At 40.2% G+C, this 144,179-nt stretch overlaps 3 protein-coding genes across 4 annotated transcripts; 2 read left to right on the top strand and 1 right to left on the bottom strand.

The window, feature by feature from the left end:
* Positions 1–8,790: 8,790 nt before the first annotated feature.
* On the bottom strand, positions 8,791–46,154 carry ELOVL4 (ELOVL fatty acid elongase 4). 2 transcript variants are annotated; one of them, XM_058020081.1, is made up of 6 exons: positions 45,854–46,154; positions 26,256–26,443; positions 23,069–23,149; positions 16,402–16,573; positions 14,073–14,200; positions 8,791–13,572 (listed from the first exon to the last, which is right to left on the bottom strand). In XM_058020081.1, the coding sequence occupies exons 1-6, from the start codon at positions 45,951–45,953 to the stop codon at positions 13,297–13,299; spliced, it is 945 nt and encodes a 314-aa protein (XP_057876064.1). In that variant the 5' UTR covers positions 45,954–46,154; the 3' UTR covers positions 8,791–13,296. The 2 variants fall into 2 exon arrangements, with proteins under 2 accessions (XP_057876064.1, XP_057876065.1); XM_058020082.1 differs by lacking the exon at positions 45,854–46,154 and adding an exon at positions 45,456–45,629.
* A 34,847-nt stretch (positions 46,155–81,001) lies between these two features.
* On the top strand, positions 81,002–110,970 carry TTK (TTK protein kinase). Its single transcript, XM_058020638.1, has 23 exons — positions 81,002–81,072; positions 82,363–82,532; positions 84,749–84,893; positions 85,168–85,393; positions 89,574–89,680; positions 93,631–93,774; positions 96,880–96,988; positions 97,105–97,180; positions 97,262–97,359; positions 97,863–97,962; positions 98,681–98,798; positions 100,119–100,300; positions 100,418–100,554; positions 101,968–102,094; positions 103,183–103,275; positions 104,990–105,147; positions 105,233–105,384; positions 106,577–106,701; positions 107,011–107,091; positions 108,329–108,505; positions 108,811–108,901; positions 109,135–109,232; positions 110,335–110,970. Exons 3-23 carry the CDS (start codon positions 84,749–84,751, stop codon positions 110,422–110,424), a joined length of 2,634 nt encoding a protein of 877 aa, XP_057876621.1. The 5' UTR covers positions 81,002–81,072; positions 82,363–82,532; the 3' UTR covers positions 110,425–110,970.
* A 27,021-nt stretch (positions 110,971–137,991) lies between these two features.
* Positions 137,992–143,232, top strand: LOC131082154 (nuclear receptor subfamily 0 group B member 2-like). The gene is made up of 2 exons (XM_058021856.1): positions 137,992–138,562; positions 142,979–143,232. Exons 1-2 carry the CDS (start codon positions 137,992–137,994, stop codon positions 143,230–143,232), a joined length of 825 nt encoding a protein of 274 aa, XP_057877839.1.
* The last annotated feature ends 947 nt before the right edge of the window (positions 143,233–144,179 follow it).

Raw genomic sequence — 144,179 nt, 5'->3', positions numbered from 1 at the left:
CAGCAAAGGAGGAGAGTGACAGAGTGGCTTTGGTGGGCACTGTACATCCAGCCAGGGTGAACCCACCACCAGGGATGTGCCAGCTCAAGCACACAGGCTATTTTACAGAGCAAACAGAAGTGGGGTTTTCCCTGTGTGATTTCAAGCATGAGCAACAAACATGTATGGCAAAAAATAAATTGGCTTAGCCAGCACTGCAAAGGGTGTGAGCTGCCACCCATGGTAATTTCAGAGTGACTCCTGCCGACTTCCCCTTTGCAAAAGGTCTTTTCAGTGAGTCATGCTCTCATCTACTGATGTTCCTGGCTTCTTAAACTGCGCCACTAACCCTTTGCCTTGGACCCAAAATTTTCAAATTGCTTTTAAAGGGTGCTTGTGCGTGTGTGTGTGTGTGTATTTGAAAGACAGGTAATCCCAGCCTGTGCCCCAAGAGACAGATCTGGCAGTGGAAAGTCACCGTCCTCCCTGGCCTTACTCACCTCCCTCATGTTTGCTTTTCCCCTTGAAGGGATGGAGCGTGTCCTCCCTACCCACAGGCACCAGATGAGACACAGAGCTGCCAGGAACTCTCCATCTCTTCCTGGGAAGAGATGCCTTGCCCTTTCCTGATCAGACTTATGATACTGACTCAAACAGAAAGCCAGGATGAGCAGGCACTTCCTCCTCCTGCTCTACTGCTGGCCAGAGGAGGGAGGCACCATGTTTCCAAACTCTCCTTCTTCTGTATCCCCCCATACTATCTCAGATGCTCCCCATTCAAAAATTTTCAAAATCTTTTCTAAAATGCATCACCATTTTTGGTTTTCATTAGCACCGATGGCAATGAGTACTTTTGAAGAGGCACAAGGAGCTCCCCATCTCTCCAGGCCTGCAAGTGAAGCTGCAGGCACTGGCATGGTGGGTGGCAGTGCTTCCCATGGCAGCAGCCTGTGAAGCCAAGCTTTCCCAATACCTCCAGTGACTGATCCACTTAGGAAAGCAGCTCTTCTGGTTACATTAACTCTTTAATCCTTTTCTCTCCCTTTCCAGAAGTGACAGCTTTTCTGTTTGCACCTCCATTGCATCACCACTCCCCTCTACAGCTGCCCTGCATTTTTTTTGCCTAACAGCATGTAATTAATCAGCTCAGGTTTGTAATAAAATATGACGCCCATTTAATAGACTGAGTCACTGGTAGAGCCAAGCAGAAAGAGCTGATGGGAAGGATGGCAGGGGAGATAACACAGGGCTGTCAGCAGGCGAGGGGCAGGCCTGCCTTGCACTGCCAGTGCTCTTCAGAGGCAGCCGGGGCGACACCAAGACCAAGCCTGCTCATGTTTCCCTGTTGCTTGGTGAGGCTCTGGCATGTTTTCCTGCCTGAGCCAGTGCAGCAGGAGCCAGACTGGTCGGTCCTTTCCCTAAGAGGGGGGCATGAGCTGAGGGTTAGGCTGGGAATGAGGAAGCACAGAGAATGGGTGAAGTGGAGAGGTGATTGTCAGCCCTGTGGGGACACATCCTCTGGACAAGGTGAAGGGATTGGACCCTATGTGCTGATAAGCCACCAATCTTATCCCTGAGCTGTTGCTGGCTTTTCAAAACACTTCCATATGTAGTTTTTTTGTTGCTGGCTGTGGTAATATCACATCATTAATCTTCATTAGAGGGTGATAAAATACTTACATAAAATACCTCATAAAACCAGCTGATCACTGGCATTGCGCTATTCCAAGTGCTCTGGAGTTTCAGGACAGAGGAGTTCTGTGACACTATAAAAATCTCCCTCCTGTGGCTCAGAGACAGTCAAAGCTAAGAAAGAGCTGTTGTGCAGTTGAGAAAGGCTTTTGGGCCCGAACATAGGCAGCTAGACTGGTGTATCTGGAAATGCTCGTGAATAACACCAGAAAGATGCTGGACATTTTACAATTTACTTTGCAAGAACCGTAGAAAAAGTAAAAAGTAAAAAGTACAGCACGATGATTGGGAAGGTGGGTGTCTGTGTGTGTACATCTAGACATACATAGCAAAAATAAACTCTTTCTGGTTTTCTGGCTAACACAACTGCTGCTATGCTAGAAGCTTTTCAAGCAAAATGGTTTTAACTCCATTTCCAGGAATTATGAATATTTCCATGTGACTGCTTTTCAGCTGTTTGCTAGAAAATGCTTACCTAGACTTTTTAAATGATGTAAGCTAATTACATCCCAAATTAAAAAAGACCTTATTAATGAATAAGATACAGGGATTTGGCATTTGATTTCAGCATTCAGCACAATTCCTGTTTAATGCTGTGCAAACTGATTCAGTCTCTTATCCCAGACCAGAAGCTGCAAAGCCGTGACGGTACAAATCACGCGTTGCAGCACGTTCGCCGCACTAGAAGATTCAGGGTGCTCTGGGCATGGGCAGGAGAGCAAAAGCTCTGCCAGTTCTTGGTGTTTCTCCACACCACCGTGTCCCAGGAGGCAGCAGTGGCTGCAGGACCTCATTTCCAGCCCCGCAGTGTGACAAGTCCTGCACTGAGCCTGCAGATGCAGCACTAGCCCTGTATCAGCCTGCCACACTGCAGAAAGAACAGGATCAAAGGAGAGAGTCATCCTTACCCAAGTCCTTGCAAGTCTTGTTTCTGGTGGTTTACCAGGTATTCCAACCACTTTGTAAATGTCTCTTTTTTTTTTTTTTCCCCTTGGTAAAAAAAAATTAACAAAGAACTAGGGCTAACACAAATTACCTACTGTGCTTTTTACAGTTGAATTAATAATCTCCTTACTTTATAGCCCTGCCAGGAGGGATAACACTATTGTTAAGGCATGACACCACATTGCAGAAAGGGTGTCTGCTCAAAACTTGTTTAGTCCTCTCATCCTTGCCTGTAATTCACTGGAAAACATACAAAACCTCTCACAGCTTGCACAGTGGCCATTCAAAGTAAACTGTAAGTCTTCTTATGGTCTCCTTTCCCTGTTAAGGTAAGGCATACCCCAGAGCTAAACAACTGAGAGTGGTCTTTTACCAATGTTGAGGAGCTCTGGAAAGATCAGCTTTTGCTTTTGTGGTAGGTACCTGCCAGAAAAGCCATTTTAAGATTGCCCATCAGTTAAAGCTCTAAAGCCGTGGAGGTGGAGCTGCAGAAACGCCCTTCCTATTGATGCCAGAACATTATTTAGCTCTTCCTTAGAAAACATCAGCAGTTAGGAAGGGCTCCAAGTTTTCCCAAGGAAACACTGTAATGAAATGCATCATCCAGCTGTCTGTGCCTTCACCACCACTCACCTGTGTTCATCCCTTCATCCTGCAATCTGGTGACAGCTCACAGGTTGTGCAAACCTGCTGAATTCAAGTGCCACCCAAAAAATGTTTTGCAAGTGGATGCAGTTTCCAGCTATGGAAATCTTCCCTTTCCCCACTAAATCACCTGGAACAGATATTCAACATCTGCTATTTTTATTTATTTACATATTTAAATTGCTCCTCAGTCAATCCCATAAATCCTCAAAGGTACACCAGACCCAAGAAATAGGACTGACCACTCATGAGAATCTTGAAATTTTAAAAGTGGTTCAGGGCTGAGTATTGTTATGATTTATGATTTCTTATTCTTTCAACTTTCATAGGACAGCAGGGCCATACCACTGGGAGTGGATTAATTCTTCCTTGCAAATATAAAATGCTCCTTTTGCTATGGAATTTCCAGTTTCAAGACCTGAAATTCTTGCATAAACATTCAGATTGCATTATAACAGCTGAAAAAATAAATTAAGAAATATAGTTAATTAGCCCACCCTCACCTCTGATTGAGTGTATCATCAATCTCTCCTCTAAAGCATTCTTCACAACTGTAATGGCTACTTTGTCTAAGCATCCAAGAGAAACAAGCTCCAGCAGGGAATTTAAAACCTGATACTTATTTTCTTAATATAAATAGCATTAATAAGCAAAAATGAGGACATTTCTTAATTCAGTTGCTTTAGCTACTGAAAAAGAAGAGGGCACAAAAAGAACAGTAAGTAATATCCTCAATGAGCAGAGCTCAGGGATTTGTCTTTTTTTTAACTTATTCCTAAATGCTGAAGAAAGACATGACAAAGTTGTATTGAATTAACTGACTTTTAAAACTTACTTAAATCAGGAAATAGAACACAAACAATCTGTTGATTTTTTTCATTTATATTTCTGAATTCTTAGTTCCTAAGCATAGCTTTGGCAGCTAATAATTTCTATGTGCTGGCCTAGTCACTGTGCTGAAAAAAAGCTGTTAACTTTATTGACTTTGTGGCAGATTATGGAATCCTTTTAAATTTCTAATTTAGATCCAGAATGGACTGCTCACCAGGTCACAATGATGTTGAGAACTAATCTTGGTGTCTGGCATTATGCTTATAATGGGAAATTTGCTCAGTGAAGGAGGCACTGCACAGAATTCTGCTGCTGTTTTAACAAACAAAGAATTACATTGCCTCAAGATGTCATGCTGCCAAAATTGCTACGCCAAAAATTAAATTGAGAACAGAATCTCAAATCCTTTGTCAGGCTGAAGCATCATATTGTTTTCAGCATCTTTGCAATGCAAAAGCAAGCAGACCACTAATGCTTTGTGCATCTCTTTGTTCCTAGAGCACGTTTCTACTCCCCATGAAAACACGCATCAAGAGGCAACGTGAAGAAAGTATCAAGAATATTTTTGTCAGATGAAAATACCCACTTATTCCCCAGTCAGTTAAAATTCCTAACAAAACACATTACAAAGTAAATGGATTCCTTCTACTTAGTGCATCTCCTACTGAGCTCAGCAGCCATCTTCTAATACTTGCCCAGAATTGCAGAGAGTCCAGTGCTGCTCCCTGGTAGCCAGTGGCTGGACCAGAGTCACACTCAAGGTGCTGAAAGAATGAAAAATTGTTTCACTGCCAAAAGCGTGCTGAAATGTATTTTGAAAGGCACCCTGTGGGTCTGAGTATTAAAAAAAAATACATTTTTAAAAATTACAAAATTACAAATTACAAATTCTTAATTTGAAATTGAAATTGTTCAGCTCAAGGATTTTAGTAAATCAATCCCTCTGTAGCTTTCAATGGGCTTCAGACAACACCTTCTGGATCCAAGAGATTTTATAGACTTGTGAGACAGACAATTTATGCCAAGTGCTTATTAAGATGGTACTACAGGGGATTCCACAGTGCTGGTGCAACTAGAGACATTAAGGAGAGTTTGAGTTACAAGCATTGCACGTACAAGTCTCATATCTCACCCCTTATCAAAACCAGACTTCATAAAGTGCCATAAAGTCAGAAAAAAAGTCACCCATGCACTGGTCTGCAGCACAAAGGGGAGCTTTCTCAGGCAACACTGTGTAAGTTCAAAATATGTTGCCACTTCTAGTATTTTACTAAAGTAATTATACCTTCATTGTAAAGTCTTCAAAAAAAACCCCAAACAAACAAACAAACAAACCCCAAAACCAATGAAACCAAAACAACAACTACCAAAAAAAAAGTGGAAAAAAGGTGGAAAAAAATTAAAGGTTTTGGTCCTTATTTTTTTATTATACTCCAACTTTCCTAGTGTGCAATGTGAAGTCTAGATGGTAATTAAATTAATAAATTCTGTTAGCATCATGGACTGTCCTTGGTGAAATTCTCACTGAAATAAGTGAAACTTCACCTAGAGAATACCAAAAAGCATCTAAACTCACAATGAGGGATTTTACCTGTACAAGAAAACTTACCTGACTTTAAAGCATAAATACCCAAAAGTCAGATTTATATAAAAATCTGATATTTATTAAATTGCCATCACAGAAGAGCTCAGTATAAAATCTCTAACAAGGTGATTTTGTAGCACAGCAAACTCTCTGTTTCTCACAGCCAAAGCTCTGGTTATGAATGCACAGTGTGCCTCCATATCATAGAATACAAAACTGGAGTTCGTCCTTGTAGCCCCATATTTGCTAAGCAGGAAGACATAATTTAATAAAAACTGTTCCTTCTATTAGTTTCTTGTATCCAGAACACCCAGTTTTGGGATCATTAAACGAAAGATATTGTTGCTACTCAACCTGCTCAGAATGTGCAGCTGCTGTTTGGCATTTCAGACTGCATGAAAAGACAGTTCACATGCCCCAGTGACAAATCACAGCAGTAAACTATTCTCTGAACACATCACAGTCTTCACCCAAGGAGCCACTCTAGCACAGCAAAAAGACATGCACAGAGGAAGTGATTGAAGTAGGCAAAGAGGAAAAAAGGGGAATTTTTCAGTAAAGAGCTACCTATTACCTAAAAATCTCATTTTCTGAGTAAATCCCAACAATGTGGTGGTTTTTCCTATTTAATTGAAGCATTTCCAACATGTTTGGTTTATGTCAAGCAACTAAGAGCTGAAAAGTATTCTAGGCTCTTTACAAGTACTGCATCCAGGGACACATTTTCTGCAACTCTGTACCTCATGCTGTCAGCAGAAAATGTTCCAACACCCCCTGCCAAATTTGATGTTTTGAGAATAGGTAGAACAACAAAAAAAAATCCCCATTCCTCATTGGCCCAGGGACTTCTTCAGTGCCATCTGCCAATTGTGTGGAAACCAGGTCAGACACCAATTTCCAGGTGAGAATCTGTTGTTCAGTAAGGAAAATTCCTATCAGGCTGGGTAGACCCAGGCTGCAGTACCCTGTGCCCAAGAGCAGCATTTGAGGTGTACCCAGAGTACCAAATGATGCCAAGGACTTGAAACCCTTGATTGTAAAACACCTCAAAGTTTATTTCAACATTTTACTTACTTGCAGATACTATAAGATCTTCCTATGACATGCATCCCACTCTGGAATAATTTAGCAAGCAAGCACCTGACCTGAAGATACATGCACAAAAAAGAAAGCAGCAGCAGAAGCTCTGCAAAAAAAAGTTTTTAGCAGTTATACATCAATTTTCAGCTTTTTTAGGACTTTGTGTTACTGCAAGAAGCTACTCAGAAGCTCTGAAGATTATCAATTAGAAAATACAGAGTGAGTCCTGCAAATGCAGGAGCATGATGTTTGTAATTACTTTCACTCCAAGCATTTGTAGTTAGATAAATCACTCTCAAGTGTCATTTAAGACAAAGCAAATTTTCATGTACTTCAGAGAGTACTTACAGCATCTGTAATGAGTACACAACAGTAACAGCTACAGTCATTTATCTCCTGCAACATCTAGGGGCAACAGCAAAAACTAGAGGAGCAATTACCTCATGTTCTCCAGCTTTTGGCCTAAGTTGTTTCTTGTATTTCTCTAGTTTTCTCCCATAAACACACATAAACTCCAAAAAATACTACCATAACAGTGGTTTTCTCGTCAAAAAAATTAAGGTTATTCAACTGCAAGAACAATAGGTCTCTAAAGATAAGGAGGACAGAAAACACTCTGAATAATTTCAAAAATCAAAGACTTCTTTTTGTTTAGCAGACTAAACCCTACCTGATTGATTTGACAGACAGCAGTGATGCCATATGAGCTTGCATCGATTCCCACCTACTGAATGAAAATGCAAACAGCTTTTCCCCCAAAAGCAGCACTGGCTGTGTGGCAGGAACTGCTAGCTCTGTTTTATAGGTGCACTAATCAGGGCCTGGATGATCAAGAGACATAAGCTTACCCATCAACAAGTATCTTTGTAATTAAGTCAAATGTGATGTCACTGACATGTCAGGCAGCCAACAGAAAAGTGTGCCTGCATTCATCCTAGGTCACTTCCAGGTGACCTAGAAGTCCCAAGCATAAAAAAAGACACTGAAAGGCACCAGTCCATAGAGGAACTGCCTTCATAGCTGTCTTTGAGTATATGCTCCATGTGTGTGTCTGAGTAGCCCACGTTCACCCACATTCAGTGCTTTGAGCTGAGCAAGAGAACAGGTAATAAAACCCTTCCCCCACCAAACCCCAACTTCCCAGATGTTAAGAAGCAAGGGATAAAAAAAGAACATTGAAGTTCAGAGGATCCAGTCCATTCTATCCAATCATCCAATAAATCTGATTTGACCATGTTAAAATTATTTTTAATTACTGGCGGGGAATAGAGTTGTGAGAAGGATGCCTGCAGAGAGAGCCTACCCCAGCACATGTTAATCATCTAAAGGACAAATCTTGTTCTGAACACGGTGTATTCTCTGATTCCAGGGAGGATGCAAGCAGTGGATTGAAGCAATAGCTGAGAATTGTGCAAGACATAATTGACCACACCATATTTTGCTATGATGGCAGGCTTGATTCTCTACTACTTGACATCTGGAGTAGCTATTTGCACTGAGGTTCTAGGAGTGCAACACAGGTGCAACTTGATATTATAAGGCTGATTACAGAGATCATACTTGGCAAACAATGAAGGAACTTACTGTACCCAGCACATGTAACCACAAATTGCATCCAATGCCAAAAGTGCTCCAGATTCTCTGGGATGAGAGACTTCATTAACACCACACAGTGTCCAGCAAAAGCTAAACTTCATGGCTAATTGTATTCCTAATTGTTAACAATTCCAAGACCAAATAAGGAAACTTAGGGGATTTTTTTGTTTGTTTTAAGTGGGCATCCTATTTTCAGTTAGTTCTCTAAGGGTGGTTTCAAAGTCACTCCACTATTATTTGGGGATAATATGCAAAATTAGGAAGTTCCTGTAACCTTAAAAGAGGAGGATGTGTCACAAAAAAATGGTTTTCTCAAAGTCCTGGGTAATAAAACAGATTACATCACACAATCTGCACAACACTAAAATTAGCAGGAATCCTGAGGCAAGATGGGACACAGAAGAACATACTGCAGAATGTATAAAACCAAACTCAAACAGCATGAAAAAAGTAATATTTATTTTTAATGTTTACAAAAGCATGAACACCTTATGCAAAAGCAGCACCCTGAACCATACATTTCCCTCAATCCTCCTGGGATATTGGCAGAAAACAAGTATTTTCTCTGCTCTTCAGTGCTCAGCACACTCTGCTGAGGTAAATGGGAACCAACCCACTCATTTCCATGGAGCTCCCTCTGCTTGCATTAGCAAAGGGGCATCAGACTGCAGTGCAATGAGATGTCAAATGGGTGTCTTGCTTTAGGTATCAAATTAGATTAGTCTGTGTTTCTAACCAAGATAAATACACTATCCAGATAGTAAATTAGCTCCCCATTCTCTTCAATTTTGACTGAAATACATCTCAGCCCACATTAGCTTCATGCTTTATGCACCATGAACAGTTTTATTCAAGTTTTTAAGAGATAGCCAGTGCTTGTAAGCTATTTTAGGACTGAGATCTTGCATCACAAAAGCTATTTGTACTTTCTTACCTCCCTTCCCAGCACATGCAGTTCAAGTGTTTACTCTGAAGAAATGTGCCCTTTAGGTTAACCTGAAAAAATGTGCAGCATTTTCATTTTGCCTTCACCTTTTTCTCCTGATGCGAGCTGGAAGTAACTGATGGTCCTGTAATCAAATAGGCCATGCTTCTGAACTTACAGGGAAACATTTGTTTAATAGTTGGACTCAGTCATCTTAATGGTCTTCTCCAACCTAAATGGTTTTATGACTCTATGATTTATTTTTAGAAGTTTTCTGTCAAACAGAGAATATGATTGCAATGATTTCAAAGACTCACCTGGAGCAAGTTACTCATACTAAAATGATCCCTACCATAATACAGCATAATTCCTCAGCTACCCTAAGTTGAGATCTCTCCCCTCAGAATCTACAACTGATGCCTCAAAATATTTATTACATTGGTAGAAATGGCTCTGTCTTGTCTGCCATCCTATATCTAAAATAACTGACAAATACTATTTATGTTTGCAAGACTGATATTGGATCTGTGGAAAGAAAACTGCTTCATTTTCCTGCTGGACCTAGGAATCATTCTATTAGCTCCTGCCAAATTCACATTCAAGAAATATAATTTACTTCACATATTGAAAGAATCTGCTAAGAAGCCATACATATATACACACACACATACACTATGTATGTGTACACATATATACACACATGTATAGATAATTTGTATTTAATTTTACACTGAAAAAGTGCTAAATAATCCAACAACTGTCACTGCTAGAGATGAGGCTAGATGAAATGGTATTACTTATATGGCATCAAATAATTAGAGACTCTGGTCCAAGAGCTTCAGAACTCTTAGCAAAAAATTAACATTCGTTGGCAAAAAAAGAGAAGTTTCAAATTGTTTGAATTTAATTTTTCAATAAATTGAAAGATTTAGACCCAATAACCCTGTAAAGAATAATTCTACTGCAAAAGATTGTATAATTTGAATTTCAGAACTGTGTATAGAAAATACACATTTATACATACTTTCATAGCAAAATTTTAAGCTTCCTTAGATTCAAAGATGACTCTAATGGATCTGTCAGTATTTCACATGTGCATTATTGCCTATATTTTGAAAAAAAAAAAAGCTGTACAAGTTGAGCCCTGTATTCTGTGAGTCTGGCTGCATAGTCAGAAACAGAAATATTGCACTCAAGGTCATGCCTACAAAAATGCACATTTAATAAGGCCATTATATTCAAGATTGCAATGGGACTTGAATTACATGAACAATCGAATATATCATAAATAGACCTAGGAAAGTCATACTGCAAAAGATGTCCTCAAAACAGCAGTGTTCCAGTAATTTTATAACTGGGGTTTTTTCCCCCATGAAATGGCAATCTCTCAAACTGGTTTTATGCACAGGGCCAGACAACGTGATGTGTATGTACACATGCATTCTCACAATGAGTTTTTCATGTTTTTTTAGAATTTAATGATTACCCCAGAATTTGATAGTAGATTTCTACTCAAGTTCTGTCAACAATGTTCAAGTTCCAATCAACTTTAATTCCCTTCCATGCATAATGAAGGGGAAAAATTTTTGACTTTCAGTTATTTAAATACTTACCATCATGCAAGACATAATTCTTAAGAATTAGTCAGAAAGTGTAGCAAAGACACAATTGAACCTGTACTGGAATACTCCCCATATGCTCTTTCAGAGCTAGATCACACTAAGAGCATCAGTTTAGCTGATCTGGCTTGTTGAATGAATGACAGAGCAAACAACCAATCTAACACAATTCAAGGAATGATACAGACTTAGAAGTTAGCTGCCCACATCCCAAGGCAAATAGAAAGAAGCTACCTTTTAATCAAAGTGGGGTAAACAACCTTGAAATTACAGCAGGATAACTGCATTCACACCAGTCACTACCTTGGAGTAGCAGGTGTGCTGTAAATCTGCTCTTAGTTATTTACTCCTCTAGCTACTCCAAAGTTACTGAGCCAAAGTTACACAGCCAGCATTTTGGCTTGGTTAAGGGTAGTGGCATCTGTCCAAGAAGGAAGGGTAGATCCCCATCCCTCTTCCCCATGCCACACCACGCAAATATGCAGTTATGCAAATGCAAAAAGCATCATTACAAAGGCTGCAAGAATCAGAAGACACAGCAGATAAGAAACTTAATGGTCACATGCATTTGAGTTCAGCAGAGACAGTTTTTCACAATTCTACATTCTGCCCAAAAATCCAAAGTGGTGGTGATTAGGGATGAACCACCTCCCAGCTGAACCAACTCCAGCATTAGGAATTATTTTTTAATACAACAGACTATATCCAAAACTCTTTTTCCTAGGACCTGTTTTCTGGGTTTAGATTTTTTTTTTTTAAATAGAAACAAGACAAACCTGAGAACCAGAATATGTGACCTGCTTGCATATTATAAGCAGTCACTGGATGATTGAGATATAAAAACCTATTAACGTGTCACTCACTTTATACTCACAGTTCCGTGTACTCTTTCTGCACCAGTGGTGCCACTTGCCAGATACACGTTTGTTGCTACCTCTGGATATGTTTTCGACCAGAGCTGGGGGGGGAATGCATTTGGACAGTAACAGTGCAGCTCTTGCAGTGATGGCCAAGGAACACAGTAATTCAGGATATAGTTTCTATTTCCACCCATCTTCTACTCATTGCATGCTAAGCAGCTCAAAATGTATCTTCTCTTAGTAATCACATTATTCAGAAGGTGTATAAATCTTTCCCTATTTTCTTCACAAAAGGAATGGTAAAAAGTCCTTTATGTAATATGCAAATGAAAATCCATCTAAAAGTTTCTACTTATTTTAGCAGTTTTGACTTACAATGGTGGCCTGTCTATCAGCAATACTTTGCCTGCAAGTGTCTAACAAATAGAGTTTTGACAGGTATCAAGCAATAGCAACGTTTTCCAGGTTTTATGTTTGCTGTATTTAGTACTTTTAAATCCAATTCTCTCTCCCAATAAAGTGATGGTTGGTCTTGTAGTTAGCATGACTACTCATGCACACAACATTTCTAAATGGAATTACATGCTGTTTTCTCTCCACCATAGCATTATCTTACCATTTTGAGTATTTTGAGTCAGTGCCACAGATTTAATGCAGGTCACAGACAACAAGCAGCAAGCCTATTTTTACTGCTTGCTTCAACCAAAAATTTGTTCATATTTACACATTCTTAAAATGTACTCTTGACTTGGTTCTACTAAAAGTACCACTCCAAAATTTCAGTTTACACTGAAATGATGACTTGATCAAAGGATACCACCAAAAATCCCTTTTACTCCCACAGGGAAACACACACTCTCCTGAATTAGTACTAACGGATATTTAGATTAGAGGACTCCATATTTCAGAAACCAGTTATTTAATGCTCAATATTCTTTTCAGCAGATGAAGAGGTAGGTATATTTCCACACAAGAAAAATAAAACAAAAACCAAACTGTAACAGATACTCAATTAAATCAAGTAATGTCTGAAAAGTCAAACACTGTTCTGACAGCACATATTTTGTCTGAAGGTACTCTCCAAGGAGGAGAAGAAAAGTTGCACATTCTGATTAGATAATACGTCATAATTTGAAATTTAATAATTTTCTGGAAAGAAAGCACAAGTATTCAAATGCTACTTCCTTTCCCTCCCCCCCACCCCCCAAGAAATGTGGGTGCCAACAAAACTGCCTGTATCAATGGTAGTATTAACTTTTGGACTGCTAAACATGGAATCAACTGCAATTCTTCCTTACATTCACCAACACCAGCAGTCTACAAGTTTACACAGAGACCATATGCATGATAATTACATAATTACAATAGAAATTCAACTTTAGTGTTGTTCTTAAAACAATCTTCATAAATAATGAAAATATCTGTGTTCTAGCTCTTCAGTAACCTAAGGTTAATTGGTACAGATAGTGTTTTTTTCTTCCTTTTATAAACCAAACTGGAGGTTCCTCACTGCCAACAATGGTTAAGGCCTGGATCAAGTTACTCTCCTTTTGCTTTTCCCTTTTTCTGCTTTTTTCCATTTTCCACCACAGCATTATTTTCTGGTTTGCTTACTCCATTTGCAACAGCACCATTTGCTATTTTGCCATTCTTTACAGGTTCCTTGGGCAGCTTATATGTCCGATAATAGAAGTTACCAAACAGGAAAATGAAGGTGATAGCATAGAAAATGACACCCCAGTGCATCCATTTAGGGAAAGGACAATCAATATAAATAGACATGGCTGTGTGGCCAATAGTCACATGGAACTGCACCTGAAAGACAGAAAATATAGAATCAAAAACGTCTGGATGTATTCTGTTGGTCTGAGTGCATCAATTTATACCAATTCATTAAGTAATGAAAACAGCTGAACTGGGAGGTGGTAGGAAAGCTGTATTTGCCTGTCACATTCATGCAGACACATTTATGCTTGACCAGGAGCATCACATTTATTGTAATATCTGGCATCAGCTTTCAGAAACAGGACAATGAGAAGATAATGAGCAATCTGAATTTTCTCTGTTTTGTATGTGTTTTTGTTATTCAGTTGAAACAACCAGCAAGGAAGCACGAGACTTTAACGCACACAACCCTTATATATGCTGCATATGTTTTTTCAAAGCTGAATAAATGCTTCCATCTCCAGGAAATACTCTAATTGAGGAGTGTCAGACAGAGAACTTTTGTAAGGAGCAGCATCTGATCCAAAGCTCTGCAAATGCAAATCCACAGAGGCAACACTTTTTATCCCAAAAGGAGGAGAATTACTTACCAATTGCAATATGGTCAAATATCGTTTCCACCACAGGTATTTCTGAAATTTAGGGCCACAAGCTGCCAATCCATAATACATGTACATAATGACATGAATAAACGCATTCATTTGAGCTCCAAAAAAAGCTGTCCAGGAACAGAAGGGAAGACCATCATTATCATTTTGGAAAAGAGGATTCTTTTCTAGTATTACTTGTATCATTATTTTTAATAGGAAAAATTACAAAACACAGGACATGTCAGGATTCCATCTCCAAAATATTGAATAGTATAATACAGACCTGGCTGTCAACATGTGCTGACACAAACAAATGTTAATGCAAGCAGTATGTCACACTTCAGTGTAACAAGTGTTGTGGTTTGAGAGCCAAAGCTTTTTATAAGATTTTTGTTGAACAAACATAAGTGGCATCTATTCCACATCAGTTGTTGTAGTATAACTGTGAATGTTTTTCTGAAGAATTATTAAAAGCTTTATTTGACAATGTAAAGTATAAAGTACCATGCTCTGAATTTGAATCTTTTAAACTGTATTTAAATGCAAAAGGTTCACTCTTCAGCAAGAAGTCAAGAAACTCACATGGAAGTCTGATTAAATAGGGCAAAAAAAGCCCATACGAAGCATGACTTGACTCATGTTTATAAGAACTTCAAGGCATTGCCAGGTGACTTTGTCTAAATTAATAATCATTAGTTTCTTTATTTATGATTTAAAATATCCAGCATTCTTAAATGTGTCAGTGTATAGTATAACATTTTCCAGAATGATCCACGTTAGATGCATGTTGACAGTTTCATTTGCATTCAGACCTCTTTGCTTTGTCAAGATTAGCAGCCATTTAACAGAAACACATTATATTTTGTTAAAGTATTCTTACACTGACAGAGAGGCTCAAAAATGCTCTAATGTATAAGATTAGGGCAATACAGACAACAGCTGCAGACATCAAACAGCTCAGATGCCCGTGTGGTCTGGACCAGTTGTTGCAATAGGGTCTAGTTTATAATAGACCTGTCTATGTAAGCAATGTGCTATCAACTAGAAAATAGAAGAACACAGATCTGTCCACATTTATGCAGTGCTGCTACATAAATGCAGAAAAGCAAACTGCTGCTTTTCCTTTTGCAGGCTCTAGAAACTAAGAGGCAGTGCTAGAACATAAAGCTTGAAAGAAATTTGGAAATGGTTGTAACCGTTGCATTAAAAACTGCAGATATTTAGCAGGAAAATTCTGAAAAGGCAACAAGGGAGTGGGCCTTCTGAGATATCCAGGGAATTTCTAAGCAAGACTACAAGTAACCATCCAGTCTCCAATTATTTTATTTTATAGGTGCAGTTGCAAATAAAGATCATTAAACATCTGGTTGAATGACCTGCTTCCTGCATATTATGTGACAGAAATTGAAAGGCAGTCAAGAGACACTGAATTTACATATTTCTTCTTTGCAATGTAAGTGGCCACTCAGTACTAAATACCTATAGTAAATGGGAGCATAAACCACCCATGCATTAAGTGTTAGTGTGGTTCAAAAAAACCAAAAACAAAACACCAAACCTAAAATATTAGTTTGGCGTTCATAATATGGTATTTTGTGTTTACTAATATAGCACACATCAAAGGAAAGAGGGCATTTTCCCTGTACCCTCAGCTCTGCAGAGCTTTCAATTTGAGATAAGGCTGAACAATAGGAAGAAGAGTACAATGTAGGCAATGAAGGGTGTGGCAAGTAAAATAAACAAAAATAAAATTATTTGATGGAGGCTTTAGAAAAGAAGCAAGGGGAAAAAAGGCTGATAATGAATTTAGACTTGTGTCATTATGAATAGGTTTTAAAAGTGAACTGACAGATTTATTGGCTCACCTCCAAGGAAGGTTTTAGAATTTTATATTTGCCTCTCAATAAAAATAAAAGCAAACCTCAAACTCATATACAATGCCAAAATAACATCTCCATTGTCTTCATTAAATTTGCACATGGAATGTGGCCCATAATTAGATTTTGCAGCTCTCTGTATCTGCAAAAATTAAAGTTAAGCAAGATGCATACATCTTTCTGTTTCCCACATATACAGATACTTTCGAAGGCAGAACTTCAGGCTTGCAACTGATGCCCATGAGGAAAAGAAAAGAAGTTTTGCAATTCATTAGACTATTGCCCTGTTATCTTTTCCTCCCCCATGTTTCCCACAGAAGGAGGCCGTATGCATTAATAAACAGTTTTGTATATTATTAAGTCAAGTCTATAACATTTTCTTCTGCTGCTCCCAAACAATAATAATTCTCCCTTCTGTCCAGTCAAAAGCATATGAGAGGAAGGGAACTCACCTTGTCCACCTGCAACCCACTTAATACCAATCCACCACAAGGTGAACATGGTGAAATGGTGATAGACATGAAGGAAACTAATTTGGTTAAATTTCTTCCTCAGGATGAAGAATACTGTATCCAAATACTCAATTCCTTTAGAGACATAATACCACCATAGAGCAGCAGCTATCTGCAATGAAAAACAGAGACTATGTAAGTTTGAGTGATTCCAAGCTGAACGGAATAAAGTTCTCACCATCTAGCTACTGTAAGAGAAGGACACTGCTTCCTTCCCTAAATCTTGGTTAAATGTTGAGGTGGAGTCAAACATCTGACAGTATGAGAACAACAAAAAAATACTCCTTTCATCTGTTCTGGACATGGAAGAAGATTATGGAAGAAGATTATTCTTAGCCTGTTGCTCTCAAATCACATCTGTAAAAAAGAGCTGATATAGTTAAAAGCTCTGCCATATCTGAACAGTTTACCAGTTAAGTATGGGAAGTTTGCATCCTCATTCTCTCCTAAGCTTTGCAGAAGTCTGCCACAGGGCTTCCCCCTCTAATGAGGCAACACTTTGATGTGGTCAGAACAATGAGGCAGAAACATGATGACAAAATGAAGTTGCAAAGGTGAAACCTCCAGTACCACAGGCATATGGGTGGAAAGATATCAAAACAAGTTAGATGCAGCAGAGATTTCACATTCCTTATAGCAACATTTCCCCCAGCTTCTTCTGGCCTGCTCAGTAACTCCCTCTGTAAAGCAGCATTCCCCCAGTGGCTCTCTGCTATTCAGGGAGTAGAAAAAAAGAGACCACAGGAGCCATACAAACTGAACAGGTATCATCCATCTACCCAACAGGGAAGTGCTACACACCCAGAATTCTTTTTCTCATCCACCCATCACAGCACATCTTGCCCAGGATGCAACACAAACAGGGCTTCCTGCTGAAATTAGGATACTGTCAAAGCAAGTAAAGCCCAGAAGCTCTGTGTAGCAATATGCTAATGCTATGATATGGGAGTATGGTGGTGGTGGGGACTCCCTCCCAGATCCCAAAACATAGCAACAAGTCTCGTTTTGGCATTGTAAGTCATCCAGCTTGTTATGCAAGGGTGGGACCAGATGGTGACTCACACTGAGAGTGGAAAAAAAAAAAAAAAGAGTTGGAATTGGTACCACCAGCAAGGAGAGCAGGCAATGTCACAACACACTATTTGTAAGATGTTGGCCTTGTCTTTCAGGACTCAGTTGATGGTAAATGAGACTTTCTTAACTTAATATGGTGTGAAATAACCCCACCACCTCCTCAGTCCGCAGGGAAGACAGAAGATAAAAGAATTAATACAGAACAGCTTCCATTCCCAACTCCACACATACTTCTTGCGGAGAGAAGGGGAACCATAAAGAGCTGTAGAGAGCAATGCTATAGCCCTGCATGGTGTTTTCCTCCATCTCTCCAAAGCAGTGAGAAAGGACAACACCTCTCCACAGACTAAGTTTGTCATAGCCATAATTGGTCTGGTGAACAGTTTAGGAGAAATTACAGCAGAAGCAAAAATGCAGCACAGGAGAAGAGTGCTGCATATCTGCATTGCAGGCTCTGCAGTTTCCCAGAGGGACTGCACATCTTACTGATGCCAAACTGCAGCCTTCTGTGTTATATATCCATTAATGAACACCCTTCTCTCTCTCTCGATGTGATTTAGCCCACTTCACATCTTGGGAAGAGGAGGCAGATTTTTTCACTTTTATATGAAGAGATATTAATATCTAAAGCTGGAGAGAGGCTTAATGACAGAAAAGTGATCTTGGAGTTCCCAGACACACAGGCAAGCTGCAAGAATAATTTTTATATATATATATTTATGCATATATTGCTCAATATCCAGTACTGCCTCTGGGACAGGTAGTCAGGTATTTAATAACACCCACATTAAGGTTTGTTCACACCCAATGGGTTAGCATAACAGTCCAGCATCTCTTACAGGTCTTTGCTAAAGTTGTACCTCTTACATAAATTGAGATAAGCATCTTTTCATTTCAGAAGTTGACAATAAACACTTTGGACTGTATAGCCATAAAATGACAATCCAGCACTGAAATACTTTAGCTCTTTGGAGGTCCTCTCTTCAAAGAAACTTTTAGAGAACCAGGAGGTCAGTCATAAGCAAACTGCCATAAAATCTTTTTTAAAGTAAATGGACATTTTTGTTAATGAAATAAGGGACCAATATGTTAAATAGCCCATAAGTGAATAGCCAATTTACTGTGACACAGAGCAAAACATGAAAATCCTACGAAAATACTTCTGTCTTATACCAAAAGTGCCACAAGTTCAGTTTATGTTCTTGGACAAGTCACATAACACATCTCATTGCTCTTCTTTTGAATTGCACCTAGCAGAGAAAGCAATTGCACTCCATGGGTAAAAATAATCTGAACTTTTGACAAAAATGCTTCCCATCACTTTAGAAAAACAACAGGACTCTTTGAAGGATTATACCTGCTGATTTTGTGTTCCTGTAGATTTTTTTGCCTGTCAGCTTCTTTGCTCTGTTACTATCATCAAATTTTCTACCATTTACTCTCAAACCTGATAGGTTTTGTGTACTGATGATCTATTTCAGTACTTCCAGTGACTTCTACAGATGTTTTTATCATTAGCTTATAGAAAAAATGAAACAAATGTCAAGTCATTTGCCTGAGGCCATGCATAAAGTCAGTGAAAAAGGGCAGAAACAGAGAACAATATGCTGATATGTAAGCTATGTCAGGAGCAGATGGCTGCTATTAAATCTATTTTTCAAAGCACCAAAAATCATGGCCTAACCTTTAGCCTTCGGACACTGTATGCAAGAAAGATGACTTGAAAAGAAAAGGAAACATGCATTAAAAAGGCACATCCTTGTAATGAACAATACTAGTCACAACTATATATTTTCTGGTAATTTTCATATGTACCAATCTAAGTCTGTTAAAACACCAGATGGCACAGAAAGATTACATTACAGCCTAGGATTAAGAGGGTCAACAAGAGGTCCAATCCCATGTCTCCTGCCTGCTGCAGGGTTTTTGACTGCAGGGCTGTTTTATTACAGGATTCTGTTTCTGCAGCATTTTTTCTCATTTTGGGTTGGAGACATTTATCCATTAAGGGATGTGAAGGGACCCCTCCTTGGAAGGTCACAGCAATGTGAAAAATTAAAATAGCTTTTATAGTGAATTTTCAGTTATAGAATTTTATTTACAGAACTTGTGAAGACAAGTTTACTGAATTTTAAAGTATATTATGTCTTTTTCATAAGAGGAAACCACTCAAGCTCTACACATAAATATTAACAATGCAGAGTACAATTACAATACAGTAAACAACCATTGCTTGGCTTCATGATTACAATCAGCACACTTAAAACAAGAACCAATTCACACAGGCCCATATTCCCAATTCTTCAGAAATGCAAATAAAATAGATGAACTTTGACCTGGTAAACAAGGACACACAAACATAAGCAGAGGGGGGAAATGACTATGGACAGACACCAGCATACATTAAGTTAGGCAGTGTTGCAAAATCATTCACTTCAGATTCTGAAGCTCCCAAAGGAGTACTACAAAGCATGGATTTAACATCTCAGCCCTTTGCACTTATAATTTTGACTCTTAAGCTATAACCAAAAAAGTTTTTGCAAGTTACATCTGTAGATCCCTCTAAATACTTTCTAAGAGGTTTTCTACCCTCTTTTCTTTCTGTCTACTATGAACATTTTATTTTTTTCCATAACAAAACCACTCAACTTCCTGCCAGCAGTCAGTACAGTGGCTGCCCACTCCATTCAGCAGATAAGTCATTCACAAAGGAGTTTATTTCAGCAAATGTTTCGGCAACTGGGGAATTTAATTTTCATCCCTGCTTGCTCCAGTTGTCCATTGTTTCTTGTAGAACAGTCAGGGGAGCCTGAATGAGATTAACATGTGTAGGTAGGTGCAAAACAGTAAGCAGGAGGACCAGCTTCTTCACATTTTGTGTAAACTACCTTCACAATTAACCATCAGTGAAAGCCAGAAGATGGATATAAAGTTGAAGAAAATATACAGACAAATACATGGAAAAATATTCCCCTAAAAACTGGCAAAACCTAAGAGGCTTTGTCTGACTAGAGAGGTCTCTGAGCCCCAAGTTGCTGACTTGCTAAACTGTACAGGGGAAGTGCCAACACCTGCCCTTACTCTGCTCCCTTAAAATCACTGGCTTACTGTCTTGGTACATGATGTGGGTCGGAGAGGCAGAAAAGGACATTCTCTGGTATCCAGGATAGCCAAACTTGCTTTCTGGGAGCTCTCTGTAGTCTCCTGAAGGACAAAGGATGGTTTCTTGACCCCTTATTTTGATCAGGAGCTTTACACAGAGCAGGTCACTCAATGTGATGGCAATATCACAGTGGCACATTTCCAAAAAGCCAGAAACAGGGCCCTACCAAGGCTCCTATGCTGCCATTTAGACTACTACATACAATTAATTTCACGTTTTTTAACATTTGTTCCAAATTTCAAAGCCCCAGATAAAGTCATATATGAAGCTCTGCTTTTCAGAGCATGTTCCATAATGCCTTCTGGGCTCACTGCTGTTTCCATGTGAGCTAGTCCCAGTCTTCTTTATCTGAGCAACACAGGATTTATTTACTCATTCCCTTGCAAATATGGTCATTGCATTTGAAATTGATTCTACTGTTGCAGTGCAGCATTTCTCTGCAGAGCAAACCTGGTGCCAGCAAATGCTAGACATTTAGTATCTAGAGCTATTAAAAGGACATGAGAGATGTACTAAAATACTCATCAATTCTATACTCAAAACTGCTAAAACATTTAAAAATTGCTTTTGTAGGTTTGTATTATGAAAGACGATGGTGAATGAAATCTTGAGGAGGTTTGGATTGGGTTGGTTTTTGGTTTTTTTTTTTTCTGGTCTGACAGTGCCAAAAACCAGCATACCTTCTAAATCCAGAGCATGACATACTGTAAAGCAGGACAGAAAGGTATCCCAGAATCCTCAATTTGAGAAAGCACACTTGTGGAAAGTATAATTTTCTACTTGCAACTTATTTACCTGAACTGAGAATTCATTCAAAAGAACTACCAGAAAATGATCAAGATAAGAATCATGACTGATAGCATACTATAGACTTGCTGCAGCAACCTGAGACAACTCCATTTTCCCTTCTTCCTCAACTCCCTCAGTTGCAAACTGAACATACAACTTAAAACTTCAGGGATAAATTTTATGCAAATCCACAAAAATGGCAAATAATTTTATAAAATTTAAAAAAAAAAAAAGAAAAAAATCAGGAAGTCAAAAGAGTAAATATTGCTAGAGCGATCCTTCCTATCTGGACACATTATAAAGCATAAATACATTCTTCAGGTCATTTTGCCTTTAATTCATTGTATAATAATGCTGTGTTTGTCATAACAAACAAAATGGATGATAATTCTTCTGAGCAGGTCTGACCTCTCCACTGCCTCCCACAAATAAGTGCACCTAAAAGTAATGCTAGTATAAAATTTAGCTAGTATAAAAATTCTTTCAATATATACCACACCAGTCCTCAATGTCATTCAGCTAAGTGCAAGAGCATTCTATTTTGCTAATCTATTAAAAACTCCAAACATGTGAAGCACTTGCTATACTCTGCTAGATCTTGTTTTCCCACAAAAAATTTAACAGAATCATTCTAGTGACTGCCATAGTGAGAGCACTGTATTGGGAAAGGTGAAAGATTGCCAGCTGCAATAAGGCCAATAAAATTCTACACACAGAGCTGTTCTGCAGTATCAGCCATTATAAACAAGGTGTAAGACTCAAACCTTTTGCTCTCACTATTGCCATGTGCACAAGCTTTCACTAACACTGTCCATGGACAGCCACTCACAGACAAACATTTTTCAAATTACCATAAACATAACACATTTTCACTGCATTTTCAGGGACGTGTCCTAATCTGTACATGGAACTTGCAAGAATAGCTGAGTGATTCTCAGGTGTCAGCTCTGCTGGAAGATAAGGTTTAGTACGTGAGGTAATCAACAGCATTACGAAAATGAACAAGGAACTGCACTTTGCTTTTAATTTGGGTGTTTTCCAAAACCAGATATTTGAAATCTAAGATTATACAATGAAATCTACTGATAATACATTTGCCAAATGCCAGCAAGGCCTCATAAAACCAAACATGGGTAAAGGAGACAAAGAGTTGCCACACCAGGATGGGTGAAGTGCAACCACAAGATAAGATGACAAATCTCACTTGCTTTGATCTAGCCAGGACACACCTCCTTTACTGTGGTTACCCTGGTATCCAAATTTCAGCAACTCTGGGAAGCAAAGGATGTACACAAAGTTTACCCAGCATGGTACAACTGTGGATGAAGCCAGGGATGGTATCTTTAAGACTCCCCTTACTTGCAGCAGTCAGATGCAAGCTAGCACAAATATGCTGATGCATTTTGATTAAACCTGCCATGTAGGATGCAGTCAAACCTGAAGTGGCCTGGGAGGATGTAACGGGACACAGCCATTGCTGACAGCAGCTGTGGAAACACTGTTTTCAGAAAAGGCTTAAACCACCATGTAGTGCTATATATTACACACATTCATATGCAAACATAAAAAAGAAATACTCACCCTAACTTCATAAACATTATCTGAATAATCCACACTCTGGCAGACATAGCTGTACCCTCGAGCTCTTGATGACAAGAACAACTGAAAATATTAAAGTCATAGATGAGGGGAAATATAATACATAAAGCACATTTATAACAATTATCAGCAAATTTCTTGCTACATCAAACTTACCAGAACAGAAACACTTAAAATATTATTAACCCTAAGAAAATTATTGAAGAAAGCCAATATTTAATACTAACAACCTATTGTTACAGATTATTTATTTTTTTCTTGTAAATTAAAAAGTAAGTACTAATTTTTCCCTGTATCTGCCTAGATAATGAGAGCCTTGTACAACAAATTCCAGTATGACCTTAAGCTATTTGGACACTAATATTCTTTCTGATGGCTCTAGCTTCAGAAACAGAAAATACCTAACTGCTTTCAGTACAACTGACAGACATGCTATTCCCAGTATGGATTCAAGCAACCACTATTCAAGAGACAAGAATTGGATAATTTGGGTCTACAATTCTTAGCACAGTATAACAACCAAAATCCAGAACCTCCCCCACTCACTTTGAACAGCGAAAGCTGAATACCCACTAAACACAGTGAGGGAAAAAGGATGGAGAAAAGTTCCCCATTTTGGCCAACAAAAAGGCAATTGAAGTGCTTCTGTAGAGCCTCTTTGTGCTCAGTTAAGCACATTGCAAAAACCTGGACAGGAGAAGACAAAATTGACATTTGAACAAGTTCCCACTGGAAAGAAGTACACTTGTCTAGAGTTGTACAAAGTTCAAGTAACACTGATCTTGACATTCATAAATGTTATGATCCAAGAATTTAAAAGCCACGTAATCCCTCTATTAAGGATCAAAGAGAGAAAGAAGACATAAATTGGAGTGATAGAAAAAGATTTCAAAAAACCTATCATGGACAGGCACTGACTACTCTTAACACTAACCTGACTTCCATCTTATTTACAACATACAAAACCTGGTGAACCTCTGGACTTGTTTGCTGCACGTGTGTTAAAGGAGGGAAATGAAAGAACTGTCCACAGAAATTATCCTAGAAAAGAAACCGAACTACTTCTGCATCATCTAATTCCATTTAAAAACTACTGTAACTAACTGGAATTCCAGTGTGGTCCCACATGGGCAAAAGCACATCCAGTACTAATAGAGAGAAGCAGGGAAAGTTTAATTTGCACTGTTACAGAAACCAACCCATCTCTACTGTAACCCACTGGATAACTCAACCAAGGTTGAGTTACTGCCTTGGTAAAAGGCAGTAAATTGACTTCACCAGACTGCCCTGAAGTAGAATATGAAATTCATGATTCTGTGGCAAAATAGGGTCTATTCCATTGTGACTTCAGCAGCTTCTAAGTGAAATTTGTGCCAAATTTTGACCTAAACTTGAATTCAGTGTATGAGTCTTGCACTAGACTCATGTGCTGAGTGCTTTATGACTTTACTATTTAACATAAGCTCCCACAGATGAACAAAAGAGCTTGGCATCAGGATGGTTATTTAAATAACTTTTAAAGGTGTTTCACATTCAAATTCTGTTCTTAGCAATGTCTGGAAACTTTACAATCACTCACAAAATACAAGCAGTATCATTTTACTCATAACAATTACATTAAAACTGGTGAGAATTAGAATAGTGGCACAGTGGTATTGCAAACTTTGGAAGCAGAAATTGCCTTGTTACAGGGAGCCACTGAAACTTGAACACCTTCCTGCTATCAGTCTCTACAATCAAGAAAAGACTCAACATCCATTGAATAACAACTTACTCCTAGCACAGAAGAGGAAACTAGAACCTCTATGTATAAAGTTATGAGCTTTCAGCATATCAACAACAAATATGTATTTGTAGTCCCACTCAGTTTTATATTAATTCAGTGACATGGAAATGCTACAAACACATATCCTATAAGAAACATAGGTCTGAAAATTATTTGACTGCAAGTTTGATATCATTCAGTTTATGGATGAAACAAACAAGTTTCTTTTCAAAGAATATGTGAAAAAGACAGGCATTGCAGTAACACTGCAGAACTAATTTCAGGAGTTTCAGTTTTAACTGGCCAAGATGATTTGATTTAATCTCTTCCTTCAACTATGCTTTCATATCAGCATTAAAGTCTTTTGTATCTGTCACACTACTTGGTTGAATAATCCAAGAAAATAGTTTAGACAAAATGATGACTAAGGTGTGATGGCTAAATTTTACTAAACCATGTCTTAAAGAGAGGCCAAAACAATTTATGATTAATGATTGTATGCTAGGAGCTCTGGGAAAGGGTCAAAATGCAGATAATCATCAGATATGCCATTTTTTCCTGGCAAAAGTACAGAACAGACCAGGCAGTTCTGCAATGCTGTAATTTTAAATGTCTGTTCATTTGCTTACTTCTGGAAACAGATTTTGGAAATCTATGATCAGAGGAAGACAACTCCTGATGCAGTCACAGCAGCATAAACTTAGCATCAGCCTTATTCTGTACAGTGATCCTTGAACAATAATTACCAAACTGTTAAGTAATCCCAGCTAGCTACTGCACACAGCTGTTCCACTGCAGTGCTACTATTCATTGCCACTGTCCAGAAAATCCAACAAAGGAAAAATGCAGCAGCACTGAGATTTATTACATGTAATACACTCAGAACATTGCAAACCAAATTTTAGAAGCCTGTATGCTCTTATTTAAAGTTATAGCTCACTTAATTTTTATGCTTAAAGATAACGTCCAGACAAGATACTTTTCCTCACTACAGACAATGGATATTTGAATTTCTAAATATTATAAACACGTTGAAAGAGTAAACAGCTCAATTTCTAACAAGATACGTTTTGATACCCTTTAGGATTATTAAGATGAAAAAAATGTATCAATTACAGGTGTTAAATTTACAGATTTCAGTCTCTCCGGTATTTAGACTAACAAAAATCTAAGGAGAACTTGGAATACCTCAAACACAAATTCTCTCTATAGATTCATTTAGTATAATTATTCTCAAACAGAAACTACCTATTTATAGAAATACTCACCTCAAAGGCAAACTCATCTTTAAAAGTCTGTGCAAAACATTGACTCTCGATAGACATCAAGAACATGCAACATCATTTTCATTTTGACATCCTCGCACCTCAGTAAGAATTCCCTCTTGCAAGAGGGCATACACACCTCTTTGAAAATGAAGAAGTTGAGCAGAACCATCCCAAAGTTGTAAACAACCAACAGGAAGCGCAGCTGGAAGGGTTCTCTCGTCTTCATCCACTTGGGGCCCAGCCAGACAGTGAGGAGATAAATAGTGCTGATAGTCAGTGTTGGGAATGGAGACTGCATCAGGGGCCAGTCATCAACACGTTTGTCTGGGGAGCCAAGCAAACAGCAGTCAGCAAGGTCTGAGTAAAATATATTCCATCATCACTTTAAGCATTGAATTTGTTAAGTATTATTTTCTCCTGGAATAGCTGCATCAGATAGTGGAAATACAGTGCACTCATTCTTTCTAGGAAGGTTAAAGAAAATAGTTTTTTAGAAAAAACCCTACTATATCACATTACCTCACAGAGAGATTCATTATGTCATTCAAGCTCTCTTGTCCAGTTCTACAATCCAAAACACTAAAGCAAACAAAATCACATGAACCCAAACACAAATCAACCCACTAATTCCCCAAACAAATTTTGCTTATGATGAATACTGGCTGCAGTGGCAATATAATCAAATATTCATCTCCATTGCAAATGAGGGATACACAGATTTGGCAAAATACTGACAAAACCAGTAGCTTTTATTAGTTTAAAATTAGGCACTAGAAAGTTTCCTATAGAGTTTATACAGGTTGTATGATGATGACCTTTTCTACTTGATGTAGGTCAGTCTCATGTTTCAGAGAGAATGCTCAGTGTTACCAGAAAACAACCAAATAAAAGAGTTCTAAAGGGATGGTTCTAGTCAATCTGTGCTGCCATATGGGAGCACAGAAACAAAGGTTTTATTTACAGTCTCCTTCAGTCACTCACAGCATCCAGTCACATTACACATATTTCAGAGCTGAGAATATGCTATATTAAGTTCTAGATCAGTATGAAGAAAGCAGTGTTAGCTTGATGAACCAGTGGCACCTAGGATTAGAAGACAGCTCTGCTAGAGGAGGGAAGCAAGACTGCAGTGACACCTCCTTGCTTAGTGCCTGTGCTGTCCCATGTGTCACACATCCCCCCCGGCCCTGAAGGCTATCAAATTATAGCAAGAGATAAAAGGTAACTACTTCAAAACTATCAGAACTCCAGATACTGCACAGCCCTATGATACTAACTGGATTATTTTCCAGATGCGTAGGCCAGTTACAGTTCTCATGGAAATCACATCACAGGGCTCCTTGGGAAGCTCAAACATCTGAAACACCTGCCTTCAGTCAAGTGTGGGCAAACTCACAAATGCAGCTGCCAGAGACTTACCTAGAGGACAAGTTTCTTTTAGAGAACTGTAAGTCCAGGACCATGAAAAACCCCTATACCATAAATTAATTCCTGATTCCAGGCATACAACCAGCAAGTTAGAAAATCCTTCTTATCAAGAAAATGAGGAAAGTACAGAACACTGCTGTCATTACATCTCCCTCACTTTTGTGTTTCCTTTGTTGTACTTAAGGCCATAAATTAGAACCTAATTTTAGGAGCAAATTTACTGAGGCCCTCTATTTCTAATAACCAACAAGTATTGTGATCTAGGGAAAGAGGACATGCAGAACACAGATTATTCTTACTTCCAGATGATTTAATAATAATTGAGCTGCACATTCCAAGATGCTAGGAGGCCTAAAAAGAAATGTAAAGCAGAAAGAGAAGCCTAACGGCTTCCATAATGCCAGAAGAGAAAATTCATCCTAATGCATGGAAACTTCAAGAAAGGGCATTGATGCTGCCAGATGGGATTCAGCTGTGTGGCCACAGCCACCAAAAGAAGCCAAGGGCAAGATAGGGCAAGGATTACAGGGAGAAGTATAAAAAAAATCAGATAGATCAGCTGTAGAAACACTGGCAATGAAAGAGGACCTGAACAGAGTGAGAGAGGACAGTCAGCACTCAACTTTTCATCAAGCTCCTGAAACCACAGAGAGTATGACCTACCAAAGTGAAAATCACTACTGCTTTGCAATTATTACACTCTTATATCCTTTGCAATTTAGTTCCTTATTGCCTTTAGTGATTGTTCTACTAATCTGAATTTAAAACCCAAAGATAACACACAAAATAACCAAACCAAACAAACCTCCCCCCGGCAAAAAAAACCAAACAAAAACCAACCAACCAAAAACAACAACAACAAAAAAACAAACAAAAACCACCTCATCATCTGCCTGGTACTAAGTAGTAGGCAAGGACTTATCATGAAACAAGAAGAAAGGTGTCAGTTCAGAGACAGCTCTGGGAATTGCCAATGAGTGCCACGCTTTAGCAAATCCATATCTCCCTCTATTGTAGTGTACAGTGAGTTAAGAGCAGGTGAGGCAAGAGACACAGGTGCTTTTCCAGGTTTCTTAGAGTAAGGAATATAAAGAGGATAAAGAGAAAAAGACAGCTTAGAGAATCTGTCTTCTATTTTCTAGCACAGTGTTTCATGATAATTTTACATACTAAAGTGGCAATACAAAGAAATGTGAAAGAGGAAAATTCGAATTTTAGCCATGAGGTGAATGCTACCACCCACTGCTGAAAACAGGAACCCATGACTGTTCCAGATTTCTTTTTGTGTCAGGGGACAAACATTTCTGGACTTCTAGATGGAAGAATAAGGATTCACCAGAGGGTGAAAGGAAAGACTAAGGGACAACTTTTACTAAAACCCAGCTGCAAGTAGGCTTTGCCTGACACCTCAGCAGTACTGTGAACAATTCTTCCACCTCCTTTCCACAAATACTATAAATTGAAGAACCTCACTGGAGAAAACCAAGAGATGTATTTCATTAACTCTGACAACTACATAAGAGCACCTGAGAAGCTGCCCTTACTCTTCCATGCCATGGTTTCAGCATGTTATTTTCCCTCTCCAAAGGGTTTTTGGACCGTGAGCCACCACATCTCAGAGAAGTCTTGAAATATTTACAGGAAAAACATATATTACTGATGTAAATCTTGAAACACACTGCCCAGGGTATCCAACATTGCCATTCTGGGGGTCTGACCTCTCCTAGGACAAGTAATTACAAACACAAAATGCTTCTATGAGTGGGAACACGGTCAGAAATTCAGTTCTGGAGTGCATCCTGGCCAAAACAGTAGAGCAGTCTATTCTACTGGGCTAACTACAAACACCACCTTATGTTTATTTTGAGGGCTTCTAGGAGCTTCTGCATATGATTATTTTTAACTAGTACTGTGGCATCAGGAAACATGATGCTATTACTCCCTGAACTTTTTCATCACAGCATCTCTCCCGGATAATGCGAAGTAACTTGCCTCATAAGTCAACTCCATTCTTATTGCACAGAAGGTTATACAAAACCAATTTCATTTCAGTTTACCTGTCAAGGGTGCTCATTCGTGTTCTACACAGAAAACCCAGAAAAATGCAGACCCTTGCTCCAAACTTCTCAGATGGTCTCTTTCAAAGACAGCAAATTTATCTTAAGTCATCTGCACAAGTGACAAACATTCCAAGCTACTTCAACACCTTCCTCCTTCCCAGCCCCCAATCTGTTTTAGCAAAACCAGCATAATTTTGTGTCCTACTTACTAGCTGGTGCTGATGACCACCAAAGATTTCTGCAAATTACAGAGAACTGTGATAGCTTAAGGAGACGTATATACAAGTGCATTAAATCCTGCAGTATTTCACATGGAATAGGGACATTTTAACTTCAAAGATGAAATAAGCTTGAAATAAAAAGGCCAGCTCCCTGAATTAAAAAAAAATCCCTCCAACTGCTGTGAAGCAAAAAGACCAATGCCTTTACCTGATTAGAATTGACAGAGATTGACTGAATCTTTCAGGGGATTAATGCGTTTGTCTTTCAAATCCCAAGACCCAGATTCTAATTCGATCACAAATAAAATGTCTGCTGTGGTGGCACAGCCTGTAGTACAGTGCTCCTCTGGTAGGGTGGGAAAAGTTGTACAACAAATACTTAGGGTTCACTTTATAGCAAAAACTAATCCAGCCTAGACTAAGGCATCTACTAACATGTTCTTGATAGAAAATAACTGTTATGTAAGGGAATAGGAAATATGCATATAACACAAGGCTTTCCTGGCTTTCCCACTTTGTGTATATACAAAGTTACACCTTGCAAAGACAAAAACCAGAAGAACTCACATTTATATATTTATATGTAAGTATATTTATTATTATTTACATATATATATAAATAATTGAAATTGCCCATAGGTACCTACCTTTTCAGGATGTAATTCTTTTTGTGGGGAAATTAACAAGAAACACACAAATAGGCCCCTTTGGTTTCTTCATTCAAGGCAAGAAGAGCAGGACCAGTGAAAAGACCTGAATATCCTGCCTGGCAATGTCCAAAGAGGACATAATTAACCTACACTGAATATGGATGGAAAGTGAAGATGAATTTCAGTAAGTAAGGCTGCAGTGATGGTGTTCTAGCATTAAAAATCACAATACATTTTTGAGAAACATACTGTAATTGTTTTAATACATAAGCATTTCTGTTAAACATGGTTCAGCATTTCCTTTCTGATAGAAAAGATTTTAGATGGTTAAATTTCCTGCATTTTTCTTAGCCTATAATAATTTTTTTTCTTTCCCCTTGAAAAATAAGCAAACAAATCCATAGCACAGTCACTTTGACATTCACCTAGAGAAATCCTGAAACAGTACAATGGTGATTATCTTTGCTTTTAAAATCAGTTTCAGAGAAAATATTACATCACTAAAATACATGATTATTGCAATTCCCTGTGTTCATGCTAGGTTCAAAATAAATACTTAGAAAATCTTCAGTTTAACATCATGTATTCCTTAGCTATCAGGTTGGTGCTCACTGATTTATCTGGAGAGACTTTCAAAGTTATTAATAGCTATTGATACTATTCTCAGCGCAAAGACACTTACAGTGCCAATCCAGCACATCCATCTGGCCGATTACATTTCTAAAGACACTGCAGAAATGACAGCGAGCATTTAAAAGAGGTTCTGGGAGAGCTCTCTGCAGAGCACCTCTATTTTAACAAAAGTACTCTCAAAGCCAACCTGAGGTTTAGGAAAGATTTTCTTAAACAAGTCAAATTTTGACTCCACAATAGAAGGAAGGCACAGCAGTATTACCTAATTGGAGTACTGTTCTGTGAACCACAGTGTTTTAATTATCTAAGGATTTCCCACATCTTGTTTCACTACCTCTATAATTGAAATAATTACAAAACAAGAGCACATATCGTTAAAAAAAAGAAGAGAAATATAACTTCACACACCTTAAAATGATTACCAAGTTTTCACACTAGACCCCTTCAGTGATTTTAGTGCTTTAGTGACCCCCTTTCCTCCCCCGTTTCTTTCTGGCTACAGATAAATATAGAATATACTTCTCTCCAAGATTTTTATTAGAAATACTGATTCAATCATGTTAATATTTACAAGTGAATACAAGATTCACTCTGGCTACACAACTACTGCAGACTGGATCTGTTGAAAGTAAACTTGAATAAGCATCTACCTGATTAGACTCTATGCTTTTAAACTAAACTGAGTAATACATCAGAATAATTTGAAAGTAGATTTACTGTTAGCAGTTTGTAGAAATTCCAAGAAAAAAGCTCAGTCTCTGACTTACTAACACCTCAGAAAAACAGCAGCTAAAGCTATAAAATTAGCCTTTAAAACAGTACATGACTACATGGGCTGCACAGTTTGAGACTGAAGACTGATAATGAAGTAGCATTGCAGAGTGAAAATTGAGAGGTCATATATTTTTGGATGGAAAATCTATAGAATTAAAAATTTTCTATTCACTTACTATTATTTTAATAGAGCTGTTCATATGGCCCCAAATGAATTTTTCTCTTAGGTTGTCATTGCTTGAACTAACTTACCTGCTTTGCTATTGATTATTCATTGCACAGATTGCACTCTATTCCTCAATTAGTGGAATTACAGAATCATTAAAGTTGGAAAAGACCTCCAGGATCATCTAGTCCATCCTATGTCTGAACACCACCATGTCAATTAAACCATAGCACCTAAATGCCATGTCCAGTCATTTCTGGAACACCTCCAGGGACGGTGACTCCACACTTCCTGGGGCAGCCCATTCCAATGTCTAACCACCCTGTTCAGTGAAGAAATTTTTCCTGATGTCCAACCTGATCCTCCCCCTGCACAGTTTGGGCCATTTCCTCTTGTTCTGTTGCTAATAATCTCAACTTGTAAAGTTTCTTTAAACTTTACAGGAGAAATCCTGTAATAGCAGATTGAAGCTACTGCGTGAATTAAAATTATATCCCCACAGCCTCATCCACGTTTCAGGCAAAAGAAAAGTCCATCTCTTCTTAGGAGAGATTGTGCAGACATATTGCTGCAGAAAAGCAAAATGACTGGGACAAAAAGAATGGCCAGTTTATGCTTCTTTCTTATCTATCATACTTGGCAATGTCTGCAGTCTTCTGGCACTGTAGGTATTTCTAAGGAGTTTGACAGGACCTGTACCTAACTCAGAAAGAATCTAATATCATCTACAATGATACTTCCATTAACACATGTATAGGCCAAGAGATCTTTCTTAGAAGAATTTCCCATTTTAGTACAGGATATGTCTTTTCAGAGGCAGCAAGCCCGGTAGAACATATAGCAGCTTGCTGTAAAATGTTAACTGGCATAAAGTTGCTGTCTGCAGCCAAAGAAATTAGGATTAAACTTTAACTAGTTCACTATAATTTTCTTTCCTAGACCTATCTTTTTGTTTCCTTCCTCATTTGGGTAGTTCTGAACAGGTTATCGGGTCATTCACTATTTGTCTTTTTTTTTTTTTTTTTTTTTTTTTTAATTTTCCTTAAAGAAACGCTTCATCTCATTCACTTGCAGGCATATTTTCCTATCATAGAATCATCTTCATGGCTCATCTGTGTATAATCAACAAACATTTAAATTGGCCTTGCACTGGTTTCTCAGCAATCAGTCAAGTCCCTGCTCCTTTATGTCACAGAAAATTCTGTATTCTCATAATGTCACAGTATCAGTGGTGGTAATAACTGACAAGAAAACAAAGATGTGAGTATCAGAGAATCATAGAATGCCTTGGGTTGGAAGGGACCTCAAAGATCGTCCATTTCAAACCACTCTGTCATGAGCAGGGACACCTCCCACCAGAGGCTGCTCAGAGTCCCATCCCACCTGGTCTTGAACACTTCCAGGGATGGAGCATCCACAGCTTCCCTGGGCAACCTCCTCCAGTGCCTCGCCACCCTCACAGTAAGGATTTCACAGTAAAGAAATTCTTCCCATGTATGGTATTGGTAAAGCTAAGGATGACATGCACAGGATGCTGGAGGGACAAAGGTTCCCAAAACCTGGGGAAAAAGCATAACGGCTGATCTGGTTTAAGTAATATTTTTAAAAAATTATTTAGTAGATCAGTAGAGAGAAAGCAAGTTTTTCTTAATCTTTGATAATAAGGGTAAAAATCTGAGTTAAGTACTTTGTCTATCCTTAAGCTTTAACTAGTCAGGAACAAACTAATTAGTTCAGGTCAAGAACAAGAGACATCAAAATGTTTTGGCAAAGCATTGTCATTCTAAGAAGCCATAAAACATAAAACTAAGGTGCAAGAATAAGAGTATTCAGCCTCAAGCACAATGAATAATGAGAGCACATACCGCAAAAATCAAAACAATGAAACCCACATATTCTAAGTTTGCTCTACAAAACCCTGTTGTGGTCAGAAATGAGAGATGCCTGCCCCAAAACCAAGAGGACTATGAGGCAAGACTAACAGGTACCACCCGTAGCCAGTTGTGGCTTTGTTTTGAACTTCAGGGCTTTGTAACTGACTGCTTAGTCTTTTTTAAAGCTGTAAACAGCAACACAAAACCAAAATGCCACACAGCAAAGAGCAACATCTCCTGCAGCTAATGAGCACCTGTGTAATGTGCCTGTGTTTCATAAACTCCCATTAAAGTAACACGAAGGCCAAATCCCAATTTGCTGTTAAAAGGCCAGGTGTATTTTAACTAGCCTTCCCATCACTGTAATCTTCTCAGGACTCCTATCACTCAGTCATTAATATCATTGCCTTTGTGCCTATATACAGCAATTACATTATACACGTGTTTCAAGACAAGGATAGTTATGGAATTACTATGAAGTTCAGGACGCATGACAATTTACCATCAAGTCTCAGGATTTTCAAGTCCAAATATATTACCTTGCTCAAATTATATTTATCTCCTCCATTGATTATGATTACTTGTGGGGAGAGTACAAATGATCTGCTTCAAGTAGTAATAAAAATATAATCCTCATTGAAGCTTACACAAGATATGCAAGATACAAGCCCTTGAGCTATGAAGTACTCTTCTGGTTGCCAAATCTTCTTTTCCAAACATCACAAATGCAAGATGCATTCCCAGTGCAGTGATGCGTGCATGCTTTTTCTTAAATATTATAAGTTATGGAGTAAACAGACAAAAGCACACAAAACCCCCAACCCAACCATACAATGTAATTTTATAAACTACTTGCAGACTTTATGATCCAGCATATGTCTCTGTATTTATAAAGCAATAGAAGTACTGCACAAAACACACTTTATAAAGCTTTTCTTCTACTGAAATTTTTATTTTAGTATACTTTATATACAAAAATACTTTTGTATTTTTTGCCAAAACTATTTTTCATGTCACTGCTTCATACAAAAGCACTGGGGTTTGGGACTATGAAAATAGTTGTAGAAGTATCAGTAAGCAGTAATGCAAACACAGGATTTATGCACATTCAATGTTGCAATAACAGATTAGTCTGTTGGCCCACCCAGAGTTTTATAATGCTGAAGGGGATGATCACAAGGTATGATGACCTCCCCCAAAGACAGATACTGGATTCCTTCAATTTAAACATAAGTTCATTAAAAATGTGAAAGATTATTAATATCAGTTGAATAATAAGTCTGCAAGGCCTTATCCACTGTGGAGTCAAGTGTTACACACTCAGCATACACGGGACAGTAAATTCAGCACTGACAGTAAATTCAGCACTGACTCATGTCTAATGTGCTAACACCCTGGAAGGATAGTGATGTTTAACTACACAGCAAATATAAACAACCTGTGTTGATGCTCTTGTAACACAGTTATTTGGGGTTGTAGATGAACATTTAGAGACTTTTAAATGCAGTGCTTGAGCATGTATGAAAACCAGCAGTGGCAAGTGAAATCTAACTAAGAATAATACCAGAAAACTACTGGGTAAAATTTGCAAGAGGCAGCACAGAAAGCTCTCTGATAAACTAGCTGGTTTTCCTGTTTGCATTATCACAAGGATGCTCCTCATCACTTTGGTTTTACAGAAGGATGAATGAGATGAGAATTTTGTTTTGATTAAAAACTACAAAAGGAGTTACTGAAATGCATTAGCGCTTCAAAGTTCAGAGGCAGAAGTAAATTTACAGTTGTGAGATGCATTAGGTCTTCTGTTAGCTTAACACAAATACATCAGTCAAAGCCTCCAAGGAAAAACAAAACTCTAAAACATTTAGAACTTAATTCCTCAACATCCCTTTAACATCAGCAAAAATGACAAATTGGAGGGGTGAGGAACCAAGCACAAAAAAAGACTAATTTTGAAATGCAGATTTTCAAAATAGGAACTGAATGACAAAATGTTTTTGACCCAAAAGTGATGAAAAGAATGATCAGTGTCTGAATCTTTCATTCACTAATACACAGTAGCAAAATCATCAGTTTGGAAGCTACATAATGTCCATGTCCAAACAACTGCTACAACTGAGTCCTTTCACTTCCACAGTTGGGTTACCTTCCATGCTAACACATGGCCCCAAGGTTCCCTAATGGTTTCAGCAATAAAGTTTCTCCCTCATGGCAAAAAATTGAGGGATCACTGAAATGGAGATTGGACAGAGTAGAAAAAAACCTGACCTAATTATCAAAGCATTTTAGGGTACTCCGTGAGTACTTCTACTGGGCTCATCTGTTCCTGGTAAAAACCACTAAATATTAAACTGTGGAGAAAATATGATTATGAAGTTCCTATTTACAGCCCAGCTAGTCAATTTAACTACTAAGTACTTTTTTTTTTTTTTAATTTTAACTCAAACCATTTCAAAACAAGGTGTTACAATGATATTCTAAGAATAGGAGGACATAAAATCAGGTCAGAGAGAAGACGTGCTGGCTCAACAGAAAAAGTGAAAGACATGAGTTATAAATTCACTTCTTTCAGCAATATTCTAAGAACATTTAGAAAGCAATAAAACAATTTTTCTTATTGGTCATAACTGGGAGAAGCAATCAAGGAGATAATATCTATAAGCAGATAAAAAAAGAAAAGAGAAGAACACTATAGTCAAGCATGTAAACTAAGCAAAACATATGCAAGAGCTGGAAGAAGACACTTTTTAGATATAGCAGAAATAGATAAGAGGAATAGGAAAATATGATGAAAACAAACCAAGAGTTCATGACTATGCTGAAACAGAAAGTGAAACCAGGGATGTGCTGGTTTGACCCTGTCTGGAGGCCAGGTGCCCACCAAAGGTGCTCTGTCACTCCCCTCTCAGCTGGATAGGTTACAGAAGATAGAAGAAAAGGGTTATGAGTTAATCAGAATCACAGAATGGAAGAGATCTTCAAGATCATCCAGTCCAACCCATGCCCAAACACCTCAAGTAAACCACAGCACTGAGTCCCACATCCAGTCTTTTCTTAAACATCTCCAGGCATGGTGACTCCACCATCTCCTCGGGCAGACCATTCCAGTACTTTATCACTCCTTCCATAAAAAACTTTTTCCTAATATCCAACTTCTATCTCCCTTGGTGCAGCTTAAGATTGTGTCCTCTGGTTCTGTCAGTGGTTGCCTGGAGAAAGAGACCAACCCCCACCTGACTACAAGCACCTTTCAGGGAGCTGCAGAGAGCAATAAGGACAGGGAGAGGTCACAAACTGATTACTGTCACAGACAAAACAGATGTGACTTGGGGAAATTACTTGAATTTATTACCAATCAAAATCTGAGTTGTATAATGAGAAGTAGAACAAACCCAAAAAGCACCTTTCTCCCAAACCCTCCCTCCTTCCCAGGCTTAACTCCCCTCCTGATTCTCTACCTGTCATTGCCCTGCCAGTGGCAATGGGAGATGGGAAATAGGGATCACGGTCAGTTCACCACATGCTGCTTCTGATTCTGCTTCTTCCTTAGGAGGAGGAGTCTTTCCCCTGCTCCAGTGTCAGGTTGCTCCCACAGGAGAGAGTCCCCCATGAAATTCTCCAGCCTGAGTCCTTCTCACAGAGTGCAGCTCTTCACAAACTGATCCAGTGTTAGATCCTTCCTGCTCCAGCACAGGTTTCCCATAGGGTCACAGCCTTCTTGCAGCATCCACCTGCTCTGGCGTGAGGCTCCTCCACAGGCTGCAGATGGATCTCTGCAGCCCTATGGACCTCCACAGGCATCAGGGGCACAGGTACCTCACCAGGGTCTTTCCCATGGGCTGCAGGGGATCTCTGCTCCAGCACCTGGAGCACCTCCTCCCTCGCCTTCCTTCCCTGACTTCCATGTCTGCAGAGTGGTTTGTATCACATATTCTCACTCTTCTCTGCCTGCAATTACTTCTGTGCCATTTTTTCCCCCTCTTCTTAAATATATTACTGTAGAATCATAGAATGGCCTGGTTTGGACAGGATATTAAAGATCAGCCACTTCAAACAACTTTATCATGAACAGGGACATCTTCCACTAGACTGGGTTGTTTAGAGCCCCATCCAACCTGGCTTTAAACATTCGCAGGGATGGGGCTTCCACAGCTTCTCCGGACAACCTACTCCAGCATCTCACCATCCTCAGAATAAAGAATTTTTTCCTAACATTTCTAACCCAAACCTCCACTCTTTTAGTTTGAAGCCATTCTCCCTCATCTTCTCACTACATGCCTTTGTAAAAAGTTTCTTTCCATTTTTCTTGTAGGCTCCTTTCAGATACTGGAAGGACACAATTAGGTCACCCCAAAGCCTTCTCTTTTCCGGGTTGAACAATTCCAATTCTCCTAGCCTTTCCTCATAGGAGAGGTGCTCCATCCCTCTGAACAACTTGGTGGCCCTGCTCTAGATTTGCTCCATTAGGTCATTGTCCTTTTTGTGCTGGGACCCCAGAGGTGGAAAAGTGGAGAGACAAGAGTGGAGTAGAGGGACAGACTCACCTGCCTCAATCTGCTGGCCATGCTGCTTTTGATGGTGTCATTGTTGTCACAGAGATTTTATTACATCACTGACTGGCTCAGCCTTGGCCAGCAGTGGGCCCATCTTGGAATGGGCTGGCATTGGCTCTGTGGGACATGGGGGAAGCTTCTAGCACAGCCCTCCCAATACCAAAACCTTCCCATGCAATCACAATACAAGGGAAGAATCCCATGGTACGAGCAGACACAATGCCACAGAGAGAGTGAACACCCCAGGACAGGAGTTAAGGATCAAACCACTGAAATTATTCAAGTACCTAAAGAAAGAAGTTGAGTTGCAGGCACGCAAGCAAAACAAAACCAAGAGCTACTGATGCCCACAGGCATCACTATCTTGCATCAAATGCAAGCCAAACTGAGGTAGCTTATTCTCCCTCACCTTCCATGAGAGAAAGGTAATCTAGTTCATGCTTATCTAGAGATCCAAGCACACACAAAATGAGTTAATACAAACCACATTGCACTCCATTTATCTCCAGGCTTGCCTTGCAGCTACTTATTGCTTTGCCTGCTAGCTAGGGTGCAGTACTCAAAACCCCAACAGGGCTAACACCTAAGTATTGCCAAGCCTGAATTTCAGAGCTGCCTTCATTTGCATCCTTAAAATTCCACAAGACTTTGAAGTTCATACACTCAGAAGCACTTGAGTTTGACAACACTGAGCTTAGTTGTACCCACTTGTCACCACACAAGATCCAGGAACTGCATTCAGTATCTACATCCTCCTAAGTGAGGTGTCAGTCAGACCCACTCAAAGTGTTCCTTATGAAGCGCAGTGGTAGCTCCAACTTGGTTTCCAAATACAGCTTGAGAAAGTGAAGCCTTGTCATATATTTACTAGTCAGAGAAGTCCTACCTTATGGATCAGATCTGTCCTTAAAATCACACTGTCAAACTTCTGTGCTCCAGGAACACTCCACTCATATGAACCCTCTTTAAAAGCCAAAGCTGTGATTCTTTTAATGGTCAATTCTTTTTAGGCAAATGAACTCTCATTTAGCTCCAGTTTTTCAGGCCATTCCGGCATTCATTCAACCCCACTTGCCTTACCTCAAAAAACTCTTCAGTACACACAACAGCCTCTTCTCCCCACCTTAGCCCTGCATCCTAGCAAATTCTTCCTCACAAAGTCCTCTCCATATCTGTTTGGAGTATTTTCATTCATTCATCTTTTATCTAAATGCTCTCTAATCAATCAAGTAACTCCCAAAACCTGTCTGGACCAGCAGAGGAAAAACTGGAGTCTTGCCTCACCCACTCCTCATGACTCCTGATCTGCAAGACCTTAAAAGGAACTGCATCCTATGTTCCCTAAGCTTCTTCTACTACCTGTCCTTGTGCAGCCTTTGACACTCTTCCCTGGCTGCACGGGACAGCAGCACAGCTGCCTTGAATACAACCTCCTCTGGTGGTTCACATCTACAAGCACAGCCCTGCCACAGCCCTCCTCACCCTGAGCACAGCAGGGTGACAGCTACCAACACTCCTGTCAAGGCACTGCAACCAGAGACAGCCACCTGTGAGCAAGAGTTCAGCCACCATCCCCGATCAATCTGTGTAACCTTGGAGTCTCCAGGATGGCTGCATCTGCTTCATAGCAAGGTATTTCAACTTCCCAAGAACTCTTCACCAATGGTTGCAGTATGGGGCTCCAGGACCACATGTTGATTTACACTTCATGATGCCTCAGCTCAGAAACATGATTTGCTTAGAACTCTGCTACAGCAATTTGCCATGTGCTGAATTCTAAACATCTAGCCATTTTGCCTTCTGCAGTAGGTACTAAGGTCATGCAATCAGCTTGGTTAAATTCTGTGTACAGCCATTTCCACATCTTCTCCCATGGATTCTCCTTTAAGAGTATTCACAGCAACGTATTTCCTTCAAAGATTTCAAGACATGCTACCTACACAGCTTTAGAATGAATTTTCAAATATTCAGTTATGTTCTTGTTATTTTGTCTACACATTTCCTTTTCCTTCTGGAATATGCTGATGAGTGTTCAAACAGAAGTTTGTATTACATTCTTGTTGGTGCTCTTTGAAGGTTTTTTCTGTTTCAGTTCTTTACTGGAGCTGAGATTTGCATATCTTCCCTACGACTTCTCCTTTTTCCTTTTAGGAAAGAGAAGTCTTCCACTCATAACTCAGCTTCTCATCCATAGAGTTTATTTTGCTTGATCCTACTCCCTCATGACAACGGTCTTGAAGCTCGCTGACCCAAGGTGTCTAAGTAGACATTTCCCCTTCACTAATGTACTTTTTCTGAATGATGTTTCCATTTCCAAAAACGCTTGGTATCTGTTTAGTTCTGACTATGTCTTTTGAGTTGTACAATCTGATAAAATCTCCTGATGATGAAATGGGGGTAGAATTTCCCTCAATCAGCAAATTGCTTTCAATACCAAGCATTATATTTTTTCTTCACTAATAAATTCCCTCCCTTCACTAACTGGCAATTAAATGTCAAATGAATCAAATAAACTGGATGCTCCTATTGCTCAGTTTAGTTGACAGCAGTCTCATATGATCTAGATATTAACATTCTTTGATTCCACAATCAATTTCTCCAAGTGCTGCTTCCGCCACAGGTTTTTTCTTTGTGTTTCTGCCACAAGACAGCCAGCCCAGTTAGACAGCTTTTTCATTTCCAGTATGTTTCTCCCTGTCTAATCCTTGTGTTTTACTCAGCCATGGCCACAGACTGAAAAATCTGTTCCCTTGAGAAAAATATTGTATTTGCAGGACAAGTATAGTGCCAAATCACAAATCTGATGCTCAATCAGCCCTCTGAAAGTTCAGGAACACATTCTGCTTTGTTTCTGTGAAACAGACTTCATGAACCTTAATCTCACCCTTCATTCTCTTTCCCCATCATCACCCTCTGAAGCACTTTCACTGGGATTCTACTTGCCTCCAGCTTTGGCACAAATCCTCAGCTACAAGGGTCTACTTGCACTGAGAGTGTTCTGCTAAGCACCCAGTGAACTTCTCAAGCATAAACACTCAAGACCCTTTGGTCACACTTGGGTTCTCCGTGGGGGAAAGTACAAGGGAAGAAGAAACAAGTTTTGCTCTGTTTCTGTTCCCTGGACTGAAAAAGAGTACGAACCTGAACTTCTTGGGCAATTTTTAAATTAGTCCCAAGATCCCTTAGCAAAAGTGTTCATGGCAATCAGTGTTCTCAAGGAAGCTGCTCCACTGGTTCACCTTTTAGGCAAGCAGCTGTAAGTTTCCCATCTTCTCCATCCTCACTGCCTTACACTTCTGACCCAACTGGTAAAACCTACAATTGATGTTGCTTCTGAACAAGATGCTAGGTAGAACACTACACTACCACTGAAGTGAAAGTTTGCATCTCTCTCCTTTCCTACTGATGGAAAAAGTCAGTAATCTTATTAACTGCAACAGCTGTAAATAGTTGCTGTTCCAAAGCAGTCCCACGTGGCCTGGGATGGCCCTTGTCTCCTTAAACTCTTGAGCTCCAAGAACAATCATTCCCACCCAAAGTCAGTAAAGCCTTCTGTTCCTTAGCTCAGTACATTCAAATTAAGTAGCTCCTCTAAATAAATATTTTTGTCCAGTGTTTCATGAGTCTTCTTTTCAAGCCACAATCCCCTACTCCCCCTCCCCGACTGACAATGGTCTCTTTGCTCACATTTTGAGATTTCCACACTCTTCTTTTCTGATTGTGTCCTGAGTTATTCATCTTAATAGTTCCCCTGCACTCAGCCTGGAACCTCCCTTTAAGTCACTTGCTCAGTCATCTAATCATACCCTTAATCCTTCCTGGCAAATCCAACCCCAACCAGCTACTCGAGCTGAGAGAAAGAAGGAAGCCCTGCCCTAGCAATTACATGGAACTGGTCCCATGCCCTTACAGAAATAAGGACATGGAATTCCTAGATCGTATTTCCTGATAGTAACTGTTCCTCTGACCACCTATTTTTGCTCTTGATGACCGCTAAGAACATGTTTTTGACCCTTCTATCTCTTCTTGAAGATTATGGCTTCCTAAATTATGTCCCTCAGCCTCCTAGGTGAATATATAGTTACAATGGATTTTGGGCTTTCATGTAAGGGGGTCTGAAAAGTAGTCACGAGTGGAGAGAAACAAAGTAGCTTTTCAACAAATGAACAAGCAAAAGCATCAAGCTAATGCTGAAAATGTATTTGATAATATACTTGGGGAAAAAGTCACAGAACACTGCTATTATTCCCAAATGCAAGACTTAAAAAACCAAAACCACAAACAAATCAGATTTAGACAGCATGCTTAATGCTAAAACAAATTGTAACATCAACTCAAAACCATTTAGGCTCATTATATACTTGGTCTTTTGGGGTTTCTTTGGTCTCAGAAAGGTCAGTTGCTTTTTAAATAGCACAAAGCAAGGAAAGGAAAACCATCAAATCTTTAATGTGCAAAAATAAAGCAGCACAAGACTCAGTGGGATGTTCTGGCACAGTTCTACAGAAGTGTCATCACAGGAGTCCGAGGCAGCAGGAGAAAACACCTGCTGGCAAGACAATCTTGCTGAATACAGAGAACAGGGCTGAAGACACACAGGTGTTCAATAAAAAAATGGAAGTGGGAAATTGAGAGAATAAGTGTAGGAGTAGTAGTGGGAATAAAATTTCTTCACATTTTGTTGTGTAATTTTGCTGTGTAGTAGTGTTTCAGTATGATTTATTGTGTAATGCTATTGCATAGCATCATTTGTTGAGCAACTTTGCTGCGTGGTATAGTTTTTTATTTAATGATATTGAACATTAGGCAATGGTGTTGCATGCCATAATTTGTGTTTTCTGTTGAGCAACATTACTGTCATGGCTCTTAACACAAAGGTGAATTGCATGAATTCATAACAGTGCTGAATTCACAATTTTAGCATATAGAATGGCTTGGGTTGGAAGGGACCTTAAAGATCATCTCCCTCCCACCACTCTTCCATGGGCAGACACACCTTTCACTAGGATTTCAGAGCCTCATCCAACCTGGCCTTGAACAATTCCAGGGATGGGGCACCCACAAGTTCTCTGGGCAACCTGTTCCTGTGCCTCATCACCCTTGCAGGAGAGAATTATTTTCCTATTATCTAAACCTACTCTCTTTCAGTCTGAAGCCATTACCTTGTCCTATCCCTACATGCCCTTTTAAAAAGTCCCTCTCCTGCATCCCTTAGATACTGGAAGGATGCTGTATGTTCACTCAGAGATGGCAAATGGAGACAATTATTTTTGTCAGAACAAATAAACATGCAGAAAAGCAGCAAACTGAGCAGGTATTTCTGCAGAACTTAGGGCATTAAAGATTATTTCACTGAACAGCCACACAGCATTGCCTCCTGAGTAACACTTTCTTATCCTGAGCCACCTTGTAACTACAATGTGACACACTACATGTTTCACCTATCCCTACCTGACTGTAAAAACTACAGGAGAACCTTGTTCCACATACTACTGGGTATAAATAAGAACTGCAATGTGTTTTTCATGTGACTTAGGTTCTACTCAAAACTAGCCTTTCAGGGACCTGCTGTAATCCAAAATCGGAACAAGAAACTTTCCACGAGATAGCACTGATTACTTCATTACAATGGAATCCTGCTTTAACAGCAGTGCTACTGAACTTAAAGCAAAAATTAAAAATTTTACTTTAGTAAATCAATAGGACTTACACATATTTTAGGGGCAATAACAATGTCATCCTACTACTGCTTAACATCCTCCAAAGAAGCAGAAGAAAAAAGTTTGCTCTATGTATAGTATCATAGTTACTTATTGTTACATTCTTTACATTTACTTAAATTTTCTTCTTTTTTTTCCCTTCAGATTAGTTTTGCTTACAATAGACATGGTCTATTGACAGACTTAAATAACATTTTTGAATTTCAGGAAATATATCAGAATTTGAAGTATTTTTTCAAATAAATCAAGTAATCTATAAGGTTATCAATTTTGTACCCACATCTATTTCTATATCCATCTGAAAATGCTATTGATTGACCAGAATAGCATCTCTTTCATTCTTTACCTGCAGTCTATGAACAATTGTATGTTGCAAGAGTCAGAGAGCAAACACTGGTAGATTACAATGCAGTGCTGCTGCAAGCATTTTTATTTGCTCTCATATTCTGGCAGTTTTTAAAAACAGAAGAGAAAAATACGCATGCAGGCTCAATTTTTAAAATACAGCAAAATACAGAAGGTATGGAAAGGCAAATTGTGAAAAAAGTGAGCTCTTTCCATCTATAACATAAGATTAATTTGTTATGTGGCAGATGGCAGAAGGGAAGGGGGGTGGAAAAGCAAAGACTGCTGATGCAGTGAGCTTCCCGTCTGTAATGAAGGCCCCACATTCCCACCTATCACACTGCCACCAAACACATCCACACTTACATGCACACCCGTTTTGCTCTGGGTTTCAAAATAGCTAAACCTCATCGCTGCGTGGACAACGAAAAAATGAAGAAAACATCCAGAGGAGTAAATGATCCTTCTGCCAGCTGCCCGTGGCTACTCACAATAGCAGCTGTGAAAGCGACTCCTTTCATTTGACACACGAGACAGAACCATTCACGCTGACCAATAACACTGCCAGAGCTACCGGCCGCTGCAGCAAGGCACCACCTCATTTGCTGTCCCAGCACCGCAAGCTGCTTTTGCACATTTCTCCGTATTCCGAGACATTTACTCTTCCTTCAGCATCTGCCACATTGCAGTCGTGGAGTGCCAATACAGGAGTGGAGCACATTGAAAACGGAAAACAGCAGGACTGACCCAAACACACTTAATATAAAATGACAAGCTGCTGCAGCGGCGGTAACAACCATTTCCTCATTTCTTTTGCTGAACTCCACGCGATGCCGACGCGGGGCTCCCACCTGCCGCAGGAGCCAAAGCCCGCCTGAGCTCCGGCACCACTTACCGGAGGGCCTCGCTTACCTCCGACATCAGATCCCCGTATGACAAGCCCGAGGCACGCCGCGGCGGCAGAGAACCGGAGGAACACGGCCCTGGGAAGCGGATTTCGCTCCGTCCCCCCGCGGGCGCCCGGGGGACGCGCTCACCTTGCCGCGGACCGATGCCCCGCGCACCCCGGGCCGCTACACGGGATTACGGCAGATAAACAAACACCGCACCGAGCGCACCCGGAGGGCCGAGGAGGGCAGGCGGGGGTGAGGTGGGGGGGTCTGTCCCCGCCGCGGCCCCATCCCGGGAGCCGGAGCGCTCTCCGCGTCTCCCGGGAGATGGAGCCATTTTGAGCCGCTGCGCATCAGCGCCGGCGGGCGGGGGGCGCCGGGCACGGCGATGGCGGGGCCGCGGCCGCCCTGGCGCGTTACCTCGGATGCTCCAGGTCCAGCGGTAGAACTCGAGGGTGTCGTTCACCACGCTGGACACCAGGCCCATGGCGCTGGGGGGCTCGGCGGCGGCGGCACCCATGGTGAGCAGCAGCAGCAGCGGCGGAGCCGGCAGACCTGTCTCGGCGCGTTCGTCCGTGCCTCTGCGCCGGGGCTGCTGCTGCTGCTGCCCCTTCTACAGCCGGGGATGTGATTTAAATCTCTATCTCTCCGTATCTTCCCTCCAGACTCCGCCTCGCTCCCGTCACCGGCTCCCGTGCCCCGCGGGCAGGGCGGAGGGCGCGGAGGCGGGGGGCGGCGCGGCGGCGGCCGCGGCTCCGCAGCTCGGTGCTCCCGGCCCGGCGCTCCCGGCTCGGTGCGCAGCGCCCGGCGCGGTGCGGGCGGGCGGGCGGGCGGGGGCGTCACGTGGCCGCCGTCCCGCTGCCCCCGGCGGCGCCCGCGGAGCGCGGCCCCACGGCCCGGCCCGGCCCGGCCGCGCAGGCGCCCGCGGCCCCCCCGGAGCAGGTGCGGGCGGCGGGGACCGCTCCTCCTCCCGCCGACGGCGTGCGGGGGGCGAGGAGGCGCGCCTTATCGCAGCCCGGCTTTTTATGTTCAAATAGGGGTTTTGAATTTTTATTTTACCAGAAAGGGGGGAAATTAGTGTTTCAGCCAACTCCTATCTCCTTTCTTTCTTTTCTCTTTGCGTAAGTTTGGATCTTTCTTCTTTCTTCCCCTCTTGCTACCCCTTGACAGACACGCCGAGGGTCCGCCGTGGGCGATGCTGGTTTTACCTCCGTCTGTGCGTATCAAGGCTCTTCTGCTGCTTCCAGGAGCCTTCGCTAAGGTCCCTTCTCCTCCCAGTGCGGGTAACACCAGCAACCGCAACGGGACCTCGCTTCCTCCCTGCCCCACCACCTGGTGGCACTTCCCTGACCAGCCTTCTCCAGGTGCCACCCAGCTGCCCTTCGCACACCCCCCCTTATCTCCTGGACCAAGGCCCCTGTGGTCGCTTCATGGAACAGAGAAATGCAGCTGCCTGGAGTGTTGCTGAGTGCTGCAGGAGAAGCATCCATTCTGCACCCTGTGTTTCAGTCCCAGCAAACCCTCTGTCTGGTGTAAAGGCACCACCTGCTCCTCACACCCTTTGCTCCTTATCTCCTTCTTGGCAGCTTGTCTGTGCCATGATCTTGCATAGTGCAGATGGATGCACGACACCCTTGGGAGCGAGGGGCAGGAGGGGACCTGCTCCACCCAAGCTGCAAGCTTTCCTCCTAGCAGGCAGCACATCAGATGGTGTCTGCCTCTCCCTCCTCCAGTGCAGCAGCACCTCTGTCACTTGTTGTCACCTGGTCTTGGTGAGCAGAGCTCGCACTCCTCCTCCTGGGTGAGTCACCCCGGCTTAGCTCCTGCACTGCTCTGGCTGCTGGGATCCCAGCCTATGGACAGGAGAGGCACACGGCCATCACTCTGGAAGCAGAGTCACTGCACCACAACCAGGGGGTTGGCAGTAGGGATTGCCTACACTGGGAAAAGGAAGAGGAGCTATGTCAACACCTGGAGGCCTCGATGGACAGAGAAGTCCAACTTATCCCAATGCTGGCTGAAAGCTGGAGTGAAGCAAGGATGGCACATGCGGATGGATGGACAGCTGCCTCTTCTCTCACATGAAAACAGCCAATCAAAATTCTTCATGAATTACAGAGACTTGAATTATGCCTTATTTTGATGGTGCTGATAGTGGCAGAAGGTCTGGTGAGAGCTCTGAAATGGATCTGTCACTGGGTAGGGCAAGGTGAGCACCAACCTGCTTCTCAAGTTGCAGGCAGACAGTGCAGTGTTAGCTGTGCTTCCTGCGCCTCCAATAGGAGAAACCACTGGAGTGCATTCCTGGACATTTAGTATCTTGATATGTGGTTAGCATTGTCTAAAGCACAGCGGCTTCAGAACTTTTTGTAACATTGTCATTTGAATCAAAAGGAAATCAGGAGATTGGGCCATAATCCTCCAACTGGCCGTTTGTGTTGGCCACATGCTTGAAACAGAACGGCTACTGAGTGAATCAACGTGACAGAGGTTTGCACTTCCCTGGCCTGTTGAGCAAGATGTGGACTTAGGAGAGTGCCACCAGCACAAGGAGTGAAGATCCACAGTCTACCAAAGAACAAAAAAGGAACAAGACATATTAGGAATGTGAATACATATTTCTGTTAATAATTATTTATATTATAGCTTACATATATTTCTTTATTAGAATGCCTGTGGAAGTTTTTTTCACAACTGACACCAATAATTATTGTTTATAAAATGTTTATATCATCCAATTTACTGTTTCATCTATTTCCAATTAGGTAACTTTTCTTGATGGCAATTTAATCCTTTTTATTAGCAATATGATTGTACATAGATAATTTCACAGAGCCATTAAGGCTTGAGAGGAGCCACAACTGAGTTGCAGAGTTTGGACAACAGGGAGAAGATGAACTGTCTAACCAGAGTAACTTCCTCTGTGCTTTAAGATTGCCTTAAAAAACATGCTGAAATTTATGGCTAACTATTTTCATTAGTTTAACTTTCAGCCTGCAAATATGTGGACATGCTTTTAAGATTAGGTCTGTGTCTGGGCTTCCAAACACATCCCAGCTAGTTTTCTACATTTGTGCACCCAGCAGGGTATGCTACCTTAAGAATGCTGAGACCATGTCTTCTACTCAAAGAGAGCAGAAGGAGGAAGGCATCCAAAGGCATAGTATCAAAATATCCTGCAAAGAAATCTCCAGCATGGTCATCAGAAAATGCCGAGTTTTCAATATCATTAGTTGGTCAGTGTTGTAATTTTCTACTTGATAATCTACTCATTCCTAGAACATGGAGCTCTCAAATGGGCAAATTTCTGCTAAGAAAAGGCAGGTCTGTGGCAGCTGACTCCAGAGGAACACACACATGAATTGCCAGCTGTGCTCCGGCCATTTGCCCAGTGCTGCAGGGTGCTTGTGCTGGCAGCAGGCAACTGTGTGCTTTGGGAAGGGTGCAGAAGGTAACGGGAAGTCGTGGGATAGGTGGCTCTAGGAAGCTCTCCTCCCAGTTCCCATTCCAGATACAAGCTGTGTGTATTTCTTCCAGATATTTTTGTAAAAAAACCCCAAAATCTCATTTCAGAGCTGTTTCAAGCCATTTTCTGCTTCTTCATGAAACAAACAAATAGCAATAGAAATGTTACAGCTCACAACGATCGGTGCCTTTAGTTGTGCTTGTAAAAATGCATTTATTCATTAATTTCAGTGAAGCATATGCTACCATAATGATTGATGAATCAGCAGATGCTTCTGCACTAGTTGAAAGTATTCCCACTCAGGTTTTGCTACAGGTTAGCAATGAAATTGCTGTGAGGGGAAAATGTAATGCAGGTATATTTGGTAATATTATGAACAGTAGTAGGAAGAAAGCAGTCAGAGCTTTGTATGTTGCCGCCAGTGATCCCTCCAGGCAGCTCAATAAAAGACAAAAACAGCAGAAAAACAACTCTGCCTTGCTACAAAGAGAATCACCACAACCAGGAACTTACCTGGTGGGAAAACATAAAATTGCTTGAATCAACACATTTGACAGATCTAAATGTTACAAGATGTGGTAAGGGACAGCCTATTCACTTATCAGTAAAGAAGGTGCATAAAGTATTGTATACATTGAAGCATGACCAAAGTTAAATTATGAAAACACATTTAACTTTAGAAATGAGGTTTAATTACTTGAATTATTGAATTCTCATGTCTTTTCATTTGATTCCATCAGTGTCTTGGGAGGGAAAATGATTAAATAAATTAGCACATTAATTTGCAGTGAATGGGATTTTCTTGCGCAGCTTATCCAATTGACATGCTCCTTGCATTAAAACTTTCAAGTTGATATGCCTTATAAAGACTGCTAGCTGAGCCAAAAAAGCTCATTTGATCTTCAAATCAACAAGTACAGGCTCAAGTTTACTCATATGCATACTATAAAAGCTTAAAAGAAGCTGCTTTCATACAACCATAACATTTTAAAATAATAGCATTAAAACCAACTATGTGTCTTTCAGCGCTAATTAATTTGTTTATTACGTAACATTCTGTTAATTCCATAATTTGAGGTGGGGTAACTCTGCACACAGGTATTCTATAGCACAGAGAGTCTTCCATGGGATCTGAAACAGATCTGGCTTTTTGTTTTCTAAACCATCTGCTAGATGCCATCTGTCCTTTCATACATTTAACTGCATCAAAAGAATTTTTTCCAAACCAAATATATTGGACTGATGCATCAGAAGGTGTCCAGAGATGCTAATGGTCAGTGCAGGCTTTGGCCAAAACTTACCCTTGATGTAAGTTCCCACAAGGTTCCACCTTGCTGCTCTCACCAGCACTGGATTGGATCTCTCATATGTGTCAACTTCGTGTTTTGAACATCAGCCATTTTTACTGTGGCTCTAACAGCAATATGAGATTTAAAGTATGTTTAATATCCTGGTTTAAATAGTCAAGGGCCAGACTGAACATTCCCAGTGAAGTCAATGCAAGTTTTGTTTCCAAAGGGCTCTCTATACATACTGACATTTCCTCTTCATCTTTCTGCATAAAAAATTGGTGCCAAGAAGATGAGGGAAGTGGTGGGCAGCTTTCTCCCAGGCCATATCAGGCTTAACTCTCAAGTAAAAATATCTGTGATTTGACTCAGGATCATTATATTTAGGGTTTTTTTCTAAACTGTAGAACAAACCCTGTTTACTGCAGTCTGGGCAGAGACTGGAAGTGTTGGCCTGCAGTGCTGGGCTGCATTTAGCTTAAACTGCTGCTCTTTGGTACTTGTTCAGAAGAGGAGCCACTAGTCCAGTGTTTTCCAGCACCATTCTGATTAATTTATAATTGATTCCTGTGTGGGAAATGTCACTAACCATGAAGCTAATGTGGATATTCAGCATAGGAGATGTGTTGTGTACCCAGCAGGTACATATACATTCATAGCTTTACCTGCATTTCAGCTTCTTTTCAAAACTGAGTGTTCAACAGACGTGAGGATGACAGAAACCTGTATATATACTGTCTTGCTCTGCCTTGACGATACTTTTCTTACATGGTTTCTCATACTTTTACACAGCTAAGATTTTTATCTGCGGTGATATCTGTCACAGCATCTATCATTTGTGAGGTGTGGCAAGCACGCTTTTGCAATGAGGGCTTCATATGTGTACATGCTGGAGAAGGACGATGCTAAACTATGGGCTGATGTTTTGAGGGCACTGTGTTGAAATGACAGCAACATGTATAGTCAGATCTGCAGCAAGTCACTAACTCCCAAATCCAGCCTTTTCCATAGGTGTGTGTCACCGCTACTGCACCCACTTCACTGGGTGTGTCAGCCTCCTGAAGGCGTGGAGCTGTTTGTAGGGATGATCTTGCACCTTTGCTTCTGCGCTAGTAATGGCCTGAAATGTAGGGCACAGTCCCCTGCAGAAGCTGCTCATAGCAATGCAGGCAGGTGGAAGGGCGGTGGTTGTGCAAGCTGGGTGCCATGGTGCTGCCTCCAGCTGTAGCTGTGTGAGCATGGGTGGTAACCACGGTGCTATCCTTTATCTGTGTGCTGTGTGGAGGACACAACTGTGGTAAAGGAGTTTATATATAAAGGCTGTGTCAGCCTCTGGGCCCCTGAACTGGTGTGACCTGGCTCCTGCTCCACCTTTCGCCCTGCCAGGGGGATACTCTGTGGATCTGCACACTCTGGATGGACAAGCCTGAGTGCCAGTGCTCATTATAGGCATGTTGTCTTATCCTCAGAAAATCATGTGAAAGTATTTGCCACAGGCTTACACATTTTATAAACAATAGGTCAGCCATATAGCCCTACTGAGGTAATCTGGGATGATTAATTTCATTTTAAGTATGGGGAAACTGAGCCTAGAGAAAAGTGATGCCAGTTCCAACCACTTGGAATGGAATAGAGCAGAAATTTTTGGCATGTCCCTTAAACTATCTGTGTCTTGGTCATTCCCTGGTATGAACCTATGGTTCACAGGTCTTTTCACTGCCATATGCAGGCATGAGCCTCAGGACACTACTTGGAAAGAACCTCAATATCCACCAGGTATTTGAAAGCAAGAAAGACACATATAAAACATAACACTTCCTACGCTTGTGTAGTGAAATTCTAAATTTCTTACTAAATGTATGAAAGCTTTTGCTCTGAGATTTTGTGCAGTGACTACTGTAAATCTTTCAGTTGTCAGGATTTGCAGTAGAAAATTTGGTAGTGGTTGTGTGTATGTGTGTGTATGACACAATAGTGTTTCAAGAGGAAAAGCAAGAGCAGAAAAAGAGAATAGAACATATGAGTATTTAGTTGTTGAAATCAGAAACACTGTCATTACCTTGTAAAGGGCCTTGAAATCATCTACCACATCCTGCTCACACTCAGCCCAAGCTGCCATGCATCCATCTCTCCTGCCTGGGGACATCCAGGCAGGGAAATCCCCAGGGAGGGCTGCTCTGCAGGCAGACTGTGTTTCCTGCTGGGATTTGCACTGCCCATTACAGGGTGTTGTGGCACTGGGCTTGGTGTTAGCCTCTGAGCCATCCATTCTTAGCGCAAGCAGCAATTAATGCTCAGGAAGATTTTACCAGGATTACAAAGCTCTGGTGGCAATGAAGTCACCTGTCCCCAAGGTAAGAGTCACAGCTCTACGTGGCAGATAAGTGGACTCCCAAAGGGAAAGCTGACACCATACACTTTCATGTTTTTTAAAAGACAATTATTGCATATGAGTAGATGCACTAAATAAGCACATTTTATCTACATGCACATTTTTGAACTCTGCATCTACCCACAAATCTTTATTTTGCCTCAGGCCTTTTCTCAAAATATTAGGTCTTATCTATGTAATGGAGCAGGATGCTTAAAACCAAAACCTGGGAAGCCTGACATTGGAAGAGAATCTATCTGTTAGAGGCAATATTAAAGTATGTCCAAAGGACAAAGGCCAATCCGATACTGTAATATCTGCCAAAAAATCACAAGTAATGAGAGGCTCGTGGACACAAAAGAATAGCTCTGTATCTGAATTATTTCAAGAGTTCATGAATCAATACTTGGAACAGATCTTGTGTAAATGAGCAGGACTCTGCTGAATTCAGTAGAGTCTTTATGGACTCTAGCTTTATGGACACCTATTTTATATTGTTTACAGCAGAAACATCAAGCAGAAACATCAAACTTGTCTTTTCATTGGGAAAGCGGTCAATGTGAGGAAGGCCAAGGATGCTGCATTATAAGAGTACAATAAAATATTTACATTAGTATATTCTGAGGATCAATTTATTGATACATGATGAAAAAACCCTTCTTTTTAAATAAGCTTGTTGAATAATAAAGTTTGGTTTTATTTCTGCCTAGCTGATTCTAATGACAAAAGAACTAGGATTATTTGGTCTAGACTTAGTAAGCCATAAGATTTGAAGAAGGAAAATAAAAGAGGCAAGAAGTGATATCTACTCTGAACTTAAAAGAAAGAGACCTCAGGGAGATTATTGTTGTGCAAGTTCCCAGGAGCTGCTCCTTTGAAAGAAAAAGGATCCCAGGAGAATGAGTCTCAAACCATGAGAAGCATCAACTTCTGTCTGCAGGACATGATGCAGATGTGAGGCAGCCAGACTATCCAAATGGGGAACTCCTGACAGGGCTTAGAGGGGAAAAAGAGATCCTATGGGGCACAGAAGAAGGCATGGGCTGCTCAGGATAAATACAGAAGGAATTCCCAAGTCTGAAATGATTGAATTAAAAAACAAAGACTAGCCAGAGTAAAAAATGGTGAAGTACAAGAAGGAAACAGCAAGAGGAAGAACAAGGCCAAGTGAACATGTAGCCTAGTAATGAAGGAGTCAGAAAGGTGGAGGATTTTTCATCCCAGTTTTTACAGGCAAAATTTGTTCTCAGGCTTTCCATGTGTTTGGTGGAATATAACCGGTGTGAGAGGAAGACTGAGTTAGGGATGACTCAATCAACTTGAACACAGAGCCAGGTAGGAAGAGTGACTGATATCACTGCAAGGCTGTTCCCTACCTCTTCCAGAGGTTACAGTGATCAGAAGTTCCCAACGACTGCAGAAGCAAATGCCACAGTCATCTTCCAGGATGACAAGGAGGAAGAGCTGGGGAAATAGAGACTGCCTGGCTTTACTTTCATCTTTGCAGAGGTTAGGGAGCAAATCCTTGTGTAAGCCATGCACGGGCACGTTAGAGAGAAGAAAGTGATTGGGAAAAAGAAGTATGGATTTACCAATTGCAAACTGTGCTTGACCAACCTCATTACATTCTTCATTTTAATGACTGGATTTGAAGATGAGGGCAGAGAAGTGGTTGCCCTTAACTTTGGCAAACTTTTGTCTCTGGTCTTACAGAATTTTTTGGAGCTAAACTAGATAGACAGGGTAGGTGGGTTTATCCATTAATTCACTAGCTGGGTGAATTAAAGTGAGTAAAAAAAAAAAGGCTGGAGCAACAGGCTGAAAATGATGAGCAGTCTGTTTACAAGTGGTATTCCTTGGGCATTCACTTTGGGAGCAGTATTGTTGAACATCTCCTTTCATGGCTTTGACAATGGAACAGCATGTATCTGCCACAAGTTCACAGATGATATCCTAATGCAGGGAGCAGTCATTCTGCTGGATGATATGAATGCTGTTGGGGTCACCTTGACAAGCTGAAGAAATGGACTGATAAACATTTTCTGAAATCCAACAAATGCAGTCCTGCATCTTGGACAGAATTACACCATGCAACAGTACCAGTATCCATACAGTATATATGATATTTAATAGCATTCATTATACCAGCAGGCTCTAGGAAGGGTATCTGTAGGTACAGGGATAGCTCCAGGGCTGTATTCAAATTCCACAAAGGCTATTTAGCTACAGAAGGGAAATGATACTTTTAATTTTTTTAAATTTAATTTTACACAGCACAATATTGGTAGCTAAAGAAAAATGCAGTGCAGGACAATATCTGATAAGAGAACCTATAAGAGTACCTGTAAGAGAACCCATCTCCTGTATTTTGCTGACACAGGGGTAAGGGAGTGCGCCAGAAACTTCTGCCAAAGTGCAGGCCCATAACCCAGTGCCAGCCCAGAGCTGCCCAGTGCTGTGGTGCTCGGAGCTGCTGGTTATTGTGTCAAGAAGCAGATGAAACATCCTTCTTGGTTGCTGTCAGCATCTCTGCTCTGTTTTCAGCCCAGACTGGCCGCTAGCAAATAGCCTCCACGTAACTTTCTGCAGCAAGGAAAAAGAAGTTATATCTCTGTGGCATACAAGAGTTTCTGTTTCTCTTTTTTTTCTGAATTAATTACTTATAAGTTGTCACTTATAATTTTTACTTGCCAAAATTTCCAGTTGCAGCTTTTCTATTTAGTCAGCCCTACTGTATAGATCAAACTATTGTCAGTAATCTCTATGCTGCAATTCAATTCATATTTCCTTATTTAGTAAATTGATTTTTTATTGGACTGTAAACCAGATTAGTATTATTTTGATGGTTAGTGTTAGGCACATCGCAGATGTTATATCATTCACCAAAGTTCTTGCAAATTTTTAGTGTATTTTTAGAAATGTGAATGCCAGATCTGTCAATGTTTTCTCAGAAATTATTGGGCTCCTTACAGCTGATGGTCCATTTGCAGTTATGCTTATTGTCACTTATCTACTTGTTAATCCATAGAAATTAAATTAACTGGATTTTACACCTCTAACTCTTCAAACTCATGTAATTCAGATGCTTACAGAGGGTTTATCTAATAGAGTAGTACCATTACCTTTTTTGATCAGACTTCTGATCTTCAAATAGTGAGCCTATCTAGCAAAATCTGTATTTCATAATACCTGGTTGGTGGCCATTAATTGCTTACATATTTTATTTTTGTTTTAATGAAATCAAATTTCTGCCTTTTTGTGGAGTCCCGAACCTGAGCCATGTTAATGAGTTACACATTTGTGATATCAACCAATTTAATATTTGAACATGTTCTCTCTAATGCACATTAAATTAATTAGTGTTTTAGGATTAGAGAAAAATCAACTTTAATATTTAAGGGAATAATTTGTCCAATAATTTTAATGTTTAAATACTCTTGGACTCTGAGTTTTCCATTTCTGTGCTTTTTAGGGTTTTTAATTTTACCAATATAATTAAAGATATGCATCCATTAAATTATAATATTACTTCAAGTGTTTCAAATGGGATTGCTTTACTTGGTGACTTGTGAAGAGGCTAGGTGGGATGAAAATTGTACTCTGTTGAATGTGTACTGCATTTAATGTGTCAGAATTGACAGAAAAGTTTTTTGCACGACAAGTAAAAATGAAATCTATTCCTAGATGTATTTAGTTGGTTTTTTTGCTGGTATGTGCAGAAGGACACAGGTTACAATGTTACATGACCTGAGCTATACTTTCAGGATATGCTATCTCACAGTACATCATACAGGATTTATGATCAGGTAATGTTTATAATCCCAAATTTACTCAAATTCATTGATGATACAGATTAAGTCATACTGTAAAGGAATATTTGTGAATGTACAGGTGTAATGACAGCCACAAATATGTTACCCAATAGGAATGGCAATACTGTGATTAATAATAATAACAACAGCAGTTACAATACAGCCAGACTATCCAACATGGTCATCATGGGAGTTTTGGAAGACCATTTTACTAAGAAAATGAAACACTAAACCAAATATAGCACTTACAGCAATATTTCTTTTATTGTCACTTGGGCTCAAATTCCACATGAATGTACAGAGATTTTTCTTGCATGATAATGTCAAACATGTTAAAATATCTTGCACTATATCCTAAAATGTGAATATTCTGTATGTCTAACACATGTATAAATGGAATTTCACCTATGAGTGAAATACTATTAATTGCAAATAGAAATAGTTTATCTGTAATGCCACAGTGACTGGAACTGGAAACTTTATTCTAGAAATCACACCTACAGCAGGAACAAAGCCCTTACCATAGAGGCCTTGCAAAATAAGCTTAGAGAAAAATATACTGCGGGCAAGTTGGACGCTGGCAGTTTTAAAACGCTCTGACATGGTTGCATGAGAAATGCTCTGGCCAGAGGAGGGAAGGTGAGGGAAAATGGCATCTGGTCCATGTTAAGGCTAAAGACTGCCAAGACGATATTCCTATATAGGTATAGTGACCTATAACAATGACTCACTGATCTTACTGATGTTCAAATGGGTACCTGAGGTGAGTCCACTCTTTCACCTCTTCCTACACCTCCTTTCCTTCTCCCAAATGTGAGCTCAGCTCTGCTGTTAAATTTAGATGGATTCTTGCTGCATATTCAACTTCTCGGGCTAGGGCTTGCCATTCAGTGAAGAGACCTGAGATCATGCCTACAGAATTTGGAGTTTCTGGAGTTTCCAGGTGATTCTGCAGTGTTGTCTCTGTATGCTTAGAAAGACAGTGCAATAAGAATCCACGTGTGCAATAATAAAGATGGGTATGCACTTGTATAATTTTTGTTATGTGGCTATCCAACTTGACTTTAAAGAATATGGTGGGTACAACATGGGTGATATTTTAGCCTTATCATTCTAATGAATAAGTAATAAATAGTAGCAGTTTCTTGATCAAAATGGTATGTTTGTGCTTAGTCTCAATTTCCATTTTTGGAAATTTTCTGCAAATTTTCTATGAGCTGCTCCAGGTTCCATAGCCAGTGGGGAGAAATAGATACTTGTAGAGGAAGATGTTTTCTATCACCCTTAGATAAAAAAGTCATTGACTGAGGTTTTCCATCCCTATCAATAATGCAAAAAAGCCTAGAGCTGTGACTAGTAGGTGTTAGGTGACTAAAGAAAATTGATCCCACCCTTATATATAGTTTACTATTCAGGTAAACTTCACTCATTCTGAGGCAGTGTGTATATTCCCTGTATACATACAAGCAGAATGTGCTGTCATAATATGAATGATAAGAATACTTTTCATGTATCTATCTCATTCACCCCAGGATATCCTCTGTTTATCAACGTTAATTAATGTGTCTTCATAACAATCTTATGAGGAAAGAATTGCCCCCAATTTAGAGATGAAGAAATGGAGCCATAGGATGTTTAAATAAGTTGTCCCCAGTTGCACATAAAACCAGTGGCATAAATGTAAATACAAGAGGATGCCTCACATTCATAGCCCAAAGATAAGGTAATCATAAGGTGTGGTTCCCAAATCAATACACACAGTGTAATACAGTCCTTGCTTCCGGCCTATTCCAAGTAAATAGGTTGAGGTGTGGTGTGCACAAGGTAATTCCTGATGAGTTCACATCCATACACTAAACTTGGTACAGATATAGCCAGACTGAGAACAGAGCCACAGGGCAAGGGTCAAATACCTGTTCCACATACTTGACATATTTGTGTGTCTGTATGATTCATTTATTTTGATTCCGAGTAATCCAATCTTTCAGCAAGGAAATAATTTGATAGCCCTGACGAGAGGGACTAGGGGTACTGGTGGATGACAGGCTGGACAAGGGCTGGAAACGTGTACTTGCAGCCCAAAAAACCAACCATATCCTTGTGTGATGGTCAAGGGAGGTGATTCTGTCCCTCTGCTCTGCTCTGATGAGATCTCACCTGTGTCCAGCTCTGGGGTCCTCAGCCCAGGGCAGGTCCAGAGGAAGGCCATAAGAATGAGCAAAGGGGTGGAGCACCTTTCCTATGAAGGCAGGCTGAGAGTGTTTGGGTCCAACTCCCTGGACAAATCTTTAGAACAGCAGTGAAGAAGCCCAGCTGGTTTACACTGAAAGCAAGATAGAGAGCATTTCAGGAGTTTGCTAGTGCAGCTGACTTCATTTCAGGATCATGAACATTCCCTGCTGCCAATTTATTTTTGGGGACATAGGTATCTATTGATATTAGATTTTGTTCACGCCTTCAGTGGGCTTGATGCCCCTACATATGAGCTTGCCTTCAATGAATATTTGCTGTGTATTTTTCCCCCAGAGCACTGCTCTCCCCTCCTGGCATCATGCTCCTACTGCCATTCTAGTCCAGCACTTATTTGCATTCTAAACCTGTCATCAGTGTGAGAAATGGCACAAGCCAAAGACTGTAACTGTACTGACTTACAGTTCAACTCATCAGTGAGTATCACCAGAGATGCAGGAAAAATCCTGTGCAGTTAGCTTTGCTACACAGAAAAAAAAGCAAGCACATGTTGCTAAACTAGTTTCAAAATATTATTCATGTATTTCTTGCCACGTTTTTATTTTCCCTGCTTTTTCCCTTTTCACTCTTCCATGCACTGGTCAGCTTCCTCATGAACTGACATTTGCCCAATGTTTCGCTTTTCATTTCTGTGTGTTGCTCTCCATTTGCTACCCAGTTCATCACAGTTATGCCATCCAACACAATGTCAAGTCACTTTTCCTGCTGCTCTCTGGGTCATGGTACAGTTTGGGTTAGTTGCTGGTGCAAGCAGCCAACAGCCAACTCCTTGAGCCACCATCATCTGCTACGACATAATTTCAAACAGAGACTCTCTCAACCTTTCCCTGTAGGACACAGGTGAAAGTAACTGAGAGGCTGCATGTTAATGGCAGAGAGGTGGGAGAAGAGACCACAATGAACACGGACCTCAAAGTCAACCTGTGGCAGTGGGTGAACTAGAAGATGCTCTGCTGAATATTACAAGCACTGAACTAAATAAAAACTGTATATTTGAGAATCTATGACAAGAAAAAGGTCCACTGACCCTTTTGACTGTTGTCATGAGTGAGTTGTAATGGAACAGGAAGAGACCTCCTCAATTTTGCTACAGTATCTAATGAGCTTATTAGTGGTTTACAGCTGTGAGTTGTATTTGTCTTTGTGTAAAGATGGGAAAAGAGCATTTCTTTTTTTTTGCACTAGTTCTTTTTTTTCCTGTACCTGGTAAACTACAGAGGAGAAAGGGAAGTGATCTAATCATGCAGCAAGGGCCTCTTTTAATTTGTCTTTGCAATTTGCAGAGATATAAAAGATATAGGTATACTGAGGAAGAGTACCCATCTCTTCTGATATTTTTGTAGCTCTAACACAGCAGTAGACTAAGATTAATTAACTATCACTGAAAAATTATCCCAAATGGATGGACTGTGGAACTTGGTACAATTACAGTCTTTGGCTTCTGCCATTTCTCAGCAAGTTTTTTCTGACTGAGAGGGATGTGGAAAGACTTGTGAAATGTTTGCTTTTTTGGAACTCCTCTTGTAGTTCAGCTTCTTTTCATGCTTGTCTAAATTTTCCCCGTAGCTGGCAAGGGACACCCCAGACCACTTCATACCCTGGGAATTGCAGTGGTCAGTGGGATGCTAATGAGTTCTTGTTTTCAATGGCAACTTCCACAACTAACATATGTTGCAGTCTATAACACACTATTGAGCCACCAGGTAATGAAGAAATCTCCTTTGCATTAACAGATGGAATTATGCTTATCTTTCCATAGTTTCCTTGTTTTCAGTCTCCTTTACTAATGTGTTCCAGGACCTACCAAGTATGAAGCAATAGCGAAACCATTTCTGGTAGCATGATCATGATGCCATACATGTTCTATTATTATTTTCCCTAGCAAATCCTGCTTACATTTTTCCAGTTGTTAGAAGCTTTTACTAGTTAATATAGAAAAATAAATTCTTAACAGAGACCTCTGGTTATTTTGTCCCAGACTGCTTCAGAGCAGTCTTCCAAACATGCATTATTTCAAATGGGAATAGATGCATGTTATATTGATAACAATTCCTAACAAGGCTTTATTTGCTTAGATTAAGAGAAGAAAATTTTCCACCTCTTCTATTAAAAATATTTTCTGTTGTTCTACACATACTTTTGCTTTTGTACATAGAGGATAGGTACCCTAAAAATGATGTACTTGGAAACTGAAGGGGAAACATGTTGCTGCACCCAAAACATTTATTGCAGATAGAGTCTGTAAAACCAGAAGTCTCTAAAGCATGACATAAATCAGTCCATAACAGCAGAGTGGATGTGCATAACAGACCAGTGCACAACACACAACACGACACAGGGCTGCCTGGCATTCCTTCATTCCTGAGCCACGTCAGTGTGCAATAAGGGATGTGGGAGCAGGAGGCATCCCTCATTTTCCTTGATTGCTTCCTCTTAGATTTAGAGGGAGGGGATAGAATTTCTGTCTGTGTGTGCCAGATTTACCAGCTGAGTGTGTATGGGGAAAATGTATGCAACCAGAGCCTGCCATTATCTGCTCAAGCAATGAAAAGATAACATGTGTAGTGTGCAGGTGCTCGTTCTGTAAGATCAGCATTCTGCAAAGATATGGCCAGGACTGCATCCAGGTGCTTCCCTAGAAACTGATCTTTTCACTGCAGCCTGCACACTCTTTCATCATCCAGCAACTGGCACCATAGTAGGAGCAGGTCAGTGGATTCCCTGCAGCTACTGTGAAATCATGTGCCTTATAATGACTTTAAGGGACTAAAATCTCTATTGTCCCAAAAGGCAAACATCCTAACTCTCTAACAATGTCACAATACATACCTTTCTTATGTCCCTAGAGGTGCTCAAGGCCAGGTTGGATGGCGCTCTGAGCAACCTGGTCTAGTGGAAAGTGTCCCTGCCCATGGCAATAGGGGTGAAACCAAATGATCCTCAAGGTTCCCTTTCAATCCAAACCACTCCATGATTCTACAATTCTGTGACTGTGATACATACACATATTCATGCTGAGTACCACTTGAGAATGATGGAATAGCACCCTCAGCAATTCTGTTTCTGTGCTTTTATTAAATGGATAAATAACACGTGTTTGAGTGCCACTGATGATCTTACTGACACTTGGAAAGTCCCATTCCAGACAGCTGTTATTTCAGGGATATTGGCAGAATTTCCCTATAACCTAGAGGTATTGTTTCAAGGCCTGATTTTGTATGTGTGGTGTCCCACTCCTAGGGAAGGGGAGCACTCAACAGTCACAGAGGCTTGTGGTTGGAAAAGAGCAACAAAATCCAGAGGGTCCTCAAAAACTTACTAAGTTTTATTAGTAAATTATACACTTGGCATTGAAATCAGTATGACTTAGTCCCTTATCAGGAAGGAAGGAAGGAAGGAAGGAAGGAAGGAAGGAAGGAAGGAAGGAAGGAAGGAAGGAAGGAAGGAAGGAAGGAAGGAAGGAAGGAAGGAAGTGGCGGAAGGAAGGAAGGAAGTGGCGGAAGGAAGGAAGTGGCGGAAGGAAGGAAGTGGCGGAAGGAAGTGGCGGAAGGAAGGAAGGAAGGAAGGAAGGAAGGAAGGAAGGAAGGAAGGAAGGAAGGAAGGAAGGAAGGAAGGAAGGAAGGAAGGAAGGAAGGAAGGAAGGAAGGAAGGAAGGAAGGAAGGAAGGAAGGAAGGAAGGAAGGAAGGAAGGAAAGAAGGAAGGAAGGAAGGAAGGAAGGAAGGAAGGAAGGAAGGAAGGAAGGAAGGAAGGAAGGAAGGAAGGAAGGAAGGAAGGAAGGAAGGAAGGAAGGAAGGAAGGAAGGAAGGAAGGAAGGAAGTGGCGGAAGGAAGGAAGGAAGTGGCGGAAGGAAGTGGCGGAAGGAAGGAAGGAAGGAAGTGGCGGAAGGAAGGAAGTGGCGGAAGGAAGTGGCGGAAGGAAGTGGCGGAAGGAAGTGGCGGAAGGAAGGAAGTGGCGGAAGGAAGGAAGTGGCGGAAGGAAGGAAGGAAGGAAGGAAGGAAGGAAGGAAGGAAGGAAGGAAGGAAGGAAGGAAGGAAGGAAGGAAGGAAGGAAGGAAGGAAGGAAGGAAGGAAGGAAGGAAGGAAGGAAGGAAGGAAGGAAGGAAGGAAGGAAGGAAGGAAGGAAGGAAGGAAGGAAGGAAGGAAGGAAGGAAGGAAGGAAGGAAGGAAGGAAGGAATCCCAATCCAGCTGGGAGGGTGCTCAGGGGCCGGGGCTGCCTCCTGGAACAGGAGGGAAACATGCAGCAGTAGAGCAGCATCTGGATGCAAATAAGACAGATGTGGGTGAAAATAGATGGGCCTTTCTGCTTGGAAAAATATGATGTGAAAACAGAGTAAGAGTATGCTTTTACAACATAGATTTGGGAAGGAATTATTTCAAAAAGGATGGGATTTTTGGAGAAGACATTAATATAGTAAAACCGAAATCATTCCATCAGAGAGGTAATGCACATGTAAATCTAACTGTAGCTTCTCTTACAAGTACAATACAACCACCTTTCTTGGAAGTATATTAAAAATGAATTGTGGCTGAATACTCAGTTTATTCATTCAGAACTGTTCCCGAGTTCTTCAGTTCTCTAATGGAGCTTATTTTCTTCTTTCTTTTTGCTTCTTATGATGCAAAATTTTGATAAATTTATAATTCCACAAAAAGCTGCGTAAGTCTTACAATAATTATGCATTCCATGTTCAACATAAAGGTCACATCTGAGATAACTGTCTCACAGAAGTCTTATTTTAAAACTGTCTTTAATAAAATCACCATTTCAACAGATGGAGTAGAGAAGAGAGAAGACTAAGATGCATAATGGTAGAAACCCTGATGCAAAAAAGAGTTCCACAAAATATTAATGTCATATGAATTACACCTCCTATAGAGCTATGCAACCCAGTCACTCAGCATATGGTAAGTAACTTAGGAAGCAAAAAGTAACTAATAAATATAAAACAAATGTGACAATGTATTTGATAGTTCTGGCATGTTTATCTAGAACAAAATCAACACCGTAGTCAATGCTGCATTGCTAAGAATGCAGAGTAATGTACACACTCAAATGATTAGTCCATGATGGCAAAAAATGGACATAAGTCCATGGAAACTTCATTAGTACAAAAATTATATTGAAACACTGTTAAGTAGGAGTTTCAAAATGTTCACTGTTTAGTGGGATCTCTTCTCCTTCTGATGAAATGATCTCATGTTTTACTAGGTTTTTTCTGTCTTCCATGCACTGCCTGTTTTTAATTCCCATCTAATTTTGGTGTTCATGCCTCGACAGCAATCCAAGATAGCTCAGCCTGACTGGTATTCTGTAGATATACAGCATCAACCATACCCTTCAGCATGGGCAGTACTTTTAAAGTCTGACATTGGCTTTGGCTTCAAACTCACTGTCAGGACCTCTGGAATGAATTATGTAATAGTTTTAAGTCAGACAGAACCGTGAAATTAATATCTGTGTTGATATATCAGACTCACTGCATTTCATTGTATTACACTTGTATTGAGGCAAAGAAACTTTTGACAAAAATCATTCTTTCAGAGTAAATTTGATTCAAAGATGATTATTCACAAATCCTCTTGAAAGCTGTATTTCAGTGCTTATGCTTAGTGCTGTGTTTTGTCTCCAGTTTTACCTTACAGACACTGGTTTCTTGGAACTTTTTCCCACTAACTTAGAGACCACTGTAATACCTACTTTTTTCTCCCAGTGAAGATTAACAGCAATCAAGTTATGTCTCAAACACCTTTTTCTTTTCTTCCTTAAACAATAAGGCATTTTGTTCAAGTCTGAGGTAATTTTGTGACTTTTTTGTGTATTTTAATGACTTGGTTTTTTGAAATGAGTCATTTGCTGTTGACTAATTTGAGACTCCCCAGCACCACATGTAAAAATAAGATCTGAGTGTCTGAGCCCCTACTCACTAACCACATGATTTTTGTACAAGAGAATTGAATAATTTGTTTTTGCAATGCCATCACAGTTATAAGTTTTCTGTTCTTAAAATCCTCTCATATAAATCTCAGAGTTTCCCAAGATACATCAAGGTCCTGGAACAAGAAAGAATTTTCTTGGTGGATGAGGAAAATGTTAGGGACCATTTAAATAAACTGGACATACACACTGGACTTGATGGGACACACCCACAAGTACTGGCCAGTGTAATTGAAAAGACATTCAATTATCTTTGGAAGGTCACGGCCACTGGGGCAGACAACTGAGGACTGTAAGAAAGCAAATTTTATTGAAAATGGTTCTCTCTTCAAACCTCCAAAGCAGTCATAAAAAATGTCTTTTCTGGCCTTTACAGAGTATTGTGCAACATATTTTCTCAGAAAAGGTGTATTTTCTATAAAAAATCAACCTGAAAATCATTCCATAATACTATTTGATAGTATTTAATTTAAAGTAATCAGATCTTACTATCTTTAATATATAGCAGTATTCACAGAACCACAGTTTAACATCCACCTCTGTAAATAAACAGGGAAGTATTTTGCCTTGTGAAGAATTCTTGAAATATACCTTCGAGCTAGATGCTGCAGGTTTCCTGAATGGAAATAATTATTCTTCTCGATTGCAGTTACTGTCCCTGACCTAAAAGCAATCAAACTTAGGAGAGCAGCAAGGGGGAAGATGGCAAAAAGTAATCCAGGAATCTGAATCCCACACATATCAACTACTCATCAGTATCTCCCTCTGTGCCTACTCTCACCTTGTGGTAAAAGTGAGCTCACTGAGAGGTGACCTGTTTACCACGTTCTTCGGAGGTTAAGCCAGACAGGAGAGCAGGGTAACCTGGGCAATTAGGCTAAATTCAGAGCCTACCTTGGCCCACAGTAACTGGCTGATATGTTCCTCTCTTCAAAGTACCTTCATGGTATAAATTTGTGACCACAGGTGGTTTCTTATCAGAAGACATGTAAGACAAAGACCAGGGCAAAACCAGATCTGATGTTATTGGCTGCTCTGCCAGCCTTCTGGCCAGCTAGTATAAACATTGTGGTTTTACACCTGGGAATTCAGATTCCAATGAAAAAAACAAAATTAAGTGTAATGGTTTCATACGTGAGAAAATTCAGCTGTGTCTGCCTAATGATGGGTGAGAATTAGGCAGACTTTTTTTAAGGTGCTTTGTGGGTCTTTTTGGTGAAGAAATGTAATAGATAAGGGACTCAGATATCATGGTTTCAAAGAGACAGCAAGCAGTTTTTTGGGCAAAATGGGACTCAGTATTTTGTAGAGTGCTCACAGAACAGTATAAGCTATAATGAATGGAATTTGTTCAACCATGAACACTTGATTCTTTCAGTTTAACATGGAGAAGAAAATCTTCCTTCTTATCCATTTAGATTGTGTTGAACTTCCACACTACAGTGAATAACTTACTACTGCTCTAGTAAGATGTTAAAATCTGACTTCTATTATCTTAAGTTTTAATTTATTTTTTGAAGTAATGACTCTGGTGAATAAGACAGCTCTTATTTGTAATCTGTTTTTCTAAGGCATCTTGAAAATGTTAGATTACATTTTTGTATGAAAGAGCTGGTACTGAGGCATGGGATATGCCTGTACTGGTTAATGGCTGGGCAAGCAGGAGTACCTGTAAACACTTAGGATCTAGGCTTTACAGAAATGATAGAGATCATCTGCTGAAACTTTCAACATCTGTACAGTAGATTTCCTTTATATCTACTGATGGAATATGTAAGAATTAGCAATTAAATATAAACTGACAGTTTATATTGATAGTTTATATTAATTGCTAATTCTTACATATTCCATCATCTCCTTTGCACATTTTTTCTTTAATCTAGCTCAGTCCTTGATCTTTGCTGCTGCCTTATTCAAAACTCAGGCCATCTTCAATGCACTCAGTACTTTCTAAACATCCACTGGGATTTAAAACCTTAATAGCCTAAAGTTTCCAACACAATCCTTCAAACAGAGTTAAGCCTGAACGGCTCCTGACAGGCTTCTCTATTTGGAAGACAGCCCTCGCATCACTTCTTGGTGTTATGGGATCTTCATTTTTGACAATCAAATATTTCATTTGGTCATAGTTATATTCCCTTCTCACCCCTGCAAATGGGGACAGATTTTTCAAACCAGTTTTCATGCTCATACACTGGAGCATCTCATGGACACAGAACCTCCTCACTGAGAATGAAGCTAAGTGCCAATGTCCTGCCAAGTAATTATTGTAGCCAATAATCAGGTTTTCTTAGTATAAATGGAATACATACTAGGTAGGGTCAAAATGCCAGCAACCTTGCCTACCTGTGACTGTTACTCCAGTTTTGAAAGATTTAATATCAGCAAGGTTAAGAACATATGCTTGCTTAAGACAATGGCTTTAGCGTGATCTAAAGTGTAATAATCTTGAATTTCAAATTTCCCAGGTTGTAAAGTAATAAACTGGACAACTGATGGGGTTTCTCTGCTACACAGAAATGTGCACTGCCATTGTATTACTCTTGTATTTTGATTCCTGGGGAAAAATCCTCTTGTGATGCACTCTAGGTAAGGGGTAACTGTTTATTCACGGCCTTACTTTTAAAAAGAAGTTTTGCTTTGTCTTGTCTTACCTCTGGGTATCTATTCCATGCACAATGTAAACAAGTGTTGCTGCAAGACTACTGCATGTAGGTCAGCCCTTCCAATGAGCCTGGAGTTACCTTGGCAGGCAACCAAGAGTAATGCTCTGCATAGCATAACCCACTGCCTCCACTGGCCGCTCCACATGTCACCCACAAATGGGAAGGACAGCAGCAGCACTGGTAAGAACCACTGTGTGGGCTGTGCTCTGGGCACCTCAAATAACCACAGTGCTGATAATTGTACCATCAGCAGTTGCTGGGGCTATCCAGTGAGTATCAAATACATTCCTCCCTGGCCCACGCTGTCCTGCCACAGCTTGACTGCTATTTTACCTCTGCTCACTGGATTATCCTAACTTGTGCATGGCTCTTCATGCTGCTCACACACCCAGTGGAAACAGGGTGGACAAAGCCTTCTAATCTTTTATTGGTATCATGTGTCTGGACATTTGCTAATTGCTAATTTCAGCTCTCATCCCTCGGATTCAATTTATCTTGGTGGTTGTTTCCTTCATGCCATTAATCTATGGGTTACATTTTGAGCGACCTCCTTCCTGAAGAAACCTTGGGAGGAGGTGTTGCTGCAGTGAGTTCACAAGTACAGTTTGCTACTGAAACTATGGTTCCTTTTCTAATTTTCTGCTGCTTCCATACCCCATCAATTAGGGAAGTGTGCAGTCAACCTGCAACATCTGATTCTCAGGGAAATCACCTGATTTTTCATTATTACCTTTGTTTCAAACCTGTCAGGACAGAATAGGAGAGATGTCTCTGCACAAAATTATCATCATCTCTTATATTAATCATATTCTTATGAAGAAAGCAAGACTTTTTATCAGACAGTAGTCACTATTGTGCCATATATTATAGGTATTCCTTAAAAAATGCTATTTGGGTTCCAGAAGTAACAGTGACAGCATGGAGAACTGTGCAGGATAGTGCATGGCTTTCAGCTCAACAGCTCTCAGCAGTGCCTGGGAACCCATGTTGCTCTCTGTTGCTGCTCTTGGACTGCTTTCAATAACCAGGTTAGCTCATTTAAGATGAGCTAAAATTAAGAGCTATAACAAGGATGTCCTGAGGTGGATCTTTTGGCACTCATGCTGGTATTTACAGCTGTGATAAAAATCAGTTACATATTTATTTCTAGTAATAAGATCTTAAAATGTACTTCATGTTTGTCAGGCTTAGATCCAAATTTTTTTCTTTTAAATATCTCCTGAGGCTCCATTCTGGGCAATCTGCCTACTAAAAACTTTCGTTCACTTTGCTTTGCTGTGTAATCTTCAATCATATTTTCAGCTAAAAAACACCAGTTCTTTTTGTGGGAAAACATCACCCCCTATCACAATTTTAGCCCTTTCAATAACACAGTATTGGTGACTAGATTGTCAGTATTGGTATGTTCTTTGGACAATTGTTTTAGAAAGACATCTGGAGATCTGTATTCAGCTGCTCATTCTGAGAACTGTTTGTTAAATCACAGTCACTTTTTTTTTTTCTGAAAGAGATAAAAAACAATCAGGGACCAACTAATATGCTGCTGTAAAACCGATGATAGCAGCAAGCTGCATTAATTCAAGCTGCATAAATTATTGCTTGAATAATAGCAATTACAAATAAATCTAATCAGTTTCTTCTCTTCAAAGAAGGGAGAGATTGAAGAAAGGGATGGAAATGGGCATCTCCCGTAGCATCACAGACAAGACCACCCATATCCCCCACAGGAGAGGACTATATCCTCCAGTTCCTTCTCTTAGTATTCAGTCTCTTCTGGAAATTAACAAGCAAAAGCCAATAAGAAACAGTATCAAGCTGTGCCAGAGGAGGTCTATATTGGATATTAAAATTATAAGATTCTTCCCCAAGAGGGTGGTCAGGCATTGGAACAGACTGCTGGGGAAGTGGTTGAGTCACCATCCCTGGAGGTATTTGAAAGGCACATAGATGTGGCACTTAGGGACATGATTTACTAGTGGACTTGGCAATGCTGGATTAGTAGTTGGATTCTGTGATCCTAAAGGTCTTTTCTAACCTAAACAATCCATGATTCTACATCTTTTTCCTTCAGTGTCAATTTTTTCCTTTATGTTTTAAAGAAACAACATTTAAATACATTTTGAGTCTATTCTAAAGTTTAAGTTTGCTCCTCTTTTGCTGAAGTCTAAAAACTATTTTTAATTCCAGCAATGGAAACAATACCTGATATTTCAAATCTTACCATTCTTCACTGTTTTCATATTATGAAAACAAAAAAGGTTTTTATTCCTATTTACTGGAACATATCCCAAAAATAGCTGAAGACTCATTCAGTTGACCTAAATTATTATCTTCTGTTGACCAAAGTTTTATTTTTTTCATTAAATAGGAAAAAAGCTTTAATTTACAACCTATCACACTTTAAAACATGCAGAGAAAATATTATGTTATTGAAACATTAAAAATCAAACCATAAAATTCAACTCAAGGGAACTACTAAGAAAACAATTTCTACACTGTGCATTTTGTGGAGAGTGTTGATGAGATTATTTAGCTGTATCAGTAAATAAAAAGCTATCTATGTAACTCCAGCTTAAGCAGTATCCACAAGCATGTATTTTCTGAGATACTTTGCATCTCAGGTCCTGTCTTCCTCCCTGGCAAGATCTGATTAATCCCTATTTCCTATATGATTGGAAATCACAGGCTCCTCTTTCTCAACAATACTGATGGACAGTAATTACAATGTACGTCCAAAAGTGCTCAAGACAATTAATACCAACATGATGCAACACAAAGATGACCCATCTGTATGATACTAGGATCTGCTGTCATTTTAAATATTGGTCCAATTGAATGTTATGATATGATACTTTCCTACTTTTTGTCTGCCTTCACAAATAAATTAATTAGATTTTGTCCCTATGTAATTTTTTTTACTAAACGCCAGCATTTTTAAAAAACTCTTTCCAAATTGTAAATATCTTTGTAATAATAATAACTTTGTGATGCGGTGGTAACCAGGAGCCACTGTGATGCTTTTGATTCAGTCTGTATAGGGCTGCTAAAAAGGACCAGAAAATCTGAATATGATCTCTCTCCTAATTCTGGCAACAAAAGTTTTGACACGCTTCTTTGTTAGCAGATCATTGATTTGTTGGATAGTTGTGGTCTGTGCATGCTCATGGTTCATCTAACACAGGAAAATCTCCTGTTGAAGTGAGCAGATGAGTGCTTTGTGTCACTGGAGTCTTCCACTAAAGCTAAGTGTGAGGCAAATGTCAAATGCTGCATGCTGCTAACATTGCAGTTGTTTTCTCATTATTATCAGCAGAAACAGTGAGAACTTTCAAGGCAGAAAATAATTTATCCATCTCCTGGGTTAGGAGATGCTTTTGAAAGTAATTGGCCTTGAATGTTTTGATCATGCTGCTGAGAAAAGAGGTGAGCCAGTCTGAGATACTCCTTTCATCCCATGGCCTTGGGTTACTTTCCCTGTAGCAGAGAGCATCAAAAGGAATGTGTATTTGAGCTGCACTGCTTCAGTGAAACATCCCACTTCCACTGGGATTAAAGAAGTACTCTGGATTCTTTAGCTGCATTATGAAAGTAGGGGCCTCCAACAGAAAAGGGAGAAAGCAGGTAAGGGGTGAAAAACAAGATTCATGAGAACTTTTTCAGAGTTCAATTGCATAAAATGCCATTGCTTTGGGGGGCAGTTAGGACATACTTAAATCCTTGTGTAACATCACCTTCACTTCCCTTGCAGCATTACTGATTGCACACTTGGTTTTATTTTTTTTGAATTATTACAAGATTTTTTTATAATTTTGTTTTCTGATCTGGTTTAACTCTTTATTCTTATAAGGTTGTTACATGTTACTTCTATTCCAACTCCTCCTATTCACGTATCAATTTCACTAATATTTTATTTACTTCCGTCTTAAGGCCATTAGTAAATGTTTAATTAATAGGTCAGAAGTGCAATCTCTGTGGCTTAATGATACATTGTTTGGATGCATTGATAATTCAGAGGGTGGAGTATTAATGATTAAGTATTTAAATAAATTTTGAACCCTACTTCTTCTAGTTATGAGGGGACACTTTGCCCCAGTACAAATATATTTTTATATATGCAATAATAAGAGTAACTCAATTTACATACTTATAATAGTATCTTCCACATGAGGCAATGAGATGATTACAATTCCATTACTATCATCATCACTTTTCATAGATAAGGAAGAAGAAAAAAACACACTCTAAGCCTTAACTGTATGTTAGTAAGACAGTGAAAGACTTGTGAAGAAAACACAGGCCTTTTCCTTATCAGCTTATTGTCAGCTCAGTCTTTATAAAAATGTTAAAAAGGGAAGCTGGGAAAAGAAGCAACTGTCAAGTAAGAGGCAGCATAGAAACAGAGTCATAATTACATCTGAGGGGCAAAGCAATTGTTGGATTTATTCTCTGAAGAGCCTGTCTAAGCTTCTTGGACCTTGACTGTACCTTCTTGGATGTAGTTATCCTCAAACACACTCCATCTCTCTAATTCTACTCTTTTTTTCCCCAGCAGATGATTTCCAGAAAATTAACGCTTCTGTTGTTGTTCTTGTTGGTTTTTTAATTATTTTTTTAATCTTACTAAATATCACAGGTACACTGGCTAGGAGAAGCTGCATATAAAACCAGACTGATAAGAAATGGCTTCTTGGTTAAATATTTAGAAATAATTTCATGTCCTTGTGGTTAAGAGCATAATTTAGGTTACTGAAATCTAGATATTAACATCACTTTTTCAGGACCAAATTCACAATTGTATGCAGTATCTTTTCTTGCTTTCACTCTTTGTGGTAAAGGAGACTTTTAACAGTTGCAATGGTATCAGCAGTTAACATTCTGTGGAGCACCATGGCCAACATTTTATAGCTCTCCCAGCCTGCTAAAGACCCCACATGGCCACATGGACTCACAAATTAGCAGAAACAAATCTGTATCCTATTTTCTGGCATTTATCTGTTAGGTATTTTCTGTTATTTATCTGGCAATAAACAACGTGATTCGCTTTTAATCTTTTTTTTTTAGACAGTGGAACAAGAAGTGTCTGATGCCACACCTGTATGTCCCATTGCAGCTATAATGGTGATTGCTGCTCAGATGGCTATTACACCTCTTTGGAAAGATACACGTTAAAGTGACTGATACACGTTATTGCGTTATGGCCACCTCCTCTCTGAAATACTCTAATAATGCAGTGAACAATGGTGATATGTTGTAACAACTTTAAGCCCTGATCTGGTATTGCACACAAATGCATCTTTCACCCATGCACATCCTTAAATTTACTACACTGAGCTGCCCAAGTGAAACTACTTTTACTTGGTTCTTTCTGATAGCCTAAGTATTTTCTCCAAAATCTAACAATAGCTATGTCTCAAGTGAGGAATTTATGAGGGAAGATGTCTAGAATAGATGTTGAACAAACTCAGGTCTCAGATTTCTTAAACTGGGTGGCATTCACCAATTATATCCCTCTGCCCACACCCGTTGTTTTCATCAAAAAGTAAATGGGAGTCTCTCAGGGCTTTCTCACTCTTTAGGGAGTGGCAAAAATAGATTCAAGTTTCTCTGGCCATGCTTAAGTAATCACATAGGAACCCCATGCAGTCTAAGGGCTGTGCAGAGGAACTCTGCACAAACCAGCACATGCTGCTTTCCAGGCAGGTGGCAGAGGACTGTCCCAGTACAACTGCGTCTCTTCTGAACTGGACTTTTTCATGTCCAACTAGAACGTAGGCAGGAAAGATAACTTGTGACTATCTGACTAATTGGCCTAAATTGATCGCTTTTGCAAAGCTTTAATCTCAGAAGTAGTAGACAGCATTATTTACAGTTTTAAAGATCAAACCTCAGATTTAAAATTTCACTAAGGAATTGAATAGCACAGAGTGTAACAAATTTGATAGGTTTTAATGCAGTTAATATATGTTATCTGACATTTTTAGAAATATTTAAGAATGCACTAATATAAAGTGTGCTGCAGTAAACATGAGAACTGTACCATGCTTAGCTTCTATAAAATGGAGACTTGAAAAGAAATTTCTGACTGATATATATATATGTTTTATTTTTTTTTTTTTTTACCTGGACATTCAACAGAACTCATGGATCCAGCATGACCCGAAGCTGTGAACCTGCACAAGCAACATTTTACGATTTCTCAACTCTGTTCTTTTCTAGTTATTTCCAGCCCACATAAATCTGTAACTCAGTTTGGTCATAAATGAAATAAGCTGCTGAACAGCACCAGCTGGATCTGATGAAATCAGTGTGTACAGCTGGGTATTATCCTCCTACTGGAGGTACCACAACTCTCATATCATCACGGATTTCCTGTGTGGCCTCATACATGCATTATACTGGCCAGATAACAGAACAAAACACAGAAGAGCTCCAGCTGAAAAGCCATCCATGGCAGATTACTAATTATCTAACAGGCGGGTGAGCAATCATCTTTGTTGTACTCAGTGTCAACCTGGTTTACAGAATCCCCTGAGAGAAGTCCTGAGGGCAAAGGAGTCCAGGATGGTAGAACATTCTTCAAGGAGGAACTCTCACAGGCGTAGGAGCGGGCCATTCCCATGTGCCAAAAGGTGAGCCAGCAGGGAAATCTGGCCTGGTAGAACAGAGAGCTTGGGCTGGAGTTTAGAGTAAAAAAATAGGGTGTATCACCTTCGAAAGAAGGAGCAGGCAGCTTGGAGATGCTACTACACGGATGTCACAGGGTTATGCAGGGAGAAAATTAGAAAGCCAAAGCCCAGTTAGATCTTAATCTGGCTACTGACATAAAAGACAATAAAAAATGTTTCTATAAATATACCAACAAAAGGAGGGCTGAGGAGAATCTCACAGAATGGATAAAGTTGGAAGGAACCATAGAGCATCATCTTGTCCAACCTCTCTGCTCAAGAAGGGTAATCCTAGAGCACTTTGCACAGGATTGCATCCAGATGAGTTCTGAATATCTCTGGTGAAGGAGACTCCACAGCCTCTCTGGGTAATCTGTTCCAGCAGTGGTCACCCACACCGTGAAGAAGTTCTTACTCACGTTTTCCATCCTTTATTGTATGCAGGGAAACAGTGACAAAGGACAAGGAAAAGCCTGATGTACTAAATGACTCCTTTCCCCCAGTGCAAAACTAGTAGTTCTCTCAGTATCCAGCTCCCTGGGGTGGAACACAGGGACCAGGAGCAGAACTAAGCCCCCAAAATCCAAGAGGAAACAGCAATCTGCTACACCAAACACACATACACAAGTCTATAGGGCCAGATGGGATCCACACAAGGATACTGAGGCAGCTGGCAGAGGTGCTCACCAAGCCACCTGCAATAATTTCAACTATCTGTGATCCACATATTACAGGTGTTCTGGAGTTCCAGGGCAGTCTGGATCCCTCTGTGGCAGAGGGTAGGGCTGTGTTTCCACTCCAGGGACAGTCAATCCCAGGTGCACTGGATGCCCTGTGAGCAGTGCCCTGCACTCTGCTGCCAAAGGACTGAGGAAAACACACTAGCAATGTCAATTGTGAAATGCTTGTTGGCTGCCTTTGACTCCAGCTTGTGTTGAAGTTCCAGCATGTCCAGTATGGCAGCACTGAGTGGTGGCATGACTTCATTCAGGCCACAGGAGTCCATTGTGTGTCTCCTTTCTCTGTTAGACTTTCACACAGTCCATATGGGACTATTAAAGGTGAGTCCTGCTGATCACTCCTTGGCTCTCCAGCTGATGAATCAGCTCATGGATGGGAATCAGGGAGTCTCAGCTGGTGTGATAATGCTGCCAATACACTGCAGTGGTAGGAATCAGCACCTGCTGTTCTTCAGGCTTCAGCAATGCTGAAGGGACCTCTGAGAGACTTGGCAAGATACAGAGCTGCCTAATTCCCTCCTTCTCCAAGGCAGCTATACTGAAAGCCTGCCAGTACACTTCTAGGTCTTTCAAATACCCTCTCCTGAGATGTCTACAGGGCAGACACATGGAGCCTCTGGGCCAGTCACAGACAGGGGGTTTTGCCACTCATTCTCAGTTAGACTTAATTCAACCTTCAACATAGACAGATCCTGTGATCTCCCATTACTCCAGAAACACAGGTGGGTTCTGCCTCTTTGTGATCTGATGGCATTAGTGGACACTGTGGACTGGTATTTACTAGAACCTTGCAGTCCTGTGGATCTGATGTGCGAGGCCATTGGGATCCACATAGTCAGTAAGCCAGGCTGTCCCCTTCTTTCACCTAATTGCAGGAAGAGCTCCTCTAGTACTGGTGATAAACATCTCCATTGACTTGTAAAATCAAAATTAATTTCCATAGGATCAGGAGTAAGACCAACCCTTCCACTCTGACTGGGGAACTGCCCACTGAAGACTGGAGCAGAATTTTCCTGGAAGAACCTGCATTTACGATTGCTTTTCTTTGCAACCCACGTACCTATGCCTCTAGAGTCAAGGTAGACTTTCCACCCCATTTCCTCAAGTCTTCTTTGTGGTTCCTCAGGTAAAACCACAGGGTATCTTGTGGTGTACACCCTCTATATCCTCCCTCTTGAGTAAAAGAACGCTCACTGCAATAGCTGAGATACTGGTCTGTACAGGTGACGAGTAGGACCTATCCTCTCTTTGTTCCTGAAACTCCTGGAACAGCTCTTCTCACTTTTGGACAAGTTTTCTACAGCCAAGATACAGCTTAATAGAGAAGAACAGAGATTTTCTTCACATTGCTGGAGTTGGTGAGCCACTAAATCCATCATTGCTGCCTCTGTTTTTCCAGATAATGACTGCCAATGAGGTGGCATACACAGAAAGTGCATTCTGTACAAATGTCTGCCACATGGGTCATGTACATTAGATTTCATCTTGATCTGTGGGTGACTGCCTATTGTTTGGGGCAGAATAAATCATCTCTAGCATGGCTAATTCCTGAAGGTACTGGATACTTGTCTTCATGGTGGTCCATCTGTCTTTCTTGAAGGGATTCCTTTCCTTCATGCCTGACAGGAATCATCTCCACCACAGGCTGAGAACTTGTGTTCCTCTTTCCATTTGCCTTATCAATACTCCCTTTACCCAGAAAGTGATCCCAGCTGCTTGGCTTCCTTACCCTCTAATTCCAGGATACTAGAGCCATTATCCCAGCACTGGAGCAGCCAAGTGATCAATGTGCTTATCTGGATGATGGCTGAAATCTTTTTGCACATCCTGCAGATCATCAAGGATAGGGATCAGGGGGTCACCTCTTGTTCTGTTTCTTCCTCCTTGTTCTTTTGGTAACCCTGCTCTGTCCTTTGCTAAGTGAGCTCTCATGTCCATTTCTTCTCATCTACAGGAGCATCTGACACCAGCATGGGTTGGTTCTCACGTTCAGCTGCAGTGCCTGTCAAGGGAGTTGGATCAGCCTTGGTGTCTGTCCCCAGGGCCAGGGTAACCACAGTGCCTGTTGTTTTGCTCTTTCATCCAGAGAATTTTTCTTCCCTGCAAAACACTGAATAGTGATGAACTTGGTAGGTAAAAACGTTATCGTTATTAATAGTTTCCAACAGATGGCTCCCAAAATACAGTGGTGACAGTGGTGACAGCCATGCTGAATACAAATACTAGATTTGTTTCACAACCAGCAATTCTGTCATACTATAAGCCAGTGCTACGAAGTACAGCAACATGATAACTTTAGCTCAGTTCCCATGGGTGAGATACTGCAAGTAAGGTATGACATAGCACAACTGAAAGAACAAGCACACCAACTTTGAGAGCAAATAAATCAACACGGTGACCAGAGACTATTAAACTGATATAACAAATGTTTATAATAAAATTGTTCTAACACATTCTAGTCAGATTTGTCATTGTCTCAAGACATCATGCCCCATGTTGGGAGCCAAAAAGAACTGCTAAGGTTATGGTTAAACCACAGCACCTCTCACCAGTCCCCACCCCACCACTGGTGGTATGAGGAGAAGAATCAGGAAAAAAACTGCAAAACCCATGGATGCATTGAGATATGTACAGTTTAATAATTTAAGTAAAATAAAACAAAAATAACGAAATAATTTTAATGCAAAAAGGAAGACAAAAATAAACCAGAGAGAAATAAAAGCTAAGAGAACAAAGTGATGCACAATACAATTGCTCACCACCTGCTGACCAATGCTAATCCCGTCCCTGAGCAGAGATCAAGCCCTTCCAGCCAGCTCCTCCCAGTTTATACACAGGGCATGATGTTCTCAGATATGGGATATCCCTTTGGCCAGCTCAGCTTAGCTGTCCTGCTCATGCTCCCTCCCAGCTTTTTGTGCCATCCCTCACTGGCTGAGTATGAGAAACTGAAAAATCCTTTACTTAGGGTAGGCACTACTGAGCAACAAACAAAACATCAGGGTGCTATCTACATGATTCTCCTACTAAATCAAAACCACAGCACTTTACCAGCTACAAGGAAAAGAATTTACTCTCTCCCAGCCAAAATGAGGACAATGTGGGACTTAGGGACATGACTGAGTATTGCACCTGCTTTTCTCTGTGTCTGTCTCCCCCATACAGAACCCGCCTCTAATTCCTTTTTCTCCATAGGTCCCAGTTTTGATAAACCTACATTCACATCTGGAATGGCTGGCACCATCACCCAGGTGACCTCATACTTCTGTGGTGCTGGTATTCTTGATGTGGTTATGTAGGTGCTCTTCATGGTGTATGATCCTGCTACATGAAAGATGACTTTTTCAAAATATTCCACTTCAACACCTGTGAAGTTTGGCTGTCCCTCACACAACTCCTCCATAATGACACGTGAGATCCAGCCAACTTTCACTGTTTGATCTGTAGCTTTCATCAGCTGCTTGCAATGCTATGCTCAGCAACTTCTCATTACATTCTCTACATTTCCACCACCCCTCAGGCAGCCTAACCTTCATCCAGGCCCTACTCAAGAACCTGATCATTTGCCTGCAGCCTTAACACCATCTTTGTATCAAGTTAATCAGCAAAAATTTAAAATCACCACTATAATACACACATCACTGTTACAGCCAATCCCTGAGGTACCCTACCTGACATGAACAGCTTGAACACTTCTTATTGACACTTCCTTTTTGAAGTCTGTTTATTAGCCACTTTCTACATCAGTATTTTGTATGCATGAAAAACTGTGCATTTTATAGATACCCAGCAGAAACTGGCATCAAGACAACACAAATAAACCTGAAAGAGCAATGGTTCTCATTATTTTATTGATAGACTATGACCATCAATATAGAAAAAAGGTTTACTTTCCAAGTCCAGTCACAAAGCATCCATTCTGGATAAGATCCACTGATACACAAAAACAACAAGAAAAAAATTACACATAAATCTCAAAGTAGTCAGTAGTGACAAGGACTGGTATGTCATGGAAACCTAAGATGTAGGAGGACTGGGAATACCAGACATCTGGTGATTATTTTTGCTGCTCAAAATCTTAGTAGTTGTTACTTACTCACTGCTTTCAGAACAACTCCTCAGTCGTTGGGGTGACTCTGTCATCTTGAATGTTTGTTTGCTTCTTCTCACATCCATAGGTTGTGGCCATGCACTGGGAGTCAGGAGTAGTCCAGATACTCTCAGTAAATGGTGTCCATGAAACACTCAGCAAAGCTTTCTCCAAATGCACTTTCCACCAAACCAACTACACTAAGTGACTGTCAACAGTTGCAATCAAAGACCTATCATTTTTTTCCTTTTAGATAAGCCCTTCCTAGGCTTCAGACATTAAACCGCAAGTACCAAATTTAGAGGATGAGGGAGTGGCTGCCAAATTTTCAAAAGGAGGAAGGCCTCTCTCTTATATCTATCACTGAAAACACCATAGTGTGGTATAAAGATTTTACCAACATTTGAAAAATCCTTCGTGACTCACCAATGCATTTGTTACATTTAGATTTACAATACCATTATCCAAAATAATATGAAATCCTACCATAAGATGAGGTATTTAAAAGAGTCAAACAAGACTCCCCTGATAGTGACTCATTACAAAGACTGACCTCTCTCTCCTTTTGGTGGTTACCCAGTCTAGTACTTGCTTTTGCAATTCACAATTCACTTCTGTCATTCAAAGTGGAATTACCTTTAGGTGGAGGCTACAGTTCATACACTTCTTAAATTTTCTATGTATCTATGACTTTATATTAAACAAAACGAGAAGCATAAACATTTATAAGCAAATAAAGAATGGTTCCACCAACCATTCAAAACCCATGCATATTTTATGTTTTGTTGAAGAATGCTAAATGGAGGTTCTTTTATTTTTTTTCCATGAGTATTACAGCCTTTCTTTCTCTGACTCTTTTGCTTGTTTGGGGCTTTTTTCCCCCCAAGATCTATTCCATCTTCCTTCTTCTATTTATTTTAGTTTTGCCAGGAATCTATATGGTATTGATATTTCTTGTCACAGCTGCAGAAATCAAATGACAGCTCCTTAAGGCATTTTTCACTTACTAAAAGAATACCACTTTCCTCTCCTATAACACCCATCAAAACTCCTGCTAATAAAATAATCTGCCTTTATGTCCCTCAAGCAAAGCCAAATGCAGAGCAGATTCATGCAACTTGTGCTGTTTCTTTACATTTTCACTAGATTTGGATTCTGGTGGAATGCAAGATCACCAACACAACAAACCCATCATACCCACCAAAAATATGGAAGGATGAGTAAGGCAGTGCTAAAAAAGATCATCTCACTTAGCCTTAGCTGAGAATTAGAATTGCTCTTATCTAGTAGAGAAACACCGAGACCTCCATGGGATTATCCATTACATTCTAAAAAAGGTGTTTGGACAAAATGTCCTTGTTGAAATCTTTTTGTTGAGTGTAGAGTGAGCCTGTATCACTAGATGAGCTGAGCTATTTAAAATGTAGATGAATAAAGAAAAATGAGATAAATTGCAATGAAAGGCCAGAGTAGGTATCTTTTATTAGACATCATGTGCTATGTCTCTGGCAAGCAAATGATTAGCAACTTACCAAATTAATAAGGAATAAATACACATCTGAGCTTTATAATGTGCCATCAATCTTGAAAATACACTATATCTAGCATAACAGTGAATTCATTATAAGCAGCAGCAGAACCACACAGCGGCAAAGAACACAAATTATTGAGTGTACCCAGAATGCAAACCGAGAGGCCGAACCGTTCTGCTGAGTGCGTTTGCACTGCTATAGCCCAGGAGCGGGACGCTCGGAGCAGGAGCTGCTTGCAGCAGCCTTGGGCACACTGCAGACACGGCATGGGCCCAGGAACGATTGCACGGAGGGAAAGGTACAGGGAGACGTAACGTTAAGGACACACAACCCAGCGATTCCGTTACTAAATGAGCTTCAAACTATAGCCGGCCATGGCCCAACGGGGAAAGCATTTCCAGATAAATAATTTAAGTCAGCCGGCGCGGCCCCGTCCCCGCGCTCCCCATCCCTCACCAGGAGCGGGCCGCGCCCGCCCCAGCGCGCCTGCGCACCCGCCCCTCCGCCCGGCCCCACAGGGCGCTGGCACCCACAGCCGCCGCACACGGCGCAGCCAATGGGCGGGTGGGCCGCCCGTGTTTCCCTCCTGCAGCCAATCAGCGCTCGCTTCCTCCCGCCCTCCGGCCAATGGGAAGGGCGCTCTTGGGGCGTCGGTCACATTCAAACCGGGGGCAGCGCGCGGACGCGCTCGGTCGGAGCCGCGTCCCGGCCCCGCAGCGGCCTCGGTGAGGGCGGCCAGGCCGGGCCGGGCGGGGGTCGGGGCGGCCGGGAAGGACAGCGAGGGGGAAGGGACCGGGCCAGGGAGCAGCGCAGTGAGGGAAGGTGGGTGACGGGGCCGGGGGGCAGCAGAGGTGCTGGTCTGCGGTGAGACCGCGGGGGTGCTGGGCCGGCTCCTCGAGAGCCCCGGGGCTGCGGCTTCGCTGGGCTTCCGGCCCTGCGGGGAGGAAAGCTGCTGGTGTCTTCCGCCTCACGGTCATTGTTTGTGCCGCATTGCCTCACCTGCTCCGCTGCTGCTCAGTCCCTGTCTTACTTAGCCCAACTTTGTATCCTGGTGTCTTGTCCTTCCTGTGTCTTACGTTAGGGTTTAATATTTTTCTATTTTATTTCTTTCTTAGCGTTGCTAATTTTTTAAAATTGACGACGGTTTTTCTTAGTGTTGGGAGTTTTTGTTTTCCTTTAAAAAAAATTCCTGATTTAGGACTTGTAAACAAAACAGAAGAAAGATGATGCACTTTTATAGATAGTGTTTTTAAAGGCTGGGTAGATGCTTCAGAAACAGGTGTTATTTTACCTCTCCTCTATAGAAGACATAAACTGAACAGGTAGTGTAATACAGTAAATACAGTATTTCAAGACAGGATGCTGTTACTTCTTTTTATTATCAATGAGTATTTTTGAGGGTGTTAGATGTGGACTTACCACTAACTTCTGCTGCCACTTATCCATTTGCTGCTCTCAAGTCTCTGTCCTTTGGCTCCGTGTGTAGTGGGTCTGTAGGAGAGGTTGAAGTTACTTTAACGACTGTGCTTTATTTAGAGCTAGTTCTTGCTGATCTTTGCACTGTGTGTTCTCCCTGTTCCCTGGTTCTCCCTACCCTTCTCTCCTGCAGGCATTTCTGCATCTCAGGTATGCTGCAGTGGCGCTGCTGCAGTTACTGCCTCAGTTCCCATTCAGTGCCTTTTAACAGCGTGTGCCTGCTTTAGGTCTTCACTGTTGTCAGATTTTTGCTATATATATACACACCAGTGAGATTCATGGCAAATGATTTCTTTAAGGGTAATTATGCAGCAGGTTAACAGACAAAGAACGTGTGAATACTTGCTTTTGGTTGAACATTGGCATGAGTAGAAAGATTGCTGGCAAATCATGACACTAAGTAGATGAATATGCCCTTACTGTACTTAGTCTCTGAAGGTCACAGCAAGCTGACACATTTGGAAGTGCTTGTCCTCCTTCAAAATGTTGTCTTTAAGCTTTTTAAAATTCTGTTTTTATTACTGACTAGGAATAGTTTCATTGATTTTGATGAAAACTGTATTTCTGGGATATGGAGATTAGGCAAGCTTGCACAATAAGCTTTCAGTGTTTCACCCATCAATTTTTAATGCACAGAAACTTCTTCAGGATGGAGAACTTCATTTCTTGCCTTTGGATTCTTGGGATCATCTGAGGTAGTCTGGCCCTCATCCATCTTACCTTTTTGACAAGGCCCATCCATTCTTCAGGAGAGTTTTTCTCTGTAACACCTTGAATCTAGAGCAGTTAAAGAGCACACCGTAAATGTAAGTTTGATGTGTATTGTTGTGACTTAAGATCAAATTTTACAGAAATTTGTTTTTCTTTTTTGTCTACTGCATTTGGGAAGCTGTCGCTGCAGGAAGAATAATGAATCTTTGATATTGGTGGGGAAAATATAAAGACTATGTTTAAGAAATCCAAAATCCATATGGGAATTCTTAGCAATTATGGTTGTAATGAGATATTGTGGTGTTTGTTAACATGAGGTAAATTTCTTTTGGTTGTCTTAGTGCTTCAGGTTCTGGAGAAGCTGACTTCATACTTTGAGGGAGTGGGTACAGTTGAAAATCAGATCTCTGTGGATATTCTCACCCATAAAGAGGTGATTTGGGGTATCTGATTTCCTGTAGCCCCTTCTGCAGTGTTTTTAAAAGGCAAAACTGCAATGTGTACTAAAATTTTCTTTATGAAGTGAATAAGTATCATCTGAACAGTGTTAGCTATAGTAATCACCTGTGTAATTTTTAGCAGTGTGATCCCCAAAAGGTGTTTGGATGGGACAGTTTACAGACCCACTCCCAGAACCTAAATTGGCTCTGGGGAGAAAGAGATATTAAAGAAAGTTCCAAACAAGCATTGAAATTAAAATCTATTCAGTGTACACTTTTGAATATAAGTAAGAGAAGGGTTCCTTTATTTGCTTCTGTTCAGTGAACCAAAAGTAGTATTTCAGATACTACTGATTTAGCATAGAGTCTTTAGCTTTCAAAAGATTTTGGGGTGTTTTCATCATAGGTCTTGCCTGAGGCTAGTTGGGTGTCTCTCCAGACCCTTAATGTGCTAAGACCCCTTCACAGGGGTAATGTAGATGGTGCTTTTGCTGGACTAAGTCTTGGAATTTACACAGTGCCACTGTGTTTTGAACCTACAAAACAACACTTCCATATAGACAAGAGCAGGCTTGGTGTTCTTGGCGGGCCATATTTAGGTCAGGATGAACATGGAATATGCCTGCTTTTGCCTTATAAGCAAACTCTTGTAAACATGATAATCTTACAAGATCCACATATCCATAATCCACAGATCTTCTGATTTGTGGTCTTTGCTTGGGGAAAGCTGGGAGCTGGTGCTTTTAAAGACATGCCAGCTTCTGGTGAATAATGCTCTAAAAATTATTTGTGAGACTTCCTGAGAGTGGTGCCTGATGCATTTTTTTAGATAATGGAGTTAAAGGTAGATGAGCTTCATTCCATTCAATTCTTTTTCTAGCAATAATTCATCTAAAAGTAGATCTAAAGTTTCTAACCCACTAGCAATTTTTTGTTGATTTGTTATACACAAGTACAAGAGGACAAAAACAGACATTTCATTGTAGAACTAAACTTAGTCTTTCTTTGAGCCTATTTAATCTGTCTGAAGTGCATTACTTTCCTTGTTTCTGGGCCCAACTTCACAGTAATTACAATGTCAAACCCCCTGAATATGCACTAAATTCACCACAGTTTTTACTGGAATTCTTATGTTCATTAGATGTAGGACAAGCTGTTTATTGTAGGCAGAGAAGGAAGAAATCGTTAGGGTTTTTTTTAGTTTATTTTAGCAGTCTTGCTCTGCTCAGATTGCCTAAATTCTTACCTCTGAGCTATATACATGTATTATCTCAGATGATGATAAACTTTCAGAATGTTGAGGATTTGGCGTAAGTTTCTTATAAGAAGTCTTTGAATCTCTAAACCTCCTTTCAGAAACTTAAAAATAGGTGTCACTTGTCTTTGTCCTTTGAACAGAGGAGAATGTGAATTCTTTTCTGCTTAACCCACTGTGAGAACTAATTGCTGTAACCTGTGGGAAAGAGTGTGGATTAACACTGTGTGCTAAACTAAAGCCAGCCTAATTATGAGTACAGAATGTGATTTCATGTGATGGACTGGAAGCTATTTCAGGCAACACATCATACTCCTCATTTTATTCAAATGCTGAATATACCTGATTGGAAAGGGCTACTGTGGAGCATGAATTAGGATTTGGGTGGATCATTTAAGTACCCATTCTTTTTATTTGTCCAAGTTGTCTTCTGCAAAGTAGTTTACTTGTATAACTACATTGACAAAGGCTTAAATGGAGTATTTGTTACATAATGTCCTTGAGTCTCAAGCTCCAAATGATACATGAGAGGCTTTCCCATAGTAATTCAATAAATCAAAGTGAGCTACAACAGGGTTCTTCAGTAACTCCGTTGTTTTTAACCTTGTGCCTGCAGATGGAGGAGACAGACCTAAGTGAAAGAGGATTGCCACAGATTACATCAATCATGAATAGAGTTAGAAACTTGAAAAACAAATACAGAAATGAAGAGAATATCACAGATGAATTTAACTATACTAAAATCTCAGCTGATACAACAGGTATTTGGTTTTGTTATTTTACTGTCACTCATGCAAAAGATCTTAACATAGACTGAATGAAAGAACAATTAATTGAAATGATTTCAAGTTTAGTGTTTCTTTTATATGAATGACCACTAAGCTAATTTCATTTCTCCTTATTTCTTAGCTCTGTTGCTTCGATCTTGTTTAAAAATAGTCAGTAACTGTCTTGCACAAAAGCTTATAAAAAGTGTTTTCTTCTGTACATGTTTGCTGCTATTTTAATCAATCTCATCTTTTGTTTTTCTGTCAGATAACTCTGGAACTGTCAATCAAATAATGATGACAACAAACAATCCAGAAGACTGGCTATGTTTTTTACTGAAGCTAGAGAAAAAGGGCGTTCCTCAGATGGATGTTAGTGTACTCAATAGACTCATTGGCCGCTACAGCCAAGCAGTGACTGCCTTGCCTGCAGAGAAGTACAGTCAGGATGAGAGCTATGCTCGCATCCTTGTGAGATTTGCTGAGTTGAAAGCGTAAGTATAAATTTTCAATATGAGAACTCCTCATTCTGTTTTTGAATTAAGGCAAGAATACCTTGTTTCATTAGTGTTTTCTGCAACAAATTGTCATTTTGAGTGTGGAAGGTAAGTAGCTTTGGTTAGTCAGCTTATCTGTTGTTGCCTTGTATTTTTTGTATATGCTAATAAACATGATTGTTTAGAGTTATTTGATTTAGAGATGTTAACACTACCTTTTTTCTTGGTTCTTTATGTAAGGTACAAGAGGGAATAGCATGAAATGCTTTTTTGAGCTTTACTTTAGTATGCTTTCTCTCTTACTGGACAAGATCCTCACAGTTTGATTAAGTTAACTGCCTTAGGATAGAAAGAATGTCTCAAAACATCATTCTCTAGTTCCACACTTTGAAAATTAGTTTTGGTTGTGGTCTTTTATTGCTTTATTCAGTCCAGATTCAAGCAGTGTGGTTGTAGAGGTGTGTTCAGACATAATTTGGGACAAGGTTATAATTGGAATTTTTTTTGATAATAGATTCTTTTGTCACTTGAAATAATACAGCAAATATTTTGTGAAGAGCTGTATTTAAACAATGCAGCAATCTAACAATCAGAGCTGAGCAAGTTATTTTCCAGTGAACGTAGCTGATCTTTTTCTTCTATGTTCTTCCTCTATTTGACTTTTGGCATATGGTTTCATCTTGCAGTGTGATAAATATTTACTTCTCTGCACTGTCCTTTGCATGGACCTTGCTGCATCACTGTTACTAAAAGCACACAGTGGAAGTAATCTGTTGAATCTCCTGTTGAGAAACAGGAGTGAATAATGACCTTGTCAGTCTTCAGTATCTTGAAGGAGGAAGGTGGTTGTGTGTAAGTGGAGTAAGGAATCTCTTCCAGAAAGGTTTAAAGATACATTGGAAGATGGCATTCTTATTCAAAGATCAGTTGCTTTTCCTCAGAGCAGAAACTGTTATATAGGTTTCTGAATCCTAGTTTGTGGAAATTCTTTTCCTTAATAGTGATCAAGTCACATCTGTTATCTCATTGTAGGAGAGTTTAAGTTCAGAAAGATTATTTCTCACCTCCCTAATCACTTGGACCTATTTTCACTTGATCTTTAGAACATGGTTTGAAAGGTGGGATACTTTTAAGATGTATGCAAGAACATCTTCAGTATTCTGTGTGATGTATTGCAGACAACAAAACCAAAGGGGCTGTCAGTAGCTTGTTAATACATCAATAGTATGAACAGTACTAGTTGTGATGTCTCACTGAAATACCTTCAGTTGTTTCACTGCTACAGCCTAGGGACCTTTGTGGGAAAGTAATCTGTCTTGTTTCACTATTGAAATGCACTCTGCAGCTGTACTAAAATAACTTCTACTTTAGTAGCCAGCATTGCAGAATTTACCTATCTTGTGAGGTAGCTCAGGTCTGCTCTTTTTGTTTTCTGCTGCATAGTTTTTAATTGGCAGATATTATCAGTCATATGTTTCTTGACATGCCTAATAAAAATTTCTTTTAAAAAGATGAACAAGCCTCTCCAAACTTCTTTTAAAAACTGTACCCACCAACATCTGGTATAGCATCAATCCCACTGGAACTTCACTATAGGATCTCCCTAAATGATGGTTCCTCATTTGGAAATTACTTTCAGATACTAGCTTGTTCTTAATAATTTTTGTAATCTATTACTTTCTTGTCCAGAATAGTGTATAATATCAATTATTTATGTGAAACTACATTTATGAACTACATCTGTAATCTCATCAGCAACGAAATTACTTTTGGCTGGTTGAACCTAAAAACCAACAATGTTGATTGTAATTTTTGGAGATTAACTTAATCAGTTGCTACTTATTTGGATCTTTTGTGTTTGGCATGTTTACTTACTGCTCATAACTTATTGTCATTACTCATAATTCTTTTGTTCTCAATTTCCCTGGTGTCTACACTCTGCCTTCTCTGTTCCTGTCTGTCAGTTTGTCCAGTACTATGTATTTTTTCTTGAGTTTAGGTTCTGTTAAAGAAAATCCTCTCATCTCATGACTTTGTCGAGTGCTAGTTTATTTTTTAGCTATTGCAAGTAAAGCAATATTGGTACTACACGTTAAGTGACACTGATAGGTGCTCTGATACTACCTTGAGTGGGAGAAGAGATGTGCTTTTCACTAGAATTGCTTGCTGTTCTCCCAAATATTCCATGTAAACAAGGTGGAAGAGCAAATCAGCATCACAGCCTCCAGAAGCAGTGGCTTGAGATGTTAGTATCTACTGCCATCAACACTATTTTGTTCTGATTGTAGAATGCTTAGTGCTTAGAATGGATCTTGAAGATCATCTAGTCCCAACCCCTCCTGCTCTAGGCAGGGACACCTTTCACTAGACTAGATTGCTCAATAGACCAAAAAGCTCAAGGTTTTTTCCAGCCTGGCCTTGAATGCTTCCAGGGCTGGGGCATCCCCAGCCTCCCTAGGTAACCTGTTCCAGTGTCTCCAGGATTACCTCTTTATTGTGACTACCATAGTTTAGGCCACCTAGCTGAAGTTCCTTCTTGCATTTTGTACCCATTTTTCCTAGTTCTGCCACTAGAGTTCCTGACAATAAGTCCCTTTCTGGCTTCCCTACAGGCCCCCTTCAGGTACTGGGAGTTTGCTATGAGGTCTCTATGCAGTCTTCTCCAGGTGACCAGCCCCAACTTTTCTAGCCCATCTTCATAGGAGGGGTGCTCCAGTTGCCTAATCATCTTTGTGGCCCTTGTCTGGACTTGTGCCAACAGGTCCCTGTCCTTTTTTTGTTGGGAGCTGAATGTCGTGTCTCAGGTGGGATTTCCCAAGAGCAGAGGGGCAGAATCACCTCCTGTGACCTGCTGGCCATTGTCCTTTTGGTGCAGTCCAGGATTCTGTGTGGCTTTCTGGGCTCCAAGTACCCACAGCTGGCTCATGTTGACTTTTTCATCAGCCATCACCCCCAAGTCTTTCTCCCCAAGCCTGCTTGCAGTCACATCTCTGCCCAACCTTTAGGTGAGAAACTGGATTATTCCGTTCTTGGCACTGGACCTTTTTTGTCCTGGTATCTGTTTTAGCTGCAGTCTGTCTGTGCCAATACCTTTTGACCTGTTGTGATACCAAGATTGTCTGAAGAACCATTGAGTGTGCTCTGAAATAGTTGAAGACAGTAAATGCTTCTATGATTTTCTGTTGTACATTTTCAATGCCAAACCTCTTGTGGCATGCTTCTGGCTGTAGCACAGTGCCACCAAGCGTGTGACACTCGGTGCCTATTGCTGGTCTTGGGTCTTGTTCTGTGTATTGCTATCCAAGCTATTGCTGCTTTCTACAGGAACCTGAATTTTAACAAGCTCTTTGAAAGTGAATGTAATGCAGTACAGCTTGATTTCTCTGGCTCAGACTTTGCCTGCACATGGGTTATTCTGTGCCTGTCCTATTGTTTTGGATGATCAGAGCTGAGTTCAGTTAACCTATGTGACTCTGGTTACATGCCTAAGTTACATGAACAACTTCTTTCATTCAAAATTTCATAGAATTCTACTGAAAATGTTCTTTACCTTTCCATGTTGTATTTTTCTGTACTTTTATTTTGAGCCATGGTCATAAATTTTTTGCTCTTCCCACTTCTAAGTGGTACCTTTGGGTACCTCTTGAGTCAAGGGGGAACTTAGGAAAGAAATCTTTTATCTCTTGATTACAGATGTTGCTGGTAAAAGTGTTAAGCTCCTTTTTTTTTGTTGTCAGTTGAAACATAATATTAATGTGTTATGTAGTGATGTAGATTTAGGCCTTTTGTGTCTTGACTGGTATTTGCAGAGGCTGTAGTTGCTCTCAGATATTTAAATGTTGGTGTGCTGTGTGTAAGCATGAACCTGCTCAGCAATCTGGCTGAATGTAACACTAGGATTAAAATTTGCCAGAAGTAAATGAGCTATCAAGTATGGAAGAGCTTAAGGATTGAGTCCTTTGGGTTTTGGGAAGGTTCAGTTTGATGTCTTTCAATAATTAGAGTTTAAGTTTCTTTGACTACTTGTAGTTCACTGATTACTCTAAGGAAAAGGGAAATCTTTAGCCTATAGGTGGGTTACTTTTTCAAAGTTATTTAAAGGCTTTATCCAGTACATGGAACTTCATCCTTCTCAGGCTCTTCACCTTGTATAACTGTGAATGTGCTTTCTTTACAGGCTTCAAGATCCAGAGGAGGCACGGGACCAATTTCATCTAGCCAGACTGAACTGCAAGAAATTTGCTTTTGTGCATGTGGCTTTTGCACAGTTTGAGCTATCACAAGGTGTGTAAAAAAAAAACAAAAACAACTAAACTTGTTTGGTGTTGTATTTCTGTTTTGTTGTTACAAACTTCTGCTCCCTTACATAATTTGTAAGTAAACTGATAGGTATTGAATCAGAAAAATATCAGGGTTTTTTAAATTGAAATTTACTGAGAATGTGTGTTCACTTTTAAAGTGAGAATATGCACACAGATCATTGGGGTTTTTTTCTGTTTTAGAAATAACTTTCAAACTAGGTGAAAATTGTTAATAGTTTCTACTTTTCTAATTTAGATCTTGCAGTGGAAGGCTTTTGAGTAAGGCTTCTCCTGCATGGAAGGAGGCTCAAATACTTTGCTTGCTTGTGGAGGAAATTCTGTCCTCTTCCAAAAAGCATTTGTAGATTGTTTTTTATTAAACCAAAATACACTGCCAGTGTGCAATTTGGTTGCCCTGGTACTTGCTGGCAAGGCTGTGTTGGCTGCCCACAGGCTTGTAGGCTTGTGTTTTTGGATCTTTTCTATCTTTTGTTTCCATGGGTGATTTGAGCAGTGACATATTTTGCCCTGGGTATTTCTTCCTTTGACAGTTTGCTCTGTATAGAAAGACAAGCACATTCCATGAAAGCTCTTTTCTTATTTGAATGGAAAAAATTTGATGAATATATTAATTTTTTGTGACTTGTTTTCCTTCATGTTTTTTCAGTATCGTGCAAGTTATTGTGTATTGTTGTATGTTGTATATATTTCTCATACTGCTTAGTATGAGAAATTCTGCCCAAACTTAGCTACACTAAATAAATTAATCTGTCTATTCAACATTCTAGATTCTGAATACATTTTACTGGTTATCTGTCTGTCTTGTTTATTTTCCACTGATAGTGGTTTTGTCTATACATTTTTGCTTCAGTGATACTTTTTAACTGTATTTTAGGATATTGTTTAGATGCTCAGTGTGTGGCCCATGAGGCAGAGCCATTTTGTTAAAATCAAAGTCGATACTTGTCGCAGTCGAGGCGGTCACGACATAAAGCAGAGACCACAAGCAGTCTCAGTTGGTAACACTTGGCAACAGTTTATTAATGAAAATGGCTGATCTTTTATACACTTTCCAGTTGTTTACCCTTCCTCTACCTTAGCTATTGGCCACAATAATTCAATACCATGCCATTGGTGAAAAGTTACTCTGACTCCACCTAACTTTCTAAAAACGCTTCATCCAGCTGCAAAATGCTCTTATCTTCCTTCTCTTGATTTCCTTGGTTACAGCCTTGGAGAAAGCTCCTTATCAGCTTCTTCTTCTTCTTACTTCTCGCTCCTTTAGCTAACAGGCCTGCTGCTAGCCCCTTCTACAGATACTCATTTGTCATCTGAGATTTTCCAGTTTTTCTTTTCTGATGAAATGATTGGCATTAGAGCAGGAAAGGCCATGAACCAACTCCCCCCTCCCAGAAGTACATGTTATGTTCTGTGAATGACTCCTGTACAGGATGGGGAAAAAAAAGACAAAAATTTGCATGTTTGTGTCTTGAAATTACAGTTTCTGTGTTATGCCTGAGTCAGTTATCTGACCAGTTATCTGACCAGTCTTGTTCTAATATAAACCTATGGTATTGAACTTCTAAACAGTAGTAAAAAGATGATGATAATTTATTTAATGAGCACTGGATGTTTATTGAAACGGATAATTAAACACTAATTCTGCAATAACAAAGATATTGTTAAATAAGTGTAATAAAACCTATTGTGTAATTTAATAAAGTGTAGAAATGCTGCTACAGGTTACCAGTGACTAAATTCATCCTGTAGTTATGGGATGTGTCCATGCAGTAGTTTACCTTACCTTGACAGTAAGCAATCAACCTAGAATGAAGTGCTAATCCCAAAGGAAAGAAGCCAGTTATGATCGGCTTTGTTTTATCTGCAGTGTGCTCTCTGATGTGTATCTGTTACCCTTGAGCTGATCTAGGTGTCCTTTAGTAATGTGTATGGAGCTGCAGTGTCCCTGCTGGGTGCTCAAAGAGGATTAGTGGGACACGTGAGTTGTAAATTGTTACTTAAGAGTGCTGTTCCTTTTTCACTGTGTCCACTTAGGCCAGAGGGAAAGGAGGGTAATGCTTTATTGCTTCTTCATCCCAGTGATTTCAGCAGTGCTTGGCACACCTGTCAGTGCTTTCTTTTGCATTAAGGAGAAAAACTTAATTGCACCTTCTCTTCCTTAGCTCACAGTTTTGCTCAAGATAAAAGCTCAAGTTGTGAAATTAGATTTGGTAAATTGATGTTGATTTCTTAATAATTGAATATTAGTGACCTGGAAATGGGGTGACACAGTAAAGGTGCCATTGTGCTTTTTGTGGCTCTTTTTTAACTAAAATACTGAGTAAAATTTCATTTAAGTCCCCCAGATGAAGAGTTGTCTTGTCATTACTTGGGTACCTTGGGTGGTGTGTTTGAGGATGATTTGCTGTGAATTGGTCAGAACTCATGACCATAAAACTCTACTCTTGACTGTTTCAAATCTTATGCCAGGGTGCTTGATTCAGGCTTTTGGCATCTGATAAAGTGGACTGGTTGGAATTCAGAAATATTTCTGGCTTGATTTTGTGCCTTGGTTCCTCATCTGTTAAGGAGGATGAAACAGTTTTTCACATACATATTTTGATGTCATGCTCTTTCTTACTCAGGGTACTAGGAGGAATTACTTCCAAGTAGCAGGTCTTGTTGAAGCAATGTGTGGTTACTAAATATAGCAAAAGGTAGAATCAGAATTCTGGCTAAGGATTCTTAGAGCCTATCCGCTTTGCTAATGACTTAGGAGAAAAAACAGTATTGGACTATATGGTTAAAAAGCAATTTGTAACAAGTTAGCACAAAATTTATTTAAATGAAATTATAGTTCATCTAATTTTACTGCTTCCTTGCTTCATGTTTGGCATTATCCATTTAATATTCTTAAAATAGATTACTTAAAGCATAAGTTCCTGGTACCTACACTGCCCTTCCACCTTCCTGAACTACAGGCAACAGTGATGTCTAAGTTCAATTATGAGTGGAGTTTTGAGTGCAGGTGACATGTGTATGCTATTATGCATATACTTGAGTATTTCTTATATATGTAGCATAAAGTTAAGAACCAAGTGGTTTGTTTTGCTGCTTTGGAATGGAGGAAGAAGGGCATTTGGGGTTTCAGGGGCATTGACAGCTGTAGCAAACCATTGCATCATTTTGCCCAGATGTTCTTCAAACCAAGTGAAGTATTGTGGTTACAGTACACTTTTTTCCTTATTTGACTTTTTCTAATAGATGCCTATGTACATGTTTACATATGTAAATTGACTGCTTCAATATGGTTTGTTAACACATTCCCTTTCCCACCCCAGCTCTCTTCAAAGTTCTCTGTTTATGCCATTTAGTAATGTCTAAAACTGTAATGAAAACATATCCTTGCTTTTCTTTCCTCTTTTTTTAACTGTAGTGCTGTCTAGAGTTGTTGTTTTACTTCACAACAGCTGGTTTTAAATGTGATTTCTATTAAGTGCATTAAAGATGTTTGATAATATATGCATAATACAATTTTTACCTGGTCAGGTCTAAATGGAAGTCCATAGAAGTCATATTCCTTGCTGATATGACAAAAAAAAAATTTAGAATGAGTACAATTTACTCATTCTAAAATGAGTTCTACTCATGTAAAATTTACAATGAGTACAAATAACACTAAAAAAAATACTGAATACATATTTTGTGACTTGGTGTTCAATTTAATGTGTGATTTGCTTTTAACTATTTCCAGGCAGTTTCCTTAAAATGGCAATGTAAGGGGAGGTGTCCCTAATGAGCAATGGCTTCATAGAACTATGCAAAGTGAATATAAGACAACATGAATGTAACCATCTTGTTAAAAAAATCTTGCCCCAGTGTAATTGTTTTTTTTACTTCTGTGATTTCTAACTCTGTGCTTCTTACACTTAGAAAATGAGAAGAAGTGTAAGCAGATCCTTCAGAAAGCTGTGGAGTGCTCTGCTGTTCCTCTGGAATTGTTGGAAACTGCTCTGCAAAACTTACACTTGAAAAAAAAGCAGTTACTCTCAGATGAGGAGAAGGAGAACTTTGCAGGTAATTGCAGTTTCTTAAAATACTGGTTGCTTATGCATGTTGTGATTCTAGATTGGAAAAAATCACTAGTGTTTGTCCCTTCTAGATACAAACTCAGAATCTCTATTGCTCAATAAACAGATATATTTGTCTGTATTATGAATCTTATTCTTTCAATGCTTGTTTCCCTCTTCAGTGCAGTGACTGCAGTTTGCAGGAGCTGTGCTGTGGTCAATCCTGTGATTCTGCAGAGGGTGTTCCTCTGGCTGTCAGCAGGGATTTGCAGTTTGTAATAGAGACTGACAGCTCTAACTGTGAAGTAAGAGCTACTGTTGGTAGAGAAGAATTGCAACTGAAATATACAGACTAAACTATATTATATAGGTTGTTTGGAGATGTATCTTGTGACAGACTGGGAAAGCTTTGACAGTCATTTCAGTGAAGTCAAATCTAGGAAAAATAATCAATTTCAACTTTATTTTGGACAAAACCCATATGTTTGTCAGTACAAAACTGAAGTGCTTGGCTGTATTGTAAATCCCAAGTGATCCTTTTTGATGGGTATATAGTTTCAAAAAGGGAACAGTTATTTCTTGAAGCTTTCAAGAGATACATTTTTTGGAGTGGAATTGAGCAAAAAATATGGTTTGACTTCAGCTTTGGAGTGTGTGTAGCTAACTCTTTCAAGAATGATGTCTAACACTTCGATATTTTTGCATTGTGTGAGGACAGGATTAATGTGAAATAGATCTGATTTAATTTCCTTAGGGATATGTCTTCAGGAGTGGTGTTTGAGATTTCCTTGGCACCTATTGAATCAATCTTTGACTGAAACACTAGTGGGGGTGAACTCTTTTAATAGTATTCAGTTATGGCATTCATTTCTAATAAACTCTATTTTCTGTCTTATTCTGTTTATCATTAATTGGATATAGACATCATAAACACCACTTCTGATGTACTGTGCCACAGGAGAATATCTTGAAGGATACCAATGCCCTTCATGGATTGTATCATTTTTTGCTGACATTGACTTGCTGCTGCAGGGCTAAGGAAATACCTGTGAGAATGAATGGCAAAACCCTGCCTGCCAGTTAGGAAGCAGTGAGCTGTGGGGCAAGAGTAGGCTCATTTATTTTTTCATCTATATTGGTTTGTAATTAGGTATTTGAAAAATGCAAACTATTAATTTAGTTATTTAAAGATTAAAGTTTCGAAGGTAAATAACACCAGACTTGAAATATCTCAAACTCTGGGACATAAAAGGGGTAAAACACTGAATTTGGCTTTAAGTGAATTTGTATGGTCCTCTGGAGCAACAAAGGCTATTTTAGTATATTGGCATTTAGGTATGTTTTGTATTACCATTTGAAGAGCTGCTTTTGAAAGTTTTATTTGAAAATATGAATGCTGTATATGTAAATGCATTTGTTCACAGCTTCAAAAGATTGTACAGAATGTTTTTGACAGTTACATGCTGTTAGTGTTGTGATGCAAATATAAACCATGCATCAAGTCTAGAAACCTTTGGTCTAATTCCTTTTTTCCCTCTTTCATTCATGCACAGCAATCTAAATTATTTCACATACCAGGTGCAATCAAACATGTTCAGTTGGGAAAATGGAGTTTAGTATTTCAGAAATGGAGAACCACTTCAGAATTGTTTTGAGTGGAAGAAAGCATTAGGTCATGGGTCCAGCTGTGGTAAGGGGTATCATAAGAAGCAGGCTGTTGTAGACTGTGAAGGAATAAAGGTATTGTAGATCACCAGCTGGCTGTGAGAGTCCAGTGGCCAGCTTGTTGGTTTAAAAATAAAAATCTTTGGGGAAAAAAGTGTGAGTTGGATTTGTGAGATGACGGTCCTGGGTTGGTAATAAAACACTGTACACTGAGGCATTTGTTTTATTTAAATGAGTGGTTTGGTCTATTGGCATAAGTAGTTCATAAAATGTTAAGTATTGGAAATAGCCAATACTGCATTGTTCATCTACTAGAAGTCTGATTTCTGGTTGAAAGTAGAAAAGGGATATGGGAGAGTTCAAAAGAAAAGTAAAATCCATTTTAATGAGCTAAAACAAATTTAAAACTAGTAAATGCTATATAAAAGTCCTTAAATTGTGATTTATTGGAAGGCTGTGGATAGCTGTGGATCTTGTTGGTTAAGCAGACAATTTCCTATACTGACAATTTCTTGTACAAGGCCTGTGTGATGTAAAACATCATATTATATAGTGTCTCAGTTAGAATCCTTGAATGGTTTGGGTTGGAAGGGACATTGAAGGGACATCTAGTTCCAAACCCCTGCTATGTGGCAAGAATACCTTCCACTAGACCAGGTTGCTCAAAGCCTTCAACCTGGCTTTGAACACTTCCTGTTGCCTTTGATTTTCTTTTTTTTTTTTTTTTTGTAAATATGTTCTTTGGTGTCTGTCTTAAAAAAAAAACATGTAGCATTGAAGAGATCTTAATCAAAATAACCAGATACTAATTTACATTTTTGAAAAAGGATTTGTCAGAAAAATAGCTGAGTTCAAGTGATTGTTTATCTGAAGGTGCTTAAAATAGCTTGTACTCCACATTGTTCCCTAAATGATGAATTAAACTGTGTTGTAATGTGAATGTGTGTTCATTAAGGTGTTGATACATTTTCATTTGTGTATTCTGAGTTGTTGTGGTTTCTTTGTCTCTAAGAAATGACCTTCCCTTCACCTGTAGAGAAAAATAATGTAGAAGACAGTGTTGTTCTGAACTGTTTATTTGTGGGTTTGAGGCTCTATAATGACTTTTCAAATAACTTGAATTCTGGCTGTGTTTATATCTGAAATATATACTTTCACAAAGTTTATTAAGTTGACTTGACAATTTTAAGATTAATGTACAACTTCATAAAACTACTGCTTAATATTCATTGATCAAGCAAGAGTCTCTTCTGGATTAAGATGGGGCTGGTGAATGAGCTTTTTGCTATTGCCTGCTTTGATACTCCCTGACATTGCACAGCTTATATGACCACTCTCAAATTTGCTGTCAGTGAGATCAACTGGTTCAATTTAACCCAATTAATTGCTTAGAATAACTTAGTTGAATTTGTCTGATATGATCTGAATGTAACTATTTTCCCTACAGTATCAAGTGCACAGGAGTCTGGACTTCAGAATATAGGTGGAAATCACAGAAGCTTAAAAAAGAATGATTCTAGTGAAAATTCTTCAACTATTAACAGATCTTTATTTAGGTAATGTCTTAATTTCTTATTTAATGCTTTATAACATCATTTAAACCAAAAGTAAACACATACACTGCAGTGTTGTGTGTTTTGTGGGTTTTTTTGTTTATTTTTTTTTCTTTTAGGGAAGAGAAGTCACAGGAGCTGGGTGCTCTAGTTAATTACCACAATCCATTGAGACCACTAAACAAATCTAACCAGGTAAAACATGTAACATTTTCTTTAAAATCTTAAACTCTTTATTTTGCTGTACACACCTGGTAACTTTGAATTTGTTCTAAGATTTGCCCATTTGGGAGGATTCCTATTACCCTGGTATCTGATGATGGTGATGACATGGAGGATTCAGATGTCCCACTCACGGCCAGTGTTACAGAGAGGTATGGTTATTGGATTTACCTACAGCACCACAGACTTATACTTTTATTGGGTATTTATTGGTGGAAATGTCAAATTTGACCTGAAGGATAGAGACAAATAGTCAGTATAGTTGCAATGGGTAGTGCAGTAACCTACTTCAAATCTTATGGAAATTCTTTGTATGAAAGCATGTGAAGATGAAGAGAAAGCGTGTTCTCAGTAAGCTCAAAAGAAATGGAAGTTAAAGTGGAAATAAATTTTGTTCAAAATATTTAAGCTTATGTAGTCCAGTTTTTTAAAAAAAGGAGAAAATACAATCTTGTAACTCAAGATATTTTTAAATCCTCATTTTGTTGGACTTCTTTGTATTGGTTCTCACTTTGCTGGCTGGACCTGCTTTTCTGCTTATTTGAAACTTGTAACCAAAAATCTTAACAGAACTACTTTTTTCATCTCTTTCACAAAAAAGACCATTGCCCCACTGTGTTGGCATGTGATGTAACTAAGAATGTTACTTCAACAGGCAAATGTCCAGCTCCAAACAAACAGCCTTTGTTGCACCTTTTCCACCATCAACACCGAAACCTTGTGGGCGTGATTCATGCAGCCTGGGAGATTTGCAGGTAACTTAAATGTTTTTTAAATACATGAAGGAACTCTAGCTATCCTATGATATTACTAAAAAAGATAATAACAACTTTTTCAATTCAAGAAAGAAATAATGTAGGATTTCCCTTTATGTAATCATTTGTGGATAGAAACATTCATTATGGCTTTTAAACTTGAAATTTGTTATGCGCAATAGGGCATTAAAAAAGAGCTTTCTCTGCTCCTATCAGATGTACTGTTCAATGGGAGTGGTGTTTGGAATATGATTTATGAAGAGGAGATGAACAGTTTTCAACTTGACTATAGGACCTTTTTCAGCTGAAGTCATGAAGTTTACCATGGGAAGACCCTATTTAAGGAAGTCAATTCAACTCAGTGCTCTATGGAGCCATAAATTCCAGCTTTTGATAGAGATTTTTTTCATCAAAAACCAAATGTCTTGCATTACTATGTCTTATATTTTCATGTCCCATGTCCCCATCTGCTAAAAGAAAATTCCAGAATAGAAAGCACTTAGGCCTTTATTATAGAAACTGGATTATGAAAATTCAGAATGTGGATGTATTTAAAAATAGCATCAGTAATAGTTGTCTGTGTAACCTGCACAGTTCCCTGAGGCATGTTTGCCTTGCAGTGCACCTGCCACGTAACCACCTTAAGGAAATGGCTTTTGTGTACTACTCCTGAGTTTTCCTTTGATTCTTTTTTTAAGATGCTTTTTATGTTCTTTAGTCCTTACAAGAAAAAACAGCTTTGCAAATGTTGGATGAGGGCAGCTCAGAAACAGCTACCAATTCAACTGTAACTCTCAAAACCAAAGTGGATGCAAGTCTTGTGACGAAAAGAGCAGGTAACATTAATGTCATGTCTGAGTAGTTTGAAATAGAAGGAGCATTGAAGATGTGCTATTCTGTATTTTTAAAAAAATGTGTTGCTAAACAAAATGTTTTCAAAAAGTGGAAATTACTGCATTATTAACATACCTTTGGGGAATAATTCTTCAAGTTCTTTTAAAAATGATTTTGTATTTCAGAAATACTTCACTTAGATATTGCATGGATTTTGACTGTTGTGTGAAGTCAGCTAAAAATAGGCATGGTATTAGATTACATTCTGTTGTCTTTCTGGAAAATGTTGTAACCAGCTTGGATTTATCGCAAGGATTTCAGGGCTAGTTAAATCTAGAAAGTTGCTATTATTTATTTACCAACTTCAACCTCCTATGATTAGTTGCTAACTACTTCAGTGTTTCATCAGAAAGCTGGTTCCCTAAGTGGTGTTCTCATCCTGCTGAAAAAATTAGGTGAAAATGTCTAATATTGCAAGAGTTAGATTTAGGATTTTATAAGTACGTATGTATTGTAGGAAAGAAACATTACAGTTGAAAAAAATGTAATTTTTTTGAACTTCACTGTCCCCTCAGCTCCTCAGTGAGCTTTTCCCACTGACTTGCATTGGGAACACTTTGGTTTCAGGTCATAGTTGCCCTGTTTGTGCTTCATTCATGTTTCCAGGTTAAATGTTGGTTGAGGTAGTCGAGTCCTTCAGCAGTTGACTTGCACTGAGCTGCTCAGCATGGGATGTTGCTTTCTAGTAATTTGAAAAGAAAACTTTTCAGGCTTGTGAAGGAACACTCTTAAGCTGCGCTGTTTGCAGCTGGCACTGTCACATCCCACAATTTCACTCTTGTGCTACCTGTGCAAAAGGAATTAGGAGAAAGTGCCAAGTCCCTTTAGGCCTCTGGCTTCAGCCATTGCACTTGGATTATAGGTTGCCTGTTGTTGCAGACAACAGACTTCTAATTTGGAGTATGGTAGTAAGCTTATCTTTACTGCTTTATAAACCTGCTCAAAACCCCGGGATGTTGTGGTATGATTTGTGAACCTACTGTCATTGCCTGTGTTGGTGTAGGAAACAGTTGCATCTCTGTTACTGTTACAGTGTTATTCTAAGACTTTTTGAAGAAAGTTGCCATTTTACTACAGTGAATTGAATATGCAGTTGAGGACTTCATTAACGTCTTTTAAGGCCTAATTCCAGTAAATCATCTGTGTTTTTAGTCTCATCTAGAAAATGAAGTAAAACTATTGTAGTAACTTTTCAAGTGTTGAATATTGATTCATTTTAATAGTCTGGGGTTTGTTTGTTTGTTTGTTTTTTTTTTCCACAGAAAGTAAAGTTCAACATCTGGACCTGAAGACACCAGAGCCCAGGAGTCTGGAAAGTCAACAACAACAATCTAGTTTTGGTGAAAGCTATAGAAAGCAGTTGGAGCAGATTAAATTAAACTGTGTTAATGCCAGAAAAATAATGCCAGCTCAAGAGGTGTCACAGAAAAGCTGCTATGGAGAGGTAAAGTAACAAAAATGTTACATGTGTGCTAGCAGCCTTCTCACGTTGAAGAAATTATTTCTGTGTTCTTAATTGTGGCTCCTTGTGTGATATAATATCTTGCTTTGCCCTTTGTAGGGAAAACAAATGAACATTGAACAGTCTGGTCATCCTGTTTCAAGACGATCATCACCATCAGATGCTTTTTCTAAGAAAAGTGACCCATTGCACGTTTATGGAACACCAAGCACCACATCTAATGATTATATGGCCTGGTAAGCCTACTATAAGGTGGTAGTTGATCTCTGGAAAGGTTTAAGCAGGTTTTTACAGGGTTTAAATTTTTCTGTTCAATAGCAAATATTCCAAGTGCTTCTGTGAAGTGCCTGACTTTGAGATTCAGATTGCATTTAGGGACCTTTGCCTTTTTGGGCAGCTTTTCAGCATTTGAATATTTGCCATCAAATCAGTAGAGCCCTAGTAGAGCGTTTACCTTTTTCACTGATGCCTGCTACATGACACTTTCTTTTGGATAAATTATGCAGCTGAGAGACTTTTTAGATTGATAACGATATATCAGTTTATTTCCCATGATGCAAGTGTCTGAGGTTTTTGAAAAGCTTTTGGATAAATCCAGAAGCTTGTGGAATTAAGCACTTATGTTTGGAAACTATAGCATTTGTTTATCCATGTTACCTTAAATAAGGCATAAACCCCTATGCCTGTGTTGGCAAACCTTTCTAATTATATGATTACTTTTTGTTTTCATAAGTCTCTAGGATGAATCATATAGGTCAAGGTTGTATGCTGAGTAAGTACTGTTCCTGTTGGTAAGACCTCTGTCTCCATAGCTGCAGAATTCAGACTGTAGGTAGGGCATGAACCACGTAATTTCGTGAAGGAATGTGATAATAGTCCTTGAATAAATTCTCTTTACTTGGTTTGTACTCACTAAATATGCAGAATTGCTCAGTGTTTCTATTTCTCTATTTGGACTGGTTTCCTTTTTTTTTTTTTTACTTCTGTGATTTTACTCTACCAAATAAATTCTAGTTATATACATTTTTTTCCAATTCTGATCTTGGCATTAGTTTCTGTAAATACAATTGGGGAAAAATTTAGTATGTTTAGAAATATAACTAAAGAGATGGTAGACACATCAGGACAACAAATAAAAAAAACATAGGATTTTTTACAATCTTTTGTTTTCTTAAATCAATGATCTTTCTGCTCATACACAGTGTAGCTAAAACTCTCAAGGCAATAGTGAAAGTTTTTGAAGTTGTTTGTTTTAATATGCTTACTCTAAAAATAGGTAATCTAAGAAGTTTTTGAATAAATAACAATAAGCTGGGGAAGAGTAACTGGCTCAAGCTCTTAGTCAGCTCTTCTAGCTTTATAGTTCCTTCACTTTTCAGTTGCTGGGAAGTGCCAGCTATTATCTGAAGATAGTGAGTTTGTGTTCTTAAAAGTATTTGCTAAGTATGTGATAGTTTCAGTGTACTTTTAAAAGGACTTCTAAATGAAGATGTTGAAGCAGTCAATGATAATTACTGAATGAAGTGGAGGCTTGAGCTCTTGCTAGTCACTAGGGTTTAACTTTCAAGAAACATTGAAGATTTCAACTTTGTTGTTAAAATAATCTTAGAAAAAACAACTAATGCAGATACTGTTTATTTTTTTGTTAGTTTCAGCACACCAGTTGTAAAGGACAAGTTTCTGCCAGGATGTCAACTTTCTACTCCCTACAGCCAGTTCCCATATTATTTACCACATACTCCAGCAACTCCATTTCAAAATCAAGTTGGCTTGCAGGTAACAATTTTCTGTCATTTTAGCACATATTTTCATTGGGAGCTACTTTGGGTAAAATAAATGTGTGTATATATTGTTTTCATCTGAAGTTACTGTTCATCTTCCTGGAGGACTAATGGAAAGTAGTCTAGTATTCCTAAAATAACTTTCTTTGTATGTATGTCTCAATTTAGATGACCTAAGTCAGATGTTTAAAAATCAGTTCAATTTTGTCAAAATGCTGGAGCCTTTATGTCTAAGCCTTTTCTAAGCAATCTAAGCCTTTTCAGGTCTATCTTAATGACAGAGAGAAGAACTAGAGCCTCTATTTTTGTTCTGCAGTGCTTTTACACTGGTATTACCCAGTACAGTACCATTAAAGAGAAGCAGTGTGTGTTGAAAATCATGAGTTTGAGGGAGGCAAAAGATTGCATTTCTCCTCCTTTTTTTTTTTTTTTTTTTTTAGATTTCACAAATTTTGATACATTTGTTGTGGCCTGACATAATGTAAAAATGGGTTACCTTAGATGTGTTGCATATTCAGGTAGGAGCCTTCCCAATTGTAGATAAAACTGGAGGATAGGTTTAAGTGTCCTACCAGAGGATAAGTATTGATAAATTAATAAATCAAACTTGAGGCCTTTCTATGGCTTGGTGTAGCAGATATGGGCAATGCAGGCTGTTTCAACTTCACACTACTGCAGTCTTTTAGCTATTAGCTTCAAAAAGAATGGTAGATGGTTTCAGTACAGCTCTTAAGTTTCATGCTGAGACTGAAAGTCTCTTGGATAATGTAGTTTCTGACATTAGATGTAAAGAGGGAGGTGTCTCTAATGATTTGGAAAGCCTTATTAAAGAAAATCCTTTCCTTGATTTCCAGTGTGAGGAGCATTGCACCTTTTGCCTGAGTGCAGTGATGTTACATGCCAAATGTTGATCAGTGTATGGGGATGTAGCTTTCATTTGGAGTTTCTTTACTGCTTCTAAACAACCTTATCTTCAGAAAGAGCAAGACAACTTAAAGCATTTTAATGTAATAAAAAGTAGAGCTCTCAAGTTCTGTTGCATGTACCAATATTTATTTCTTAACCTTTTCTATGTGTACACAGGTTCCAGCTGCTGTACCTTCACATGAATGCCTTGTCATCAATGGAAGAGTTTATACAGTGTTAAAGCAAATAGGTAGTGGGGGCTCAAGTAAGGTAAGGTGCTCCTTTATCCTTTTAGGCAGTCACTCATTTACACAGAGTACAATCTATTATAAATGTTGAAATCACCTAATGAGTGCCTAGTATTAACATGTACACAATATTTGACCCAGGGAATCTAGAACTTTGCTGGTGTGCCATGCTTAGACTTTTTGCTCTTGAAGATAATTTCTGTGGTAGAGTAAGCATTAAAATTCCTGGTAGAATCAGCTGTTCTGTTGTAAGAGATGTGCTGCATTGTGTACATCCTAATGTGAGAGGCTGTTGTTTAGAGCAGTGTGATTACACTGTTGGGAAATGGGTGACTTTGTAAAGTTGATTGAGAGCCTGAGGGAGACAGACCATCTCTTAACTACTTCTGTAACTTGTGTGAGGAGTAGAGTTGTAGCTATGTCTGAAGTGGTGAGTGAGATGCATTTTACATGGAAATCTGGGGTCATGGGAGCTTGGGAAACAATATTGGCAAAATCTCTTGGGCTTGTTATAGTCCCTTAGTTTCTTAACAGCATAAGCAGTTTAGCTTGATGTAGTGGGGGACTATGTCAAAGGCCTTACAGAAGTCCAGATAGATGATATCTCTATCTCTTCCCTTGTCCAGTGATTTAGTCCCTCCCTCACAGAAGGTCACTGGGTTGGTCAGACAGGCTTGCATGTGGTGAAGCAGTGCTGGCTCTTTCAAATCACCTCTCTGTTCTCCATGTGTTTTAGCAGAGCTTCTAGGAGGATGTGGTATCCTAAGGACACCTAATTTAACTGATTACTTAGAGGTCTTTCCCTTTGTGAATCCATGTTGACCGTCTGATCGTTGCATTTCAGTTGTACCCAGTAGGATATTCTCTGTAATTTTTGCAGCAACTGAGGTTAGGCTAACAAGTTGGTGGTTTCCTGGGTCTGCCCTCCCGTCCTTCTTGTCAGTTGGATTAAAATTAGCCAGCTTGCAGTCAGCAGGGAACTCCAGAAAGAGGAGCTCTCTGTTGCCAGTGTATGGTTGTAGAATGAGGTAGGATGGCAGGGACTTCTGTGTGTCACTCTCATAGTCTGCTTAAAACAAGGCTCAAATAGAGCAGGGTATGCATGAGGTTTTGTGTTTAAATATTGCCAAGGATGGAGATTTCACAGCCTATCTGGACAGGCAGTTTTCCTGTTGGTCTGTATGACAGTGAAAAAATCAAAACATCCAATTGTGATTTTCCTTGTTGTTAGCTATGTCTGCTGCATCTCTTACTTTGATGGTTCAAGAGGAGTCTGTCATACCTTCCCTTTAAATAGCTGAAGACTGCATGTAGGGTTTCCTGCAGCCTTCTCATCTTAAAGACTAAATGACACTTTGTGCTCTCAACCTCTTCTAATGTGCTATGTGATCTAGCCTCCAAATGATCACGGTGTGACAAAGTGAATGTGTGAGGGCAGATCAAACCTTTATCTCTGAGAGTGTTATTTCATAATCTTTATCTTAAGAACACTGCAGACTCATGATGTACTACACCTGGTGAAATACAATGTGGCACCAAGATAGCTTCTGATAGAGGGTTGTTTCTGTTGTAACTGGTGTCTTTGATTTTTTTCATGCTGACTTGGTATGAATTTCTTCATATTGTTTCTTCCTTTTGAAAAGGTAGACTTTGGTATTCAGGCTGAGTTGAGATGAAGGACCGTGGTACATGTGAATTAGGGATGAATGAAGCTATTAACTGACACTGTTTTGTAGGTGTTTCAAGTACTGAATGACAAGAAGCAGCTGTATGCTGTCAAATATGTGAACCTAGAGGAAGCTGATCAACAGACTGTTGAGAGCTATAAGAATGAAATTGCTCATTTGAGTAAACTGCAGCAACATAGTGATAAGATCATCCGCCTTTATGGCTAGTGAGTAAATACTAACTTTATTTAATCAGTGTTTCACTGTAAAAAGATATTTCCTTCACTTTTAACACGCATGTTTTATTTTTAGTGAAATTACTGATCAACATATCTACATGGTAATGGAGTGTGGAAATATTGATCTCAATAGCTGGCTTAAAAAGAAAAAAAAGATGGATCCACTGGAACGAAAGAGCTATTGGAAAAATATGCTGGAAGCTGTTCACACAATCCATGAATATGGTATTCTTAAATAATTCTAGGTATTTGTGTAGGATATATGGCAGATAATGTCTCTTGTTTTAATTTTGGAGATGGTATTGTTTTTAATGTTGGTGTAATCTTAGTGATCTACAAAGATGGATATTTACTGTATTTAAAAAAAAAAGCAGTGATGCAAAAAACAAAGTTAAATCTTGATCCAGAGATGGGCTTGGTTAACTCAAGAAGGATCTCACAAATATACTGTCTATGTAATGATATCTGCTTTCTTTCAACAGCCAGAAAATATTTTCTGTTTTAGACTACCTCGTATGCTCCCGCTTGTTCTCTGTTAGACTCAAATTTTAGCCACTCAATCTCTCCATACTTGGCTTTGACATTAATGACAGCTCTGCCATCTTTACTTTGACAAAGTGTTTCAGCTTTCTCCTAGACTTCTTCAGGCCTTCCTCTCTTCTTTACCTATATAATTGTGTATGCATCTATAGTATCTATATTCTGTTTTTCTATATAGTATAAAGGAGAGGCGACTTGGATCTTTTCCCATATAATAATCAAGTGAAGAGTAGTACATGTAGCAAAAAACATCATCTATTTTAGGACTAGAACATCCAACAATATAGCAAACAGCAAAACCTACTGAAATTCAGCGGGCATACATATATGTGATGTTTTGAAAAAAGCCATAGATTTTTGTAAAATATCAAGATAGATTGGTTGATTATGTAGATAGTAACCAAAACTCATGTTAAATTGTGCAAGTAGAGTTTGTGAGAAGTCAGTTGTGTATATTCCTTAGTGAATGGTACCTTTTATCAGACTAAGCAATGTAATTTTATTTTAACTCCCTGCTTAGCTAATTAAAGAGAGAACGACAAGCATGGACAGGCCACTGAACTGCTCCAGAGCAGCAATCCAGTGTGGCTATGTGCCCACAGAGCTGGAGTGTCTGTCCCAAACTGAGACAAACTCTGCAACTCAAATTGCTTGGAGCTGTTCTGGGGTAGCTGCAGGTTTGATTAAGTAGTAATTCTAACTGTAAATTCATGCAAGTTAAGAACTCTTTAGGAAAAAAATGGAAGCACTTTTGTGAAATCTGCAGAGACTCAAATAAAGCCAGTCTGTACCTTCTCTCTGTGCAAGGGTTATAGGAATTGAGTAATACTAAACCTTATGGTAGTAATTTGGATTTACTTTAAACTCTTTTTTACAGGCATTATTCACAGTGATCTGAAACCAGCAAACTTTCTGATAGTTGATGGAATGTTAAAACTAATTGACTTTGGCATTGCAAACCAAATGCAGCCAGATGTGACAAGTATCATTAAAGATTCTCAGGTGAAATACTTCTGGAAAATTGATGTCCATTTTTCTGTGAAATGCAATAGTACCTGCTGATAACTTTGATTGTAATAACCTCAACTACTATTGAAATCTTATGCTGAATGGTTTTACATGTGTGCGTGAATATTTGTATATATTGTTTTTTACATGTTTTAATGAAGAAAATAATAATGGCATTCAACTTTAATAGAAACAAACTTTTAAGATGCTTTTCAGTGTTTTGGGACAGAAATCTAAGTTTTATTAAGTTAATGAAATTTAATGCATGCTTTACTTAAAATATTTTTTCATTTTTATGGTTAGGCTGGCACAATGAATTATATGCCACCTGAAGCAATAGAAGATAGGTCTTCCTATGGAGAAAATGGCAAGCCTCGTTCTAAGGTAGTATGATCTTTTTCCTCCTATTCCCTTCATGTTAAGAAGGAAGGAATTCAATCATATCTTCAGATTTTTTCAAAATCTTCCACTGAACTTGAACACAAGAGAATTTATTGTGCTGTGATGTTGTGCAGAGTTGGAAGGTTAAGCTTAATCTCCCTAACTACCCAAAAGCATTTGGCAGATGGTATTTAGAAAAATGTAAGTGCTCAGTTACTGTGTAAAATTGAAAGTAAAACAGAGGCACAGGCTTGGGCATTTTAGGGCCACAAATGAGTTCAGTGTATCCTATTAATTTTTCTCCACTACAGAGTATTGTGTATTGTAGAAAATTTTATAACTTCACCAGGGCAATGGAATGTGAATGATGAGAAAAGTACTGAAGGGAAAGCATTTTTCACATTGGCAGTCAAAATTCAATTGAGGGTTACATCGTTTGGTGCAAAAGTATTTAAAATCCATATGTACTCGCATGTACATGAAGATTAATTTTTTTAACAGTTGAATGGAAGTATTATTATGTAATAAAATAAAATCTTGCCTTCCTAAATAGAGAATAAAATATTTCAAAAGTGGATTTTTTTTTTAAGGATGGTAATTTTTTTACCTTTTGTACTTCTAAATTAAAACTGCATGCAAAAGGCAGATTTTTTTTCAGCTCATCTAAGCAGAAATCTAACCACTGTGCTGGGAGTCAGGTTCTGTGTATGCATCTTTCTCCACTTCCCCCCTCTCCCCCTCTCTGTGCTTCTCTTGAAGTAATTCAGCTTCAAAAGGACAAGTGCAAAGTTGTACTGCAAGGACCAGCCTGAGTGTCATAGTTGAAATGTGGATCTGAATCCTTTAAACCCAGGGGAATTGAATTGTGGCTTTCCACTTAGGAGACATAGCAGTGATCTCTCACCATTTCCTGGATTTAAATAATTTAGTATGCTTTTAGTTGTGTTTATTTTTAATCTGAAATTAGAATCCTGCAGTTTGACTTGTTAAGGACTAACTTTATTTTTAAGTTCTTCAAGTAAGTTGATTTTCAAAAATAGTTTAGAACAATAGTTTTCTTATGGAATATCAGTGAAGGAAGCCACAGTACTTAGTGGATAATGGCGTGCTGTCTTGGTGATTCTGTGTAACAGTAACAAAGATCTCTTACACAATGAAAACTGTACAAATACATGATAAATTGACTGAAGGGTCAGTTTCTTAAATAAAGAATAATTTTTTTTTTAATTTTTAATATTAGATAAGTCCCAAAAGCGATGTGTGGTCACTGGGCTGCATTTTGTACTGTATGACATATGGAAGGACTCCATTTCAGCATATAACAAATCACATCAATAAAATGCATGCTATTGTTGATCCAAGCTATGAAATAGTGTTCCCAGATATTGCTGAGAAGGATCTTCAAGATGTGCTGAAGGTAACTGTTCCTTTTGTTTTAAGTAATGGTCATTTCTTTATTTAAAGCATATTTTATAAAACTGAATGAGTTGTGCTTGAAATACTTTTTCCACAGAGATGCTCACTGCTACTTGTAGTAACAGACCTAATTCTAAAAGAAGAACTAAGCTAGAGTTACTCATGTAGTTTCCATATTAAAGTCTCTTTTCAGCTCAATACCAGCTACGTAAGTCCTTTGGTTCAACAACCAAAGTAAATACTGTTAATTCCTAGGACAATTCATAATTTATAGGCAAAACATTCTTCCTCTTTCTTCATTTGCAGCGCTGTTTAATAAGAAATCCTAAAGAGAGAATTTCTGTTTCGGAGTTGCTGGTACATCCCTATGTTCAAATTCAAAGTCATTGTCCAACAGGTACATTTATTTTAAAAATACTATTTAATAAAATATATTTTAACTATGCATTAGAAACCACTTCACTCTTAGAGGTATTATGAGCTTGTTGGTGTGACACAGTTTTGTTTGGTGCCTACATCTGCTTCAGAAAAGACTTCAGTATTTTAATTCTTAAACCTCTTGCAAACTGTTCTGGCAGTTTTTGTGCTGATAATGTATACAATTTCACCATAAGTATAAATTACCTGCAGGTGTTCCAAATGCAAAAGGAACAACAGAGGAAATGAAACGTATCCTTGGCCAGCTTGTTGGCTTGAATTCTCCCAATTCTATTTCTAGAGCTGCGAGGGTAAGTAAATTGTCTTTTCTATTTTGTGTAGTAGTACATGCTCATGCAGACCAAGGTTAGAATGTTTAGTAGTGAAAGATGAAACAATACATATATGAAATCTTCAGCCATAGCTGGGAAAACATTGCATGTCTTAGTGCTTTTATTTGCAAGGATGCAGAATCTCTCTACATTATTCTGAACTGAAAGGGTTGAAATGTGATGGGTGATGCCAGTAATTTTTCCTTTTAGTTTTTTCTTTCCGTTCCACCTCCTGATAGATCTGCTTTGCTTTTAAGCAGCCCCTCTGTGGAGGGTCTTCTAATTTAAGAACTCTCACTATGGAAAAATTACCTCAATTGATCTGTTAAGTGTGCACACTTTTGGACTGCAACTGTTCCTGCTTCCTGGAAGTTGCTGAGCTGTTAATGCCAGTGCTGTGTGTAAATTAGTTCCTGTGTGTTGAAGTACTGCAGCCTCTCTGTTTATTGCCTGAAAGAAGCTGGATAAATCTTCAACTCTGTTCTTTCTATGGGTGTCTCAGAAGTGATGGTGTAAAGTATACATAAGACCTAGAGAATGCAAAGCTGCTTTCATGGGGAGGAAATCAAATTCAATGCATATTAAATCTAAAGGAGTTCATGCTTACACTTCTAGTTGCACTTGATCTGTTTTGAATATGAGGGTGAACAAGTAGTTTATTCTTCTAACAAAATGGTGATTTGGCTGTTTGTGGGCCAAGTATCTGAGTGTCTCATGTAAACCTTGCATGCCCCCAGTACACAAATAACTCCTTCCATGCTGAGGTTTCCATAGTGGAGACATTTAATAGAGTTAACTTGATTTTTAGATCTCTCAGCTCATTTGTGCTCTCCTGACTTGTGAAACTCTATTACTTTGCCCTCACTGCAAAGTCAGCCGTATGTATTTTCCTCTGGGCACTGCACTGCATTACAGCTGGTACAACTAAGCTGTCTTAAGTGTTTTATTTTTTGATTTGACAGAGCAATTTTAGTATTTCAGTATGTGATGATTTATTTCAAGTGTAATGCTTGATTTATAGTTTGAATCCATGTGCAGTACAACTGTGTTCACCTGAATACCCTGTGTGTTTAACTTTCAGACTTTATATGAACAGTGCAGCAGTGGTAAAACTCTTGATGTATCAGCATTTGCAAAACCTGGGAGTCAAAAAACATGGACAACAAAATGATGTGCTACTGTTCAGGATGCAACTGATGTCTGGTCTGTTCAAAAAGTATTTTGTGCTGCTAGCTTTTAAAAGGACACTCAGCATAAAGTTTGCATTTTTATATGTTCATTGTGTTCTTTTGATAATGATTTCAGGTCATTAAAAAGAGCTTAATTGAATGCTTTTTACTGTGGGCTCTTTCACTCCTTGCATGCTGCTTGGGTTGAGCAACAACAACAGCTACTTGGTGATTATGGTCTGTGTTACTTACAAAGCACTACAGTGTCTGTAGTACACAAACTTGTATGAGAATCTTTTAAGAGGAGGTCTTATGAGAAGCTAATATAAAAAGTTCCCCAAAAATGCCAACTGATGTACATGAAAAACATGGAATACCTTTGCTAACAAACACCTTGCTAACAAATACCTTGGAAAGGAGCATTCTGTATAAACCACCAGTTACAATATTGGTAGATGCATGTAAATGTCACCCAGTTTTTGAGCTGTTCCTGTGGTTAAGTGTTATGGTGGAATCATCAGTACTGTGTTGAACTTGTATGAATAAAATGGCTCTTGTTGTATTAAAAATGCTATTACAAGTTTAGTCTGCTTTTCAAATTTCAAAATAGAAATTCCTTCAGGTTTCACAATGCTAATAAATTACTAATTTGGTTTTTTAAAAGCATTGATACTAAGCATTCTCTAAAATGCACTGAATGTAGGAGAAGTGGATTTTACATGATTGTTATTGGATTGGTTAGGTTTTAACTGAACTCCATTTCTGATGTGAGTGTACGTTCATGCCTACCCTCCTTTGTTTTGGATTACCTGTGATTCTCCACATTATGCAGGGAGAGTGATCAGAGTGGGAATTATTCCTGATAAGCAGGAGGGCTGAAGCAGGGGCAGAGAGTGTGTGCTCCACTGCAGTGTTGGAGCACACAAAGAACAGCACATCTCCTTCCTAAGAGTAAACTTGGAATGATAAACTTAAGGTGTTGGTCTTGTTGTCATTATGTGAAACACGGTGTGGAATCTCAGTTAGCCACCTGTCAGGATGGGGGGTAGTTGTCCTATGTTTCTAGTGAAAAAGGCTTGTTCCCCATAGAGGTCTTGTTTTTGCTCATTTTTTTAAAGACTTAGTGCTGCTGCAGAAGTTCAGAAGTATTTCAGGCATAAGGAGTACCTTATGCCTGTGCTAATTGTACTCCACTTTTGTTTATAGTTTGTTATATAGATATGAAAATTTTCAAAGTTGAAGCCAGTGAAGAAAAAATTTTATTGTTCTGCACGTTTCATATTCTAAACAGTTTGTGAGACTGCTAAGGTATGGGAACTGAAACACTTTGGCTTTCTCTCGAAGGGGGGAAGAAGTATCAGCCTCTTCAGAGAAAAACCTGTGAAGAAAATCTTTACTCTGCAGAAGTGTCTTTCCATAAAGTGAAAAGTTTCCCAAGTCCTTGTCTAGATTACAGCGCTTGAAAAAATTATTTGTAATTATTCTAATGTTACAGTTGTTTAACTTTTGCTGTTTGGCTTTCCTAGTTTGTGTTGAATATTGAGAAGCAGTGCTACATTACTGCACAGCAGTGCTACAATAGCTACAGCTATTTTTCTTTTGTAGTGTATGATTTACCAAACCTTTCTCTTATTCCATGGCTGTTGAAGAACCCACAGGAAATATAACTGGCATGAGAGGGAGCTTATGAAAGAGCCCTGGGGCTGATAAGAGGCAGTGGGTTGTTATCAGTCATCCCTTTAAAATAATTTTTTTTCCATTGCAGATGGGCAGTTGATTTATACTCCTTCCCCACCTCAATGACATGCTGCAGGATATCTGTCTACCTTGGTAGCTGCCACTTATGAGTCTTCAATCTATTCCAGGCTTATTTCTGCCTTACAGACAACTATCTCCCTTCTCAGGTTCTTCTGGAGTCTTAAAAGCATAAGTGAATTACAGAAATGTGTGATTAGCTTTAAAGGACAAAAAAGAACAATCTTAAATGTCGGGTAACAGGCAGGTAACTGCTAGAAGCTTTTTCAAGGTTATGAAATGTCCTGTGTCACTGTCACCCTCAAGGCTGCATTGCAGGATATTGTATATAATGGAGAGAGAAGATGGCTGGTAAAGCAGAGTATGTCTCTGTAAAGAGATAAATCTGCAGTATAATACTGTATCAGCTAATAATGAGATTCCACAGCTATGTGAAGGGTACAAAGGTAAATGAGAACACTTCACTAAGTTTCCTCTTGTAATTCTTGTTGGAAAAATGGGTTTGGGAACTTATAGCTTGTAAATCTAAGACTGTGGTCCAAAAGTTCTGCTCAGCAGCTAGCACTACAAAAGAAACCTAACTGCAGAAGGGTGACTTCCCTGTTCATTTGTGAATGGGTATAGCATGACTCAGTCTCCAGATTCCTCAGGAGGGTAAGTGGAGGGGCAGGGACTGACCTCTCCTCTGTGGTGATGGGAGCTGAAGGAATGGCCTGAAGCTGTGTCAGGGGAAGTTTAGGTTGAATATCAGAAAAATATCTTCACCCAGAGGGTGGTTGGGCACTGGAACAGGCTCACCAGGGAAGTGGTCATAGCACCAAGCCTGACAGAGTTCAAGAAGTGTTTGGGCAATGCTCTCAGGCACCTGGTGTGACTCTTGGGGTGTTCTGTGTAGGGCCAGGAGCTGGACTTGATGTTCCTTATAGGTCCCTTCCACCTCAGGACATTTTTTGATTCCATGATTCTATGACTCTGCCTGAACTCTGCTCTGTAAGGTTAATTGGAATTCAAACACTAAATAAAGTTTAAGATTTGAAGGCTCTGCTCATGCAGTCATTCTTCTTGTGACAATACCTAGAATTGAGTCCTTGACAAGATCAAGAAAAGGAGGCTGTTTGCTTACATATACCTCTGCTCTAAGGACACTTGACCAAGAACCAGGAAAAATCTATTCACAACCATGATGCTGGAGGAGTCAAACTCCTCCTTCTCATCTAGCCTTGTGGAAGACACTCCTAAGGTGCTACTGCTGTACATGTAGCTGTGCAGGAGGGAAATGGTACGGTCCCTAACAGCAGAGTAAAAGCAGAGGGTGTGAGTTAGTCTGAAGGTAAGTTGTCAAATTGTCACTATTTTGGTCCCTCCTGTGGATTTCTGTTCTTCCTTTAAGTACTTAATAATGGTTGCATGCTCAACAGTTTTAACTAATTCTGGGAGTGGTGGTAAGTATCATGTTAAAAATTCAACAGTTGAACAAACTTGATTTCTAGCCCTGGTGTGAAGTCTAGCTTGCTCCCTGAACTCCTCAGCAAGGATCTCTGGCTAATCCTTGCAGGTGCCAGTTATGACAACTGCCTGCTTCTCTCTTCCAGTTGTTTACACTCTCATTGCCTTGCTGCTCACACAAAACAGAGTTCTCAGTGGCAACAAATAAAACAAATACCACTTTTTATTTTAACACCTTTATTGCTAATGCATGTCCTGTTTCAGCTAAGGGTAAACTGCTAATATGAGAGTATTCCCTTCCTGCTTGCTGTATATATCTCTTCCCAGCTTGGTTATCTGTCCCACCTGCCTGGAGTACAAGGCTTGTCAGCGTGCCCTTGTTTGCTTACTGCTTCACATAAAGTAATTAGGAGATAAATCTTGTGAGATAAAGGCTGTAAAGAATGGAGCAGGCACTGCAGTGTGATTTACTTGTAGGATATAGAGGTGTACACCTGTGTGGACACAGAAGAAATCTTTATACAGCCTGTCCATACACTGTCATGGGAGTTGCTGAAATGAAACCTGAGATAAAAATCTGACTCCTCACCTCAATTCCTTCTCTTGGCAGGTAGACTATTCACAGCTAAACAATGATGCAATTTGAAGATTCTGGCTCTAATCAGATGAATTGCCAAAATCCAGGCAGATTTTGCAATGAAAGATATGACTAATTTGATGTGGAATAGTGGTACCACTGTTCTGAACCCTGAAAAAACACAAGGAATAGGTCAGGTTTAAAAAATATCTATCCATTGGTCTTAACCCTTATATGTTGTAAGGCTCTCTGGCTTGTCTCTGTACCCACTTAATGTGTATGTTATGTGGTAAGTGCAGGCATGCTTTGAATTCCTTTTGTAACATGCTCTATGTCTCTTGTTTTTCCCCTGTTTTATGTCATTGTTATTTGTATTTTTAATTGGCTTTTAAGTAGCTATATTTAAGGAAATATGAATTGGATTTGCACTTGCTTCCTCTGTAGTCTTGAATAGGCAACATTTTAGAGGTCTCAAATGATTGTTAGCCTAGCACTGCAAAGTCATGGATAAAATGTTTCTGTGAGTCTTAGCTCTTTACATTCCTTGTCTTGTTTGCTTTGAGTTTGTCAGAAAGCTGTTCAGTACCATGGATCTGTACAGTGCTGCTTCTGTTCAGTGACTCATTGGGGCATAAAGCTCTTCACTGCTATTGCAGAGTGGCATTTTCCTTTGAAATACTCTTATCAGGCATAAAACATGTGGATGTTCATGCAATGGGACACACAGTTCTGTGCAGCAGAAGGCAGTGAAGTTCCCTCCACAGAGGGGGAAATGCTGGGCTCTGCAGCAGCTGCTGTGTGCTGCAGGGACTCCTGAGCCATCCAGCAGGAAGCACTCAGCAGCACTGCAGGAAGGTACCTCAGTAATGAGAAGTTCTGAGTCTTCAGGAGGTCTTGGGTACCTGAGTGGAAGATGAGTGTCTGCCTAAATCTCTTTCAGTCTGATCTTTGGACTTAGCAGACATCCAGCACTGCAAAGGTAAAGACACTTCCTACTGTGGTGATGGATGCTGAGCTATGCAAATATGAACAAAGCCTTGGTTTTTGGGACAGCAGATGAAGCTTCAAAGAAACCTGGGCTTTTGGCTTGCAGTTTGCCATGGCTTAGAGAATGCTCCTATTGCTCTAGCTTCTCATCTGGAAAGAAAAGCCAACTCACATCAATGTTCAGAGCTGAGGAAGCTGGAAATTTTCATGTCAAGCTGTGTTTTGTAAGATATTAGTCCAAGGATCTACTTGAAATTGATGTGCCAGTAGCAGCTGTTTAGGGGCGGTTGATAAAGCTCTCCAGACCCAGGTAGCTTTTACTGCTGAAGTCTAAAGGAGTTTGTAAGAGCTGTGTGAGGTGTTGTCCTGTGTGATTTTTAAATTAGCCTTAGGAACACAGAAAGAGAAGGTAGTAAATATGATACTTGTCTTCATGCATGTTGAAACTTGTAAATGAGACTACCAAATATTCCTTCCATAGTAAATAAAGCCTATGTTGGCAGAACACAAAGGAATTCACATGGGAAAAAAGTATCCTAACAAATACAACACAAGGGGCTGTTGGAGTGGTATTTGGGGATGGTTCTTTGGCATTATACATAGTTTTCTGAAAATGTCTGTCCAAACCTTGTACCAAAGGAACCAATTAGAATATTAATTATTGGGAAAGGATGAGAATGCAAGAAAATATTGGTATGCTGCTATGTAAATATATTTGATTTAAATGCTCTCTGCAGTCCTTGAAAAGGTTTAATAAAGCTAGAGAATATATGGAGAGACCCAATGCAGGCCTTCAGGGAGATGGGAATGACTTCCATACAAGACTAAAAGCTGTATGACTTCCTGAGGAAACTCTCACTAGGAGGAATCTGCATTGCGCAGGGCTGGGAGCTGATGAAATGATCAGACAGACTGCTAGAAAGGGATGAAAGGAAGATCTTGGGGTTTAGTATGCAACATGTAAGTACATCTGAAGTATTGTAGAAGCCAAAGATACTAGTGTATTCAAAAAGAGATGGGATATATTCAAGGAGGTCAGGATGATCCTTGGCACTGTATGTAAGTGGTGAGATGTAATCTCTGGCTTGGGAATTCCCCCTATACATATATATCTCTGATTCTAAGTGCCTGGGCTGTTTTGCCAGGAAATTGCTTACCTTGCTCAAAGGGTTTATGATAAAGTTTAGCAGACCACACTGCCTTGTGCTCTGACCCCTGTGACAATAGATTCCTTAATCGGTTGGGTTTCTTTGGGTCCTGGGTACTTGATTTCCAACTCCATGCCTGTCAACATGGCACCTTTTGCAAGCAGTGTTTGAATGTATTTGCTCCATCAGTGTCAATGGAAGGCAATCATGTTTTAGCAGGCATTGTGTACCAGCAGCAGCTTGGCCAGAGCTGCCTTATCTTTCTTCCCACCTGCCACCTGAGCCACTGCCTCAAGAAGTCAGGCAGGTTTTGTAGCTGTGCTGTAACTTCCCTGCTGAGATCATAGTTGTACCTCAGAAAGGCACCTGGAAGCTGGGATCATGGCAGGCTGTTGCCTGGGTGTCAGCTTTGGAGCAAGGCTACAAGGAAGCAAGTAGCTAGAATAGACAACTAGAGTGGTGGTAGAAGCAGGGTTCAGATCTGCTTGTCAGAGGTTTGGTCCCACAGACCCAGTTTTAGGTTCTGTATCCATGCTGTGGCTTTCTTGACTCTGCTTGTAGCCACATCCTGACCTAGTTGGCATTATGTCCTGCTTCACACGCTGCCTGCTGATAACACCAGCAGCAATTCCTGCCGGCAGCTTAGGTCGGTGCAGGTCGTGATGTTTCAATAACCACTTTGGCACACTGGTGGGTTTTTGTACATGGGTGGGTCCTGCAAAACTTGTTTAGCTAGCCCTTCTTTTCCAGAGTTCCCTGTGTGCTCAGTCTTCCCACAGCACCTTGCCTCACACTTTGCTGTATGCATGTCCTTACACCCTGTTTCAAGGCAATAGCTGGAACCTTTCCAGTGGTGGTTTCATGGGGAAATGCTAGTTCAAGGGGTTCATAGTGGTCCTTTCAAATTCTGGGTTTCACTCTAGACAGGAGCCTGGTATCATTTGGGTAGACTCCTGCCCATAATTCTGAATATAAGACCTCCGTGTCCTGGAGTTTAGGTTCTCCCAGGATCTGGAATAAGTGCTGAATAATAAGGATCCTGGGGTATCTGCTGATCCCTTTGTGGTCTGTCACTATATTGGAGTATTAAATCTTGTCCATTCAAACTCTGGCCAAGGATCTTTTTGAGTTCAGGGAGATTCTGCTTTATGGAAGACAACTGAAAAATAGACTTTGCTACATGGTGGACATCCTGTTTTATGTCTGAAAACCTATATGTTTTCAAAAGGAATATTAAACCAGAAAGACTGGCAGTGTAATGAGTCAATCCATAAGTTGTGCATCCAAAGCTACATCCAAGCACATTTTTCATGAAAGCTTATTCATTGTGTCTGATTCCAGTAAACAGGAGTCACTACAAGTGAAGGCTTACTCATTCTATGTACTGAAATATTGTATCTTTCTCTCAATTTTGCAATTATAATTATAACTTGAAGTCTTTATTGACATACGGTAACACAGGAGTTAATTGATTTTCATCTTGAGCATCTCTTAGAACATCATAGCCTAATAATGAAGAATTTCCCTAAGACAGGCCAAGCACAAAGGAAAGATGAAGATATAAATCCAGGACTAGATGAGGCATCTACTTTATCTAAAGGAAAACCCTATTGTTGTGGCTGGTGTGAATGGATCCAGATAAAAAAACCAAAACACACAACAAAACAAAAAAGTCCAACCAGAGACAGGGAGGTGCTACATCCCCCCTGTTCTGCCTTGTGAGGCTGTTAGGAGCCTCTCTGGGCTGGTGTCTGCTCTCCTTTCTCCCAGACTTCCTTCTTGGCTGAGTGAGTCAGAACTTTCTATTGAGTGTTTTCCTGATCCACCTCCTGAACTGTCTTTGCCCTTCTGTGCATCCTGGTTGGCCACATTCAAACACGATGCATTGAAAATGAAAACATCTCAGAAGTCTCAGCAGGTGCCTTTTTAGAAGGAAATATTTAACAATCCCTAGGCAGCATTTTTTTTTTCTTGGCTTAGGCAGTTATGCTTCATAGCTAGTAAAAAATGACTAATGCAGAACTCTTCTTCTGCCCCCTTTTTTCACTTCCAACAACTTACAGCACACAGTGAAAGCACTAGGTACCTTTGGCACTAGGTACTTGACCTGCTCTATGTATGATTGAGGTTACTGTGACTTTTTTCCTTACAACCTAGACCTGAATAACTGATCCTGAATTGAGGATGATAAAGGTAGAAGAAGAATAAATTTTATTAGAATATTGGTTGTGTCATTAATTATCTGTGATCCTTAAACTTTGAAGGTGCTCCAAGAGCCTTTTTTCAGCCTACTGGAACTGCTTTGCACTGAGCAACTTAGGCTCCTGATTTCTTTCTGACCAGCAGGATAACATCCAAAGTCACATGATGAACATGAATATTAGTACTGTATGTTGTCATCTGTCTTAATAGTTCACTTTTCCCTTATTTCAGTCATTAAAAAGTCATGCCAGAAGATGCATGGGAAGATATATGCAATGCATCTTGATCTGACTGTCATAAGGAAAGAAGCTATTCAGTAGTGTCTCATTTATCATTAATACCCAAGCTGCATTTTGTGTCAATTTCTACATTATTGTTACATATTTTTAATCAAGACATACTTTTGAAGTCAGGCTAGTTAGTCTTGCATGGATCAGCACATTTATTGCCTTTTGTAGTCTTGCTCATCTTCAACCATGTTACATTCACTTCAAAGCGAGTCTACCTAAGTTGTACTTTCATATACCTATCCTTTCAAAGTTACTGAAAAGTTTGTTCGGGTTGTTGGGGTTAGAAGGTCCCTGCTGCCTCTGAGTTTGTCTCTGACCAGTATGGGATGCTAAGGAAGGAATGGCCTGGGGCAGGTGTGCAGTGATGCACCTCAGGATGGTGATCAGCACCTTCCCTTCCCTGCAAGCACAGCTGCTCTTCCAGTTCCAGGACAATGGAGCTGTGCAACAGCATGCTCAGGTTCAATGGCTACCGTGCTCCAAGGAGACATCATGGTCCTCACTGAAAACTGACACAGAGAAAAGATTTCTTTTGGGGTTAGATGTAAATTTAGTTATGTGCCTATTGTCCTCATTTTCCCTATTTCTTTTTATGTAGGAGAACATCCTGTTCATTTTGATTGCCTTTTAGATGACAAAAAAGTTTGTAAAAGTTCTAATACTCCCCTCCCCCCTTTTTTTTGAAATAAAGTTCTGACATGTTGTATGTGGAATTCCTGCTTTTTGAGTTTTTTAGAAATCAGAAGCTGTATTCTTGATCTGCATTTGTTTGCCCTGACGCTTTGTGATCACTTGTTGTTCCTAAAAGACTATCTTGCAGTCCTTCTATCCTCTTTGCTTAACAAAATGAAACTGCCTGGCTTTTGGACTTACAGATTTAGGAGCTATTTGGTAAGGAGAAATGTCTCTCTCTAGTTTGTGCCTTGAACTTGCTATTTTTGAGGTTGCCAGCCTCCCAAAGGGTATGGCATATGGTGATGTTAATCTCTTTTTAGCCTCTATGTCTCTGGAGAGCAGCTCTTTCCTGTAGGCAGTGCTGCTGGCCAGGGTGGCAGAGGTGATGTCACCTGCTGGCCAGAATGGTCAGAAAGGAATCAGAAGCCTGAGGAGCTTGGTCTGAGGCAAGCTGTAAATGAGTGCTCTCCTCATGCTTCTGGTTTGGTGTGGCCACAAGCCTGCCCTGGGAAGTGCATTTCAGGTTGGGCCAGGACTGGTGCTTGGTGAGCACTAAGGGCCAGAAGAGATCTCCTCAGCAGAAGGATATTCTGCTGCATCTTCTACAGCCTGAACTCAACTATCTGTCTTGATCAAAGCATCACCTCTTAATTGCTTCATGTTTCACTTCTGCAAGTAACTTAATGTTGTATTTCTGCTGCAAGTAACTGCTGCTTGCTGGTTGCCCTTGTATTAATGAGTGCAAACTTTTAATGTGAGCTGTGACTGTATCCAAACCAGGTGTGTACCAGTGGCAGCCAGAGCGCAGGTTTGCTTCCTTCAGCTGTCCCATAGTCAGAACAAAGTGCCAGGAGTGAGCAGGGTTTCTTTTGGTGCTGTCCTGGGGTTTGTTATCAGGGATGATGCTACAGAGCAATATATCATTGTCCAGTCAATGCCAAATTGATAGTGGCACTGGTGTAAGAGCTGCTGTGGCAATGGCAGCAGTCCCTCCTGTTCTCTGCAAGGGCCTGTAATTTTGGCATAGAACTGGCAGATGTTGACAGTGTCCTCAGACCACCTTCAAGCAGTATAAAATGTCATTTAGCTTCCTTTAATCTCACTATAAAAAATAATTTTCTTACTCACTGTCTAGGTGCCTTAAAACATGTTTTTACCTGTACTGACAGCTTCCTCATGTGTCACTAAGAGATTATGAACAATCTTTTGTATTCTAGCTCTGCCTTCTTTTGGTAAGGTTTTGTGTTTAGTTATAGCTCCTGTAATGGTTGGCTGAGCTGTACAAAACTGACATGCCACTGGCTGTGCACTATAGTTTAACTCACTTCTGATGGATCCTCAGGGAAAAAATTCTGCACTCATCAAATATCTCCCAGGTTAGCATTTGATTTGTGTGTTACCTACGTTGACTGAAAGCATGCAGAGCTTTTTGACTTTCTGAAAGGCATGTTTTTTGTCCAGAGTCAAACACTGGTCTTGTAGTAGTGAGTCTAAAATTTTCTGTGACTATAGGCTGTGGTTAAAGCTGCTGTTTCTGCTCAAACATGCTGCTTGCTGGGGTCTGTTTGTGCCTGGCCCACATGCTAGAAGCTCCGTGTCCTGTTGGTGTTTTAGGAGTGCATTGCCCATGCAGTCCTTCAGTGACTTACAGGTATTGCAATCAGGTTCTTTAATTAACTCCTTTGAGAGTAAAATCTTTACCAGATTTTTAACAGTGGCTTGGATACTTTTGCATAGGAATACTCTTAGAGCAGCTGATTCAGAGAACAAAGTTAGGTAAGACATTTCTGAACTTAGTTCACTGCTTTAAGAAGTTTTGTATTCATTCCTGTTTAGCTGGACAGCTGCTTCTGTTTGATTCTGGTTGGCCATGATTCCTCTATGCACCTAGGAATGTTCTTCTAATCACTATGGTTTGAGGTAGCTTTAGTCTTGTATTGCCAGTTCTTTCCACAGCTGCTCACAAGATTAAGTCACCCTTGACTAATCTGATGGCTTTCTGTGGTGAAATGACTGGATCTGGGAATGAGGGGTGAGCAAGAGATAATGTTTCCTTTGACTTTAGCAAGACTTTTGGCACTGCCCCTCATAAAACTCTTGTGAGCATGGCAGGATATTAGGGATTGGGTGGAAGGGTGGATGGACAGCTAGGAGATGGGTGAAATGCTGGCTGGATGGCTGGGATCAGAGGGCAGTGGTTCATGGGTTGCACTTTCAGACCCCTGCAGTTCTCTACTTGTTGCTGGGGTGTGTCCTGTTCTACATCATTGATGGCCCGGAGGAGGCAATGCAATGCACCCTCATCAAACCTGCAGATGATTAATGCTTGAGGTCAGGCATGCTTTTCCCAGGTAGGCTGGAGGAATGGATAAACAGGAACCCCATAAAATTCAGCAGGGGCAAATGCCAAGCCCTGCCCTGGGCACCAGGATAAGCTGGGACTGCTCTGTGGGGAATAGCTCTGTGCAAAGGGCCATGGTAGGCAGTGAGCTGGGCATGTGTGTGCCCCAGATCAGCACCTGCAGTGCTCTTCCAACAGAACCTCTGCCTGTGGAGCGTTTAGCTCAGGAAATTTAGCCAAACACTGCTGCTAAGTTCTGTGTCATTCCCCCATGATTCAAGTTCTGTCCAGCAGTAGCATGATTTTCCCTGCCTCTGAGCAGTAAGCACAGCCATGCTCACTGTGTAGTCTTAAAAGAAAGTTAGGGATTTTTAAAAATTATGTGACCTGGGTGTCAGGATGTTTTTATTACCCTTCCAGCCTCTCAAGGTCTTCCCTGTGTTCTTTAAGGCTGGCTGTGAGAGCCTGTGCTGCCCCTACATCTCTGTGATGTGACAAAGAACACAGCATATGGGAAGGACAATCAGGAGGAGGAGGAAGCCCTGCTTGGGTAATAACTTGCCACCAGGGAAGCAGCAGGTGGGAAATGGGGTATTCCACATCTGCTGGCCCTGAGAAGTGGTTGGATGGCACATTGGTAGGGACTGATGTCAGGCAATTTGGTATCCGCTGCCAATTTCCAGAGGAAGGCCAGCAATACTGCATCTGGTGAGGGCAATCAAGCTCAAGGACATTTGGTCTGTGGTTGGACCCAAAAACATCTCTATTTTCAGCTTATTCCTTGGAAATATCATGAGGGTAGTGCTCCAACTAATCCCCCTTTTGAAGGTTTTTTTTTTTTTTTGATAAATCAAATAATGTCTTGAAAAATAAATTTTTCCTAAGTGATAAATTTTTGGTCTGGCAGTCCTAATGTTGAAGCGCATTTATTTCTCTGGCATTGCAAAGAGCTCTTGTGGCGGGCAGGGCTTTGTTTGCAGGCTGGGCTGTGAGGCAGGGACTGCAGTGCAGCGCATTTCTCGGTGTTCTGCATCCACGTGAGGGCACCACAGCACTGCGGTAGCAGGGATTTTGTTACCTGCCTGCGGGACTGTACCCTGCACTCTAAAGGAATCCTTCGGGAAAAAAATAGCCCTGCATAGTTTATTTAAAACCACCACCACATTGTAAGAATGTGTATTTCTGCTGTGTTTCACCTCCCCCGGATTGTGGGTGCTCTGCCCCAGCAGACCCTCTTGTGGTGCCCAGTTATACCAGCCCTATCCCTGCCGAGAGGGTAATGTGCTTGTGGGTGAACGGACTCAAATGGAAGAAAAAAATAAGGAGTAATTTATTTATTAGCTCTGCTGGGGTACCAGCTTTTCTGGGAGAGCCAGGGCAGTGACAACTCAATTATTTGAGAAGGGCCTGTGAGCCAAAGGCAGAAACTGCTAAGCATGGGGAGTGGGCTGGGCAGGCAGCCCTCGGCACCCGCCCTCCAACAGGCAAAGCTACTGCTGCCCCTGAGATGCTGAACCTCTTCTCCCTTCCTTTTTCCATTCCGTGTCTGCATCCCATGCTTTCTCCCCTTCAAGCACGGCTTTACTCAGGCTCTGACCTTTGCATCCACAACCAGCCCAATGCAGGCATGTTTGTTGCTGCCCTCTGCAGCATCCCCTGCAGGCACGGCACAGTCCAGGCTTGGGTGCAGCTGCATTCCCTTAGCCAAGGAGTTCTTTTGGCAATAAGGTCACTTTGTGTGGCTGAGGAGGTCCCCCCAGTGTGGCAGCTCCTAGAGAAGCAGAGGCTGAGCAAGCCCCAGAAGAAGAATGGCCGTGGTTCAGCCTGCAGCCCCTCAGAGGTGCAGCCCCTTGGCTTGGCTGCTTGAAGGAGAGCAATGCTGGCACTGGTGAGGGATGGTTACTTACTGGTTTTAGAGGGAGGTTTCTAAAGTTGGAAAAAACATATAAGATGATCAGACTTCCAGCTGGTAACCCAGCAATGCGAGGTCCACCACTCAGCCATGTCCCTAAATGCCACCTCTGCAGGCCTGTTGAACACTTCCAGGGATGGTGATTCAATCACTTGCCTAGGCAACTGATTCTAATGTCTGACCACGCTTTCAGTGAAGCAATTTCCTCCTAATCTAGCTCCTCAGCACAACTTAAATGCACTTCCTTTCATCCTGTCACTTGTTACATGGGACAACAGCCTGATCCTCACCTGGCTGCAACCTCCCTTCAGGAACCTGTAGAGCTGTAGGCTGATAAAAGGTGTTCTCCAAGCCTCCTTGTCTCCAGGCTAAATGCCCCCAGCTCCCTCAGCTGCTCATTTTCAGACTTGTCTTTCAGACCCTTCACCAGTTTCTTGCTGTTCTCTGGACACGTGCCAGCCCCCCAGTGTCTCTCTTGTGGTGAGGGGCCCAGAGCTGGACACAGCACTTGAGGTGCGGCCTCACCAGGGCTGAGTACAGAGGAAAAGTCACTGCCCTGCTCCTGCTGGCCACACCATTTCTGATACATTCCAGGATGCCATTGGCCTTCTTGGCCAGCTGGGCACAGCTGGCTCGTGTTCAGCTGCTGTCAGCCAGCACCACCAGGTCCTTTTTCTCTGGGCAGCTTTCCAGGCACTCTTCCTCCAGCCTGCAGTGCTGCAGGGGGTTGTTGTCACCCAAGTGCAGAACCTGGCACTTGGCCTTGCTGAATCTTACAGTTGACCTTGACCCATTGATCCAGCCTGCCCAAGTCCCTTTGTAGAGCCCTTTAGGCAGAGGTTTGGCTGAGGATGTGACTAAACCAGAAAATGATCTGTTCCTGCTAGGGCCTATTGCTAACAGGTCAGGAGTCCTTCACAGCCCTGTAAAGAGCTGCCTGGTGAAAACTCCTGAGGGGTACTTTGAATTTAAGCTTATTACCTGAGAGGAATAGAAAGGAGGAGGTGTGTGCTGCTCTGGCAAGTGTTGCAGGCCTTGGAGTTGTGCCCCAAAAGTGTTTCTGTTTGCATTTCAGAGGCTGGGCCACTGCAGGCTTGTCAGCACATGAATGGGCTCCCAAATGCATAAAGCTTCAGTAGGAGAGACCTGTCCTACAGTGCCAGAAAGGATAAGAATTGATTTCATCTGGGGCTCAGCCCAGGATTCCAAAGGGCCCTGGCTGGCACGGTGCCAGGCAGGCAGACAGGAAAAATGGGTTTGAATCTCAAATCTACCACCAGGTTGTGTGAAAAACTGTGTCTTCTCTGAGCTTCAGCTTCAGTAGCTGCACACTGCACTTCATTATGTTCACATTCAATGGCCTAAAATGTAGGGGTGACATTGCTGTCTAGATTTGTTATTTATGGCCTCATTGAGAGCCTTATCTTTCTCAGTGAGTCATCTCTTTCAGAACTCCTCTGCAACAGATGAAATTTCACCCGATAAAAAGACTTTGGGCAGGCTGGTGTTGGTCTAAAGGGTGGGAAAAATGAATGCCTCTTGTCCCTGGGTCAGCTGCTTCCTTGCCAACTATTATCTCTCTTTTAGCTTTGTTGAATGAGGTTGGTGATCAGGCTGTGAGATTTGGGACCGCCAGTCAATCTGCTGAGCTTGTGCCGGCTGGAAGTGAGGTGCAGCCTGCACTCCCCACAGAGGCTGCAAATCAAACAACTGCTGAGTTTAATGAACTGTTTGAAGAAAAAACATTGGTATCCCTGGGTTTCTACAGTGAGAGCCCAGAAGTCTCCTGTTGCAGAGCTGTTGCACTGGGTGAGCTGTGTGAGGGTCTCCCACTGTCCCAGCCAGCCCATGCACTGGGACTGTCTCTTGCTTCTTGAATCAAAGTGTGGTCTGAAAGCCCAGGGATCAACTCCACAAGTTGTTTTATCTCTTCCCTCTGCCAGACCAGCTAACCAACCAATTTTCTGGAAAGAGAACAGCTGTGTGCTGTGAACATTGACTCCAGCAACGTTTCCATCACCCTTTTTAAGCAGTTTGGTGTAGATGTCAGAACAGAATGGTTCCTGTTCACTGGCATCTAAGAGACCATTATTTAACAGTGATCTCTTTGATTGATCTCAGTGATCTAACTGTGCCTCTGCTCAGTTGAAAAGGCACTGAGAATTAGGCTTGACTATACTTTTGTGGTGTATTTCTACTATCTTTGGAGGCCCTGGGCTCTTCTCCAGTTGTCTGTGAACTCTACTCTCCCTTTGAGGTGCTGGGTAGTTCAGTTCTACTTCTAAGTCTTCAGTTCCATTCTCTTCCTGTCCAATTGCTCCATCTATGCCACAAAGAGTATCTGCATGCAAATCCCTCTGGCTCCTGGCTTTCTTTCCTATAAATCCATTGGCTTGGCAGCTTCTCTTACCTTTACACCTGCCATGGTTCAACCCCAGCCAGAGGCCAAGCCCCATGCAGCCACTTGCTCATTCCCCCACCTGCAGGCTAAGGGAGAGAATTGGAAGGGTAAAAGGCATAAAACTTGTGGGTTGAGATAAAAACAGTTTGATGGGGAAAGTAAAAACTACACAGACAAGCAAAGCAAAGCAAGGAATGAGTTCAGTGCTTCCATGGGGAGGCAGGTGTTCAGCAGTCTCCAGGAGAGCAGGGCCCCCTCATACCTGGTGGTGACTTGGGAAGACAAACACCATCACTACAAACATCCCCCCTGCCCCTTTCTCCTCCCTGTCTTGTACACTGAGCATGAACTCATATGGTCCTGAGTATCCCTTTGATCCATTGGGGCCACCTGTCCCAGCTCCTCCAAACCTGCTGGGCTCCCCCAGCCTCCTCCCCAGCATGGCAGTGCAGGGTGAAAATGGCTCAGCAATAACAGAAACATCTCTGTATCATCAACCCTGCGTTCAGCACGAGTCCAAAACACAGCCCCCTGCAAGGCACTTGGGGAAAGCTAACTGCACCCCAGCCAAACCAGCACAGCACCCCATCTTCTCCAGGGCATGCTTCTCATTCAAGTCCTTGCTTTACCACACGTGGTCCCCCTGGCCACTGTCTCTGCTGCAGTGAGATACAGATTTCATCTCTGTGTCCAAGGAGAGGCCATTGCAAACCTGTTCTGTGTTTCTAGTTCTAATCCTGTACTAATGATTCAAGCTGCCTGGAATATCTACATGCAGTGGAACACAGGGATGAAGGTGCAAAGGATTCTGTTAATAAGTTTAAGTGAGGTTACACAGTTTACCTCTTCTTTTTTCCTACCCTATATCTCCTGTGAAGATAAATGGGGAAATTAGTGTTAGAGTTATGTAACACTGGAGAGAAGTGTCTGTTGGTGTTTAAATACGTGTAGATTGTAAATGATTTTTTTTTAAAAAACAACTTTTATGTCTGCTAAGTGAACACTAAAGCACTGTTTTCACAGTGTAAAGTAAAGGCAAAGCCAAAGCAGTCCAACTTGAGAGTCAGTGTTGAATAATACTCACTGCACTGTGGCATCACAGGGTAAATATGGTCATGTTAGACCAGAGATTAACGTTTTCCATTAATTTTACTTTTTCCATAAACAAGACAGGACTGTGTTGGTTTTTTTGCCTTTAAAGTAGCATATTAACATGCACATGCTGCTGCTGGATCCCAATTAAAGGTTAACTGCAGTCAGCTGTTATATGGGTGGCTTATCAGTTGTTTTCTATCTGTGAAATCAACCTGAATATGATTCTCTGTCCTTGGATTTTGCAATTACATCTGGGTAGTTTGGTTCACCTTTAAGATGGTTAGAGTGAAAATAAATAACATACTCATGGAGGTGATTGTCAGATAAAAAGTCACTGGGTTCTTGCAGAGAATTACCAAGTGTGTGGTCATCATCCTGTTTAGGGCTAATCCAGCTGTGCATTTAAGGACTCAAAAGTGTACCTGAATTTGTCCAATGATGGAGTGAGGAAAAAAAAAAAATAGGAAATAGGGAGTTGGAGATAGGGTGGCAGAGCAAAGCTTCATGATACTCTACAAACAGGGAAGTATTTTCCTATCAGCACTGCTCTTGTTATGTCTACTGTCATAAACAGCACCTGCTGCATGATACAGATACATGAGGGCATATCCCAGCAACTGTCTTACAAATAATGATGTTTCTGTGTCAGGTTTAATCTACCTTCCTTCTTTCACATTTAGAAATCTTCTGGGCTTTGAGAGCAATAATCAAGGATGCACCTGTAATTTGCTGCAACTTGTTTACTTCTTGTCTTAATTTGTTTTGTGATAAATCCAAAGAAGGTCAAGGTCCAGTTGTTTTACCTGCTCAGACATCCAGTGACAAACAAGCAAACAAAACAGAAGGCAGGAAAAAAAGGTTAGAAGAAAACATTTGTTTATGAAGTAAATTAATGCCCATTTTGAAGTATTTCATATATCATTATTTCTTTTAGCAGTTTTGGATCACAGTATCAGCTGTGTGCAGCTAAGGCACATCCAAACCCAACCACTTGTGTGGTTTCATGTAAACATCAGTGATAGCAATGCTTATTTGAAACAAAGAAATTATTTTGGTGTTGGAAAAGAAAATTAAAGGGGGAAAAATTCTTCCCACCTTCCTCTATTTTATCTTCTTTGAGATTAGCACTTCCGTAGTAAGCTCTTGGTTCAGGCAGTGAAGTGCTAATTTCTTAATAAACAGTAACAGTGAAAACAAATAACCAGTAGTAATAATTTTTTCCCAATAATTTTATTTGCTTTCCAGTTTTCTTCCTTAGTTCTTCACTTCTTCTGAATTCCTTCATCTGTTGAGATTTCTGTGTCATGATTTAACATGTAACAAAATGCACCAAGGCCTCACACTTAATCTCAACCTTACCCTTATCAAAATGTTCATTTTTCAGAAGGTTTGATAATCCAGAGACCTCTTTCTCTCCTGCTATAATTATTTAATGGGACTTTCTATCATCTACTGGGCTTTTTTTTCCTGTTCTCTTGCTGCCTAAAATGACATTTGGGGTCAGGATATGTGTTTTCTGAGGCTGTATTAACAGTCTGCTAATCCTCTGGTCACACTGAAACACAAAGTCAAGCAGAAGGTGAGGAAGGCCAGCTAATAAAACAACTCTGCTTGCTTTTTCTCAAACCATATTACTTGCTGTGGACACATGAATTGGGACTGGGAGTGGTTCTTCCAAAAATGAATATTTTTAGCTGTTCTGCGTGCTGTTTTTAAATACATCCTATATTATTTGTTTAACTTTAGAAGTTTTTCAAGTGATGTCTTGTTTTGACATTACGAATAAAACCAGAATTACTTTTCCCTCTATGTGTTTTGACTTCATTTTTGCCCCAGGTTTTTGGGATTTAAAGGTGACACCTGTAGTCACAATAAACCAGACATCCCATGTGCATAGTTACTCAAGAGAAAATACGTGTGAAATTAAAATTGTCGCAGGTTTGTTTTCTACTGAGTGTTCCATTCCAACACTTGTTCTGAAAAACAGCTCTGTTCTTGGTCACAGTTTATAGTTTATTAGTAAAGTGATGTTATCACGCCAGCAGAGCAAAGGCGAGTGCTGCCCTTTCCAACCCTGCTTGCAGAGGTGTGGGGCACTGGGCAGGCACACAGAGCTCTGAAGGCGTGACCTCCTGCCACGGGATGGGCCCTGTTGGGCCAGCTCAGTGCAGCTTGTCCCTAAAGCCTCTCCCCACGCTGGGCTGGGATCTGGGCTGAGGCACCCCCCAAAGCCCTGCCACCACAACACGTGTGGCGCTGCCAGCTCCAGTCTCCAATGAGATCAATAATGAGCTGTGTCGTTTGCTCACACTTGGGAAATTGTGTAACACATGATGGGCAGGGTACTTGTGTGGGTTCAGAGGAGGAGTTCTAGCATGAAACATTTATATAATGGGATTTGGGCATTTCCCAGATCAGTTCTACTTCACGCTGAGCTGAGAACTTGGTAAATCCTGGCCCACTATGGGAATAGCTGTAAACTGGGCATGGAGAAATCCTTCTGCCCTGTCCAAAGGAGAATTTCATCTCTACAACAGATGGCATCAAGTACTGACTTAGTGGAAGGAAATTCTAGAGCCTTTCCTGCTTGACCTAATGAACCAGAAGCATATGGGGCAGGAGGAGGGAGGAAAAAGGGGAGAGGTCTGGGTCAGAAGGACCTGCACTGTTGGATCTGGGCTATAAAGGCAAACAGGTCCTGGGGATATAAATGCTTTGGTCCATCTGAATTTGGATGTGACCACTCACAAGATTATCACAGAGCTGTCACCATCCTGTCACAGGAACTGGGGAGGGTGAAAGGACTGTTGAGCACACTGCAGATATGTGCTTTTCTTGGTCTTTTGTTTCTTTTAATGCATTCACACAAGCCTTGCAGTTGAACTGATCTGATTCGTGGTTTTCAAACCCCGCCTTTCTGAGCACAATTTCAATGCACAATGGCAGGACTCTAAGGTCCCACCTTCAAGGTGGGAGATTTGGGTATCAGATACACTCCTGAGGACAAAACTCCTCCTACATATGTTTCCCCAGGTAGCTAAGGGAGAAAAAGTTATGTCTCTGCTTGGTTTCAAAGGCTGGTTTGAGAGGTGACAATGGATGAACCTTTGAAGGAAAAATACCTTCCAGTAGCCACGGTGAGGTAGGACCAGTCACTGGCACGTAGCATGATAAAATCATGCTGGAACTGTGTGGGTCCCAAAGGAGAATGTTGCACACTTGATCTCTTACCCAGTTTTATAATGTGTTTGAAATCAGTACATTGCATACATTTCAGTTTCCACTGCTCTAATGATCTGATGATTTCCTGAAACACTTTAATGGAGTTTCCACTGACCTTAGAATAATATTGTTTTTTAAAAAAGTGGTTAAGTACAGACTTTTATGAGACAAATGGAGCCAGACTTCTCCTTCAAAATATGATTTTTGCAAATGTGCATGGTTCTAAAAATCTGAGAGCTGTTTTTCAGAGTGACAGAAATAACATAAATGCCAGAGTAAGCAGCAGTTGATCTTGCAACACTGAAGTCTCAGTACTAAGTCATTAACTGTATGCAGAAACAGGTCCAGAAGAAGGTCTGAATGTCTTTCAAACTGCCACTGAACATCCTGGAAGGGCCTGTGTCTTGTGGCCACCTTTGACTCAGCAATTCACATCTTTATACAACTATTTGCATTTATCCTGTCATAATCTGTTCTTATTAAATGTGCTTAGGTTGATCTTTCCCTCCTTTCCATCCCTTCTATTTTTAGCCTGTACTATTTAACATTTTCAGTTTTCAGAAACTTCTACTGTCTCAGCAGCTTAGTTATCTCTACAGAGAGACTGTGGCTATCCTTCCCTGGGTTTGAGCATTTGAAATCCATTTCCTTAGCCTTAATCTCACATAACTGTTTGCTCAAACCATACATGCTCTCTGGAAAGGTTTTCAATCTTTTTTCTTCACTCCTGCTGGACTCCATGGTTCTCAGAAGGCTGTCTCATTCCCCAAGGTACCCTGAGAGCCGAGCCTCTAACATGGAGATAGAAAAAGAAATTCATTTGCAATTTACAGTGTGACTCAACATCTTTTCTTTCTCCCCAGTTTTGTCAGACCAGCCTGTTTCTAAAGAAATGATTGCCTAAAGGCAGGCAGACTAGTGCCTTTCAGTGCTGCCAGTCAGGTAAAGGTTTGACAGATTAAGCATCCATGGTTTGTAATACCAGAGGATTTTCTGTTTTTAAGTACTCTGAGCTCTTAGAAAATCCAGATTTTGAGACAGAACTGCTTTGCTCCTTTTCCCCAGTCTAAGAAGACAGATATTTATATTAGTAGAGAAGTTATCCCATGGCAAACAGCAAGGGAAGTTTGGGCATGTTAATTTTGTCACAGGGAAAATTCAATACATTGGTCCTATGTTTCTCACAGAAGGCATCTTCTGATCTGTTTGTCCCCTATATATTTCAAAATAAAATGAAAGAGTTTGGGGTTCAGTTTCTTGGGCCTTGCTATCTGATCATAAATGAAATGCATAAAGCCAAATCTGAAGATGTACACCACATATCTAATCTGCCATCTAACCTTCACTTGCCAATCTGTGGTATTTACAGAGTGCTGATCACTAAATTAGGCATTTATCTTCAATGACACAGACAGACTAAACTTTGATATGATGGTGGGCTCCATACTACATTAAAAAGTTTATCCTCTAAACCACTCTTCTCAGCTGGGGAGGGGGCTGAAGGAGGAGTTTCTTTTCAGTGCCACTCTGGAGATGGCATTGCTAGCCAGGAACATTTTCTAACTGTGCTTTGCATTATTTTTCACTTGCTGGGCAATAATAAGTGGCACATCTATCTGCATTTAAAATGACAGATGGTGCCTGTCCCAGTGCTGATAGGGGTGACTGTACAAACACCATCTCCTCAGTGGGGGAGATGGAGAAAAATGGCACAAACTTGTACAAGGTCACTTCTGGTTTATTTTAGAATCTCTACATCCCAAGGTGTGCCCTTATAAAAAAAATGACAATTTACTCTTGTAAAAAATTTAGTATGAAGAAAGCAAACAATTGGCGTTGTGCAGCCTAAAATCTATTCATGTCTCCAGATTCATGTCCATTTCCAAACATGACTTAAACCAATCCCTTACCTGTCACCTGTCCCTGCACACCTGCTATGGTGTGCAAAGTGCTGAAGAAGGCTCTCACCCCATGTGACTGTGGGGCAGGTTAGAACTATTAAAAAATTGTGGAAAGAGTTTACTTATCCAGATGGGTTTGTTTGTTTTGCTTGTTTGTTTGTTGTTTTGTTTATTTGTTTCTTTGCTTTCTTAAACAACATGAACAGACATTTTGGGTTTATTTATGCACATGTATTCAAAGAAATCTATTGCTTCTTTAGATTTATAAGAAGCTGAAGAGTTAAGAAATATGTTCCTGTGTCATCCCATCTTCTGCCTGAGGAGAACTGCTGAGCTGTTATTTACTTTCTGTGCTAATATTTTAGTCTCATATTTGTTATAGCTCCAGATGGCACATGTTTGCATTCACATTTGCAACAGCTGAGATACAGTCAGGCAGCATAATAACTCTAACAAAATGTCCTTGGTTTAAAATGAAGATGAACTCTGCCCCTACTTCAGCTAGTGAGCAGCACCTGCCAAAAAGTCACATTAAATGCTATCCCAAGGTTTCTTGAAACAAAGAATGAGTTAAATATGATGCCTTGGATATGTTTTTAGGGAGGGGGCTCCTCAGAAGTCCTGTTTTGCATCAAGGTTTGGGGCAGAAGTTCAGAGACACTTGCCTTCTATCTAACTCAGTCACCAGAGGCAAATTTAAAACAGGCCTAGTTTCAAGGTTAGAAAACATTTCATGGCAGGGCAGCTGCCTCTCTATTAGTTTGCTAATTTATTCTAATAGCTATCATCAAAAAGATGCTGATTTTATCAGACATAACCAACAAAAGCATTTTAAGCACATGCTTACCCTCAATCACTTGAGCTTCAAGGTAGGCTATGCATGTTTAAATTAACTGGATTTGTTATTCATGTAGATTTACTTCAGATATTAGGGTCAAATCCTACTTTACCATGGCATTCTCATTGTTTCAGAACTTGTTTAAAAGATGAGCAGGCTTCAGTGTGGACCTGGTATTTCCCAGTATCTGCCTAGCCAAAGCTGTCAGTCTGAATGGTAGCTTTTAGTTTCTCTAGCTGAGAAATTAATGCCTTTATAGCTCAAGAAAGATGGAGGGAATTGAACCCTTCTAGAAAGATAATGGTTTTATTGCTGTTTCCTTTTCTTAAGGCTGTTAGGGAGGTCAGCTGTCCTCAAAAGTGCCAGTGACACGGAATTCACCCAGCCTCTCCCAGAAAACACATTGTATAAAACTCCTAGAGATTCCTGTTCTGAAGTCATATGGATGTTTATAGGCCAATTAAATGTTTTCAAGTGAGACCAGAGTGATAAGAGGTCACTGAATCAAGGAAAATGTGCTCATATCAAGGTGGTGTGACGCCAGAAAGGCTGCTGTCAGTTTCCTGGGGAGGCATTTCCTTCTTAAAGCCCATTTAAATAATAGCAGAAGATTCTTCTCCTCCAGAAATGCATCTGCCTCCAATCTTACCTTTTAGGAAAGTAGGAGAGCTCCCATCAATGCTTGAAATAACAGTTACTATACATATGGTGTACATATGTACAGTCCAACATTTATGTGCTTGTATATATGGACACTCAACTACAAGAACAGTGTCAGATTTCTGTCTCATAGTTAAATTATTATAGTATTTTAAACGACTCACAGCATTGAGTGAACTGTTCTGAAGAGCAGTGCCTTCAAAGTTTGAGAATATCAATGTCTGCTGATGGTACAAAATTATTTGGAGGAAGACAGGACTTTCAGAAGAATTGCCAAAAGGCTTCATGAAAATCATCAGCTAGATGTCAATGATGATTAAGAATATGTGTATATGCATATATGGCAAAAGATGCACATAAACCACTCTTGACTCTACTCCTGATGAATTTAAGAGCCTCTGAACTGATGACCATCACTCAGGAATAAAACCTGGGGGCTGTGACTGTTCCACAGCAACAACAGTTCATTGTTCAAAAGTGACTTCTGAGAAAGGCAAAACAGAGAACTTCATCCTGTCTCTGTATAAATCCATGCTTTCCTAAGTCCTGGATACTGTGTCCTGGTACTTCACGCACATCCCTCTAAAGAATATCTTAGAAAAGCTGTAGGGCTAGGAAAGATTCAAATAAGGTTAACAAAATGAACAAAGGCCTTGTGTCACTCTACAGAAAGAAGCTACATCTCTTTAGTTTGGACAATGGGAGTCTTACTGTGATTTATAAAGTAGACCAAGCAATAGGATGAATAGGGATTGATTGATTGATTGATTGATTGATTCCCCTTTTTCCTCCAATAAAAGAGCAAGAAGGCACCAGATCCTGTAAATGTAATGTTTGATTAAGTTTTGTCTCACTTACAAGCATCCCCAGAGAATTGCTTGATGTAGGCCAATGTGGATGTTCTTGTGGCTTTAGAAGCAGACTGCAGGAACAAAGGTTAGAAATTAATTGAAAGTGGTTAAATGCATAAAGTGATTCTGGTTCAGGATTTCCCTAAGATGCAAATTATTCAAGGCAAGAAAAATAGTCATGAGAAGAGTGGGATATATCATACACTGTTACTGAAAGATTCATGTTGGGCTACTGCCAAGGCAATAAGTATGTCATGCAATCTCCTCTACTATCTGACAAGTCTCTTCAGACTTCCAGGTATTCCATTAAGTGATTTAATGCTATGGACTATGAGCCAAAAATAGTACACGTCTTATAAGTTTGGAGCCAATGAGATATTTATTATTTTAATTCCCAGCAATGGGGTGAACATACATAGAATGGCTTGGGTTGGAAGATATCTAGCTCCAGCCCCTCTGCCATGTGCAGGGACACCTTCCACTGACCAGGTTGCTCAAAGCCCTTCTAACCTGGCCTTGAACACTCCCAGTGATGGAGCATACACAGCTGCTCTCAGCAACCTGTGCCAGTGCCTCACAGTAAAGAATTCCTTCCATATATCTAAACTAAACCAACTCTCTCTCAGGTCTTTTAATTTTGTGTGTGAACTTGGGACACATTGTATTGTTGTCCAAATGGCAACACTTGTGCTGGAGAAGGAATTCTGATGGTATCAGAGAGAATGTGGTGGCAGTGAGTGTTTGTGGGCATGGGTGTCTCCTAGGCTGAAAACGTATATAAATGCAAAAAGCAAAAAATAACACTGATGTGATTGTGTCTTATTGTTCTCAAGCCAGCATGCTAGAGACAGCTAAAATAGATAGAAATCCATGGGGATTTATCATATCACAAAATTGGGTTTTGTATTGTATTCTTCCTTAACATTTGAAAGTACAAAGTATTGCTACTGCAGCATGGAGACAGATGCTTTATATCTAGGTGCATGTGGCTGTAACCATTCTATAGGTAAGATTTGGAAAGAAAAATTAACTATTGCCTAATTTATGAGTATAGAGCTAAATTTGGCTGCTGGTCTTCTACCTTTGAGAAAATTGGGTCACACAGGCAGTCAGTTTTGAATCGGGATGACCAGGATCAGTTTCACCTGCAATTCAATATTGACTCATAATTCTAAGTAATCATTTTCTCAGGAAATCTGATAATGCATAATGCATCCTAGGCAGTCATACTGGTGCAGTGACCTTTACTCTTATTTTTGGTAAAGAGTCACAAAGGTATTATATAATTATACATATATATTTATATATACACACTGGGAAATTCTGAGAGAAAGAAATATAATTTGCTTCTGCATCTTAGCTCTATACACAAACAAGGAAATAAACGATGACAAATAAAAATGGTATCCAATACCATATGTTGCTGACATCAGAACTCTGCATATGACTGATGGAGACCTCAGAAGGAAAAAAGTAGGAAAAGAACCAATTTAACCCGAAGGAATTTTCATAAGCACAGTTAATAGGATCTGTGAAATAATGGCATGTACCAAGAGAGTGAAATGGTTAACCATGAGATGTTGCTCTTGGAGCACAGGAGCTAGGATGCTCAGAACTCTGCTGCCTAGATTACTGAAACACCACTCACTCACCAGCAGTTAGGAGACAGCACTTCTTTTCACAAGCAAACTCTCTGCAAGAACGATTTTAGCAAGCTCAGTCTGTCTTTCTAGTACAGCCATTAGCCAATCAATGTAATTCATGCTGAACCTCAGATGGCAATGCCCCTGTAACTGAAGTTCATTCCATTCCGCCTCAGCTCAGCTTGAATTTACATCATGAATAAGAGGGAGGGGCCTTTCTGGGGACTTTCTGGGCATTTCTCTTTTGCTGTGCCATTTAACTTACAAAGCTCTTTGATACCCCAGCAATGGACAGTAGCAGGGAGCTGTTGAATGAATGGAGAGGTGGACAAGCAAATACCACCAGGTATTCAGTGCTGTGTGTGCCCTGAAACCTCCACAGCAGCTAGCAGTCACTGCACCTCAGCAGCACTACCCTCCTAAATTTCTCAACTTTGGAGCAGACATCCCTTACTCCACTTTTTGCCTCCTCAGAGGGGGAAAATTTTGCAACATAAATGTCATGAAGAGGTAAAGAATGTACTTCTTAAAATAGCCCAGCATGGAAAAAACCCAACCTGGTATAGCAAAACACAAATTTGCAGTTAGGCATCTGATGGTGGGGGGAGGCCTTTGCACACCAAAGGCTTGGAGATCTGGCAGATAGAGACCTTCAAGCTGTTGTTTTTAATGCCCAGTTTTTGCTGAGACATGCTAAGATCCCACATGGTAGGAATGCATAAACATCATGCTTGGTGAAAAAAACTTAGTACCTTTTCCCCTGTATAAGAGCAAGCAAGAGAGTAGAGTGTGAAGTAACAAAAACTTGAAGTACCAATATCTTCTTATTAAGGCTGAGTTGCTTTCATTCCTGCTACCTAGTGTTCCCTGATGTTGGCTGAAGAGTCCTGACAATTCAACCATTCAGCTCTTGTGCTGCTACAAAGGTCCCATGTACACTTGTATGAATGGCCATTTTTGTTTCATCAGTTTCTATGAAGAAAATTTAATTATACAGCCTGTCTGGGAGAAATATTCTGAAGGAGGAAGCTGTACTGGGTGTCTTGTGTTGTCTTGTTCTACATCAATGCCCAGGTGCCCAGGCTGCTCAGGGAAGTGGTAGAGTCACCATTCCTGGAGGCACTTAAAAGCATGTAAATGTGGCACTTGAGGAATGGATTAGTGGTGGACTTGGCAGTGTTGGGTTAATGGCTGGACTTGATGATCTGAAAGGTCTTTTCCAACTTAATCAATTCTATGACTTAAGCCTTCACATTCTGTGTTTGAAATTATCATTTGTGAACTGCAAGAGAGAACACTGTCATAAACTCCCAACAGCTGACATTCTCTGAAGTTTCTCTCAAATCTCACAGAAACCTGAGGTAATTGTGAAACGCAGGATTTCCATCTGCAGGACGGTCCCCAGGACTGGCCCTTGCCAGCAGCCTGCAGCCACGCCCCATTCCAAACACACTGGTGCAAGTAAAGTTCAAGGTAACCTTATGGATCAGGGTCATATCACCTTCCAACACCTGCCCAGGTCTATATAAGCACACAATGCCTCCCTGTGTGGCAGAAGGGCCCTCCCCTGCTGCTGACGCACTGCTCCAGACATGCTGCTTCCTGCCACAGGGAACTCTGACAGCATGGCCACCGAGATCCCTGCTGAGAAATGTGGGAAATGTCAGTGTGAGATACTCCACTCTAAAAGCATCCTGTACCAGATCCTTAACAAAGAGCATGGAAGTGAGACCAAGTGGCACCAGCAGCATTGCAGCCCCCACTGCTCTGCAAGAAGCAAATGCTGTCCTTGTTTGGACAGAAGAGTTGTCCTGAGAACACCAGAAGCCACATGCAGAAGAGCTTCTGAAGTGCTGTTGAAGACTTCAACTTTTATTAGAAACTTACCTTCTTTTTATCACATGCCTTGGGAGGATCAGTTTGTCCTCATACAACAGAACTGGGTCCCCCTTTTTGTCCTGGGCATGGCACAAGAAGGAGTGGATTTTGACCTGAGAGAGGTTCCAGCCACCAGTTTATTGAAAAAAATCCTCCTCAATCAGTCTTCAACAGCTATGAATGAACTGGGCAGCTCATCAGCAGGAGCATCTTTCACAGAAGTTCAGAAGATGAAGAATTTATTGTGGAAATTCTGGGACCTGGACATAAGTGCAAAAGAATATGCCTATCTTAAAGGAATTATTCTTTTTAATTCTGGTAAGTCCTCCCAGAAATTACACAAAATATTATGCGCCTAGAAAGATATTTGACATTTTTTTATTTACGTAGAGAAAATGTTTTGTTTTACTCATTTATATGAATAGATAGTTAAATGTTCTCAAAAACCTGTATTCCCTGATTTAACAGTTTTTCTGCCTGATGTGGTTTATTTGGTTCCTTGGACATGTGCAGTTCGTCACCCACTGTAAGCCAAAACAACTTCTATCTGACAAATTGTAAGTCATAAATATTTGTGTAACTTCAATGACTTCCAGTTCAAAGGTAATACAGCAGCCTCACCCTCACGTCACAGCAAGGGAGAGAGGGTACATGGGCACATGATGTGAGCTTTAGAAGCATTTTAACAATGGCTTCTTCAGTAACAAGAACACAAGAAAACAACCATCTGATTTTCCATCAGTGAGGCAAAAGGATGCTGTGTTGAGTTTACACAGCTTTTATGTATATTTATATAATTTAGTATCTCTACTTTCAAAGCCTGGGACAGCAAACTAAGACTTCTGATTGCATCCTCTCACCTCTGATGCCAAGTTCAGGCTCCTTAGGAAGGAAGGTTGCCTCAGTCAGCACCATGGGGTGCATGAGTAACTAAAAACTGAGCTCCAAGTCCACCAAAGTAAATGGAAAGACTTATTGACTCCAGCCTGCTCTGGCTCAGATGCCCAGCTCCTTCCACAGCAATCACTGCAGCTGGCTGCACTGTCAGCAGTGTGCTGTACTTGGGGATGCACCAAAAGGATGCTTGAATGCCTCCGTTATTCCATTATATTTCTTGTGGTGGATGGTTTATAGGCTGCTCAAAGGCTGTGTGACTTTATAGCTGCTTCCAATGGGATTCAAATTCTGTTTCTTGAGGTGTAATGTCATCCAGATGCTTGGTATTGCCTTGAGTGTCTGTGCTGCAGCAGCAAAGCAGAAGAGTTTGTTTCAGCACAAGCTTTTTTCACAATAAAATCAGGCTAAAAGAAAACACTGTTTATATCCAATGGGATGATAAGAGGAGAAAGGCCTCATCTGCAGCAGCTTACACAGTTTAACCAGCTGGCATTATTATTGTCTCTGTGGGTAAAATGCAATATTCACTTAAGGAGAAACAGCAGTAGCAGGGTTATGTTCTGGATTTGAGCCTCCTAAAGGCCTGCTGCCTCCCCAGGGTGCTGTATGAGAGAGCCAGCAGCCCTCAATGCTGTCTGTAGACACATTCCACAGTTTCAGGAATGACACTCAGCCCTTAGCTGGGACGACCTGATTCCCTGGAATATTTTTCCATGAACTGCAGAAGGCAGCCTGGAGAACAACAGTTAAGCTTAGATTCAGTTAAGCCTCTGTATGAAACAGAGTCACCATCTAAATCTGGGCTGAAACAGGTACTCAGGACTTATACACAGCCCAAACCACCCTTTGCTGCAAACAAATCTGTACAGCTCTTTTTTCACAACTACTACTTTTAATAGTTTTCCAACACTTTCCACCAAACTCAGAAAATGTTTTCTACATATTTGCAACACATTTTCAAACTTTTCAAGTTTTGGCTTGATGTTTGGCCAAATGCTATTATTTTTGCTGGCCTCAGTATAAAAGACTTTCAGGAAGCCACCAGCAGTGACAATGGTAAATTAACTCTCTTTTGGATTATGAAGTGCCTCATTACCACCCTTAATGTTTTACTTCCATTGAGACCACCAAAATTGACTGAAGCAACGGGGAAGGGCCAGGACCAGAGCGGTCCAGAGCTGGTCATGAGCTGGAGTTCCACAGGACATCCAGGCATGCAGCTGCAGCAGCCATCTCTTGGATAAAAGCATGACAACTATGCAAAGCTCTGCTTGTACCCTGAGTGATCTCTTGTGGCACAGACATTGTGCTGACTATGATTAGAAAAATCCCTTTGGCAAGAGGGTGGCAGGCAGCACAATGGAGCATAGGTCCTCCTACAAGGATCATAGAATGCTTTGGGTTGGAAGGGACCCTAAAGATCACCTAATCCAACCCCCCTGCCATTGGAAAGGACACCTTCCACTAGACCACGTTCCTCAAAGCCCCATCCAGCCTGGCCTTCCAGCCAGCCCCTGGGGCTGTGGCACTCACAACATCTCTGGGCGAGCTGTTTCAACACCTCACCACTCTGACAGTAAAGGATTTCTGCCTACACATCTGACCTAAGCCCACTTACCTTCTTTCAGTTCAAGGCCATTTCCCCTTCTCCTATCATTACAGGCCCCTGAAAAGTCCCTGTCCAGCTTTCTTGTAAAGCCCCTTTAGGCACTGGAAGGCTGCTCTAAGGTCTTTCCAAAGCCTTTTCTTCTCCAGGCTGAACAACCCCAACTCTGTCAGCCTATGTTCATAGGAGAGGTGCACCAGCCCTCTGATCATCTTCAGAGCCCTCCTCTGGAGTCATTCCAGCAGGTCCATGTCCTTCTTATGATGAGGGACCCAGAGCTGGAAATAACAACAGAATCTGTGCAGCACCTCTGTGCGGGAGGCTCTGGCTGGGTTACTGATTGACCACATCTGGGCCAGCAAGAACCTGCAAAGAAGAAACTGTGCACCAGCCCCTGAGGGGAAACCAGCACCTTACATCAACAGAATCCAGACTCTCCAGAACATATTGGCATCCCCACTCTTCCCAGAGGAGCTTTGGCTGGGTGGCTTTGGAGCTGTCTCAGTTTCTGTGGGTGAAGGGTCCAGCTGCAAGGCCTTCTCTACTTGGAACCAGGCAATAAGTCAAAGGAAGGAGCAGGTAGGACTGTTCTGCCACACAGGAACAGCACAGAGTGAGGTGAAAATGTTTTTGTGTTTTTGACAGTTGTCTGAAGAGCAATTGGGACTGCACAGTGAAGAGATGGGAGCAGTGAAAAGCAGTGCTGTTATTATATCAGTGCCATATATATACATATTTATGTACACATATATATTCAAAAATTCCATTGAGGCTGTGACAGGGCTTCTGTTAAAAAAAAAAAAAAGACACTCTTAAGAGGTTTACAGTTCAGCTGGAAACGTGTTTGACTGAATATTATTGCAACATATCTCAGAACAAGAAGTGTCTCATAATGTGTAAATTAAAACCAGTATTTGGTTACATAGAAAAGAAGACCAAATGAGGAAATTAAGCATATTTGAAGAGATATAAACTATTGCAACTTCATCCGGAATCCACAAAATCCTGACATTTTCCTTTCCATGAAAAATCTAACATTTGGAATCATCTTCACAGCTTGCAGCTGCTGGTAATCCTGGGGGAGATGATGACTTTTGCACACATTTTATTTCTGGCTAGCCTGGTTGCAGGTTTGGCTGAGGCTTCTTCTCCTCTGGCAATGGTGTCTAAGAAGAAGGGACTTGCTAAAGGCTGACAACAGTCAGCCAGTTACAGACTGAAGGAAACCCAGCCAGGTTGGTTTTGCCCTGGTACAGGGCATTAGGCAAGAATGCTGAACTGCCCACACTGAAATGAATGATACTGTGAGAAACACACCTGGTGTGAACTATTCAGATTCTGTTCCAGGGATGTATGGGGTCAGTCACTGTAAATGTTGCCAAATAGTGTGTTCTTCCCTCTGTCCAGACTGCAACAGTTCTAGGAGAGAAAAGATATCCTTAGAGAGCAAGGACAGGAGGCAACAGGTTGCTGAGAGCTACATGGCAAGGCACTCTCTTCAGAGGCAAAGGATGAAGATAGGGTTTCCTTATCACTGAGTTCTGGCACCCACAAACACCCTCAGTGAGCCAGCAGGTCACATGCTATGGGAGGTATGTGATTGAGGCTCATGACCATGACTCCACAGGGCAAAGGCCTCTCCTTCAGACACTCCTCTTGCTGAGGCACTCCTCTTGCTCTTTTTAGACTGTAAATGAAAATACCTAGATAGTGTGGTGAACCACAGTGCCCAGCTTAGTCTAGTAAGCAGAGGCAACAGTAGGAAGGAGATGGGGCTGGGTGTACTGGAAACCTACATCTTCAGGCTGTGAGCCTGCTCACTCCTCCAAACCATCATCTCCATTTCCTGCTGTTATCTAGGTAGGGTGGATTAGAGCTGGAATATTTCAATGTGCCCAGACTACTATCTCAGCATCATTTGGTGGGTAGACAACACTACAAAAGTTCTTCTCCATCTGTATTGAGTCAAAATTACCTGCTGTTACCATTTCAAAGATGGATTTTAATGTAATGGGCTAGATTCCAATGTGATTACAATGCTGCTCAATGCTCATTCAAATTATTGAGCCACACATACCTTCTTTTTCCAAAAAGTATGTTTAGGGAGTGTTTATTTTTTTTCTATGGAGAAAGTAGTCCTATAAGCCAGAAATGCAGACACCCATCATTACAAAAGACACAGAACAGAAATGTTTACTCAGGATTTGTTATTTTACTTTTTGTTTTGACAGAATGTCATGCCCTGAAATGTCTCCCTTATGTACAATCACTGCAGCAGGAAGCTCAGAAAGCCCTGATGGAATTTATCTCAACAATGCTCCTTGGGAGCCTCAGCAGGTTTGCTTCGATTCTTCAGCTAATCACATCTCTTCGAGACATTGATGCAGATGCTATTGAAGAGCTCTTCTTCAGGCCCATCCTAGGAGAGGCCACCCTAAATGTACTACTTATAGAAACCCTATATATCAAGCCAGACTGGCTTTGAAAACAAGTGACATCTGAGCAATAAAATATTTAATTTTGAAGAGATGAGAGAATATTATGAGCTAAATAAACACATTTCAAGCAAATCATTGATGAATATTTGTAAGCCATATATGCTTCAATGATGAAGTAATTTTGTAACATTTTATAATTAAAAGCAGAGAAAATTAAGCATTTCATGATACTGTGTGCTTTAAAACCCCTTAGTCTAAGTATTTAAAGATTGTCTAGGAGCACCAGCACAATTTCCAGTTGTGCTAGGTTCAACTGTAATATTTCTAGTGAGCTTTTTTCCAGCTGTTTATGCTTTTGGCTTTAAGGAACAGGGGCAATGGTAAATTTTATTCAGTTGAAGGTAGATACATAAAAGGTTGGTCAATGGTAAAATCAGTATAAATCTTTCCTTTTCCTCGTCAGTCCCTGACCCCAGTCCCTTTTCTGTTCCACTGAGAAATCTAGTCCTTGGCTGTAATTGCTGGATGGAGCTTCCACTTACTAATTGCTTTCTTATAGGCTCTTTCTAAGTCTTGCAGCAAACTGTGGGCATTAAATCCCTCTCCCATTATTTACAAAGTCCTTCCCTAACTGAGGAACTAAACAACAGGAATCAACAATTGGTTGACTGGACAAAAACCGTTGTTCAGGAATGTTTCCAGAATGGGAATAACAAAGGCTGAAAGTTACTGTGTCATGCCATAAGCAGCAGAACTAATGTAGCCCAGTTTCCTACACATTTAAGACCTTTTCCCTTTAGCCCTGCCTGCACCCTTCTATAATTACCCTCACTTCCTTCCAAATAGATGTCAGACATTCCTTGGACAGCAGAAATGCTAAATATGGTTTCCTACAGATGTGTACAATCTGTTCCTGCCTCTCTCACTGAAGGAGTTCCACGTTTCCACCTCCAAATGCACTATGGCATCCCCCAAAAATCTCTCTGTCCCCTAC

The sequence above is a fragment of the Melospiza georgiana genome, chromosome 3, assembly GCF_028018845.1.
Source record: "Melospiza georgiana isolate bMelGeo1 chromosome 3, bMelGeo1.pri, whole genome shotgun sequence".
Taxonomy (NCBI): domain Eukaryota; kingdom Metazoa; phylum Chordata; class Aves; order Passeriformes; family Passerellidae; genus Melospiza; species Melospiza georgiana.
This window is presented reverse-complemented; position numbering and strand designations above follow the sequence as displayed.

Bases quoted from the DNA above. Each gene is read 5' to 3' on its own strand.
- ELOVL4 (XM_058020081.1), bottom strand. From the start codon at position 45,953: ATGGGTGCCGCCGCCGCCGAGCCCCCCAGCGCCATGGGCCTGGTGTCC. The intron at 23,150-26,255 runs GTGTGTATGCCC...TAATATTTTCAG, and splicing joins ACTTCTTCATTTTCAAAGAG to TTGTTCTTGTCATCAAGAGC. The intron at 13,573-14,072 runs GTAAGTAATTCT...TCTGTCTTTCAG, and splicing joins ATTTGACCATATTGCAATTG to GTGCAGTTCCATGTGACTAT.
- TTK (XM_058020638.1), top strand. From the start codon at position 84,749: ATGGAGGAGACAGACCTAAGTGAAAGAGGATTGCCACAGATTACATCA. The intron at 93,775-96,879 runs GTAATTGCAGTT...TTTTCCCTACAG, and splicing joins GGAGAAGGAGAACTTTGCAG to TATCAAGTGCACAGGAGTCT. The intron at 102,095-103,182 runs GTAACAATTTTC...ATGTGTACACAG, and splicing joins AAAATCAAGTTGGCTTGCAG to GTTCCAGCTGCTGTACCTTC.
- LOC131082154 (XM_058021856.1), top strand. From the start codon at position 137,992: ATGGCCACCGAGATCCCTGCTGAGAAATGTGGGAAATGTCAGTGTGAG. The intron at 138,563-142,978 runs GTAAGTCCTCCC...TTGTTTTGACAG, and splicing joins AATTATTCTTTTTAATTCTG to AATGTCATGCCCTGAAATGT.